The sequence below is a fragment of the Panthera tigris genome, chromosome A3 (assembly GCF_018350195.1).
Source record: "Panthera tigris isolate Pti1 chromosome A3, P.tigris_Pti1_mat1.1, whole genome shotgun sequence".
Classification (NCBI taxonomy): Eukaryota; Metazoa; Chordata; class Mammalia; order Carnivora; family Felidae; genus Panthera; species Panthera tigris.
The window spans coordinates 21,041,572-21,175,412 of record NC_056662.1 but is presented as its reverse complement, the minus strand read 5'-3'; the positions used below and the strand labels follow the sequence as shown (position 1 = coordinate 21,175,412).

At 43.5% G+C, this 133,841-nt stretch overlaps 2 protein-coding genes, 2 long non-coding RNA genes and 1 other non-coding gene across 10 annotated transcripts; 4 read left to right on the top strand and 1 right to left on the bottom strand.

Moving 5' to 3' along the window:
* Nucleotides 1–6,139: 6,139 nt before the first annotated feature.
* LOC102949469 lies at nucleotides 6,140–10,580 on the top strand. Of its 3 annotated transcripts, none has more exons than XR_001509772.2 (5): nucleotides 6,140–6,261; nucleotides 6,890–7,044; nucleotides 8,295–8,364; nucleotides 10,010–10,117; nucleotides 10,205–10,580. It is a non-coding gene; the product is annotated as an uncharacterized LOC102949469 (long non-coding RNA). The 3 variants fall into 3 exon arrangements; XR_006215167.1 differs by lacking the exon at nucleotides 6,140–6,261 and adding an exon at nucleotides 6,285–6,708; XR_006215168.1 differs by lacking the exon at nucleotides 6,140–6,261 and adding an exon at nucleotides 6,715–6,783.
* Nucleotides 9,127–9,260, top strand: LOC122237512. Its single transcript, XR_006216116.1, has one exon. It is a non-coding gene; the product is annotated as a small nucleolar RNA SNORA71 (small nucleolar RNA).
* Nucleotides 10,581–22,695: 12,115 nt separating the features above from the next.
* Nucleotides 22,696–111,191, top strand: RALGAPB (Ral GTPase activating protein non-catalytic subunit beta). Of its 4 annotated transcripts, none has more exons than XM_007077716.3 (30): nucleotides 22,697–22,945; nucleotides 36,554–36,769; nucleotides 40,196–40,398; nucleotides 44,998–45,161; nucleotides 47,000–47,186; nucleotides 52,307–52,438; nucleotides 53,255–53,433; nucleotides 54,511–54,659; nucleotides 54,789–55,005; nucleotides 58,487–58,688; nucleotides 61,744–61,911; nucleotides 62,443–62,557; nucleotides 63,067–63,214; nucleotides 65,336–65,400; nucleotides 66,811–66,940; nucleotides 69,148–69,269; nucleotides 70,343–70,525; nucleotides 74,075–74,226; nucleotides 79,457–79,644; nucleotides 82,163–82,269; nucleotides 83,868–84,020; nucleotides 86,270–86,479; nucleotides 90,922–91,080; nucleotides 94,928–95,093; nucleotides 96,407–96,529; nucleotides 98,099–98,235; nucleotides 102,571–102,679; nucleotides 103,506–103,584; nucleotides 106,495–106,643; nucleotides 107,133–111,191. In XM_007077716.3, exons 2-30 carry the CDS (start codon nucleotides 36,584–36,586, stop codon nucleotides 107,324–107,326), a joined length of 4,476 nt encoding a protein of 1,491 aa, XP_007077778.1. In that variant the 5' UTR covers nucleotides 22,697–22,945; nucleotides 36,554–36,583; the 3' UTR covers nucleotides 107,327–111,191. The 4 variants fall into 4 exon arrangements, with proteins under 4 accessions (XP_042836353.1, XP_007077778.1, XP_007077777.1 ...); XM_007077715.3 differs by having other exon boundaries at nucleotides 69,136–69,269; XM_042980417.1 differs by lacking the exon at nucleotides 22,697–22,945 and adding an exon at nucleotides 22,984–23,458 and having other exon boundaries at nucleotides 69,136–69,269.
* On the bottom strand, nucleotides 27,528–34,352 carry LOC122237204. Its single transcript, XR_006215477.1, has 3 exons — nucleotides 33,902–34,352; nucleotides 33,478–33,522; nucleotides 27,528–27,614 (listed from the first exon to the last, which is right to left on the bottom strand). It is a non-coding gene; the product is annotated as an uncharacterized LOC122237204 (long non-coding RNA).
* Nucleotides 111,192–113,373: 2,182 nt separating the features above from the next.
* On the top strand, nucleotides 113,374–120,127 carry ADIG (adipogenin). The gene is given in 5 exon segments (XM_042980420.1): nucleotides 113,374–113,963; nucleotides 117,253–117,367; nucleotides 119,041–119,118; nucleotides 119,120–119,306; nucleotides 119,308–120,127. Coding segments are annotated over 5 exon segments (678 nt in total). The 5' UTR covers nucleotides 113,374–113,836; the 3' UTR covers nucleotides 119,479–120,127.
* The last annotated feature ends 13,714 nt before the right edge of the window (nucleotides 120,128–133,841 follow it).

The window sequence follows — 133,841 nt, the reverse complement described above, 5'->3', positions numbered from 1 at the left end:
GAGGTTTAACCGACTGAGCTACCCAGGCCCCCCAATGTCTTATCTATTTTCAAGTTTAAAACTAATAAAGTTTTAATAATAAAACTGAGGTTCAGAAAGATGAAGTGAATTGCTAATACAGCTAATATGCGGCAGGGAATAATTTTAACTGTGTCTGTTTTATTCATTTCCTAGGGCTGCCATAACAAAGCACCACCAACTGTGTGGCTTACAATGGCAGAAATTTATTCTCTCGTGTTTTTCCGGAGGCTAGAAGTCTGAAATCAACGGTCAGACGACATTCACAAGATAGGAGCACAGTTCCCGCCCTTCAGGGACATTGGGGCCAAGGGTAATTCCACCTGAAAGTTGCCAATATATTTTTAAAGATGTTTACGACTATTTTCATGAGCTGGACTGTAATTTACTTTCCTTCACTGACCTTGTCTAATTTGGGGGTTATGGTTGTTACACGAACTGAGAACAGCTCCTTCTTTTTCTATTATCTTGGAGACCGTGTAAGGCTGAAAAGCTGGGTATGATGTTTTCTTTCGGGAAATAGTGTTAACTAATGATTCAATATTTTATTATTTAAAAATTTTTAAAAAATTTCAGTTTATTTTGAGACACAGAAAGCGAGAGAGACAGAGCGCGTGCGTGCGCGCGCGCGCGCGCGCGGACACACACACACACACACACACACACACACACACACACACACACACAGAGTCAGGGGTGGGGGCAGAGAGAGAGGAAAAGAGTGAACTCCACGTGGGCTCCTGGAACCTACGAACCCACCAGATCATGACCTGAGTAGAAACCAAGAGTCAGTCGCTCAACCAACTGAGCCACCCAGCTGCCCTGCCTGATTCAACATTTTTAAAGTGTTACAAGATAATTCAGGTTTTCTATTTTTCCTTAAGACAATTTTGCTATATATTTTTCAGGAATGTGTTCATTTTACCTAAGTTTTGAATTTTATTTTTGTCTAATTTTTTACTCTGCTCTGACTGTACTATGACCCCTTTCTTTTTTTTTTTCTTTTTCTTAAACTCATGTTTTTATTGAGGCGAAATTCTTCTAGTAGAGAATTAACCATTGGAAGGTGAACAGTTCAGTGGCATTTAGTACATTCGCAGTGATGTGCAACCAGCATTTGTGAAAGCTGAAAGGAAAATAGGGTCACATGTGTCCAGGGGTTTTATTTTTATTTTATTTTATTTTATTTTTTGAAATTTATTGTCAAATTGGTTTCCATACAACACCCAGTGCTCATCCCAACAGGTGCCCTCCTCAATACCCATCACCTCCCCTCCCCTCCCTCCCACCCCCCATCAACCCTCAGTTTGTTCTCAGTTTTTAAGAGTCTCTTATGCTTTGGCTCTCTCCCACTCTAGCCTCTTTTTTTTTTTTTTCCTTCCCCTCCCCCATGGGTTTCTGTTAAGTTTCTCAGGATCCACATAAGAGTGAAAACATATGGTATCTGTCTTTCTCTGTATGGCTTATTTCACTTAGCATCACACTCTCCAGTTCCATCCACGTTGCTACAAAGGGCCATATTTCATTCTTTCTCATTGCCACGTAGTACTCCATTGTGTATATGAACCACAATTTCTTTATCCATTCATCAGTTGATGGACATTTAGGCTCTTTCCATAATTTGGCTATTGTGGAGAGTGCTGCTATAAACATAGGGGTACAAGTGCCCCTCTGCACCAGTACTCCTGTATCCCTTGGGTCAATTCCTAGCAGTGCTACTGCTGGGTCATAGGTTAGGTCTATTTTTAATTTTTTGAGGAACCTCCACACTGTTTTCCAGAGTGGCTGCACCAATTTGCATTCCCACCAACAGTGCAAGAGGGTTTCTGTTTCTCCACATCCTCTCCAGCATCTATAGTCTCCTGATCTGTTCATTTTGGCCACTCTGACTGGTGTGAGGTGATATCTGAGTGTGGTTTTAATTTGTATTTCCCTGATGAGGAGTGATGTTGAGCATCTTGTCATGTGCCTGTTGGCCATCCGGATGTCTTCTTTAGAAAAATGTCTATTCATGTTTTCTGCCCATTTCTTCACTGGATTATTTGTTTTTCGGGTGTGGAATTTGGTGAGCTCTTTATAGATTTTGGATACTAGCCCTGTGTCTGATATGTCATTTGCAAATATGTTTTCCCATTCCATTGGTTGCCTTTTAGTTTTGTTGGTTGTTTCCTTTGCTGTTCAGAAGCTTTTTATCTTCATGAGGTCCCAATAGTTCATTTTTGCTTTTAATTCCCTTGCCTTTGGGGATGTGCCGAGTAAGAGATTGCTATGGCTGAGGTCAGAGAGGTCTTTTCCTGCTTTCTCCTCTAAGGTTTTGATGGTTTCCTGTCTCACATTCAGGTCCTTTATCCATTTTGAGTTTATTTTTGTGAATGGTGTGAGAAAGTGGTCTAGTTTCAGCCTTCTGCATGTTGCTGTCCAGTTCTCCCAGCACCATTTGTTAAAGAGACTGTCTTTTTTCCATTGGATGTTCTTTCCTGCTTTGTCAAAGATGAGTTGGCCATACGTTTGTGGGTCTAGTTCTGGGGTTTCTGTTCCATTCCGTTGGTCTATGTGTCTGTTTTTGTGCCAATACCATGCTGTCTTAATGATTACAGCTTTGTAGTAGAGGCTAAAGTCTGGGATTGTGATGCCTCCTGCTTTGGTCTTCTTCTTCAAAATTACTTTGGCTATTCGGGGCCTTTTTCTAGCTTCGAGAAGAATGCTGGTGCAATTTTGATTGGGATTGCATTGAATGTGTAGATAGCTTTGGGTAGTATTGACATTTTGACAATATTTATTCTTCCAATCCATGAGCACGGAATGTTTTTCCATTTCTTTATATCTTCTTCAATTTCCTTCATAAGCTTTCTGTAGTTTTTAGCATACAGATCTTTTACATCTTTCGTTAGATTTATCCCTAGGTATTTTATGCTTCTTCAATTTCCTTCATAAGCTTTCTATAGTTTTTAGCATACAGATCTTTTACATCTTTCATTAGATTTATCCCTAGGTATTTTATGCTTCTTGGTGCAATTGTGAATGCGATCAGTTTCTTTATTTGTCTTTCTGTTGCTTCATTATTAGTGTGTAAGAATGCAACTGATTTCTGTACATTGATTTTGTATCCCACAACTTTGCTAAATTCATGTATCAGTTCTAGCAGACTTTTGGTGGAGTCTATCTGATTTTCCATGTATAATATCATGCTATGACCCCTTTCTCATTCCGAAAATTGTTTGCCTCTGCTGCTCTACGTATGGTTATGTTCATTTTCTGCCATTTTACTTTCTATTTTTGTAATTTCATTGATTTGCTCTATTTAGATCTTTCGAGTGTCCTTTTTTCTTATTATTTTTTTAACACCTCCAGTGATATGAGCAGACAGATGGAATTCTTCTTGCATTTTAGAATTAAGTGGGTCCCTCTTTCATAGCAAGAATGAGGATTTCTCTTCTCCTGTGTCAACATTTAAAGCTCATCTGTTGGGGTACCTGGGTGGCTCAGTCAGCTAAGCATCTCACTCTGGGTTTCAGCTCAGGTCACGATCTCATGGTTCATGAGTTGAAGCCCTGCACCGGGCTCTGCGCTGACAGTGTGGAAACTGCTTAGGATTCTCTGTCCTCCCCCTCTCTGCCCCTCCCTTGCTCATGAGCACGTGCACGCTCTCTCTCTCTCTCAAAATAAATAAACATGAAAAAAATAAAAATAATTGGGGCTCCTGGGTGGTTCAGTCGGTTGAGCATCCAACTTCGGCTCAGGTCATGATCTCACGGTTTGTGAGTTCGAGCCCTGGATCGGGCTCTGTGCTGACACCTCAGAGCCTGGAGCCTGCTTCAGATTCTGTGTCCCCCTCTCTCCGCCCCACCCCTGCTTGTGCTCTGTCTCTCTCTGTCTTTCAAAATGAATAAACGTTAAAAAAATTTTTTTTAATAAATAAATAAATAAATAAATAAATAAATAAATATAATAAAAAATAAAGCTCATTTGTTACAGGCCATGCAATGAGATGTCAAGGTAAGACCCCATCCAGTTCCTAACTACTTCGCATACTATTCCTCTGCCCCTTCCCCAACTTCAGCTTCTGATTCTTCTTCCTCCCTTTCCCCGAACTTCTTCCTGTTCTCCCTTTCTTCGTGAGCCCTTCAATACCCTACCAAAGCATATCACTTCCAAGAAGCCACCTTTTTTTTTTTTTTTAATATATGAAATTTACTGTCAAATTGGTTTCCATACAACACCCAGTGCTCATCCCAAAAGGTGCCCTCCTCAATACCCATCACCCACCCTGCCCTCCCTCCCACCCCCATCAACCCTCAGTTTGTTCTCAGTTTTTAACAGTCTCTAATGCTTTAAGAAGCCACCTTTTTGGAAATTAATAGAGGGATAACTCTATTCATGGTTCCACAGCTGCTTTTGGATCCATACTTCCTCACATTCACCATGGAAAATCAAGGAAGAAAGTATGACCTACCCAGCTTGGGTCTCACATCCAGTTTTTTGTCAGAGGAGGGCAGGACACCATAAGTGACATTTACAACTCGATTGAATTCAACAGGAAGAGTGCCACAAGAAAACCAGGGAGAAAGAGTGACTAGGTCCAAACTCTGGATAGCCCAGCCACTTAATATCCAGATCCTCATGAAAATAGGCAATTTGTTGGTCCTAGTTTTTCCAAGAATACCTCTAAATGTAGGCATTGAAATGTCATGTTGTTGGGTGGTGACGGTCTGTATCACATGAGGAAAGCATTCATTTAATCCAAGTATGCCGAAATACACTTTTCTGATCAGGAATAGAAATTAAGTATTACCAAAAAAAAAAGAGAAATTAAATATTACCAAACACATTTTTAAGCACCTATTAAATTGCTCTTAGATTTATTTCTGGGTTTGAATTTTGACTCTGATATCTTCTGTTTAGGAGAAGCAATTTGCCACGGGCCCTGTGGGCATGCTAACAATGCAAAGCCTTTGACTCCTTTTTCCCCCAGGCCCTTTCTTAGAGCTGTGTTTTGCAGTGAGCAAACCTTGAAGGATGAGATAAAGTCTCCTCCCACACTAAAAGCAGGCTTACTTCTGTTTGCTCCAAGTGGCAAATCCCCCAAGCTCAGTGTTCCTCTTTTGTAACACTGTAACGCATTGTGTGTCCAGGCAGCCATCATGGGCCCTGCACCACTCCATGGGACCTCGGAGGCATGGGAACCAACAACATCAAGAAACTTAAAGCCCTCTCTGCTTTGCCACAGTAGTAATAAGGTCCTCAGACTGCCTCAGGAATTTTCTGTCCTCTGCCAGCACCTACGAAACAAGGGGCTAACTGGTTAGCTCACAAGTAGGGTTCATTCTCAGATCATGCACACTTCTTAACACGTTAACTGCGTGATCTTGTATACATGAATTAAACTTTCTGAGCTTTTGTTTCCTCATCGGCAAAATTAATAATAGTAGGGTTTATCTTATATGATTGACGTGATTAAACGAATCAAAATGCCTGGAATATTGGGTGCATTCAACACTTAGTCATTATTAGTTGATTTATGGTTGTAGCTGTCATCTGTAGCGTTGATGGGATGGGGCATTGCAGTGACAGCATGCTATGAAAAACACTGTTACACCATTTCCTCGGGCAGGCCCTTGCTGTCGGCCCTGGCTAAGTAGGTCCCCACTATTATACCACCATGCCCACTTCCTTTGTAGCACTTGTCATGATTTTAAATTACTGCATTTGCTGATTCATTATCTCCACAAGAATATAACAGCAACAAAATATATCAGAACCCTGTCTTCTGCAATACATTTCCAATGCTTAGCCCAGTCCCTAACATGAAGTAGCTGCTCATATATTTTTTCTGTGCGGATGGGAGTCTAGATGAACATCTAGATGGATGAATGGATGAGTGCGTAGGTGGATGGATGGATAAGAAAGTTGGTGCCCTCTAACTATTTTCTTTTAGGGGTAAATGGATGGATGGATGGATGGATGCGGCGATGGGAAAGTGAAGGGTTGGATACTTGGCGGGTCAGATATTGACCTCCTCTCCACCAGGGGGCGATAAGAGGCAGCGCGCGCGCGTTCAGCCCGGGAGATGCCTCTCTAGGGCGCAGCCCGCCGTCGAGCTGCATTTCCGCCGGCGCGGGCCGGGTGTAGCAGTTTCCTGCGGCAGTGGCTGCTGTCCCAAATAGTTCCGAACGATTAGGAGGCTTGCCGCACCCTCTCGCGCCGTCCCCTCTGACCCTGCCGGCGACAGGCCCGGCTCCCCGGGTGAGTCGCTGCGGGGCCGCGATGCACAGGAAACCCCCCGCGGCCTCCCAAGGCCGGTGCATCATCCACCACCCCCCCCCCGACAGGAGGAGAAACTGAGGCCCGGGGGGACGGGGAGAGCCGGCGGAGGTCAGCGCCGATTTCAGGCCCCGCTCCTGGGTCCGGGCCCAGCCCCTCCGTTGGCTGCGGACCTCTCGGGATGCGTGTCCCCGAGAATGGGACTCCTGGTCTGATCCCCCGCGCGCGGGGAAGACTCGTGTCCCGCCAACTACCAGAAGCGGGTCCGGCGACGCGCGGGCCGAGTGCCGCCGCCAGTGGTGCGGAGCCCCGTGTGGCCCCGGGCCTGAAGAGCTCCTGGGACCGCGTGATTTTCACGCACACACCCACCTCCGGCTCTGGGCCTCGAATCCCCCAAAGCGCTTCATCGGTTGCCCACGAAGTGACCATGTGAGCGTTAACCCGTTTTCTCGTCAACAGCCTTTAGGAGAAAGCGTTAAAACCCCCGTTGTGCAGAGCGGTTGTGTGAGTTTTCAATTGGGGGCGCTCGCGGGGCCCCAGAGCGGCAGAGGCCGATTCCGGTGTCTTTGTTTTGCACTAAAGCCCCTTCCCCGTGCTGTCTCCTGCGTAGGCGCTGCGGGTTCCGGGGCTCTGTTGGAAGCAGATGGAAACTCTCCGTTGGACGGCTTTGGGGGCTGTGCGTCAGGCAGCGCCCCCTTCTTTGCTGCAGGACCCTGAGCCGCAGCGCCGGATGTGCCCCCGCGGTGTCCAGGGGGTGAGGCCTGGGTAAGTGCTGCTGCTCAGGAGATCCTTGAGCAGGGACTCGTTGCCTTCCTGCCACACCACGGTGGGGGGTTGGGGGGGGGGGGCGTCCTGGAGCTCCTGCGGGTTCTGAGAAAGCCCCCAGGAGGCCTGGTGTGGTGGATGGGGGTGTGTCTGGGGGCCAGAGAGGTCTGGATTCAGATCCTGCCTCAGCCTGTGGCGAGCGCATCACGTTGGCTAGGTTAGGTCCTTCTGAGCTCCGCTGTGTTTTAAGTGGGGAAAGTGCCAGGGCTCTGGGAGGACAGAAGTCTTGTCTGTGTTCTTTGTCTTTGAGCCCACGGTTGGTGGCACATAGTAGATCGTCCGTCTGTATCTGTGGGGGACTAAACAATGTAGGCAGTTTTTGCCGCTAGTCGGTCTTCACGTGCCCCCTCTTGATGACGGGAGATGGCGTCTTTACATGAGATGGTGATGGCGCTCAGGGTCCTGGGCTTGGCTGGGCAGCTCTCCTCTGCCTGGGAACATAGGCTACTGACATGGGCTGCCTGTGTCCAGGTCAGCAGTGATAGTGCAGGGAAGGGAATTGCTAAAAGGGTTTCCCCATCTTGGGAACGTCCACTCCTGTCCCTTCCAAACCTGGGGCTTTCCTGCACTTCCTCTTTCCTACTCACTTTTAGATGTCTCCTGTCACCTGGTGCCAATGTCGGGCTCACTGGTAATTCAGGCAGAGGATTCAGGGAAAGAGTTGTCCTGTGTTTGGAGGGTCCACGTCCACACCTTCCAGGAGCTTTCCCACATCCCTTTCTCTCTGTAGACACCTTGGGTCCCCAGGGCCCTCGGGGCAGTTGTGTGTACATTAGGGTCACTGTTGGAGCTTTCACTTCTGCCCCTGCTGTTGGGAACCAGGCTGTATGTGTCACTTGAGTTCTCCTCGAAGCCCAGCATAGTTGCTGTCAGACAGCCACGGCACTCCCATAAATCCGGCATTGGCGTCCTTTCCAGCCTCTCACTGGTTAATTATGCATTAATCAGCATTGGCCACCCTGTCATAGACCAAGCACTGTCTCCCCCTAGGACAGTAGGGTTAACTACTATCTTTTCTATGAGGAAATAGCATGTCTGTTTAGGAAATAATAACAGCCGATCTTTGTCAAATGCTTACTTTACTATCTGCTAACTACTGTGCTGAGACCTTTCCTGATGCTTGCCCTGCCCTGCCCTGGTGTGAGCAGGGACATGTTGGATGCCCATTCTTGGGTTCTTGTCTATTGCAGATGAGCCCACTGTGTGGAGAGGCATCATGGGAGTTCTATCAGGAACATTCTAGACCCCAGTGTCCTTGAGGTAAGATCTCTGGTTTGTTCTCTGGAGTGTTGGTTCCTTGCATCTGGTACAATCATGTGGGGGTTCCTAGGGGCTTCCTAAGAAGGTATAGGGGAGCTGAGAAGTGAGACGGTAATGTCCATGAGTCCTCAGATCTGTTCCCCACCTCAGCCCCAGGTAACCTAGATCACATCTGGTCCCTGACATGTCTTCAATGGCTGCTGCAGAGGAAAGGCCTCCAGAGTCTCACTGGGTGATGAGAGCTCTCTGGGGTATCTGCCTTCCCTCCCTGGAGTGACGGCAGAAGCATGTTTTTAATGGGAAACGAGTGGACCCACGCATCAGACACTCCCGTCCCCTGGGTTTGAATCCCCGTCTGCTGCTCTCTAAGTCAGTGATCTATTCAGAACCTTATTTTCTTCATTTAAAACAACAAACTTATGATATTAGTGACTTCTGTGCTGCTTAAAACCACAGGATCCCTATCATTTCCAACCCTAATATTTTCCCAGTGTTTGTGTCCAAAGTGACTTTTCTTTGATTCCACTTGGCAGGGAGGTTCTATGGGTTTCTTTTGCAACAAAAGAGTGGCCACTCACGGGGTCCTGTGCTTGGGTGCTTTTCCCATATTCCACCTATTCCACAGGCCAGTAGCACCTGCTCCCCTTCCTAGGTCTCTCTCTCTCTCTCTCTCTCTCTCTCTCTCTCTCTCTCTCTCTAGGTCTCTCTCTCTCTCTCTCTCTCTATCTCTCTCTCTCTCTCTCTCTCTCTCCCCTTGCATGCACCTGCATTCAGAAGCGATCACGGGCTGTCTGTGCTCTGGTCATTGATAATGCAGGGAGAGGAATTGTTGAAAGCAGTTTCCCGTGTTTGGAGGGTCTACACCCATCCCTTTCAAATGCTGGCGCTTTCGCACACTCCTGCTTCTCCCCAGCTAGTGCTGTGTGGTCTCAGGCATCGAGGGCTGCTGTGTGAGAGTCAATGACGGGAGACTTGAGCTTGGCCTTTCTCAGCTTGGCCTCCTGTTACGGGAAAACGGGCTATGTCGGTGTCGAGGTTTCGAAACTTTCTGGGGTTTAAGGAGCCAGGATGAATTCTGCATGATGACGTTACGCGATGCTGGGTGGTTTCTACTGATTGCCATAACGTTTTCAAAGGGAAGTCTCTTTTTGGATATGGTGGCCCTGTGCACGCCTTGGAAGGGGTGGAACGTGATGGGAAGTAGAAAGGTATTGGGTGGTGGGGGGAGCAACACGAGAAGGAGTTTGACGCAGGGATGAGCACAAGCACTTGGGAGACAGATGTGCAGGGGTGTAATAGACCGTGGAGAGAGGCTGAGGTGGTGGCCTTCACTCCCAGCATGGGGGATGGGGGCTCAGTGGGAGGAGCCTCTGAGCTTGAGCCCTCCAGCCACCTCTCTACCAATTACTATATCTGCTCTTGCCCTGCAAAGGCCCAATTGTCAAGAGATCGTTTTATTTTGACCCTTCTCTGGGAACATTGCGATTCATTTTTGAGCTGTGTTTGGTGTGAAACAAAACGGGCAGCTCGTCCCTGATGAATGGGGGCATTCTCACTGATAGCGGCTTGAAGACAGTTGAGAGATAACATTGGAAACCAAACGCATGTTGTGACCCTCTGCTCTGCGACGTCCTCTTCACCCTAGGGATGCTGCCTCGGATCTAGAGATTGTTGGAAGAATCCTTAAGGAGGTGGAGCATTGGTCCTCTCAGGATGACCTGGGTCCCGGCTGCCCTGGAGGGACCTCTTCATGGTGAGTTAATGCCAAGGGGCTAAGTTGGCCTGTGTTAGTGATACAGAAGTTCCAAGCACTTGGTCTCATTGGACTTTTCTGCTTTAGATTATTTCGGAGTTGATCATGGACACTGGCGGAGTGAAGAATGATGTCGCCACGTGAACCATGGCCAGACCTTCTTATCCTGTTGCCTCAGCACAGCCTGGAGGGACTTTTCTCTCTGCGTGAGCGGGCCAGAGGGAAAGTCCTGGGACCCTGGAGACTTGAGGTCCAGAGCTAGAGACTTCAGCTGGCTCTGCCGCTCCCCCAGCAGGTGTCACACAGCACCTGGGACCAGGAAGACTGGTTCCCTTCCACCTGAGCCAGGTGTCCAGCAGGCTCCACGTCCCCCTGCCTATTCCTCCTGTAACTTTTTACAACCAAGAGTTTTCTGCACTGTGCATCCTTGTCCCCTCACCCACCCAATAAATCTTGAAACTGCCCTCCTCGTTTTGTTTTGCTTCTCTTTTAAAACCCATACCTCCAGGGGCACCTGGGTGGCTCCGTCGGTTGAGCATCCGGCTTCAGCTCAGGTCATGATATCGTGGTTCTTGAGTTCGAGCCCTGCGTCGGGCTCTGTGCTGACAGCTCAGAGCCTGGAGCCTGCTTCAGATTCTCTGTCTCCCTCTGTCTCTGCCCCTCCCCTGCTCGTACTCTATCTCTCTACCTCTCAAAAATAAACATTAAAAAATTTTTAAAAATGATAAATTCATACCTCCATGTGCCAGCAAGGTAGGTATACAGAAAGTGGGTCACAAGCAGATCTTCCATTTTTTACTCACTGGAATGTTCCATTTAATGCACTCCTAAGGCTCAACTTAGGGAATAGGAGTTGGGATGTAGGAATTGAAGTAGGGGTTGAACAACCCCAAGTGCTTTTGGGGGGGGCTCAGGTTTGGGAGAAAAGGGAAGTGTTAGAGTCATTGGCTGAAGGACCTCTGGGCCAGGGCTTTGGAAAAGAGGATGACAGTGGAGTGGACATAGAGACAGAGGAGGCAGGAGTGCTCTGAGCTCTGGGGAGGAGGGTTCCCCGGGGGAATTTCAGGGGATGGTTCTAAGCAGGGGTAGGCATGGCGTGGACGAGGAACACCGTCCCTTGGAGAACTCTGGGGCTGGGGTAGGCAAAGGCCAGGTGTCGGGATTTCTGTTACTGTTCCCACAAAGTAGGTTTGGCCTTTGAGAGTTCTGTCCGGTGAAGTAATGGCAGTGGTGTGCTAAGCACGCCTGCGCTTCACCACCTGTGGGTAGGTCCACACAGGAGCTCTCCCAAAGGTAGAGAGGGAGGGGCTGATTGTCCATTCCTTCCATGGAAATTGAAATCACTGATGGGGGCTGAGGTCAAACCCAGGTGGTCGGGCCTACCTTTGTGAGTTCAAGGCCTTGATGGCCTCAGTCAACAGGAGGCATTCTTGGGGGCTAAAGGATCTACTCTCCCCACCAGTTCGGGCAGAGATCCTTATTTCTGCCTCGCCCCTCTCCTCAATTCCTACCCAAGGGCCTGTCATCACCCATTATTTCTCTTGAAGAGCCCCCTCCTTCCTACTCCCCTTCTTTCTGGGCCAGTGTCCTCCAACCGTTCCCCTGGCCCTCTAGTGAAAAATGAATGCATTTTCCCCAGCTTGGCCAAAGTTCCTTCCTTTTCAGGGACGCCTAACTGTTGGTTGTGGCCTTGATCTCTGTAGACGTCTTTCCGTAATACTGACTGGCCCTTCGTTGCCAAGTAGTTTCCTGTCAGATTCGGTAGCAGATTCCTGTCCGCTTTCAGTAGCAGACCCTTCTTTATTCTGTTTGTTTTCTTAACTCCCTACACCCCCACCCCCTGCCCTGCACCTCTGTCCTATGGCCTGGGGGATCTCTGCTGCCATTGTAGGAGGGGGCAGTGACAGGTGTTTGGGAAGGAGGGAAGAGGTGACGTCGCCTTGGTTGCTGAAATGGTCAAGGGAGAGGAGTCTTGGGACTCTTAGAGGCGTGATCACTGACTGGCTTGGCCCAGGTCACCAAAATTTCCTCCCCAGTAAGCCCCACGGGTCAGGCTGTGGAAGGCCCACTCCTCCTTTGCACCCTAGTACCACGATGGCATGTGGGGTCAGGGAGCTAGCACGCTGGAAGCAAGTACTGCCGCGTCGGGCACAGGATACGCTCAGAGCACAGCTCTTCTCGAAAAATAACTCGTTTACTTTCAAACTATAAATGACCCTCACTCCCGGCCCAGCCTCTTCTGTCTGCCCTCCCCCGCCCACTGCAACCCTTGCCCCACCTGACCCTCAGCCCTAGCGGAGACTGCCCATCCTCCAGGGTACATGAGGGACCCTCCTCACTGCCCATGGCATGCCTGTCCACCCTCCCGTCACACGCCACACCGCACCAGCACCGTAGGCCCCAGCCATGCGACTGCTGAAGGTTCCCGAACGTGCTCCCCTTTTCCCGGCCTGCCTGCTTGGGATGCACCCCCCGTTTCAGACGCTGGCCTGACTCAGCTTGCGTCACTTCCTTCAGGAAGCCTTCCTTGGCTAAACCTCCAGCCAGCGTGGATTGTCTGCCCCGCCTTTCATTCATACCAAGTGTCCATTGTGGGAGGCACGATTCTCGGAACCGGGCTGCAAGAGAAGGCAAAAGAGCAAAACCCCCTGCCTTCATGGTCCTTTCATTTCAGAGGACTGAGACCATAAACAACGTCCTAAACTGTGTAGCTTGCTGGAGAAGGGCTGAGCGAAAGAATAATAAAGCAGGGAAACGAACAGGAAGTCTGGGGCAAGAGGAAGAGCAGCATTTGAAACTGAGTGGACGGGGAAGGCCTCACCCGGGAGGTGTCATTTGACTCTAGGGAGGGCCTCTCACCTCTGGGTGTTCATAGCAGCCTGCCTGCCTCCCTCACAGCCTGGATGGGGTGGCAGGAAACTTTCCTCTGGGGTACCAGGCCCAGGAACCAGCCAATGAGGCCACTGCAGGGCTGTACCTGATTATGAGTGGCTGCAATGGAGGCTGTGCCTGTCTTGAGGGCAGGCTCTACACCTGCCAACTCTGGCCCTGTCGCCCTCCCACCCACAGCTCAGTGGATTCGGGAAGCACCCGACAGGCAGTGCTAACCCGTGACCTCGGTTTAGTACTAAGAACAGGTTTTCCTCTGGGGAGATGTGATGAGTATGTGAAGAGCCAGAGTAATCGGTTGCAGAAACAGGAAGAGACAGGAATTGAGTCCCTTTAACCACAGAATCCAAAGGTGCAGAGCACTAAGCTCCCGTTGCGAGGGAGGGAGCCATTTCTAGAACGCTTATGGGGAAAAACAATACTCCAATCTCCAAACCACGTTAATGTTCCAGAAGGCCTGGCGTTCAGCTGTCCCTGAATTTTTGCAAGGCATGGCCAAGTGACCAAAACTCCTGTCTTCCTATTTTTCTTACCAGAGACCTTACATTGACCACCACTGTGCCTTTGCCAGGGGAGCCAGACGAGTCTGCACCTAACAGCCTCAAGGGTGTTACTTACCAGTACAGTGACTGACACACACAAGCAGCTCAATCAGCATTCAAGGATGTGGAATGAGGCCAATCGTGGTCTTGACCGTGTGCACCAGAAAGGGCTCATGGAGACCCCTCTGTCCCCGTGATTACAAACACCGTGTCACCAGGATACCTAACTACACCCGCATCAGGAAGCAGCCTGATGAAATCATTTAGAGCCTGTTGAATTAGCGCGTTGTCCCTCAATCGCCGTGGGGGCCTGGAGCCTGTTATTCTGCCTCCTTGGGCCTCAGTTTCTGGCTCTGTGATTTGACCCTGTGCACCTACCCCCAATAGTTAGGGTCAAATAAGACGACGCATGTTGAATGCATAGCACAGTACCTGCCTCATAGTGCGCGCTCGATAAATATCAGCTATTTTTATTTGATGAGCACGTCTTGCATGTTGCTAGTTAGCATGAAGAACAAATATGTCATTATGACAGACTCATCTGTCAACGTGACACCATAAATACTTTCCTCTTTGCTCATTTGCAGATATCCCTGTAGGACTTGGTGGTAATCACCACCACCACTGATTGAAATTTGATTGTATGCCACGCGCTGTACTAAGTAAGCCCGTCTATATAATTATCTCATTTCATCTTCGCAACAACCCAGTGAGGTAGATTTAATTATCTTCCATTTTATAAGGGAGGAAACCAAGGCTCAGAGAAACGGAGGGACCTGTCTTACTTCTGGTGAGTGGCTCAGCTCGTTTCGCATTTCCTGGCATAGTAAGTAGTGAAAAATGTTGCAGGCCGATTTCATAAATAGCATGCGCATCTGAGGTTGTCAGATGCTTGTTTGGACTGGAAAACTGGAAATTAGGGTACTTTACTATTCTGTCCATCTGCTTCACGTTGCCTGTTTTCCAGCTTTCCTAAAATACTCCCCATCTAATTCAGCAATCTTTAGTCTTGAACTTGTGAACCTGACATGGAGAGAGACAATAGGCATATTTCAGCCAACACCAAAATATCAACTGTCTCCTTCTTTACTGTTGCGTCTTGAAACAGAGTCATCCTAGGTCTCCCGAGCTTAAGGAAACCTTCACCGAGTGTTACCAAAGTGGCCCAAGAACCAGGATTAGGGTCAGGAAGAGCCATGATCCCATCAGAAAATAGGTGCTTGGTCACAGAGGCCCTGATGAAGCAGCTGGTGGGAGTTATATAGCTGAGTCAAGCCAGGAGAACAGAAGCTGGAAGAATCAAGGTTCACTTGTCCATTCAAAAAATACTTGTCAGGCTGCTGTGCTGAGAATAGGGACACGGTGAGGAATAAGAAATTTCTTCCCTCAAGAGGATCACATACATAAGATAGTAAGTTCTATTCCTTCACACCTCAGGTATCTATGGCCAGTCACCGTGTGCTGAGTCTCGCTGTAAGCTGGGCATACAGCTCTGATCTAAAGCAGAGGAGGGGCCTCCTGGAGCTTATAGTCTAGAACAGCACTATCCAATAGAAACGTAGTGCATCCTATATAAGTAATTTAAAATTTTCCTAGTGGCCACTTAAATAAAAAGAAGATGAAATACATTTTAGTAATATATTTTATTTAACCCACTACATTAGAAAATACTGTCATTGGAGGGGCACCTGGGTGGCTCAGTCGGTTAAGCGTCTGACTTCAGCTCAGGTCATGAGCTCATGGTTAGTGAGTTCGAGCCCCACATCGGGGTCTGTGCTGATGGTGCAGAGCCTGCTTGAGATTCTCTCTCTCTCTCTCTCTCTCTCTCTCTCTCTCTCCCTCTCCCTCTACCCTCCCCACTCGCTCTCAACATAAACTTAAAAAAAAGAAAATATTGTCATTTCAATATATAACCAATATAAAAAACTACTAATGAGATACTTTACACTTTTTCCGCACACTAAGTCTTTGAAATCTGCATATTTTTTTTCAATATATGACGTTTATTGTCAAATTGGTTTCCATACAACACCCATTGCTCATCCCAAAAGGTGCCCTCCTCAATACCCATCCCCCACCCTCCCCTCCCTCCCACCCCCCAAAAATCTGCATATTTTATGCTTGTGGCACATCTTGGTTTAGGTGAAGTGCCTTTTGAATGTTTAGTAGTGGCCAGCGGCTACGTTATTGGACAGCGTAGGTCTAGGTGATGAGGGGCTCAAGGCTAATTCCATGTAAGAAGAGTGTTCTGAGGATGCCTCCTTTACAGGAAGGCGGCTGCATCTTGTTGACTCTTAAAGAAGCTTCTGTAGCCTAGGTCCCCCATCCTCTGGCGGGGAGAGGTCAGAGAAGGTTTCCTGGAGGAAGTAGAATTGACTGGGCAAAGGAGGGGTGGTCCGTGTATACAAGCAATGTGGGGGATGTGGGGGCTCAGAGATGGCCGGTGTGGACGGCGGGCAGCACTGAGGCCTGGGGCAGCAGCCTGCTGTGAGTGTGAAAGTACGGGGTTTGTGCCACACACACGTAGTTCAACCCAGCCAGGGGACTCGGGTGACAAGCTTCACCCTCTCTGGGCCTCCGTTACCTCCCTTGAAAGGATGTGGTCAAGATGCACGAGAACACTTGATATAGCAGATGCCCTGATTCATTATTAAATTGTTGACCTCCGTTAATATTTATTACAGGTTCTTCTGCGCGTATGGAGAAGATGGCCAAGTTTTGCGTTTGTTTCCTTGTCTCGGGAACTTTGGGGTTGAAGGCTCCACAGCAGTTTTTAGAGAAGGACACACCCCTCCCCTTATTTTTCCCCTGACTTTATTTTTGCCAGAAGTTGGATGACACACGTAACAGATTTGAGTTTTAAAAATAAATCTTTTGGGGGCGCCTGGGTGGCGCAGTCGGTTAAGCGTCCGACTTTAGCCAGGTCACGATCTCACGGTCCGTGAGTTCGAGCCCCGCGTCAGGCTCTGGGCTGATGGCTCAGAGCCTGGAGCCTGTTTCCGATTCTGTGTCTCCCTCTCTCTCTGTCCCTCCCCCGTTCATGCTCTGTCTCTCTCTGTCCCAAAAATAAATAAACGTTGAAAAAAAAAATAAAAAAAAAAATCTTTTGGGGGCACCTGAGTGGCTCAGTTGGTTAAGTATCCGACTCTTGGTTTCGGGCCAGGTCATGATCTCAAGGTTCGTGAGTTCGAGCCCTGCATCGGGCTCTGTGCTAGCTGTGTGGGGCCTGCTTGGGATTCTCTCTCTCTCTCTCTCTCTCTCTCTCTCTCTCTCTGCCCCTCCCCTGCCTGTGCTCTCCCTCTCTCTGTCAAAATAAATACATAAACTTAAAAGAATTTTTAAATACAAAATGAATCTTTTCTTCCGGAATAATCTTAGATTTACAAAAAAGTTAAAAACCTGGTACAGAGAGTTCCCTTATGCCCTTCCCCCAGCTTCCCCCATAGGCACCTTATGCAGCCACAGTATATTTGTTAAAATTAAGAAATTAATGTTGGCACACTACCATTAACTGAACTCCAGACTGTTTTTGGATTTCACCAGCTTTGCCTCTAATGTGCATTTTCTGTGCCGGGATCTGAGCTAGAGCACCACATTACCTGTGGTCATCATGGTAATCATGGGTCATCGTCTCCTCTAATCTGAAACAGATTCTCCATCTTTCCTTGTTTGCCCTGACTTTGATGGCTTTGAAGAGTGTTAGCATTTTGTAGAATGGCTCTCAGTTTGGGTTTTTCTGATGTTTTCTCATGACTAGAATTTCGGGGAAGATATCACAGAGGTGAAGTTCCCCTCTGAACATGTATCAGGGGTATATGATATCTACATGACATCACCAGCGATATTAACCCTGATCACTTGGTTAAGGGGTGACTGCCAGACTTCACTGTAAAGTTACCGTTATTCCCTTTCCAAAGATTCTGGTCTTTGGAATACAGGCTTGATTGTAATACGTAGTTTAGAGAACATGTTTAGAAATCTTTGCCCAACAGTGAGAGAGCATATATTTTTCTCAAGCACATTTGGAGCATTTACAAATATTGACCATGTTTTATGCTGCAGAGCAAGTCTCACATACCAGTGCATTGGAATCATATAGACTACAATATGTGACTACGACATAAAGACATAAAACAAACTTGAGAGAATACTTAGACTTGAATGAAATGAAAATCCTAATCCTACATATCAAAAGTTGTGGAATGCAGCTAAAACCGTACATGAGAAGTATAACCTTGAATGCTTTTGTTGGGAAGTTCCTACCAGTAAGAGAGCGTGTGACCCATCATATGGGAGACTTACCTGTATTGACCTGTGTAGACGGGAGTTCAGAGGGTCCAGAACTCCCCAGCGTTCTGGTCTTGGGCATTCCTTCATAACCATGAGGGAATCAGAACACCAGATTTATTCCCTGGCAGCATTTTTTTCAATGTTTATTTATTTTTGACATAGAGACAGAGCCTGAGCAGGGGAGGGGCAGAGAGAGAGAGAGAGAGAGAATCCGAAGCAGGCTCCAGGCTCTGAGTTGTCAGCGCAGAGCCTGATGTGGGGCTCAAACTCACAGACTATGAAATCATGACCTGAGCTGAAGTCAGAAGCTGAACCACGACTGAGCCACCCAGATGCCACCCCCCACACCCCCGCCAGAACCTGTTAGTATTGAAGCAATATAACTTACTTTGTAGTTTTCTAATACATTTATATAATGCTCGGTATGTTAGTACTCGTGTTGGTGGAGATAGGCACAACAACTCCTACCAGAGGGGGTAAGGTAACTGCCCTGAGAGCCACCTGAGGAAGGGACTACAGAGTACAAAGAGTAGAGGATCCCTGCTGCCCATCTCCCCCATCACCCTGGCTGCAGTAGGTCCGAGTGGTATCATGGTGTGAACAGAGAAGTGTGAACCAACACTTCGACCCACATCATGCAACTCAAGCCCAGTCATCTTCAGTGGACTGTTGGTAGCTCAGAATCCTAAACTCATCCTGGTTTCAGTGTGACTGAGAATCACCAAAATCAGCCTGCCAACACACTTTGGCAGCCCAATTTCACACAAGCGGGTGAAAGGAATTCTGCACCAGTTAGCAAGAGTGAGTTCTTTGCCAGACTGTCCTCCTGGAACCAGAACTGGCCACGAGGCTCCAGAATGATTCCATATATGTAAGTCCTGGAGCTCTTCGAGGCATCTGGTCAATCTCACACGTAAGTGAAAGGAGGAGGTAGTAAGAAAGACGGTTGAAGAGCTCTTCAAAGAGAGGAAATAAAGAATAAGACAGGGGATGGACCTAGTCTGGGAGTGCATCGCCCTGCCTGGATGGCACCCTGGCTCTGGCCAGTCCCAACCACTGGAGTGAGGCTTAGAAAACTTGAAGGTAGAAATTTCTAGCTAACAGGACCCACATGGGACCTGGTCTGGATTGGAGCACCCTACCAAGATGACATTATGCCTCGGAGGGGTGCATGGAAAAATTCGAGGAATACTGATCCAAAGTGCCGTATTCCTTGAGGCACAGGGTCTGGGACGGGGGACCTCTTTTATTTTTAAGTTTATTTATCTATTTTGAAACAGAGAGAGAGAGAGAGAGAGAGAGAGAGAGAGAGAGAGAGAATAAGAGCAGGGGAGGGGCAGAGAGAGAGGGAGAGAGATCCCAAGAAGGCTCTGCACTGTCAGTGTGGAGCCCAGTGTGGGGCTCGAACCCATGAACCATAAGACCATGACCTGAGCTGAAATCAAGAGTCTGTCCCTTAACCAACTGAGCCACGCAGGTGCCCCTGGGACAGGGGACCTCTTACCTAGGTGTAATGATGATACTCTGGTATCACTGGATATTATTCACTAAGACTTAACAGTAGAGCAAGAAAGTGGTTAGATGCTGAGCCAGTGCATTTTCCATCCACTATCCATCCATTGTCCCCACATCCACCTACCTATCCATCCAACAAATGTTTCTTGAGCACCAACACTGTGCCAGTATTGTTTTAAGTTCAGGGGAAATAGAAGGGAATCTTCCCAATCATTATCTACCTCAAGCTAATTCTATACATTTTAAAAAGGAAGAAAAAGAAAAAAAAATGGCTACAGATGAGACACCTCTTATACATCTGTTAACAACTTTTCTCAATTATGACCCTTGAAAGTGTTTTAATTGCCATGAACGCATACAATTTACTCCCCAAACTTAGTGGTTTAAAATAATGACAATATTTATTTTGCCCATGAATCTGCGCTTGGAGCTGGGCTCAGTAGGTTTAGCTTCTCTCTGCTCTGCTTAGTGTCAGGTAGGTTGATGTGAAACCTGGGGACTGGAATCATCTGAAGGCTTCCTCACTCACATATCTGGCCATCTGATGTTGCCAGATATGTGATGATGGAACATTTCCACACGGTCCTTTCATGTGACCTGGGCTTGCTATCAACATGGTAACTGGGTTCCAAGGACGAGCATTTGAAAAGGGGGTAAACTAATGGAAGCTGTATCCTCTTGATGAGCTAGTCCCGGAAGACACATAGTATTCCTTCTGCCACATTGGCCAGAACAGTCACAACCAGACTCAAGGGGTGGGGACGGGGACATGGATACCATTTTTTACTGAGAAAAGTGTTGGCTATATTGTAAGAACTGTGGGATGAGTTGTACATATATCTGTATGGCCAACGTTGGGCGGAAAAGTCTGCCAAAAGAAGGTTAATATAACTCCATTTTTCCTTTGTGAATGCAATGCCTTTTAATACACAATAAATAAGAACACAATACAAAATTATATTTTGACAGAACAGTTTCAGATGAAGACATTCCCCCAATTTATTCTGCTCTTCTAGTTAGAAATTATGATGTGGAACAAGTGTGAATTAGAGAAACCATAAAGTTTCCTTCTGTATAGCGTTTCATGTTTCTTCAGTCTATTGTGTGTGCATACTTTCCTGACATGTTTCAAAGTATTCTCATGTTTAGTCTTTTCCCCCGCCTCAGGTGTTTGTGCGTGTGTGCACGCTATAACTTTACGTTGATTTAAGTGAAGCCCTCAAACACTTAAAAAACTGGTAAAGAAAAAGGTGTAGAAATATGTTACTTTTGAGGAATGACTCTCTTACATCTTTTCTCCACCACCCCCTGCCTAATATTATATCTTATCTTCCTGACCAGTACAATGGTCCTTACCCTTTGTATTTTATGTAAAAGCGCTACTCTTGACTTGAAATTATTTATTGCTTATGTAATTTTTGTTTGCATTATTCCTTTAATCTATTTTTCTGTTAAAATATTTAGGTATCTTGGGTTGGAATTGAACATATTTTTTCCCATTAAAATTAATGGAAATAGGGGCACCTGGGTGGCTCAGTCGGTTAGGCGGCCGACTTCGGCTCAGGTCATGATCTCGCGGTTCGTGAGTTCAAGCCCCACGTCAGGCTCTGTGCTGATGGCTCAGAGCCTGGAGCCTGTTTCAGATTCTGTGTCTCCCTCTCTCTGACCCTCCCCCATTCATGCTCTGTCTCTCTCTGTCTCAAAAATAAAATAAAAATGTTAAAAAAAATTAATGGAAATATATATTCTTTCACTCAACAGCTTTCATTTAGAGGTATTCAATATTTATTATATTAGAAATGTGTTTGGTTGAAAGTAACATAAAACTCAACAAACTGTGGTCTAAATAAGATTTTCCCCCTCTCATAAACAGGAAGGGAGTCCAGTGTTTGTGCGGCTGCTTGAGTATATCCTCAAGAACCAGGCTTCTTTTATCTTTCTGTTCCACCTTCCTTAGCACAGTCCTCCTCGTGGTCTCAAGATGACTGCTGCACCTCCAGGTGTCGTGCCTCAATTCCATGAATGAAGTCGGGGGAAGGGGAAGGTCACAGGTGTCTCCAAAGACTTCCTTTTTATTCTGGAAGAGAGGATCTCCCTTCAGACTTCTGTCTACATCTTATTGGCCAGAACTTGGTTTCGTTGCCACTCCTAGCTGCAAGGGAGGTTGGGAACTCTATGCTTTGCTTTCCAGCCTCTGTAGTTTAGAAAGGCAAGGGATAAGTGGTTGGGATATTGAATGAACCTCTTAAGATATTTGTCACGCTGTGTTTAATTGAAGTGTATTGCTTTGATCAACAAAGTGTCCTGGATATAGCCCCATTCCTATCCTGGAACATTCTTTCTCCTTGTTCCTCTTGCCTCTAACAACTTTCCTGGTGTGGGGGTGGGAGGGGGGGCAAGGTCTTGAGGAAACACTTCTCTTTCATCCTTTTTATGAGAATATCAGTTCCCTTGTCCTTCCTCCGTGGTCTCTTCTAACAGAAGGTAAGGAGGAGTCAGCATTTTCTCTGCTCTCTTCCGCTCTTTTCAGACAACCATGCCTTCAGTACCACTCAACATCCTGATCCCGTCTTCTTTGAATATCAAGGACAGTCTCAAGGCCAGGGCCTCCCTTCTCTCTCAGCCCAAGTTTCCCCCTTTACACTCCCAAGGCACTTGAGCTGTACCTCTCTAAGGCTACTTATTACTTTCTTCGTTGAAGCCGAAACCAAAATACTGAAAGTTGAACTGTTTACAAAATGTGTGGTGCACTGTAGGTGCTCAAACCGGTATCTCCTGCTATTATTATTACTATTTATGTCTTATACCCTACATCAGACTCAGCTCCTTAACGAGAGGCTCTGAATCTGATGTCTGATTCATTTTAGTAATCTGCACCTGGCCTGGAATTGAGAGCATTTCTCATAATTAATGCTATGCCCAGGTAATAAAGGGGCGGCGGGGAAAGGGCAACATTTCAAAGAAAGGGTGCTGTAATGGTAGGATGTGAGAAACTCCTAGAACCTGGGTGGGAGCCAGAACCTTGCAGAGAAGCCCCTTCCTCCTTCCGCACAGAAAACACGCAAAGTCAGGATTGATGCACGGGGACGCAGGTGCAGCGCCCCCTCCGCGGCATTGAGATAAGGTAGGCGCAGCCGTCACTTCACTCCTCCCACTCCACTTGCTCCGGAAAGGGAGGAGGGAATATGCTCCGCGCGGCCATCTGGGATAGCTGCGCACGCGCAGCTTCCGGCTCCGTGTCTTGGGAATTATTTGACGCCGCCGCTTCGGACCGGCAGAAGGCTCTGATCAGGCGCGCCGCGCACGCGCGGTGGTCCGCTCGGTTCGGGGAGTTATTTGACGCTGCCGCCCCTGGCAGTCGGAAGTTGCCAGAGCAGAGCCCAGCCGGCCGGCCCGACCGGCCTTCGTCGTCCCCGGGCGCCCTCGGAGAGCCGCTGACGGGTGGACTGACCGACCGCCTAAGGACAGCCGGCCAGGGCAGCGAAAGCGCCGGCACTATGGCGCGGGTGGCGTGAGGCGGAAGGCCGAGTGCGGCCGGCGGCGGCGGCGGCGGCGCCCGCCCCAGCGATGCGGGCCCCGCCCGTCGCCTCAGGTAACCGAGCGGCCCTCCCCGTCGCGGCCGGACCCTCCCCTCCCCTCCCCTCCGGGCGGTCCTGGGACGGCGAAATCTGTTTCTCGGGCCCGGGTGCACTCAGGGCCCTGCCTTCGGAAGCACGTCTCTGCCTTTTTCGGGGGACCCGCGGGGTCCGGCGGAGCCTGGCCCTGTCTCCGGGGCGAGTCGGCGGTTTCTGTCGGGTCTGTTCAAACCGGGTCTAGCCTTTGGGAGCTGCCCGGGTCGGGCGCTGCACTCTCCTGGCAACCTGGGGGAGGGGGCGGGTCTGGAGCGGAGCTAGACAACTCCGGCGAGGAATTTGGTCCAGCAGAAGGGTTGCTCGAGTTGCTGCCGCCCTGTGGAGGCGATGCTGCCCGCTGCACAGTGACGGTCGGATGAGGAAGAGTTAATAACGAGAATAAACAGCTTACCCTGGTTAAGCGCTCACTGTACGCCAGGCCTTGTGCCAGGCCATTACGTTCACCACGTCTAACTTCACAAGAACCCTGTAAGGTAGGGTTCTTATCCCCATTTTACTGACGATGCAACTGAGGCTCTGAATGGTTTGGTGACTTACCTGTCCAAGGTCACATAGCTGGTGATTTGGACCCCGGCATCCTGACTCCAGATTCAAGTTCTTAACAATTAGGTCAGTGGCTCTCCAACTTTGCTGCACGTTAAAGTCACCTGGGGCAGCCTTTAAAGATTCCTGATGCTTAGGCAGCACATCCAGGCCATTAAATCAGAATTGGGGGGTGGGGGGGGTGGTGGAAGTGGGGGGACCTAGACGTCAGTATTTTTTAAGGAGCCACGTGTGATTCCAGTGTGTAGCAAACTTTGGGAACTGCTAGGATGGGCAGTCCTGCATCTCAGAAGACATTGCACTGTGTCTCCAGTTTCACTGTGTAGGAGAATCATCTGGGAGTTTGTTAAAAATGCAAGTTCCACTTGCAGAGATCCATCTTATCCTTGGGCCCAGTGACGACTCCACTTTGTGAAAGCCGATTGGGGGTGGAAGGTGACTTTCTTTGCAGGGTTTCTGAGTTGCTGTGCCTTTAAAGTGTATACATCTCACGCAAAGCTGTTAGTTTGTAGTTTTCCTGGGCGTGCAGTACTCACAGGTCTAGTGTCTCTAACTTCTGGGTCATCTTTGCACCGGCTGTTCTTCTGCCTAGGCCATCTTCCATGCTTTGTCCCCTCTCCAACACTTCTCTCTCATACGCACGTGCACATAGCTTTTTCTTCTGGTTTTAGTAACTTAGTATATTTTCATTGCAGAATGCCTGAGCTGCTATGGCCCAGCATATTTACAGATTTTAAAGAAAGGCAGGGTAGTAATTCAGATTGTATTTGTTCTTGGCTGGTCCTTAAGCCATGTAAACTTTATAAAAGGGAGTGAGTGAATATGTGTGTGAAGGTCATTATGAAGGGGTTTGGGGACAATTTTTTTGATAGCAGTTAAACACAGTGAAGTATGTGGACTGAATGAAAATATACACACTGTGTATAATGATATTCTTTACAGGATAAGGATTGTTGTAGAAAGATTCTCTTGGTTGAACTTTGTACTCTTCTGTCAATTTTTAGGCTGAGGCTAATATGGAAACTGATGGGACAATTCTTGTTAAATTCAGATACTAAAGCAACTTGCCCTTGGTTCTCTCTGATCACATATGGACAGAGTATCCAGTTCTGGCTTTAACACAAGGAAGAAACTCAGTCTTTAAGCCTGAGGTTTAACTCTGTAGTTGATATCCAAAGTAAAGGTGAAAAATTCCACATGATCAGTTAAAGACCAAAAGTGACTTGAATCAAGGTAGCCTGAGACTTAGAAATGGATTCTGTTTGAGATCCTCACCAGTGTGAGCAGGTGTGTTCTCTGACATGTGTAAAAATGTTTTGGATAGAGTACATGATTTTCTTTGATAGAAGATGATTAAAGTTTAAGGTACTTAGAGTTTAATTTTAAGTTTTTGTAGGTGAAGAAAGTAGGTAATTTGCCCGAGATTTCATGGTTGGGTTCTAGCACATCAAGGACCAGAATTCAGCTTCTTTCCTCTGGACGTAGTGTTTCCTTCCACCCCCATCCTCCACGGTGAAAGGATGTCTTATTTGTTATTGGTGTGTGTGTGTGTGTGTGTGTGTGTGTGTGTACACATGTACGTTGGGGATGGGGGAAGTGACTGTAGTCTGCTATGTTTGAGATCCTCATTTAGATGTATAGTGAATGCTTGGCGTGTAACATGTACTTTGCTGTATATACTGAGGATACCAAGATAAATACGGCACAGCTCCCGTCCTCAAGGAATCTGTAGTCTAGTTAGAGTTGTAATAAAAAGAATAGTATCTGGGACGCCTGGATGGCTCAGTCGGTTGAGTGTCCGACTTGGGCTTGGGTCATGATCTGGCGGCTTGTGAGTTCGAGCCCTGCGTCGGGCTCTGTGCTGACAGCTTGGAGCCTGGAGCCTGCTTTGAATTCTGTGTCTCCCTCTGTCTCTGCCCCTAGCCCACTCGCATTCTGTCTCTGCCTCTCTCAAAAATAAATAAACATTAAAAAAAAATAAAAAAAAATAGTATCTAAGGCAGCTCTGTCAAGTAGAATTTTCTGCAATGTTGGAACTTTTTGGTTTTTGTTTTTTAGTATTTATTTATTTTGAGAAAGAGATAGAGAGTGAGCAGTGAAGGGGCAGAGAGAGAGGGAGAGACAGAATTCCAAGCAGGCTCCGGACTGTCAGCATGGAGCCCAGTACGGGGCTCAAACTTGTGAACCATGAGATCATGACCCGAGCCGAAATCAAGAGTTGGATGTTTAACCAACTGAGCCACCCAGGCACCCTGATAGAACTGTTCTATATCTGCACTGTCCAGTGTAGTAGCCACTAGCCACATGGGACTTTTGAGCACTTGAAATGTGGCTAGTGTAGATAAGGAACTGATTTCTAATTTAATTTAAATTTAAGTGGTTACATGTGGGTATGGCTACTGTATTGGGCAGAGCAGGTCTGAGGTATGAAGGATGAGACCTGTGGTGGTACCGGTGGAGGCAGGCAGGGGATTCATAGTATTCATACTTCTTTTCTTTCTCTTCTTTCTTTTTTCTTTTCTTTTCTTTCTCTTCTTTCTTTCTTTCTTTCTTTCTTTCTTTCTTTCTTTCTTTCTTTCTTTCTTTCTTTCTTTCTTTCTTTCTTTCTTTTAAACAGACTAGCAAAAGCTACTTGTTTACACTTTTAGGGAGGAATACAGGCACAACCTTTCTTTTGGGTATGTGATAGGATACCCAGTAGAATCTGGTATATAGGTGAATACATTCCTTTGTGACCGAACTTGGTTGATATTTGCCTTTTAGGGTCAATGGGACTACAGCAGAAACGTGAACTATAATCCTTCTGTCTTTACTCATCATAAAGTTATATGGATGACCTTGAGAGCACTGTGTGCCTTAAAATCTAGTGTGGTTCATTTGTTTACTCAGTGTTTTGGCACCCTGTTCCCTATTTTTCCTAAGAGAAACAAAGCATGGCTGATAATATGTACCTTGCCTTTGTACATCTCAAAGTATGTTGACTTGTATCGCTTTATTTGATTCTTCCCCGGAGTACTTTAGGTAGGTACTGCGGGTGTTCTCCCTGCTTTGCAGACGAGGAAACTATGACAGAGAAATGCCAGGCGACTTGTCCAAGGTCATTATGGTGAGGTATGGAGTCAGAACAAAAGGGACAAGCATTGGACTTCAGAGCAGGAGGTAGAGTTTCTTATCCCAGCTCTCCTGTCACTTGCTGTGACTCTGAGCAAGTTCTAGCCTTACTTGCTTTCTCACCTGGTATCTAGTACATCTGTCTTCCTTAACTTTGTAGGCTTGTTATTGGAATAAAATGAAATAACATGTGAAAGCTCTTTCAAGATGATCAGTTTTCCAAAGGTACACTGTTACCAAGCCAGATCTCTAGTGGTTTTTTTCCTGTATGATGCTGGCCTCCTAACTCATCCCGTCAGTTATTCACGTTGAATACTATGGTGTGCCGGTGTTGTCCTAGATTCTTCTGTCTTCCTCGTTATGAAATCTTCCCTTGTGCAGCCACTGTGTCCTGTTTGTATCTGCATACTGTACACTAGGACGATATGTGACATGTAGCAAGCGTTGAATAAATGTTTGTTTCATGAAATAACTGATGTCTGGATTTACTTTATGAAGTTTTTAAAAATCGATCTCTGTAATTAGACTTGAAGCTTCTTGGGAACAGGGATCTTATTTACTCATTATTATTATTCTCTGTGCATGGTGTATAGAAGGCATACACCTTGTATACGGGCATACACCTGTAATAAATATTGATAGAGTCAGTTGATACAATTAATGTCAGGCTGTGGTCTTAGTGTGTCTACCAGCACCAACGTATCGGTCATTTTGGTAATCTGTCAATTAGAACCTTCGTGTTACTTTGTGGTAGTACCAACAACCATGGGCTGTTACCAGAACACAGTCGCCTGATAATAGAAACCTCCAGAGAGATTACCTAGAAAATGGACAAATGTAGAGTTGGACGACACTAAGTGATCTGCAGGGGAGCACTGTCATCATCTTCTCTCTCCTCCTGTCGTACTTACTTCTGGAGTATGGAGGTAGAGACTTCTCTGCTAGCAGCTCAGGTTAATAGCTGACCGAGCCTGTCTGGGGAGGAGGCACAAGATCCTTAACATAGCAGTCAGAGCCCTTCAGCCTGTCCTCCCTGCCTCGTCCCCATCCTTCCTCCCTCCCGCTCCTCAGTATATAAGCCACACTGGAGTTTACTTTTCTATTGTCCCTTCAGCTTGTCTTGGATACTTACACCAAATTTCTTTACTGGGATTTTCAGTTCCTGTTGTATCATTTCTATGATAAAGTTACCATCCTCTCATTCTCCGCCCCCAGTTTTTACTAAATTAATTACAAATCTCCAATCGTAGCATTCATACTCTTTCAAAATCCGTCCCTGTTTATCTTTGAAATCTTACCCCTTGTACATCTAGCTTTTTTTCCTGCCACTCTGGGTTTTTAGTTTCTGGTGCTGTTTTTTGCTACTTGAAGCAAGCGCCCTGCCCTTCCTCTTACATATTTTTGTTTTCTATCTGCCTCTTTTTGCTGTCACTCTTACTCACTTAATTTTCTTATATGTTAAAATTGTAACCTTCCTTCAGTACCCAGTTCATTCTTCCCTGATCTTATCCTGTTGTTTTCCAGCTCAGCCCTTCTTTGAATCAAAAGTAATCTTTTGTCCTCTGAACTTTCTCAATATCTTGCCTGTAGCTTACCTTAATCGGTTTAGTTAACACCCATCATCTCCTATAGATACGGTAAAAAGGAAAAGATTCTCCTTGTGGTGAAAACTCTTAGGATCTACTCTCTAAACAACTTTCCTGCATCTCATACAGCAGTGTTAACTATAGTCATCATGTTGGACGTTACATCCCTAGTGCTTATTTATCTTATAACTGGAAGTTTGTACCTTTTGACCACTTTCCTCCAGTTCCCCCTCCCCAAATCCCCCACCACTGGTAACCACAAATCTAATCTCTTTCTGTGATTTTTGTGGGGTTTTTTTTTTTTGTTTGTTTTGTTTTTTAAGATCCCACATATAAATGAGATCATAAAGTATTTGACTTATTTCACCTAGCATGATGCCTTCAGGGTCCATCCATGTTGTTGCCAGTGGTAGAATTTTCTTGTTTCTTTATGGCTGAATAATATTCCATCACACACACACATACACACATACACCCTCTCCCCCCCCCCCCAACTTTTTTATCCAGTCATTCATCAGTGGATGCTTAGGTTGTTTCCATGTATTAACACTGCTATGAATGTGGCGGTGCAGATACCTTTTTGAGTTAGTGTTTTTATTTCCTTTGGATATATTCCCAGAAGTGAAATTGCTGGATCATATGGCAGTTCTTTTTTAAATTTTTAAGGAACCTCCATGCTGTTTTCTGTAGTGGCTCCACCAGTTTACAGTCCTGCCAACAGCGCACAACGATCCCTTTTCCTTCGCAGCCATGCCAGTGTTTATTACGTCTTTTTGGCGATGGCCATTTCAGCAGGCATGAGGTGGGGTCTCATTGTGGCTTCAGTTTGCATTTCCCTGATACTAATGATGTTGAGCGCCTTTTCATGTACCTGTCGTCCATTCGTAGATCTTCTTTGGAAAAATGTCTATTCAGATTCTTTGCCCATTTTTCTTTTTTTCCTTTTTAAAGTTTACGTGTTTATCCTTAATACTAAACTTTATTCATAATCAAGGAATGAACACAAAATGCCAGACTTATCAAATTAATATTTTTTAAAATTACAATACCCAGTGTTGGTTAGAGCCCTGGGAAACTGGTACTCTCTGCCCTGCTGGTGGGTACTAAATAGTAGTTTTCTAAAAGGCTTGTGAAAATACGTTTCAAAGAGCTACAAGACGCATACTACATCTGATCCAGCATCAGCGCTTCTAGCTTAGGAATCTAGTCTGAGGAAATATGCATATATGTGGATTTAAGAAATGTGACAGTTTATATACATCAATAAGTTAATAATGGTCATTTCTGGGTTACAGGCTAATTTTTTTTAATTTTATTTTTTATTTTTTAAAATTTACATCCAAATTAGTTAGCATATAGTGCAACAATGATTTCAGGAGTAGATTCCTTAATGCCCCTCACCCGTTTAGCCCATCCTCCCTCCCACAACCCCTCCAGTAACCCTGTTTGTTCTCCATATTTATGAGTCTCTTCTGTTTTGTCCCCCTCCCTGTTTTTGTATTATTTTTGTTTCCCTTCCCTTATGTTCATCTGTTTTGTCTCTTAAAGTCCTCGTATGAGTGAAGTCATATGATATTTGTCTTTCTCTGACTAATTTCACTTAGCCTAATACCCTCCAGTTCCATCTACATAGTTGCAAATGGCAAGATTGCATTCTTGAAAGTTTATTTATTTTGAGAGAGAGTGAGAGTGGCTAGGGGAGGGAAAGAGAGAGAATCCCAAGCAGGCTCCACACTGTCAGCACAAAGGCTGATGCAGGGCTCAAACTCACAAACCACGAGACCATGACCTGAGCTGAAATCAAGAGTTGGATCCTTAACCAACTGAACCACCCACGTGCCCCCTGCCCATTAAAAAAAATTTTTTTTTAATGTTTATTTATTTTTGAGAAAAAGAGAGACAGCATAAGCAACAGAGAGAGAGGGAGAGAGAGAGGGAGACACAGAATCCGAAACAGGCTCCAGGCCCTGCGATGTTAGCACAGAGTCCAACGTGGGGCTTGAACTCACAAACTGCGAGATCATGACCTGAGCCTAAGTTGGACACTTAACTGACTAAGCCACCCAGGTGCCCCATCCCTGCCCATTTTTAATTGGATTATTTGGTTTTCTTTGCTGTTGGTTGTATGAGTTCTTTATATGTTTTGGATACTAACCCCCTATCCTTTTTTTTTTTTTTTTTTTTAATGTTTGTTTATTTTTGAGACCGAGAGAGACAGAGCATGAGTGGAGGAAGGGGAGAGAGAGAGAGAGAGAGAGAGAGAGAGAGAGAGAGAGAGAGAGAGAGAGAGAGAAAGAGAGAAACACAGAATCCGAAGCAGGCTCCAGGTTCTGAGCTGTCAGCACAGAGCCTGACGCGGGGCTGGAACTCACGAGCTGTGAGATCATGACCTGAGCCGAAGTCAGACACCCAGCTGACTGAGCCACCCAGGCGCCCCTAACCCCCTATCCTATACATGATTTGCAGATATTTTTTCCCATTCAATAGGTTGTTGATGGTTTCTTTTGTGTGCAGAAGCTTCTCAATTTGATGTGGTCTGACTTATTTTTCATTTCGTTGCTTGTGAGTTAGCTATGATTTCCAAAAAATCCAATTCCAAGACCATGTCAAGGAGCTTTTTTCCTTTGTTTTCATTTCTGTAAGAAATGAAAGAGCTTCATTTCTTACAATTAAGTCTTTAGTCCATTTTGAGTTAATTTTTATGAATGGTATAAGATAGGGGTTGTTTCATTTTTTTTTTCCATGTGACTATCCAATTTTCTCAGCACCATTTATTAAAGAGACTGTATTTTCTTGTTTGACATTGTGAAATAAGGGCTACGTAAGTGTGTATGTAGTTGTGATTGTGCCGATAGCAGCAGATACCACAAGTGGCATAGCCTTTGGTGATGGGATTTTTCTGAAATGGGCAACAATTCTTTTATTTCTTTTGTTAATGGTTCTTGGTATGGTAAGGTTCTAGACAAAATATGGTTCAGTCTTTTCTCAGTTTACGTGGTTAATTGCATTACTGGAAAACTCAGTGTATGTTAAAATAGCACAAAATATTTTGTATTTTTGTATACACTTTCAGGCTTAGACATTTAAGGACAGAATGATTTTCTGGCAGGCATTTGACAGTCGTGTGAAAAGTAGCATAATTGTTCATTGTGCAGAACTGTCTCCTGCATTGCAGAATGTCTAGATTTCCTGGCCCTGCCCATAAATACCAATAGCACGCCCCAATCATTTTGTTAACCAGAAGTGCACTTAATATTTCCGAAATTTCCCTCTAGGGGGCAGTTCTTTTGTGTTGAAAACCATTGACCTAAATTCTTGAGTGTGTCTTGTTGGCCTTACCTCCTAATCAGAATTGAGTTTTATCACTTGTTTTGCTAGTTTAATAGCTAATTGCTAATTGTTGCTTTACTTTGTTTTTTTAAATTCATGTTTATTTCCAATATATATTTTCTCTTCATTGTTTTATTTAATTTGCCTGTAATTATAGTGTACATCTTTGTCTTAAAATTTTTTGTGTATTTTGTTAATATTTAGCATGTTTTTTCTATTAGATACATTTTAATAGTTAAGTTCAACTTTTTCATTGTATCCTTTCTACTTTACATGTTTCTTGAAAGCACTTATTTCATTTTCTGACATTTAAGCATTTAAATATTAATGCATTTAAAGAATTAGAATTTCTTACATTAAATTTATTTGTAAGTTTTTAAGAATTTAAGACCTGTTAAGCCTTAAAGCTTAATAGCCTTGGTCTTTCATAGTGTGTTTTTAAAGAATGATACTCCTGTCTTTTTTTCAGAATTGGAAGGGATAGCAGCTATGTCTTAAAAATGCATGTTCCCAGGCCCCAGTGCAGATCTGTACAGAATTTCAGTTTCTAGTGATAGGGTCTGGAGATACACAGATTCTGCACCCTCCCCCAACCCCATGATTCTTGTGTACGCAGTGGAGTTTGAAAACTAGCTTGCCTTTTTTTTTTTTTTTTTTTTTTTGCCTTAAAATATTTTTTTCTCTCCAATAGTGTGTTGTCTGGAATGTATGCTAAATATTTAGATATTCTTTAAATATTTGGAAACCATCCAACTACTTTAAAAAAACTAATAATTAGCATAAAACAAATGGACATCTTCCAATTTTATTTGTATACGACATGCAGAATTTTTGACATACCTCAGTGGAATAAAGCGAACTTTCTAAAGTCTTCCTGTCTCCCACTGGTAAACCTTGACATTCTGAAACATTTATGTAGTATCTACTGCATGCCAGGAACTATTTAAAGATTTAGGAAGTGAGGTTTCCATTCAAAAAAGGCTGACACTCTTGTGGTGAAGAGATCTTTACATGGCTAACAAATAAGTTAATGTGAGGCTTGGTATGAACAGCCTGTAATAGACACAAGGAGGAGGGATGATTTGGGGAGTAAAGAAAAGGCTTACCAAAGGGAGGACGTTTGTGCTGTTCCTCGAAGGAGTAGTAGTACTTCCTAAGTACTAGGATCGAGGTGGGGCACGGCCGTGCAGTTAGTGGGGAGTAGTGCAGGCAGTAACACAGGGTATGAAAAAACTTGTTGGGTTTGAGTGATCATCATTTGTGGCGTTAGCTGGGGGAAGGGATACATGTTGGAAAGTGTTCATAGAAGATGAGGCTGGGGAGGCGGAGTAAGCAATTTCAATTAGAATTCTAACAAGGTTTATTTTTTTTGGATCGTATAAAATCATCTTAAATTTTATATAGAAGAATACGTATTTAATAATTGGGCCTGAGAATACCCAATAAAGCTTTGAAAAAGAATAGTGGAGGTGGAGGGGGCTTCCTTTTTAGATATTAAAACATTCTGTAAAGCGACCAAATTTAAGTCATTATGGCATTGGCATAGGAATGGACAAACAGACAAACAGATACATAAATAGAGCCTATGTAAATGAGGATTTAGTGTAGAAAAATTGGTATTTCAGTTCATTGGGAAAGGGTGTATTTTTAACAGATGATGATGGCATAACTGACTGTACATTTACAAGATAATAAATGGCACCTTTCCTAAGCTACTTATATAAGTAAGTTCCAGATGAATATAAAATTTAAGTGTGAAGAAATAAGCAATTGTCTTGTGGGAAATCTAGGAGACTGCATATACACTTTAGGGTTATGCTTTCACACTTTTGAACCTAGACCCATAATAAATGTATCTTACACTGTGACCCCAAATATAGTATTTACGGAAGGTGAAACGAGTTTCACAGAACTTTGCTTACCTTTACTATGTGCGGTACCTTTGTTGTATATCTTCTTCCACGTAACTGAAAACAAAAGTATTACCCATTACATTTATTTCATGACCCACGGTTTGAAAAACACTGATAGAGGAGATGGGAGGGAGAAACCACCGAAGCCAGACTCAAAACTAGAAGCTATAGGGGTGGCTGCGTGGCTCAGTCAGTTGAGCATCTAACTCTTGATTTTGGCTAAGGTCATGATCCCAGTGTTGTGGGATTGAACCCCACGGCAGGCTCTGTGCTGAGCATGGAGCCTGCTTAAGAGTCTCTCCCTCTCTCTCTCTCTGTCCCCCTCCCCCGCTCACTCTCTTTGTCTCTCTAAAATAAAAAAACAAACAACAAAAAAACCTAGAAGCTATAAAACGTAAATATATGACTAGAACAATGAAATCTCACTTCATACCTGTCACATTGGCAAAGAAAGAAAAAGAAAGTACTCCTTGGCAGGAGGTGGGGAGTGGGAACAGGGAAGGGCTCTCATCCATTCCTAATGTAGCTGGTTGTTACAGCTTCTTTGGGGAAGCAATCTGGCAAGACCTATTAACATTAAAAACAAATGCCCTTTGATCCAATAGTTCATTCTTGGGAACTTGTTCCATAGAAGTTAAAAGGCCACTGTTTATATGAACAAGCGTGTTTATTGCATCATTTCCTGGTGACAAAAAAATGGGAAATGGAGTAAATACACATTATTAGGAGATTGGTTGGATAAGTTATGCCACACCCATGCCATGGAATGTTACATAGTCATTAAAATGAGTTTATTATTAGTTGGAAAGATATTCATGAGGCATTGTTGAATGTAAAAAAAAAAACACAGATGTAGAGAAGTATACAGTCCCTATCTATGCAAGTATATAAATTATTTTGATATGATCGAATTAAGGTAGAGCAAATACAAGAGGAAATGTTAGGTTGTTAACATGGATTATCTATCCAGGGAAGTGAATCATTTGGACAGGAAATGAAGCTAAATAAAATGAAAAAGGTAAAAAAAAACCCACTACACTAAAACAAAGCAGAGGCGCCTGGGTGGCTCAGTCGGTGGAGCATCCGACTTCGGCTTAGGCCACGATCTTGTGGGTTCATGAGTTTGAGCCCCGGGTCAGGCTCTGTGCTGACAGCTGGGAGCCGGGAGCCTGCTTCAGATTCTGTGTCTCCCTCTTTCTCTGCCCCTCCCCCGTTCATGCTCTGTCTCTCTCTGTCTCAAAAATAAATAAACATTAAAAAAAAAATTAAAACAAAACCTCTCTGTAGTCTAATATTCTTGTGTATTTATGTAAGGGGCTGTATGTATAGTATATTGTATATACATATGCACGTATGTACGTGTTGATTTAAAAAGGTGAGGAAAATGTGTGGTGTGGGAAAAAAAGTTATCATCTGATGGAGATGGCTCCCTGTCAGAACTTTGCCTTTTTCCCCTTCCATTTTTGAGAGTGTTTTTGTTTTGGGGGGAGGGAGGAAGAACACCAGAATATCCTTGGGGGAATCCCTTATAAACCTGAGGAAACAGAGGCAGTCGTAATAATTGAATCCAGCCTTCCTTCAAATTGAAGGTACCTTGTTAGATGCTGGTCTATCTCTCTTGCCGTCCCATGTTCAGGGCCTCTTGGTCAGAGGAGAACATCAGACCTCATAGGGTCACCGAAAAGTACCTGGGCCCAGGGTCCATCAGATTCCAAAAGAAGCTGAGAAGACTGGGGTTGGGAGGGTATGCAAGAGGGGAGGTGGAGGTGGTAAGTTCCTCTGTATGGAAAGGAGAAAGAAAGGTAGTTGGGGACCAGTCTATGAATGACTTTGAGTTTCATGCTAGGGAGTTTAATCTTCGTTCTTCAGGCCTATAATTCTCAAATGCCATATCCTTTGGAAAAACACTGGTACTTGAGCTGGAATGAGGTTTTTTAAGATGAAAATTTAACAGTGCTGGTCTTCCCCAGTGTGAAGAAAAATGAGCTTAAGGGAAGAATTTTTTAAAGATTAAGTGTACCCCTGGACTTTGCTTAAACTCTCTGGCCAGGCATACAGATTTCAGAACAAGTAGAAAATGGAAGTTGAAACAAATGAATTGGCAAAGGCTAACTAATCATCCCCGATTCTCTTCGTGAGTATGTTGTTTATGATGGTACCGTTTGCATTCATACAGATACGTTTTCTGTGGCTAAAAGTTTTTCATTTGTGTGGTAGACATAGATCATTTCACGGGGGAATGTATAGGATAGGAAGAAGGCAGTACATGCCATGGTAAGGAACATGGTCTCTGGAACCCAACAGATGTGGAAATAAACCCAGCTCCACCATGTTATAGCTCTGAAGCTTCAGGTAAGAAGTAAACCTCTCTGTGTCTCTGCTTTTTTGTCTGTGAGGTAGAGATAACATTCCTTAATATTCATCGAGTTGTTGTGATGATTGCGTGAGTAGCATGTAGTAAGTGCTCATTAAGTGGAGCTCTTAATATGTTTTCTGAAGAACACTGTGACTTCCAGGTGTTCCGTTACCGGAAATTTGTGTGTCACTGCTGCAGGGAATGAAATACTCTCGAAGAATTTTATGTCTGATTTGAGGACATTGGTGGGAAATTGCAGGGGTATGTTTCTAGCATGATAGAAAATTGCTGGAAATTGGAAATTGTTGACTGAAGAAGCTGCATCTTGGAGTAAACTCTTTCCTTTGTCTTCCTTTCTCAGGGTGCTTCATTCTTCTATCTTTTTCTATCTTGGAACATAGAATGAGGAGGGCTCCCTCATGTTAGGAGTGTACCAAATCAGATCATCTTCTCCCCCTGCACGGTGGCGTCTGTCCCAGTTCTGCTCCCGGGCTTCTGAGGCTCTTTTGGGGAGGTGCTTAGACAGCTGCTTCCCAGGGTCCACCTTCCTACCTGACCTCGCTGAGAGGCTATTTTAGGACATTCTCAAAACATTTAGACGCGTATTTTCTCAGTCGTCTTGGCCGTATGTTTGTAGCTGCTTTATCTTACCATGTAGGATAAATCTGTTTTGCTTAGTTTTATTAATTTGCAACAGTGTTTACCAATAATTCTGTTTTGTCTTTTCAGGTGCCATTTGGACAGTCCTTTAGCGGCACGATGTACTCTGAGTGGAGGTCACTGCATTTGGTGATTCAGAATGATCAGGGCCACACCAGTGTGCTGCACAGCTATCCGGAGAGCGTTGGGCGAGAGGTGGCAAATGCGGTGGTCCACCCTCTTGGGCAGGCCTTAGGTACCCCTTCAGTGGCTGGTAGCGAGAGCTTGTTAAAAACTGACAAAGAAGTAAGTGTTTTCTTCATTTCGTTTTACTGTGTGAAAACATAATCTCGTTACTGAAGAATTTATTTAACATTGTCTTTTTAATGGATTTCTGTCTAATGGAGTAGTACATCTTTCTTAATTGTGACCTTTGTTTGGGTTGAAGGCTGGGCTGACTGAGAGTTTGTGGGGGTCATAAGGAATACGTTGTGCCATTGTGCTGCTGGCTCCCTACCGGCCAGACCCAATTCTCCACTTGAGCTGTGGGCGCGAGACAGAGACTTGAGTGTCAGGCCCCTTCCCCTAAGCTCTGGGCCCAGTCTTCAGATTTCTATTCAGAGGTGTCTTTGGAAGGTCTTCCCTGCTACCCCCATATGGCCTCTGACTGAAGGCCTATCTTCTGTCAACTTTTCAGGCTACGCATATGTGTTGAACCTGAGGTCCTCCTTTGTCTCCGTGTCTGCCTGCCCTTACCGACTCCCAGGTTTAAGAGTGCTACAGAGCAGCTAAGCCTATGTGGTTGTGAGCCCAAGTGTTTGGAATTGGAGTTGTGTTTGCTGTCCCTAAAGATAAGGGCTCTTGGAGTAGCTTGGCCTGAAGTTGGTCCTGTTCTTGGATTCAGGAGATTGGGTTGAGGTAAAGTTTTCAGAGGGAGGTCATGAAGGGACCCTGAAAATGGAGGGATACAGGAACTTGCTAGTAGGAGGTCTGGCTAAGATATGGGATTAGAACTGTGCGCTGGAGGAAGTTTATGCAACCTTCAGGCTTTGGGTTAACTTATTTCTCAGACTCACCTTTTTTTCTGCCTCTTTTTGATTTCTTTCTAATGAAGGAGAGACGAGACTTAATCTAGACATAAAGCTAGTCTAGATCTAAAACTAGTCTAGATATAAGATTTGTAACTCCAGAGGCAGTTTATTTACTCTCTATAGGCCATGGGTTGCAGGAGGGTGAAGCTCCTCCGTTTGAGGAGTGTTTTTCTCTCTTCACAGGCCCTTAGCAGAGACTAACCCCTGAGGACTGGCACTTGCCCTGGTGTACTCTCCTCTTGGTGGGTCTGGAATCTTCTCCTGGGAAGAGATGGCACATGAGTGGATAGAGGCGCTCTGGTGCCTGCCTTGTTTGTTTTCCTTTCCTACCTTCTAAAAGATAGGAGACAACAGTCCTTGAATCCAGTGTCCTCTAGAATTATACAATTAACCTATTATGAAGGTGACACCTAAGATGTTTTCTCCTTTAGGTTTCATCTGACAGTTAGGGACTTGCAGCCCCTTTTAAAATCCCTTCCTAGGCGTGGTTCCTTTCCTCCCACCCTCCTGTGTTTGTCACAGCTTCACTGTGCTGTCGCAGGCTTTAATGCTTATTGCTCTTGTAGGTTATATTATATTAGATATATTCTAGTGCTGTACATATTTTTACCCTTAGCTCTTGTAGTTGTTTTTGAGCTTAAAATTTTCAGTACCTGTGTTTAATCTTGTCAGATTCAACTTGAAGTCTTTTGGAATCCTGAATTTCTATCTAACAAGTTAGCTATCCATTTTAGCTTTGTGGCTATCTACAGATGGTCAGCATGTGATCTGTTTTTCTCTCTTTTCCTAAGTTAAAATCTCAGCAGGGCCTTTGGTGTGCCACTGGGCACCGTCTTCCTAAATGATCTTGGTACATTAGCCCATTGCTAGTCTCTCATCTTGTGTCTTACAAATCCAGCCATTCTGCCTTCCTATGGGTCCTATGTCTCCATCTTGTCCACAAGGATATCCTGCCTCTGACCACATTTCTTGCTAGAGCCCAGATCTCCCTGAGCCAGAGAAGGGTGTTAATGGTATGGTGAGAGTAGCTTTAGATATCTAGCTGGAAGACTAGGGCTCAAGTTTTCAGTTCTACCATTTCCAAACCAGTGGCTTGGGCCAAATTGCTTAATCTTAATAAGTGTCAGTTTTCTTATCTATAAAGTGAGGATAGTTTACCTTCTCACACAGGGTTATTTTGATGGTTAGAAGCTGCTTATGAAAGTGCTTTGCAAACTGCCAGGATTGTACAATTGTCTGCTGCCTTCATAGTAACCTTGTTAATAAAGGAATGATGCTTGTCTGGCATGATTTGTTCGTTTTGAGTATGTTGGTTCCTAGTGATCATGCTTTCCTTTTATAAGTGCTCATGAATCATCTGCTTAGTAGTTTGTCCCAGAGTTTAGTGTGGAATTCCCTGAAACTTTCCAGTCTGTAGTATCTGGAATATCATTTTATCTTCTTTTGCAAATTGTGCCGTTTTTCCTTTGTCGCCACATCGTGTTCATTCTTCATGGGCAGGTTCTCTCAACCCTTATCATGTGATTCAGTTAAGTAAAGAGGCTGGAATTCATTTAGTGCAGCTCAGTGCCTTGTTAAGATCTTACCCAGCTTGGGGTACCTGGGTGGCTCAGTTGGTTGAGCGTCTGACTCTTGATCTTGGCTCAGGTCATGATCTCACGGTTTGTGGGATCGACCACCGCCACCCCTGTGGTCCACCCCTGCGGTCCACCCTTGCCTGCCCCATGTCAGCGTGGAGCCTGCTTGGGATATTCTCTCTCTCTTTCTCTCCACCCCCCTACCCCCATCCCCCGTTCGTTCACATGTGTGCTCTCTCAAAAGAAATAAACATTAAAAAAAAAGATCTGGGGCACTTGGGTGACTCAGTTGGTTAAGCATCCAGTCTTGGCTCAGGTCATGACCTCATGGTTTGTGAATTCAGGCCCCCCCTCTAGAGCCTCTGCTGGCAGCACAGAGCCTGCTTCGGATCCTCTGTCCCCTTCTTTCTCTGCCCCTCCCCACTTGATCCTGCACACGCTCTATCTCAAAAATAAACAAACATTAAAGAAAAATTAAAACAATCTTGCCCATCTTTAGTCCCTTCTCACTTGTGTTTGTTCTTACCTTCCCATGTTCATTGTGTTCTTTGGCAGAAAAAAATAGTCACAAAATAAGAGTTGAACGTTCATCTTCCTTCCTATTATTTGTTAATATTGCATAATCTGAAAATGGAATGTAATTGAATTTATGTATATGATTTCCTAAATGACACACATACCTGTATATAAATTAAAAGGAGAAAAGTAGCTAAAATTTTCTATTTTTTTGTCCCAGTCTCTATGGAAAATCAGGATGACCCATATTTGCTTTTTATTTCATAGTGTAAATAATAATAATGTCTAATGGGTAAAGCCAGCATGGAAGTGATATTTAGAAAGAAGTAGTTTATTGTTTTCTTAAATAATTTGCTTAGGAAACGTTGTCTGAGTATGTTTTATCCATGGAAAGTACATTCTCAAGAATAAATCTGGTATATAGTTGAGATGAATATCCTGTCAATTGAGAGATTTTTGGTAATAAAAGAGGTAAACATTTTAAATCAGTCTGCTGAGATACAGTAGGGATGTGTGATAATTCTGAATGTATATTTTCTTTTGTTTAGGTGAAATGGACCATGGAAGTAATCTGCTATGGATTGACCCTTCCATTGGACGGAGAGACTGTAAAATATTGTGTTGATGTATATACAGACTGGATTATGGCTTTAGTGTTGCCGAAAGATTCTATCCCATTGCCAGTTATTAAAGAGCCTAACCTATATGTTCAAAGTATACTAAAACACCTGCAAAATCTTTTTGTACCAAGGTAAGCTATACCATCTGTCTGACCTGTTACCAGGATTATAATAAAATATTCATAAATGTTACTTTTTTCTATTATAGGAGCTGATTTCATTGTTAGTCTTTTGAAAAGTAACTTTCATTACTGTTTAATTAAAGAATGTATTAATATGAATGATAAGAGAGATGGGCTTATAGAATATTTACTAGGAGTTTTTATCAAGTGTGTACTCATTTTAAAGGCTTTTGGTTTTCTAAGATCTGATAGCTTTTAGATATTAAAATACTGTGGCCCCTTTCCCTTCCATTGAAAAAACATACTTTTGCCTGTCATAATTCTTTTCTCCACTTAAGCTAAAGGCAACTAAGCCTTCTACCTTAAAGTGAACCTTTCCTATGAGAGAATGAAGACATCAAAGTAAGCAGACTTGAAATTATTATGGACAAATTCATAGTTGGCCAAAAGATGATCTTAATAGTTTGGTACTGATTTTTTCCCCTACCTTCTGAGACAGTGACCTTAAATATTATAATATGGGATATGTACTTTATTTGGGCTTGATGGTTTTTTTTTCCAGTTCTAAAAGATTATATGTCATTGTAAGGAGTTTGGGAAATACAGAAAATAATGGAGAAGAAAGCATTAATTAGGGTTTCCTTTAAGAAAAATCTGTTTTCAGCTATTTTTTTTATGTGTTTGAAAGAGGTAAAGGGGCTTGCTTCCTTTTGGGAAAGTTCTCATTAAAGCTTTTTTACTATCAGGTGGTAAGGGACTTTGGGTCTTCCAGAAACCACTCTGTAAATTTTAGCTTTTTAAATTTAGAAGGAAGATTACTTTGGGGTTCCTTGCTGGCTCAGTCGGTAGAGCGTGCCACTATTGATCTCAGGGTCGTGAGTTCGAGCCCCACGTGTGTTGTAGAGTTTACTTAAAAAAATGTTTTCTTAAAGAGTTTTAGAAGGAAGATCACTTTGCAGAATTTGAAATAAAAAGTCTCTGTTAAGAACTCTGATGTGTAGGATCAAGTATAAACTCCTTGCCTTGTGTGAAATGCTGGCTGTCATCTGGCCCCTAGCCAGATTAGCTGCTGCTAATTCTGCCTGAGCCCTGCTCATTGGTCAGACTCCTAAATTAAACATTTCCTTAAGACTCCATCATGATCTTCCCCATCTTCACCTACCCTTTTGTTTTCTTCCTCTTCCTTCCTCTCTCTCTCTCTCTCTCTCTCTCTCTCTCTCTCTCAGCTGTCCACATCTTACTCTTGTTGGTTCATTTTAAATTCTGCCTTGTAAAGAGGAACCTACCTTACTTTACCATCCAGGCCCACAGTGATCATACCTTTTCTGAACCTGTGTGGTTCCGGTACTTCCTGTGTCACTCTTTTATCTCTTCACTGTTTTTTTTGCTCTTAAAACGTGTGTGTCTCATTTCCCTGTCTAACGAACTTGAAGGCAGGATCTAGGTCGTATATATATTTTGGGCTTTCGCAGGACCTGGTGCGGGACTGATATTACCTTAGGTGTGAATTAAATGCTTGTTGCTTGATTTATTGATTTCAAATAGAAGTAATAACAGGAGGTGGTTGGCAGTGATTAGCATATTATTTGTGTCTAAGGCTCTTCTTTTTGTTTTTTTTTTTAAGTTTATTTTGAGAGAGAGAGAGTGTGTGTGTGAGTGAGAGAGGGGCAGAGAGAGAGAGAGAGGGAGAGAGAGAATCCCAGACAGGCTCTGTGCTGTCAGTGAGGAGCCTGATGTGGGGTTTGATCCCATGAACTGTGAGATCATGATCTGAGCCAAAATCAAGAGTCAGACGCTTAACTGAGCCACCCAGGCACCCTTCTAAGCAGGTTCTTCTAAAATGGTATAATAGTTCTGGTGCTTTCTTGTCATTCCATGTAGGAGACTAGTTCACTGGGCTTTTTCTTTGGCCATGGGACAGTCTCATGGGTAGTATTGTCACTGTTTCTTTCCTATTTGTACCCTTACCACCTCTTAGTGCTCAATTCATTTGTATTGATGAAAAATATCAATGGCATTTGAATTAATTGGGCTTTTTCTTTTTTTGCCTTTTGAGAACCTGAGTACCTTGTTCATTTTACTGTTTGTAATTAACTTGTTTTCTCAATAGTGTTTGCATGTTTCTGAGAGGATACTGAACTGAGTACTAGAGTTTTCCTGGCCAACAGTGTCTTAGGGAGCTGAATGTTTTCAGTGCTAAATATTGGGAGTTAGGATCTCATCTTCCTTTTTTTCCCCCTTAAGTTTATTTATTTATTCTGAGAGAGAGAGAGAGAGCGCGGGAGAGAGAGCAAGCACAAGCTGAGGAGGGGACGAGAGAGGGAGAGACAGAATCCCAAGCAGGTTCCACACCATCAGCATAGAGCCCGATGCAGAGCTCGAACTCAAACCGTGAAATCATGACCTGAGCTGAGCTCAAGAGTCAGACACTTAACTGACTGTACCACCCAGGTGCCCAGATCTCACCTTTCTTTATTGGAAGTATCAGGTTTTTTTAATCCATATCACAAAATTGTCATCAAGTTTACTTAGTTGTTGTTATAAAAGTGATACCCAAAGTGTTTTTACCACTTTGCTAGAGATAAGTCAGAGTGGGGATCACCTTTCTCTTTTTGCCTATCAGTTTGATCTCTTTTTTGTTTGCATAATTGAGTGAACAGTGAACCATCTTTTAAAATCGATTAGGGTTTTCATTGCGCAAATATATTGTAGTTTAAAAATGTAATATTCTTCTAAAGCAGTGGTTGGCCAACTTTTTTGATAAAGAGCCAGATAGTAAATATTTTAGGCTTTGTGGGCTATATGGTGTCTGTTGTAACTAGTCAATTCTGCTGATGTAGAGAAAACAGCCATAGATAATACGTAAATGAATGAGCATGGCAGTGTTCCAATAAAACTTTATTAATAAAAAAAACAGATGGCAGACAAGATTTGACCATGGGCTATAGTTCACCAGCTCCTGTTCTCAGAACAGGTTTTCTGAAGATCATAAGTTGTTTTGGAAAATATTGAGGGGAACAGAAAATCTCTGGTATTTAGACTTTCCTACTTATTTTTTAGTAAAGATGACCTTATTTCCCTTAGCCATAGAAACCTGGACACTGCTTATGAGTTTAGGCCTTCTTAATGAGGGGACAGTACCTACAGAGCAGATGTCTCCTTTTGTACCACTGGGCAGATAACTGGAATTGGTCGGTAGGCCTAGGTTACCACTTGGGATGCTTAAAGTATTATCACTAAGTTGGAAGAGTGTCAGCCCCAGTGCTGTTTTGATTCTTCTGCTGGACTTTTTCTTGTATGGCCAGAAGAAATTTATATAGCTATTGTATAGTTTCTTACTGTTCTTCAAGTAGCTAGAGTTACAGACACAAACTGGAGCCTCCATGGCTTCACGTGAACTGGATTCACCTCCAGCTGAACATGGCCATCTCCCTGCTCTTGGGGGCTCTTGCCTTTTCCTAGGTGAATGTCTCATTTTGCTCTAGGTCTGACTTCTTTAGGAAAAACTTAGGAATGTCATTGGTTTGCAACTGTAAAGTAAGTGTCTGGTTTTCTGTGCCATGGCCCAGAATCTGAGAATCTTCTATCTTAAGGTTGAGGTGGGAGTGCTAAGGCCACTCACTTTATTTTCTGGATTTCTTGAGGAAGCTCTGAGATTGTCTACTCTGATTTACTCATGTTTTATCTGTTCTTTGTGACATGAGTCATAATATAGAAACTTGTCCTCAGGATTCATTTCAATACTATTAGTTACTTGTCTTGGGTTGTACGTAGGAGGTCTGGAGGCCAACTCACCACTCACTTATGCAGTGAGTTTCCTGCTACTCTTGAAATTCTCAGGTAGTCTGCTTTGGAAAGCAGGGATCAGGGGCTGGGGCCTGGACCTCTGTCTTCAACTCTAGCCCCAATACTTTGATCTGTTTTATTCTCTTGGGAAAAAAAATGCACTTGTGGACTAAAGAGTTATAAAACTTTTCTAGAGTATCTTGGGAACCACCATCTTAGGTTAAGTTGCCCCCTTTTTTTTTTTAATTAGAACAGCAGTAGCAGGTGCTCATTTCTGAGGCAATTGCCTCCATACCTCATCGGTTTTAGTGACCTGTGAGAGTATTTCATTGGGTCTGTAGGTTCTTCTCTAGCAGGCATTAGCTTCAGACGGACTGTGAGCACTATGAATGCACATTCTGAATTCTTGTGAATGTGTATTTAAGAAATTTTAAAAAGGATACAAAGGCCATTCTGCTTCAGTGTGAGCAACAGAAGTGGCTGTGGGTATTAACGCATTCACTCATCAGAAAATGGTGTGCCTGTTACGTGCCAGGCACATTTTAGACTTAGAAAATCCAGAGGGGAAGCTTACATTCTAGTGTTCCCCTCCTTCCCCAGGAGCTATTCAAGCTCTCAGAGAAGTGGTTGGTTGAGATCCCGGGGTGACAGACTGTGTGATGGTGAAATAGCTTTGAACCGAGGAGGGTGCACCTGGCCCTGTCTTCTGATGCTCTTAGGGAGTGCCGCTGGACCATTGCTTGCCGTGTACATAAGTTGCCTGTCCTTAAGTTGTTGCTCTCTTTCCTCAAGGCTTGTCAGTGATATCTGTCTCTTCTTCAGACAGGAACAGGGCTCCAGTCAGATCCGACTATGCTTACAGGTCCTGAGAGCCATTCAGAAACTGGCCCGTGAGTCATCCATCATGGCACGAGAAACGTGGGAAGTCTTACTGTTGTTTCTTCTGCAGATTAATGACATTCTTCTAGCCCCGCCAACTGTTCAAGGTCTGTTTATTTTTTTTTTTTTCTAGTTTATTTCCAAGCTCCAGATACAGTTCGCTTTAAACTCAACGATGTGTAGACTCAGCGGGGATTTACATTTTGGCATGGCATTTGGCAAACCGAGGTTAAATAACAGTTCTTAGAATGGAAGCCCTCACAGGCATAATATGAAGTTACTTTACCTTCAGTGATGATTTTGCTAACGTGGGGAGAGCCTCTGCATTAATGCGTATTTGATAATGATAGGAGTAGTAGCTTGTTTAGTATATTAGGATAGAGCTTATATAAGGAACAACTAACTAAGGTAGAACCTGTAAGCACTGTACCTGATTACAAATTAGTTATCAAAGTAGACACTAAAAACTTGACAGCTACAGAAGATACTTTGTTCAGCAAGTGAAATCTACAAAATCTTCAGTGTTCTATCTGGAAGTATGACAGTTTGCCATTCATTACCTGGACATCAAGAAGCCTCCCGTTTTACACCTTCAGATTGTATTTTAGAAGCCCTGCCTTGTATGTTGTAGCAAGCGTACCCAGATTGGAAGTCGATACTCTTAGTACTGGGTTCCCTTGTTGCCCTGTTCATCTGTGTAGTCTCTTTGCCAACGGACATGCACGTGTGCTTGTGATCTCACCCCAATACAGTCCAGGAAAGTACCTAAAGGAAATCACAGAATTCCACTATTGACCCCATAATAGGAATACTTTGTTACTGACAGTAGCTGGCCAGTCATTGACTCATTGGCTCTTTGCTGCGGAGTCCTGGTGCCAGGGGTCTCAGCAGCTCAAAGCGGGCAGTTCCTCCCCTTCTGGGGCTTATTGTTGAAATTTAATTTTTGTTCATTTGAAATACACATTCTTGTAACTTTTCCTGCTAATCCCAAGTTTGCCTTGTGGAGTTATACAGAGTACAGACCCCTGTTTTTCTCCCTAGTTCCAGGGCTCAGGACAGAGGGACAGGTCTGGTTTTGTGGTTGAGGCTCTGTCCTGCCCAGCATCGGTCCTTTTGCTCCCTTCTTTGTCCCTCTCTCCCTTGAAGAGTAGCTTTCAAACACCTGAAAGTTTTATAACAAAGTTTGGAGGTAGAAAGACCTGGGTGTTTATTTGCTCTGATTCCTTCACTTACTGACTGTGTAAACTTGGACAGGATACTTAAATTTTCTCATCTCAGTTTTCTCCTCTTCAAAATGGGTATAACTAACAATTGGTAAAAGATATAAATACCTATTCTGCAGGATTAATGTGAGGAATATGTGAGGTCGTATACATGAATCAGTCGGCACAGAAACGGACCCAGTAGTCACACATCATAGACGTTTGTCCTTTCCCTTCTCCTCTGTGTCCTGTCCACTTGCTGGAAGACTAAGATCTTTGATAAGAAATGAGCAGGGTGACTCGAAAACTTTTTTAATGCTTTATTTATTTTTGAGAGAGAGAGAGAGAGAGAGTTAATGAGGGAGGGGCAGAGAGAGAGGGAGACACAGAATCTGAAGCAGGCTCCTGGCTCCGAGCTGTCAGCACAGAGCCCGACACGGGGCTCGAACCCACGAACCGTGAGATCATGATCTGAGCCGAAGTCGGACTCTTAACTGACTGAGCCACCCAGGTGCCCTGTGACTTGAAAACTTAATAAATGATCATTGGTTGATGTTGTTATGATTTTCTTCATAGGAGTTCCTAAGAATAGTTTCTCATTCTTACTAATTAAATAGCTATTTGAAAGTCAGAACTTAACATTGTAGTTATTTTAATTTTTTGACCACTTATCTCAAATCATTGAATTAAAGATTTTTCTTTAAAAATGAGTATGCCAAAGTTGTTTTCTTTTTGTTGGTAAGGTGGCATTGCTGAGAATCTAGCAGAGAAGTTGATTGGTGTTCTCTTTGAGGTTTGGTTACTAGCTTGTACTCGGTGCTTCCCAACACCTCCTTATTGGAAAACAGCCAAGGAGATGGTGGCAAACTGGAGGCACCACCCAGCAGTGGTGGAGCAGTGGAGCAAGGTCACCTGTGCACTCACATCAAGGTAGGTTGTCATCATTGACTTGCCTTCCTTCATCCGCCTGGCCTAAGACAGCTTTCCCCTACTTCTGTCTTACTGGGATTCATGGAATATGTTGTAAAAAGCTTGTATCCTGTCTCTGTTATTGTATTTTAGGTACAGAATCGAGCCGCTTTTTAAAAATAGATATAGCAGGGGTGCCTGGGTGGCTCAGTCGGTTAAGTGCCTGACTTCGGCTCAGGTCATGATCTCACGGTTCGCCCACGTTGGGCTCTGTGCTGACAGCTCAAAGCCTAGAGCCTGCTTCAGATTCTATGTCTCCTTCTCTCTCTGCCCCTCCCCCGCTCATGCTCTGTCTCTCAAAAAGGAATAAACGTTAAAAAACATTTGAAAATAAAAATAGAGGGGCGCCTGGGTGGCTCGGTCGGTTAAGCGGCCGACTTCGGCTCAGGTCATGATCTCGCGGTCCGTGAGTTCGAGCCCCGTGTCGGGCTCTGTGCTGACAGCTCAGAGCCTGGAGCCTGTTTCGGATTCTGTGTCTCCCTCTCTCTGACCCTCCCCCGTTCACGCTCTGTCTCTCTCTGTCTCAAAAATAAATGTTAAAAAAAAAAATTTTTTTTTTAAAAAGAAAATAAAAATAGATATAGCACTTTGACTAGTGCCTATTAAATTACAACCTTTCAGATTAAGCAAATATAGAGAAGCAGATAAATTCTGCACCTTACCTCCCTTGCCAGACTCCCACTCTTAATCTTACTACTAAAATATTCATGATTATTACTTAAACCAAACTATAGAAAGGTATAAAAGTTTTAAGTTCACTAGAAATCCTATTATATATGTTTATACATAGTTTTACAGAAATGAGACCATACTATAATGTGCTGTACTATAACCAAAGTAGTTTGTTATAATAATTTTACTTTTCTTACCATTTATATACAATATTATCACTGTTCTGTGAGTAATAAGGCTTTATTTTTTTTCAGGCTTGATTTTTCAATTCAACTCTGCATATTTTAATATGTAACTCTAAAAGATGAGGATTCTTTTTTAAACACAATCACAGTACTATTATCACCCCTAAAAAAACGTTAACACAGTTGTTTAATATCAGTTAGCCATTCGATGTTTAAATTTCCCTTGAATGCCTTAATTTTTTTCTTTCTGTGGTTGATTCCGTTGAGTCCCAACTAAGAGCTCACTTATTACATTTAGTTGACCTGTTTCTTAAGCCTATCTTAAACTATAGGTTCCTACTCTCTCATTTTTATTTCTTTGCAGTTTTTGTTATTGAAAAACTTGGGTTTTTAGAATGTTTCACATTCTGAATTTTTTTGATTATGTCCTAGTTGTGTTAATATGTTCCTCTGTCCTCTGTATTTCCTGTCAACTGGTAGTTAGATCTAGAGACTTGATTTGATTTAGGTGTGGTGTCGGGGGAGGCAGTGTGGAGACAGGAACAAATTTAATTAATTAATTAATTATTTTTAATTTTTTAAAATGTTTATTTGAGAGAGAGAGAGAGAGACAGACAGACAGACAGGGTGTGAGTGGGCAAGGAGCAGAGAAAGAGGGAGACACAGAATCCAAAGCAGGCTCCAGGCTTTGAGCAGTCAGCACAGAGCCTGATGTGGGGCTCAAACTCAAGAACTGTGAGATCATGATTTGAGCTGAAGTCAGATGCTTAGCTGACCGAGCCACCCAGTTGCCCCAGAAACAAATAATTTATAGGTAGCATTATGTATCAGAAGGTAGATTGGTCTTTTCTGAGTTAATAAAATGTTTATACATTTATCATTATTTAAATTAAAAGATGGAGGTTTTGGAATATTCTTTTGATTCTGGTATACCCTAGTGAATGTCAAAATTATAAATCTATTTTTAAATAATACTTCTTATCTTGATTATAAAAGTAATACATTGTTGGGGGGGCACCTGGGTGGCCTAGTCGGTTAAACACTGGACTCTTGATTTCGGTTCAGGTCATGATGTCACAGTTCGTGGGATTGAGCCCTGCATCAGGCTCCTCGCTGATAACACAGGGCCTGCTTGGGATTCTCTCTCCCTCCCCCCTCTCTCTGCCTCTCTTCTGCTTGTGCTCTTTCTCTCCCTCTCAAAACAAACAAACAAACAAACAAACATAAAAACACTAAAAGCAATACATTCTCAAAATAGAAAACTTGGAAGACAGAGAAAAGTACCCATCACTTACAGGCAACCAGTGTTAACATTTTAATGTATTTTTTCCATTTCTCTTTATAAAAAAAAGATTATTCTATGTAGTATTGTTACCTGCTTTTTTTAAATGTTTTTTTTTTTTTTTTTTTTTTTTTGAGATAGAATGGGTATGCACACACAAGCAAGCAGGAGAGAGAGAGAGAGTGGGAGAGGGAGAATCTTAAGCAAGCTTCATTAGCACAGAGCCTGATGTGGGGCTTGGTCTCCAGTGTGAGATCATGACCTGAGCTGAAATTAAGAGTTGGATGCTTAACCGACTGAGCCACCCAGGTGCCCCATTATTTGCTTTTTTTTAAATGTGATTCTTAACCACATTAATTACATGTGCCTTTTTCATTCTTTAATCTCAAGATATTTTATTTTTGCAATAGTAGAAAAAATTTATATTATCTTTGTGTTTTGTTACTGTTTTCATTGGTTTTTTTCTTAATATAATTTTTTGTCAAATTGGTTTTCATACAACACCCAGTGCTCATCCCAGTAAGTGCCCTCTTTAAGGCCCATCACCCACTTTCCCTCCCCACCCCCGTTCAACCCTCAGTTTATTCTCTGTATTTAAGAGTCTCTTATGGTTTGCCTCCCTTCCTCTTTGTAACTTACTTTTTTTCCCCCATTCCCTTCCCCCATGGTCTTCTGTTAATATTCTCAAGATCCACATATGAATGAAAACATATGGTATCTGTCTTTCTCTGACTTATTTCACTTAAGTATATTCAAGGTCATATTTTTAATGGCTTTGTAGTTTTTCATTATGTAAATGGAATTGTAATTTATTTAACCATTTCATTGTTGTTTAGATATTTATGTTGTTCCCAGTATTTTACTTTAAACATATTGTTGGGGTGCCTGGGTGGCTCAGTGGGTTAAATGTCTGACTTCAGCTCAGGTCATGATCTCGCAGTCATGAGTTTGAGCCCGGCATCGGGCTCTGTGCTGACAGCTCAGAGCCTGGAGCCTGCTTCGGATTTTGTGTCTCCCTCTCTCTCTACCCCTCCCCCGCTTGTGTGTGCTTGCTCTCTCTCTCTCTCTCTCTCTGTCTCAAAAATAAAAATAAAAAACATGAAAAATATTGTTGATGTGAATATACATTGTGTGTGTATATTCTGGTTATTTCTAGATATAACTTCTAGATATAAGGTATAATTTCTAGATAGAAGACAATTGAGTCAAAGGGCTTTGAACCGTTTAAATACATTTGGAATAGTACTAATAAATTAAGTAACTGAATTGTTGAATTACTTTTAAGGTACACTATAAATTCTGAACTTCATGTAAGTTATATAGCAGTTGTTATTATGGATAAATTACAGCTTAGTTGTGGGGCGCCTGGGTGGCTCAGTTGGTTAGCGTCTGACTTCAGCTCTGGTCATGATCTCACAGTTGTTGAGTTTGAGCCCCCACATTAGGCTCTCTGCTGTCATTGCAGAGCCCACTTCAGATCCTCTGTCCCACCCCCCCGCCCCTCCCCTGCTCTCACACTCTTGCGCGTGTCTGTGCACTTGCTCTCTCTCAAAAATGAATAAACATTAAAAAAATTATAGCTTAGTTGTGTTGAAGGAGTTTGCAGTGGGATGAACCTTTTAAAAATAATTTAAATGACAATTTATTATTTATCTTATAATTCTGTAACAAATTATATAACGTAAGTTGAATATTATATGACTATATAATTATTTGCAATTAGTTACAAATGAACATTTAAAAATAATTCATGATTTTATAAATTGATATATGGTTTGTAATTTTATGTATTATAAAATTAACATAAAATTAGCGTATCATATGCAATTTTATATATTGCATACTGTATATTATAAAGCTACATGTATAAAATTAGATTTTTTTTTTAATATGAAATTTATTGTCAAATTGGTTTCCTTACAACACCCAGTGCTCATCCCAACAGGTGCCTTCCTCAATGCCCATCACCCACTTTCCCCTCCCTCCCACTCCCCATCAACCCTCAGTTTATTCTCAGTTTTTAAGAGTCTCTTATGGTTTGGCTCCCTCCCTCTCTTCCCCCCACCCCTTCCCCTTCACCATGGTCTTCTGTTAAGTTTCTCAGGATCCACATAAGAGTGAAAACATATGGTATCTGTGTTTCTCTGTATGACTTATTTCATTTAGCATAACACTCTCCAATTCCATCCACGTTGTTACAAAAGGCCATATTTCATTCTTTCTCATTGCCAAGTAGTATTCCATTGTATATATAAACCACAACTTCTGTATCCATTCATCAGTTGATGGACATTTATGCTCTTTCCATAATTTGGCTATTATTGTACAATTTTATATATTGCATACTATATATTATAAAGCTACATATGTAAAATTAGATTTTAATGATACATAATGTTAATGTGTAACATGTATATGTGGTTTTATAAATTATAGGTACATAACCTAAAATATAAATTAAATATATAAATTATAAGTAATAATTTTAAAAACAAATTATTCAAATATTTGAAAAAGTTTTTTAATCTTTTACAAAATTGGAAATCCCCTTTTAATTTCTCTCTTGTCAGTAAGGGTTTTCATCGATCTTTTGTTACATATGATACACATTTCATCTGTTTTCTCTTGTATTTCTCTTACCTCTTTTTTTTAATGTTTGTTTATTTTTGAGAGAGATGGAAACAGAATGTGAGTCAGGGAGGGGCAGAGAGAGAGAGGGAAACACAGAATCCAAAGCAGCCTCCAGTCTCTGAGCTGTCATCACAGAGCCCGACGCAGGGATCGAATTCACACACTTGTGAGATCATGACCTGAGCGTATGTCGGACTCTTAATCAACTGAGCCACCCAGGCGCCCCTCTTTTATCATATTTTAATTCTTGAATATATTTTTCACTCTGTTAAGAAATGAACTTGGTGGTGTGCAATTTTTTTCTATTCTAGATTGCTACGCTTTACGTATGGTCCTTCATTTCCTCCATTTAAAGTTCCTGATGAAGATGCCAGTCTGATCCCTCCTGAAATGGATAACGAGTGTGTGGCACAGACGTGGTTTCGCTTCTTACATATGTTAAGGTACTATTATTTAGTGTCACGTTTGCTTTTTATCCAGTGTCTTAGGGCAGAAACCGTGCTGTAGCTCTCATGTTGGCACTCAGTGTGTGGCTCCTAAGTACAGGCCTCAGGTGGAGCCACATGGGACAGTAGGCGTATCTGCATCACGTGGCTCCTGCTGTCCCTGTCTCAGCAGAGGCAGGCTGCCCTCAGCCGTGCTCGGTCTGCACTCTCTGGAAGCTTGTCCCCTGTGGTACATATGACATTTGTTCTCTTGCCTACTGCTGCAGCTTAGATCATAGCTCTCCCAGGACTTTGTTGCATTCTGTGGGGACTGGAGACTGCCTTGCTTCTGTGTGTGACCAGTGCTGTGTCTGGTCAGCTTGGCTAGGAGGGCCTCTCTAGTGTCCTTGTTTGAAATGTCACTGAGGCATACACTAAAATTACACAGAAGGATAAATTGCTGCTTCCTGCTCTCTCTTTCTTTCTAATAATTCTATTCGGTTCAGTTTCATTGCTTCCTATTTTTTTCTCTACTAGCCACATCCTTCTGTTGTGTGTAACTTCTGTTCTGTTGCATACTGCCTTAATTCTCATTTCCTCTCATTCTGGTTCGACTGGCCTCATTTTTCTGTTTGTGTATTGGTGATTCTAAATTACTCTATGTGACCTTTTTATAAATTAGGGTTGTGAACCATTCTCTTTTTTCCCAGTTCTTAGTTTGCATTTTTGATCTTTCAGTTTTCTTAAAAATGTCTTTTTCTGGGATCATTCTCTATTTCCTTTAAAATTAGAAAGTTTTTCTGTGTAATTAATTCCTTTTCTCTTTTTTGATAGTAATCCCGTGGATTTGAGTAACCCGGCCATTATAAGCTCTACTCCCAAATTTCAGGAACAGTTCTTAAATGTGAGCGGAATGCCACAAGAATTGAATCAGTATCCCTGCCTTAAACATCTGCCTCAAATATTTTTTCGTGCCATGCGTGGAATCAGCTGTCTGGTGGATGCATTCTTAGGTGAATTTTGTGTATGTTGCTAAATGTTTGGAGAGCTACATGTAGATAACTTTCGAGTCTAGATTTAGAAACTATTATGGAAAGCCAAAAAGGAAAAAAAACAACACACCAGATTTGATGACAAATAACAAAGTAGGAAAAATTATTTGCAATAAATGTAATAGCTAGAAATGTAAAAGCTAGAAAGCTTTTGTTGTCTTTATATAAACAGATCAGACAATGCTAAGAAAAAGAATAAGACTTAGTAGATAAATGGACAAAGAATATGAATAAATGATTTGCAGAAAAGTTCATTCTCACTGGTAATCTAAGAAAATACAGATTAAAATTCATTAGGTATCATTCTTCTGTGTGTCATAAGCAAGTTATACCTTTTGTGAGCCATTATTTTAAACTGTTTCACATTTTAAGAGTATGAAAACTCAATTTTTTTAATCTGTCGAAAGGCAGTAATATTTAATATCTGTTATTTTCTAAAACATCTGTTATGTGCATTTGTTAATATGTTTCATAGGTAATAGTTCAAATTAAGTTTGTCTGCCACATAGCAACCCAAAGTACCAGAGATTTAAACAAGATAGTTTATTTTCGCATATGTTAAGGCCAGGGCTAGGTAGTATAGGGCCACTGTAGCTGTTCCATCGTTACAAAGGACCCAAGGCTTTGGTCTTTTGGCTCCCCATTCTTTGTGTACTCTCTCGTGGTCCATGATGGTTGAATGAGTTCCAGCCATCCTGTTCAGGAATTAGGAAGGGAGGAGAGTCTACATTTGATTGGTCCTCTTAAGGAGATTTCTTGGAAGACGCACCCAACAATCACCCACTTCTCTGTGGTCAGAACATAGCCACATCTTATTCTGAGGGAGGCTTGAACATGTCGTCGTGTATTTTGGGTAGCCGTGTCCAGCTGAAACTTGTATTCTGTAATCAGGAAGAAAGAGTGAATGGATATTGGGAGGCAACTAATGGTGTCTGCTGTAGTCTTGTCCTGAGCCTTCGCTGGTGTTGCTTGAGGAAGATTTTTCTGACCACGTGTTTGGAACTGTGAAGAATAACTCCGTTGGTCTTTGTTTAAAAGGCATTTCTAGACCCCGATCGGACAGTGCTCCTCCAACGCCCGTGAATAGATTAAGTATGCCTCAAAGCACTGCTGTCAATACCACCCCACCACATAACCGGAGGCACCGGGCTGTTACTGTGAATAAGGCCACCATGAAGACAAGCACAGTAAGGGTTTTCATCTCTGTTACTATGCTGTGTAAAGTTGACTTGTTAAGCTGCTATCCGTTTAAAAAAGTCCTGGTGTTTTCTCACATTTTTCTTGAGTGTGGATGTATTCTTACACTCCTGTAACAGGTTAGTACTGCTCATGCCTCGAAAGTTCAGCACCAGACATCCTCCACTTCTCCTCTGTCAAGTCCCAATCAGACAAGTTCTGAACCCCGGCCACTGCCTGCCCCTCGGAGACCAAAGGTTAACAGCATCTTGAATCTCTTTGGATCATGGTTATTTGATGCAGCGTTTGTTCACTGTAAACTTCATAATGGGATAAACAGAGACAGCAGCATGACTGGTAAATATTGCTCAAGAAATATGTTATCACTTTTTTCTTTTCTTTTTTTTTCTTTTTAATCTTTCCTACCTGCAAGATTAATATGTATCTTAAAAAGCTTTCTGTCTCTGACCAAGCAGTGTCTTTGTGTTTAACCCCTTCCAGCTGCAGTAACAGAATTTAGGAAGTTTTCCTACCTGTCCTTTTTATGTATGTTCTATGAGGTTTGGCATTTGTCTGGTTTTATTAGACACACTTCAGGTTAGCCACTTTTTGTTGAATCAAATTCCTTTCAGTAGGTGGCCTGGAAGTTCCCTTCATGTCAGCCAGGGTAATAATATTGAGAGAAAGAATTGAAGATTTTGACCAGAAATTTATTCACAAGAAGTGTTTTCTTAGATTCTGACAGCCATTCACTTATTAGTACATATCAAGATCAGAAAATTTCTGCTTCATGAAAGACTCTTACTTCTCAGGTTTTAGTTGAGAGAACTTTATTTCAGGGCCCACTTTCAAAAATACCATTTGCTCTGGAACTAAATAAGACTGGTGGAGAATTAATAACTCAACCCTGATATCTTCATTTAGATTTTATGACAAATTAAACTATTTAGATAAAATCTGATTTATTTTTGTCATCCTACCGTTGTACTTGGAAGTCGTGGCATAGTGTGCAGGATGGGAGCGTAGGGAAGTGCAGAATGTGCTGGTTATTTCTGATAGGTCTTACGGAGAACGATGATAATGGCTAGCGTTTACTGAGCTACAGTTACTACGTGCCCAGGCACCGTGTTATATGCATTAATGAGTGTATTGGTTGTTTGGTAAGAAAGCACTTTTCTGACTGGGGTTGGAAGTAGCTTGAGAGAAAAGGATGCCTCATTTATGCATGTCTAGGGGGAATGTTGGTTCCAAGGATTAAAACTAATATACTGATCATAAAGGTCTCTGCTTTCTCTCAGAAATGCATTCTTAGCTGTTATGAATCATCTCAGAACTAAGGTCTAAGTGAGCATTATACACGTATAATTATCTTAGATGTTCTTACAAATTTTTTAAATGATTTAAAAAGTTGTGAATATGAAGATATTTTCAGGAATATGATTTGAGATCGCGTGTTTGAGTTTACAGATTCCCTTGTTCATTTTCTTCGAATTCAAACCCTTTATATTCTGCCATTTCCATATTTTGTTTACAAGCTTGAAAGTAATGCTTACTTGTGGATAAGTAAATGTACTTAGTAATGACTCAATGAAAACTTAGAAAACCATTTTTGGCTTATATTTTCTTATGTTCATGTGCCATATATTTTGAGTTTTCCGAATCATGTTTATTAATTTGTATTGTATTTGCTAGAACGAATCAGTCATATTTTTAATTTTTATTTTTATTAAGGTGCAATTCTTATGCTGTAACTTTTGGGTATCAAGCTGTTGACTCTAAAGTCCCTGAATCCAGAATGGCTCCACCTCCTGCCTCCTTGGTGGGCTTGCTTAAAGGGAATATGCAAATCTTCTCACTCTCTAGGGAGTTTGTAACAGCTTTGCTCACCCTCTTGTGCCAAAAGATAGAAACCAGAATTCAGATCATATGTGGGCAACAAATTCTTACTTTGAACTCTTAACATTTTCCTTGGTGTGGAAAAGATAGAAGCTCCTCCTCCCCCTGTTGTGTTCAGAGATGAGAAAGGCTGTTACATTACCCAGGAGATAGGAGGTGTCCGGGTATTTCCCTGGATTGGAGTGCTAATGGGTGCTGCTCTTGAAGTCGTGGGGATGGAGGGTTTGGGAATACAAACACTGTTAGTCTGTTTCTAAGTACTGGCTGCCATCAAGGAATTCTGCCATGCAGTTCACCTCTAACTTAAAGTGTTTGCTTCTATGAACTGGTTAGCTTTAGATTGATGTGACATTACACTGTAGTTTGTAAAAGTAACATTGAGCTGGGAAGGGTTAATGAACTAAAATTTTAATGCACGTTATTGGCAGTTCAAAACCTCAATTCTTTGTAGTTGTGTAATTTTCTTCGTTCATTGTTTTGCATGATACAAAACTCATAATTTTGGATCTGAATGCACAATTTCCTGTTTTTGAACTAGCTTGTGGTATCATAAAGCTTTTAATCTAACTTTTAAAAAGCTAAAAAGCTTCTTAACTTATTGTAAAATTTCACCATCTTTAAAGTATTTTATAATTACTGCTGTCCTTTGATTTGTTTCCATTTATTTCTATTATCTTGCAGCATCTTTTATCCAAATTCTTCTTTCTTATAAATCTTGTAAGTAGGAACCAGAAGCTTCTCCTTAATTGCAGTCATGTTTTTATTTTTTTCATAATTCCATTAAAAAATTTGATTGTCATTGTCTCTTGTAGTTTTTGCACTTGGGAAGAAAAATACTTTTCTGTGTTTTGAATGGGGAAGATTGTTGGCAAAAGCAAATTAATCTGCCTGAATCAGTCCCATTATTTCTGTACACTAGTCTGGTCATGTCATGAATTCCAGGACTTTGCACTAACTGTGTTTTGGCTTTTTTTTTTTTTTTTTTTTAAAGCTTTAAGCTTATTTTTATACAGATTTAGTGTTTGATTTGTATGCATTCTGCATGTAGTGTTTTTCAATTGTATTATTGCTGGATAGCTTATTCAGGACAAAAATGGCTCATGGGAAGTTGCATAAAGATTTATGCTTGACTCTGCACTCTATTAAAACTATTATTACAAAATAATTTAAACATTTCACGTAGAGTGATAAAAGATTTCAGAGTGATTTTCAATACACTATGAAATCTTTTGTTAAAAGTAAAAGCAACTTTCAAAGGGCTTCTGTTTCAGTGACAACGAATGACCATGATAATCTTTCTTGCCAATCCAATTTTCTGATTTATCAACCTCAAGTTAGCTGCTGTCTGTGGTTGTTAAAATTCATTCTCATTTTGCTTGGTTGGGCGATTCTTTGGTGTGTGTTTTGGAGTTGGGTGGGTGGTGGGAATGCTCTCTCTTCCTCCCTGCCCATTTCTCATCCTTACTTTGCCCTCTCCCTAAAATATACGAACTGGCATGGGCTTGCCCATTTAATTATAATGTCTGTCTGGGGTAATATGTAAATTGCAGTAGCTGTTTTTCTTAATGTTTAAGCATCATTCTACAGGGAGAGGAAAAAGAATTAATAATAGAAAAGCCAAATTCTTTATTATATATCTGAGACTCTGAGTACAGATATATACAAATGTACTCTGCTGATCAAAAGTTCAGTTGAAAAATGCTTCTAGTAGAATCTGTGAAACTGTTAATATCACTGTAAATTAATTGTTACTATTTTCAAAGAAGATTTCCCAGAGCCCCTTAAAAAAAGAAAAAATTAAGACATAGTTGCCAAACAAGCATTATTGAATTCTATTTCAATAACTATTTAATGACACCAACACTTGATCTTTGTGTCCAGGGTCCCATGAGCCTATTTGCGTATTGACAAATGTAATAACACCCTCCTTTTCTCTCCTCAGCCATTACAACACAAGCTAGCATGGAGTTTCGACGGAAAGGGTCACAAATGTCCACAGACACCATGGTTTCCAATCCTATGTTTGATGCAAGTGAATTTCCTGATAACTATGAAGCAGGAAGAGCTGAGGCTTGTGGGACACTGTGTAGGATTTTTTGTAGCAAGAAGACTGGAGAAGAGATTCTGCCAGCTTATTTATCCAGGTCTTAGAATTTTCTTTTTGTTTCTTTTTCCATTTATATCGTTTTGATAGTGAAACTAATGTAGCATGGCTTGGTAGGCTGAATTGATGAGTAAACATTGGTCTGAAAAACTTGCAAATGTCTGTAAGTAATTGAAACTTTTGCTTGAAGTTCTTCCATTTTGCCTGCCTCATCAAATTTGGTAAATATCCTTAAGATGCTTTTTATTTTAGAAGTATTATTTATTTCATCATATTTGACTTTTATTAATTATGGAGAGATTTGGAAGGATCACGCTAGTTAAATAAACTTTCAGCACAGTGTTAGCCATATACACAGTCCAGAAATGTTAGCTGTGAATCTGGCCTCTGAGGAGCTTATTTTCTCAAGTGAGCAAAGAAAGCCATGGACACAAGTGACAGTGATCCATTAGTAATAGAAGTTGGTAGGAGAGAGGCAGAGGTAAAGTGCTGTGGGCATTCAGAAGAAGAAGCAGTATGTACTTACCCAGGGATTCAGGAAAGACTTATAGAGGATGGGATGATTGTGCTGGACTTAAAAAGGATGGGTAGTATTTAGAGTATGTTAGCAGGTTGGGTAGGGTCCTCTCACTCAAATCTGTGACTTCAGCCATCTGTGTGAATGGCTCTGCCAGCCATTTAGCTGCTCAGGGCAGAAACTAAGAGTCCTTTTAGACTCTTCTTCCACTGTGTCTTTAGATGGTGAACCAACTCCTGCCTTTCTGCTACTTAACCCTCTTTGGAATCTCTCTACTCTGTCTTAACCATGACGCTTCAGACCTTGCCACCTTTTTCCTAGTTTAACTTGTAGTGGCCTCCTATTTTTCTTGACTACATTTTGCTTTCCTCAGCTGACCTTTAGCCTAGCTGCTAAAGTGATCAACGATACCGTTTAGATGGCTTTGTACCTGCTATAGGTTCTCGGGAGAGAGGATTACACTGAATCAGAGGGAACCAAGTGCAGAATCATATAGGCCTGAAACAGGGAACTAATCAGGGAAATCTTAATAATAGGCTCTTGGCTTTTGTTTTTGTTTTAATTTTTTAAAATGTTTATTTATTTTTGAGAGGGAGAGAGACACAGCAGGAGTGGGGGAGAGACAAAGGGAGGGAGACACAGAATCCGAAGTAAGCTCCAGGCTCTGAGCTGTCAGTGCAGAGCCTGATGCGGGGCTCGAACTCATGAACCGTGAGATCATAACCTGAGCTGAAGGCGGACGCTTAACCGACAGAGCCACCAGGCTTTGGCTTTAAGTAACAGGAAACTCCTCTGCTGATCAAAAGTGTGATTTAAGCAAAATAGAAACATGTTATGAGAAATTGTGCATTTAATACATTCTAAGGTCAGGACATGCAGCAGGGCCGCACAAAGGGCAGGGACCAGCAACTAGAAAGTGTTCAAGGAACAAAACAACTTTCTTCCTGTTTCTCTGTCTTCTTGGTCTCCCAGAACTTCCTCATTCTTCTCTTCTCTGCAGATTATTTTCTTAAGTTTCAATGTGCTTCTGAGTTCCCGAATTCCATTGCTTTGGTCTAGGTGATCAGGAGGGCCAGTTAGCATCTCTGAAGCCTAATTTCAGATTCCTGGGAAAAAAGATCTGATTAATCGGGCGTCTACCTCTGGCCTAGTCAGCTATGGCTGTGAGGGTGGGTCACATGGAGTGCTGGAGCTCATCCTTTGTGGTGGGGGCATAGTCTCAGGAGGGAGACTATGGGTTGGGGAGATACCCTGAACAGTACCAATAGTGATAAGGTGGAAGGTTGTTATCATGAGCTTTCTGTCTGGCCCATAAGACTGGATGGATGGTAGTATGACCAACCAAAAGGGCAGATTTGTGAGAGGGCAGATGATGAACTTAGTTATGAACCTGTTGAGTGTGAGATGCCTGTGGGATATTAACAAATAATGAAGTTCCTACTATGTGCCAGACACTCTGCAAATACTGGAGTAATCAGTACATGTTGTCAGTAATCGATAATTGGACATGACCTGCCTTTAGGTATCCACACACTTTTGGCTGACAGATCTGGGCTCAGTTGAGAGGCATGGACTAAAGACTGATTTGATTATATTCTGTGGCTTAAAACCAGGCTAGTACGAGAAGGAGCTTAAGAGAGTGGATGGAGCTTAGCAGCCTGATGGACACCAGTGTAGGAGGCAAGTGGAGTAAGAGGTCTGTTAGAGGAAACAGCTACAGCAGTCAGAGAGGGAAAAGAAGAAGGGAGTATATTAAAGTGGTGAATGAATACTTTAAAAAGGCAGAGTAAGTTGAGACTTGGACATGTCTTTTGGATTTAGCACTTGGGATACTGTTGGTTATTTGCGAATATGGTTTTAACTGAATTCTAGAAAGAGAAGCTAGACTGAAATGTGTTGAGTAGTGACCAGGAGGTGAGGAAGCGGTTTCCAAAGAGTTTTGCAGAGAAAAGAAGTACCTCACGGTAGAAGAGTTTACCAGTATAGTCGCTCTGAATTATAGAAGATTGAATACCTAGTTGATTGGGGGTTAGGGGAGGGGACTAAACGAAGGTAGATGCAGGTATATTCCTAAAAGGAGTTTTATTTCAGACTCCCCTCCATGTCACGGTGAATGCAGGGCTGCATGAGGTTTCTTTCTTTCATCGTCCCCCTGGAAAAGAGGGGGAAGGGAAAAAAGACACAATGCACCCTTTTTTTTTCTTTAGGAATTGGAAGATGTTGCAAAACTTTACTGGCATGGAATTCAGCTCACTAATTCCTCTGGCTTATTAATAATTGCTGTAGCCATTTGTTTTGTTTTGGTTGCTTCATTTGCAGGCACCTATAACTTTGAGTTGCAAGGCTTAAAACTTCAAGAAGGTGTAAGAGACATGAATCTTTTTTTTCTTTTCATTAGGAAAGATATTTTGGTTCTTAGTATATTTGCTTTTGAGTTGTTCTAACTCCAGTAATACCTTTTAAGGATAGAAATAATGAAGAGTGGAAATAGACTTTCAGATGTCTATGTAGAAAATATTAATGATTATGAAAATAATTGATCGGCAGTTTGTTTAAAATTTTTTTCTTGCTTTCCTAGATTTTACATGCTTTTAATTCAAGGTTTGCAGATAAATGATTATGTGTGCCATCCTGTCTTGGCCAGCGTTATTCTAAACTCCCCTCCTTTGTTCTGCTGTGACTTGAAAGGGATTGATGTTGTGGTTCCTTACTTTATTTCAGCTCTTGAAACCATTTTGCCTGACAGGTAAGCTATCATTCTGCACTAGTATGTCACTTGTTGGGTTTGGCCTGGTCTGTTTGGTGCTTCCTCCCCAGTTGCCTAATTTATCCTGTGCTATTGTCTTCATAGCCCAGAGGAACTCAGGTCACATTACATGGGCATAGAACATCCAGATCCATCCACCTCATCCCTGAATTCAATCAGTTCTGATTTGTCCATGGGCATGTTGAATTCTTTTTGGCCTGATCTGGAGGGCTAAGAACAACCCCAGCCCAGAGGTCCTACTTTTATAGAGTAGGTCATACATTTAAAATCAGTCAGTCAGATTCTAGTTTAATTCTGTAACACCTTAACATAGAAATTCACATACACACACTGCAGAAAATAAACTCAGTAGAAAGTAGTTACTGCATTCTTTATGAAACCAAACCCAGTACTTCTATTGTGAAAAATTGACATAATGTATATTTGGCAATAGCTAAAAACATACTTTGGTTTGGAAATACCAAAAGCTTTTTTTTTTCTTTTTTTTTTTCTTTTTTTTTTTTTTGGCAGAGAACTCTCAAAATTCAAAAGCTATGTAAACCCAACAGAATTGAGAAGATCTTCCATTAATATCCTACTTTCTTTGTTGCCCCTCCCTCATCATTTTGGCACAGTCAAATCTGAGGTAACGTTTCATTAAAGTTTTTTATATTCTGCATTCTGTTTTGTGTGCTTCTTCAAGTCAAATTGTATTTTAAAAATGGAACATGAGCTTTTTAAGATTTTTCTCAGGGACTCCTGGCTAGCTCAGTCGGTGGAGCATGCAACTCTTGATCTTGGGGTTGTGAGTTAGAGCCCCACACTGGATGTAGAGATTACCTAAAATAAATAAATCAATAAAATCTTAAAAAAAAAAAAAAAAAGAACCAACTTAGATTATTTCAGTTGAACTGGCAAAGTTGATTTGTTGTGGTATTTCTTCTGTTAGTCAACCAGCATGCCTTGGTCTCCTATTTCAGATGGCACTAACACATGCTGTGTGAGTTAGTGCCACATTAGCCAGCACAGTGGCTAATATTAGTCAGATTGAAAGCCTTTCTTGTTAGACCGACCTCTTTGTCCACTGTAGCGGTTGCCACATGGGCATAGCGCACCACAGCGGTCGATGTTGAATATTATTTGTTTCTTCCATAGGTGGTCCTGGAAGGAAAGTTTAGTAATGATGACAGCTCTTCATATGATAAACCGATAACTTTTTTGTCCCTGAAGTTGAGACTTGTGAATATACTAATAGGTGCCTTGCAAACGGAAACGGACCCCAACAACACTCAAATGATACTAGGTTTGTGTTCACAAAAGTTTTTTTAAGTGAACCCGTATGCTGTTGACACCAGGCATGCTGAGACAGCAGGGGTCAGTGATGGGAACCTAAGCCTAATACAACTCTACTTATTCTGAATCAGAGGCAGAATTGTTTGCTTTTATATATGAAAAAGCTTAAAGGGGGGAGATGAGGGAAGGGGGAAGAATTACAGTTGTCTTAGTGCATCCTTTTTGTTTAGTTTTATTTGTGATATTTTTCTCTTTCCCTCTTGCCTTTCCTCTCTCCTCCTCTCTCCCTTAACCCACTTCCTCCCCTTCCCTCTCTTGTCTTTCCTTCCCTCCCTTCTTACATCTGTGTTTTCCTCTTCCTCCTGCCCATTACGTCCATATGGAAAAAATTTGAGTTGGGTGTAATTCTAGAAGCCATGTAAGAACGCTGCCAGGAGCAAACTGAGGAGGAGCTGTTGCTGTGCTTCCCTCCTTTTTCCTTAATGTTTTCTTTTGGTCCCCTGATCATACTGATTCTCTTTTAAATGGCCACTTATCGTTAACGGCCAGTGACATAAGCGCTCATTATTTTTCAACTTGATTACCACAACTGTCTCTTTGTGTCTTTCGTCGAAGCCGAGAGCATGGTCCTAAGTACAGGCATTCTGAGGACAACACTAAAGAACTGATGGCATGGCTTTTATCCTTGAGCAAGCCCTATTGCAGAAATTAGGATATCCTCAAGGCAGAGCTTGCCTGCCTTGTTCAGTGTCTTCAGTGTTGAGCGAAGAAACCAAAAGGGCAAGAAAGACTTCAGAGGGGGAAGTGGGAGTTAAATTTGATCTTGTAGGGCAGAATTTGAATAGGCAGAAATGAGGTTAGGATTTCATTTCAGGAGAGGAAGTGTCATGACCAAAGAATGGGTGATTGCAGTAGTAGTTGGAGTGAGTGTTCAGAATGTAGTATGTTTTGCAGTGAGAAAGTGGAATAAATAGGGAAGAATAAATTGTTTCCTTTTGGAAAAGACTTGAAGGAACAGAGCTTAAATCTCACTATAAGAGGGCCTCCAAGTTGTAGGGTTTTAGGTTATTCAAATGACATGTCACTTGAAATCAGATAATTTTCTACAGAGTTGATATTTAGTTTTGCCTTAACCCTTGTTCTGAAGAGCTCCCTATGTATATTTCAAGAAAGAGTCAATTGTCACTCTTCCTATAGATTGGGAAAACTATGTCTGTCCCCTCTTTAACCAGATGGACAAGAGCACTCCCACACTGGGATGAGAAGCAGTGTGTTAGGCTCACCATCTTGTTTCTGTCGTAGCCTTTTCTAGAGCTGTAAGTTCTCTGATAGTAAATACATGCAGCTTGCCTTCAGAATGTGCAGCCATGGTCAAGCCCTGAGCCATGTGGCTTTAATCATTCTGAAAAAGCAGTCTGGTATGTGTATGTATATACCCACATACACACACACACACACACACAATGGAGTATTACTTGGCAATCAAAAAGAACGAAATCTTGCCATTTGGAACAACATGGATGGAACTAGAGGGTATTATGCGAAGCAAAATTAGCCAGTCAGAGAAAGACAAATATATGACTTCACTCATATGTGGAATTTAAGATACAAAACAGACGAACATAGGGGAAGGGAAGCAAAAATAATACAAAAACAGGGAGGGGACGAAAACATAAGAGACTCTTAAATATAGAAAACAAACTGAGGGTTGCTAGAGGAGTTATGGGTGGGGGGGTGGCTAAATGGGCAAGGGGCATTGAGGAAGACACTTGGAATGAGCACTGGGTGTTATACGTACGGGATGAGTCACTGGAATCTACTCCTGAAATCATTATTGCACTATATGCTAATTAGCTTGGATGTAAATTAAAAAATTAAAAAGCAGTCTGGTCAGAAAGATATAGCTGTGATTTTTATTTTGTTGTTTTTCTTTTATTTCTAAAAGAACAGAATGTGATTTTAAAGTATTCCATATCTTTCTTAGTTTGTATTACCCTTGAAATTGACATGTTTACATAGTCAGCTAAAATCATATTCCTGTCTCTGCTGTTAATTGAGATATTTCAGCCATTTTAGTATTCTTGTCATATATTTAAATAAAACGCACTTTTTTTTTTTTTTGCTGTTACAGGGGCAATGTTAAATATTGTTCAAGATTCAGCACTTTTAGAAGCCATTGGTTGCCAAATGGAGATGGTAAGAAGCATACCACGTGTAATGTGTCAGGAGAATATCAACATCTGATTTTATGTAAATTGCATTCCAAAATGTCTGTCTTTGTGATTTTTAAAGGCATTTGTAAATTCAGCTCATTGATTCTGAAGGATCTTATTTTAAAATGTGTATTTCGAGGTTTCTTACCTTTTAGTGCTTCCTCAGCCATTAATCAGGTCTTTGAGAGATTCTGCATGAGAGAAATTTCAGATAGATACAGTCTTTATTCCTGGACAGTGTCTGCTTGAAGCTCTTGACTTCTTTTGCTGTGCTGGTGAACTGGCTTGAATAATCTAGGAAAAGCCCTCTATTCTATTATTCCTTCTATGCCTAGTAGATCTAATGCTGGCTGGAAACAAGCATGAGTTTATTCTTTTCCATCTTATCAGCTCTTTTTTTTTTTTAAGTTTATTTATTTTGAGAGAGCGAGAGAATGGGCAGGCGCATGTGAGCAGGAGAGGGGCAGAGAGAGGGAGAGAGAGAGAATCCCAAATGGGCTTTGTGCTGTGAGCCTAAAAAACGGTGAGATAGTGACCTGAGCCAAAATCAACAAACGGACACTTAACCGACTGAGCCACCCAGGCGCCCCCATTAGCTCTTTTACACCCAAAGTTTGAAGGTCCCCCAAAGCATCAATGCTTCCAAATTAAAAATGTTTCCCCTGCCCCCCTACTTCTGGCTTCAGGATATGTGATCCTTGTACCTGGAGTAAAGACAGGAGAGTGGAGAAATTAATAGAGTATACTAGAATGAGATGGGTGTATGTAAGATGGGTGATCAAATTATTATTAAGGAAATTAGATTCATATCCCAGTAGGTAGCTAAAATAATCAACTGATGTGGATATAATGAATTTTGTTTATATGGGGGAAAATGAGAGAAATCTTTAACAGATACCTTTGTCAGCCCCTGTACATACGGAAGTACTAACTGTAATATTTCATTGTTTGTGTTCTATGATGTAACTACATTTGAAAGTTACTGTGGTTTATTTGTGTTTTGTTTTTTTTAAGATTGTATAAATCTTAAAGCGTTCTGAAGTTTTGCTTAGAGGCACTAGGGTGTTTCTTTAAGGACCCAGAGTTATTAGCTCGCGAAATCTAGTGAAGATGGGAAAGGTCCTGAGCTGGCCCTTTGTAAACAGCGGCAAAGAAGACTCCAGAATGGGCAACCATAATCATCAGACCTTTCATACCCTTCAATAGATGGTGTCTGTGCAAAAACACGATAGTTTTAATCCCTTGTCAGTTTTTATCTGTATCAGTTTGTGCTGCTTAAACAGCTACTTAGCCATTCCATTTTATCAACATGGCTTTTAATGACTGACCTCTATTTATACTTGTCAACTTGGGATGTAGACCTCAGATATTTGACTCGTTTTTATTTGACTAGGGTGGTGGAGAAAATCACCTGAAGAGTCATAGTCGCACTAATAGTGGTATTAGTTCAGCAAGTGGTGGAAGCACAGAGCCCACAACTCCTGACAGTGAAAGACCTGCTCAGGCCCTCCTAAGGGATTATGGTAAGCCATGTCTGGTTTTTTGAAATCCAAATTTTATTGAATAAGTTTTAATGCCCAGATATGTAAGACAAAATCCTTTTAAAAAAAATTTTAATGTTATGATTTTTTAAAGGTATTTAAGTATAATAGACTATTAGTCTAAGAGATTTTTATTATTTTTAAATTTTAATTTTATTTTAGAGAGAGAGTGTGAGCAGGGGAGAGGGGCCAAGGGAGGGAGAGAAATTTAAGCAGGCTCCATGCTCAGTGTGGAGCCCGATGTGGAGCTTGATCCCATGACCCTGGGATCATGACCTGAGCTGAAATCAAGAGTCGGATGCTCAACTGCCTGAGCCACCCAGGCGCCTCTAAAAGATTTTTTTAAAAGAAAGCAAATCTTTTAAAATTAGCTCTATAGCTTCTAATAGCTAATTTTGGGTAGTTTATTAGATTTTATAAATGATTATAGTGGGTTGTCAGGGAAACATTTCTGGATTCTGTACCAAGTGTTGGTAATACAGAGTCAAATAGGATGTGCTGTCCCTCAGGCTCTAATGACAGAGTCAGCCAGCACATCAGTTATTGCGGTGTGATAAGGGGAGTGATGAAATATACCTTAGATGGGAACCCACAGGAGAGTGTCTTTGTGTTTAAAAACTATATATCTTACTATAACTGGTTAGATTCTTCAGTCACAAATTTTAAGCAAGAGTAAGGCAGCATTTGCTAGCTGAGCATTCTGTTCAATGATATCCTTTACCCTTGGCAGTTAATTTATGGGTTCTGTGAATTTGTGGGTGCCTTTGTGTTTTTATACATAATTATTCATATTGTATTGAATCCGTGAGTGCCAGTCCAACTTGACTGGAATGAAATCTAGATCCTTACACGTGAATTTAATTTTTTAATCATCTGGAAAATTCATGAGCTTAGGAGTCCAGGCATGTTTTAAGTATCCTCGAGCATGTCAGAGATATCAGGTCATTGTGAGGTTATTCAACAAATTTAAATACAGAATTTATAAAGAAGTTACTTAAAATTGTTATCTTCATTATGTTCATGGATTTAAGTATACTATAGGTGAAAATTTGTTTTTTATGCTTTCTAAAACACTTTTAAACTAAAGAATTTTCTGAATTATTGTATGTGTTCTAATATAAATGTTGGAAGTGATTATTGTTTGTTTCAGCATTTTGAACTGGTGTTAGTGAGTTCTGCTTGTAATGTTGTAGTTTTTACTAAGAAATCCAGATTTGTGTTAGTGTCGCATGAATGTCTCTCTTTAATGATCATTCCTTTTTCTGTTGTCACTGCCCTCTTTCTGATAGGATCGACAGGTATAATGTCCCTAAAGCTTCCTTTATAATAAAATTCAATTTAGTTTGTCCTAATTTATTATTAGCTAAGTAGTAATTACTTTACATTTTTTTAAAGTTTTTATTTATTTATTTTGAGAGAGGATGAGAGAGAACAAGTGGGGGAGGGACAGAGAGAAAGGGGGACAGAGGATCCAAAGTGGGCTCTGTGCTGACAGCCGGGAGCCCAATGTGGGGCTTGAACTCGAGAACCAAGAGATCATGACCTGAGCCGAAGTCGGATACTTAACCGACTGAGCCACCCAGGCGCCCCAGTAGAACTGGAGGCCAAATAAAAAACATGGTGACTTGGTTAATTTCTTTTTTAGAAGTCCTAAAGTGGTCTTAGAGAATTAAATGTTAAAATGTGTTTAGAAAGACATTGCATGTGACTTTTGATAGTTTAAACCCTGAAAATAATTTCAACAGATGCTTTATTCCTAGCATCTGAGGGGATTCTAAAATGTGAATTCTTTTTTCTATAAAATTCCAAGGAAATAATGATAGCCTTTTCACTGTTTTTTTTTTTTTTAAATGTAACTCTCTATGAGTTTAGAAATTTTAAGATTTACATTATTATAAGAATGATATCGAACTGCCAGATCCCGGTGGATGTCTGTGTAAAAAGTAGCTGAGCTGGGAACTAGAAGCTGCTTTGGTCCAGTGTGTGTGCCCTGTGCACTGTTGTTGAGTCAGGCTTGGTGCTCAGGCCGGTGGGGTGGGGAGTGTAGCCCTGTGCGGGTGCCCATTGTGCTCACTGTGGCTGCTGTGGTCTGTGCCTGGTGGAATGCTGTGCTTCTTGTTACTAATGCTTAGTTGTTTTCCCTCCCTGTGGGATGTGGCATTGGGGTTATATCCTAGCTCTTAATACAGATTCAGCTGCTGGGCTCCTGATCCGCAGCATTCATCTCGTCACCCAAAGACTCAACTCCCAGTGGCGGCAAGACATGAGCATATCACTGGCAGCTCTAGAACTCCTCTCTGGCCTGGCAAAGGTGAGGGGAACAGTTGTCGTATTTTAGCCTGACAGCTTTGGACCGTCACTCTTTTTCCCGTATCTCCTGACAGTGGTGGTTATATTCAAACATAGTTTATGTCTAGAGTGTGCAAAAAGGAGCCTTCAAATGAAATTGTACAAAGTGAACTTTATTTGTTTTTAATAAGTTCAAAGAGTGAATTATATTTTTGTTGTTAGTTTACAGGAAACATCTCAGTACTTCCTATTTATTTGCAAATGATAATAGAATGCCTGTTGATTTTGTATATGCTATATAATACCCTTAAATTTTCAGCGTGACATTTTATGCCATTGTAGGATCATCAAATTTTAATAAGTACGTGGGAAAATGTGCACAAATCTCAAAATATTTATGCTGAGTACAAGAAGCCAGACCCTCTCCCCTCAAAAAAAGAGTACAATACTATATGATTTTATTTGTATAAAACTCTAGAAAATGCAGGCTAACCTGTAGTGACAGAAGGTAGATCAGTAGTAACCTAGGGAAGGGGCATAAAGGAGTGGGAGAAAGGGTTAGCAAGGTGCATGAGGATATTTTGGGGGGTGATTGATATGTCCACTACTTTGTGCTGATAGTTCACAGGTATATACTTTGGCCACAATTTATCAAATTTTTCACTTTCAATATGTGTAGTATCCTCTATGTTAATTGTACCTCTGAGCAGGTACATAGAACTTCGTAGCCCATAGAGCCTCACTGTAGGGTTGGGTTAGGGGTTTCAGAGGCTTCAGAAATGGGCACACGTTCCATTGCCAGCTATCCTTCTGATATCTGGCAATGATGAAGTTTAGGTTTTCGGCAGTGAAGAAATATGCTAAAATGAAATACCGTTTTAGGGTTTGAAAAATGCCTTCTTTATAGACTATTATGTGATACATCTGAAATATTCTGTTCCTCTGTAGAAATACCATTTTTTTTTAATACCATTTAAAAAAATAAGACTTTCTGTGGTGTATCACAGCATCAGAAAGGCTGGGCTTCGGCGCAGATACTTTGAAATTGGTGCGGTGGATCCTGGCTAACTGTGTTCCCCGTGTGACTGTGTTCAGGTGAAGGTGATGGTGGACTCTGGAGACCGGAAGCGAGCCATCAGCTCCGTGTGCAGCTACATTGTGTACCAGTGTAGTCGGCCAGCTCCTCTTCACTCCCGGGATCTGCACTCCATGATAGTAGCGGCTTTTCAGTGTCTCTGTGTCTGGCTGACAGAGCACCCTGATATGCTTGATGAAAAGGTTAGTTTACTAGATCCGTTGTTGGTTTGTTTGTTTGTTTGTTTGTTTTTGAGAGAGAGCAGGTGCATGTACACTGCTCGCACATGAGCCAGGGAGGGGGACAGGGAGAGGGAAAGAAGAGAATCTTAAGCAGGCTCCACACCTAGCACCGAGCCTGACACAGGGCTTGAGCTCATGACGTGAGCCAGACACTTAACTGACTGAGCCACCCAGGCGCCCCAAGTTTACTAGGTCTTAAAACGGGGAGAAGAAACAAAAATGTATGCTGGGAAAATCCCTCTTAAAAGAGAATCTTTAAGGTGGGGGAGATGGGAAAATGGGTGATGGGCATTGAGGAGGGCACTTGTTGGGAGGAGCACTGGGTGTTGTATGTAAATGTCGAACCATGGGAATCTATCCCAAAAACCAAGGGCACACTTTACACACTGTATGTTAGCCGATTTAACAATAACTTATGTTAAAAAAAAGAATCTTTAAATACAATATTGCATACTTACACTGAATATAGTTGTAATATTTTAGGAGAACACTTGTTCTTTTGAGCACAACTCAATAATTGTCATCATGCTTATATTTGGTTGCAAATTAACCCATAGAAAAGTTCTTTTTTATTATTATTATTTAAAAAAATATTTTTTTTAACATTTATTCATTATTGAGAGACAGAGAGAGACAGAGCATGAGCAGGGGAGGGGCAGAGAGAAAGGGAGACCCAGAATGTGAAGCAGGCTCCAGGCTCTGAGCTCTCAGCACAGAACCCAATGCGGGGCTTGAACTCACGAACCACAAGATTATGACCTGAGCTGAAGTCTGATGCTTTAACTGACCGAGCCACCCCAGGCACCCCGAAAAGTTCTTTTGAAAAATGTAGCTTTCACCTCTTTGACCGTGGCTGCAGCAACTTCTTACTTGACATGTCTCCAAAGGCAGGAGAAATAAAAGCAGAAATGAACTGTTGGGACCTCATGAAAATAAAAAGTTTCTGCACAGCAAAGGAAACAATCAACAAAACTAAAAGACAACCAGTGGAATGGGAGACGACATTTGCAAATGACACACCAGATGAGGGGTTAGTATCCAAAATCTGTAAAGACCTTAGCAAACTAAAATTAAAAAAAGAACAAAAAACAAACAAACAAAAAAAAAACTTACCAAACTCAACACCTGAAAAACAATAATCCAGTGAAGAAATGGGCAGAAGACATGAATGGACACTTTTCCAAAGAAGACATCCAGATGGCTAACAGACACATGAAAAGATGCTTAACATAGCTCATCATCAGGGAAATACAAATCAAAACCATTGAGATACCACCTGACATTGGTCAGAATGGCTAAAATTAACGACTCAGGAAACAATAGATGTTGACAAGGATGTGGAGAAAGGGGAACCCTCTTGCACTGTTGGTGGGAATGCAAACTGATGCAGCCACTCTGGAAAACAGTGTGGAAGTTCCTCAAAAAATTAAAAATAGAACTACCCTACAACCCAGCAATAACACTACTAGGAATTTATCCAAAGGATACAGGAGTGCCGATTCGAAGGGGCACATGTACCCCAGTGTTTATAGCAGTGCTATTGACAATAGCCAAAGTATGGAAAGAGCCCAAATATCCATCAACTGATGAATGGATAAAGAAGATGTGGTGTGATGGAATACTACTTGGTGATGAAAAAGAATGAAATCCTGCCATTTGCAACAATGTGGATGGAACTGGAGGGTATTATGCTAAGTGAAATAAGTCAGAGACAGATACAGGTTTTCACTCATATGTGGAATTTGAGAAACTTAACAGAAAACCATAGGGGAAGGGAAGGGGAAAAAAAGTTACAAACAGGGAAGCAAACCATAAGAGACTCTTAAATACAGAGAACAAACTGAGGGTTGTTGGGGGTGGAGGGTTGGAGGGGGGGCAGGGAAAATGGGTGATGGGCATTGAGGAGGGCACTTGGCGTTGTATGTAAGTGATGAATCACGGGAATCTACTCCGGAAGCCAAGATTGTACTGTATACACTGTATGTTAGCTAACTTGACAATAAATTACAAAATAAATATTAAAAAAAAAAGATGTAACCTTTTCTCTCTCTGCCCTTCCCCCCACTCGCGTTACTTTCTATCTCTCTTAAATGAAAATAAAAGGAAAGAAAGTTGGAATCTTGACCAATTTATCTGAAGTATTAAGAATATTATTTTTTGAAAGGATGTGGTAGCCTCAAGATGACCAGTGGGCACTTTGGTCACCCATTGCCAAATTCCGAAGGACAGTTGGTATCGAGGCTGCAAAACTAGAGCATAAATTGCCGTAAAAGTTTGCCTGTGTATAAAAATTTCATTTCGGGCCCCTAGATGGCTCAGTCAATTAAGTGTCCCAACTCTTGATCTCAGCTCAGGTCTTGATCTCAGGGTCTTGAGTTCAAGCCCTGTGTTGGGCTCTAAGCTGGGCATGAAGCCTGCTTAAAAAAAATTCATTTCACACATGTGTTCCATTTTCAAGTAGGCACAGGTATCTAGGCTGATTTCTCTTGCCATTGTTCCATGTTATATCTTCCTTATAGGGAGACAGGCAGTTATCAAGAATTCATAGTATAAATAAGAGATTATCAGGCTCATTGAATATTTATGGAGAGCTTTATATAGTTCTTAAAATAATACTGTTGATTAAATCTTCACTTTTTTTTTTTTTTTAAACGTTTATTTTTGCAAGATAGAGTATGAGTGAGGTAGGAGCAGAGAGAGGGGGACAGAGGATCCGAAGCAGGCTCTGTGCTGACAGCAGTAAGCCTGATGCAGGGCTCGAACTCATGAACCATGAGATCATGACCTGAGCTGAAGTCAGACAGATGCTCAACCTACTGAGCCACCCAGGTGCCCCAAATCTTAGTTATTTTCATTATGGCTTCTAAAGTTATGATACCAGGAATTGCTTAAAAATGTCAGTAACTGATAAATTTCCCTTTGGATAATCTAATGTACCTTTTTTTAATTTTTAAAAATTTTTTTTAATGTTTATTAACTTGAGAGAGAGAGACAGACAGGGTCTGAGAGGGCGAGGGACAGATAGAGGGAGACACAGAATCCGAAGCAGGCTCCAGGCTCCGAGCTGTCAGCACAGAGCCCAACGTGGGGCTCGAACCCACAAACCATGAGATCATGACCTGAGCCGAACGCTTAACCTACTGAGCCACCCAGGCGCCCCTGGAGAATCTAATGTATCTTAAACCACTCTAGGTTTAACTGAATTACTGTTCTGTCTCTTTAACTTGGGCTTTCATAATTTTATTGTCTGTGGTAATTTTATAAGAATTATGACTGATAAAATAGTATGGAATTTATCATTACTTATTTAATTCTGAACACTCAAATTCAGTTCTTTAAAGAGAAATTGGGGTGGGGGCAAAGTTTATTATTGTGAAATTAATATCCACCTATGAAAGTGAGAAAGAAACTGGAGCCTGTCAGCAAAATACCACCACTGTTAGTATTTTGATGTATTTCCCTGTCTTCTCAGGTGTATTACAAAAACTGATCTGCCTTTCCTGCTTCTAGGATTGTCTTAAGGAAGTATTGGAGATTGTGGAACTGGGAATTTCAGGAAGTAAGTCCAAGAACAGTGAGCAAGAGGTCAAGTACAAAGGAGATAAGGAGCCAAACCCCGCATCTATGAGGGTAAAGGATGCTGCGGAAGCCACCCTAACATGGTATGAAAGTGACTGCACAGGGATTGTGCCTAGGAATTAGGATGGGGTTAGCTGTCATCCCTGTTGTTTCTTCTCCTCCCCAGTTGTTCAGCATTAAGCGATGCAACCTCTCAAGATACTTTTTCTCTAGAAAAAAATGGAAAAGAAAAACTTGTCTTGGGGACCTTTTAAAAGAAGCCAGGGACGTGAGGCTGAGAGTTTGGGTCCTTATTTTTCTGGGCTAGTTGGCATTGATCGAAGTCCTACCATGTTAGAGCTAGAAAGGATCTTGGAGAGCCTTACTTATCTCTTCACTTTGGTGTCTGAGTCCCAACAAGGGATCTGCCTGTGGTCTCCTGCTTCTTCGCTTAGTGGTCTGTACTCTGTTACATTTGTAGTATGTATTAGACGTTCATTCAGTCAGGACTTATGAGCTCCCTCTTACGAACTTATAATAGGATTGTAAAGATAAATCAGATTCAGCCACCATCCTCAAAGAGCTTCTTGTCCAAAAGGGCAGATAAGACATGAGCACAATAGCTATAATATTAGGTGGAGAATAAGTGCTGCAAGAGAAGAGGTATAATAACATGCTGGCAGGAGGAAATGAATACTTCCAGATAGAGGGAAATCAAGATGACACTGGACCTGACTTTTACAGGATGGATGAAGAAGTTTCACCAAAAGCTAGATACAGAGTGGTTAAGAAGAAAGCAAGAGATTTCTTTTCTAATCATTTTGGTTGTGAAGGGATAGAGACAGGTCGGAACCTTAGAGAAATAGCAGAAAGAGCTGAGAGAGTTTACATTTGGCTGGTAAGTGAGGACGGTGGAAGAAGGGACGGAAGACAGTTTAGGCACATTATGGACTGAAGGGAAGAGTTAAGTGGGGAAGATCGGAATCACATACAGATGGAAAGATGGAGCCTATGAAAAGGTAAGTGTGGATGAAGACCCAGAAAACATAATAGAGGGAAGGAGGATGTCCAGTCAGTCTGGGTTGGCTCATCTTGGTCTTCTTAATAAAGCGGTAGGCCTTCGTTAGCCTCTACTTTTGTGATAGTCTAATAAAAGTTTCATTTTTATTTTTAAAAACTTGATGTTTACATTGAGCCGAAATCTCTCCCGCTTTAGCTTCGACCCATTGGTGGAAGACTCCTTGCAGATGTGTACGTAGATCAGCCCTTACCAAGATTCCAGAATCTTTTTGGTGATCTGTTCATAACTTGGGGCAGGCACAGTCAAGTTGGATTTATTTCTCTTCTTCACGGGCTTTGGTCACTTAGTACATTTTTAGAAGCACGCATGCTTTATTTTAGTCCTCCTCACTGCACTAACTGGGCTTCCAGTGCACCTCTGGAGGTTTGGCTCTTAGCTAGAAAATCAGAAAAATGGGCATGCAGCTGTTTAAGCATGTACTTACACAGACGGTTGAGTACTAGAAATAATAAAAGTTTAGAGGGAAGACCATATGAGAGGTGGGCTAGACTGAAAAGCTTTATGAAAGAACTGAGCCTTGATGTGTGCCTGAAAGAGTAAGAAGGCTATGGAGAGAAAGAAAAGGGGAGAGCATTTCTTACTGGGAACTCTGTATCATACAAAAGTCAGTTTGCTGCAATCCTAGCCTGGGTAGGGCATTCCTAGGAGAGTGTGCCGGAGAGCGTTGGATATGTACTCAGAATGAGGAGTGAACCTGGGATGCTTCTGGGCAGCCTAGCCAGCGGTTATCTAGGTGACTCATCTGTTTTATCTGCAGCTGTCCTGTCACTGCTGGCAACTCCACAAATGGTATTTCCAGTTACCAGTCTTGAAGAGTGCCCTGAAGAGTACTGTCATCATGAAACCTGTCCCAAACCAGAGCTCTTCGTTCCCTCAAAATTACTGCTTTATGTCAGTATCACTGCTGGTTTTCGGCTATACAAACACAGACCTTTAGCTTTTTTCCTAATTTATCTCTGCTTTATCTGTCACTCCCCGTGTGAAGCCAGTGACTGAGTCCAGTGGACTTTATTTTTGGAAGTATTTCTTCTGTCCCCTCTAACCTCAGCATCCTAGTCTAGACTCTTCTCACTTCTTGCCTAATTTCTATGTTTTTAATCTCACCCTTTCTGTTCATCTTGCATTCCATTTTTGAACTCATCCTTGGGCACTTTTTTTTTTTTTTTTTTTTTTTTTTGCTGCTCGAGTGGTTGAAAACTGAATAGATCTGTTTCCTGCCATGTTGTCTGAACTCCTTGTCTGATTGTCAAGGCCCTCCTTATCCTGTCCCCACTCACACTGATCTTTCTCAGCACATCCTTTCTGCCATAATAGAACCTGGCAGGCCATTTGTGGCTGTGAACCGGGCACGTTCTTACCTGTCTCTGTGTATTCCCTGGGTGTCAGGACTTCTGTCTTTTCCCCTCGGTCACATCCTTCACTGCTCAGTGCTCATATCAAATGTAGCTACCTCCATGGCACCTTCTTTGGTTATTCTGCTTCTGAATGATGACTCTTTTCTGTGCTTTTGTGCTCATTCAGTCAGACCCGATTGCACAGCACGGAATTCTATACTGTCATGATCGTATCTGGTTATATTTGATACATGCCAGTGTCGTCTCCCCAACTTGGGTAGAGTCCACATTTCCTTCTTTAACACTTCTCACAGTGCTCAGAATAGTAGGCAGTTACGAAGTGTAGACTGGCTAGTTGGGTGTTTTCTCCTTAGTGTACTATACAAATTCAGAATTAGGACTCTTGCAAGTCGTTTTGGCAGCCCCTCTGCTTAAGCAACTCGTAAGGCCTTCCAGGTTATTCGGCCTCTAATTTGGTGATAGTCTAACCCCTAAGGCTCCCATTTCATTTGTATTTTTAAAAACTCGATGTTTACACTGAGCTGAACTCTCCCACTTTAGCTTCCACCCATTCGTTCTAATTCACACTTTTGATAGTGGAATCCTCTTTCCAGGCAGTAATGACATCTGAAGGTAATGCTTATGAAGATGGTGATGTGTTTCTGCCAGTACCTTAAGCTGTTTGTCATATGACAGAGATTCAAGTACCTTTATCGTCCTGGTCATTCTTCTCTCGATGGTGTGGCTTTGGGTTTGACTAAGTACCTCTTAAAGGTGGTTTGCTGAGTAAAATATTCTCCGTGAGGGTGGATGATCTTTACACTCTCTAGGATATTGTATTTTCATTAAAATGTACTTGGTGACCGCATTGGGTTTTTGAGAACTTGATAGTTTGCGTCAAGTCAACTAAAACTGGAGTCTTTCGCACATTTATTTTTTGTCTGCTTTTCTCATCCTGTACTTCCTTGTTTGGGGGTATTTGTATCTATAGAACTTTACATTTAAACCTGAGATCTCTTCACGTAAGATTTACCTCATTATTTGGATCCCAACTTTTCCTCTGACATATTAACTCTGCAGCTCAACTTTTGGTCAAGTGCAGATTTAATGAGCCTGTTCTGTGTGTCCTAGTCAAAGACACTGATGAAAACATTGAAAAGAGACTCACAAAGCACATTATCAGAGATTTTCATTCAGGTTGACCGGGATTTTTTAATGTTGTCTATAAGTTTATCCTGATACACTGTCAAATACTTGCATGTCTTGATTTCAGACATAGTTCTCCTCCTTTCCAGTCTGGTCACTGTCAAGAAGAGAAAATGTCGTCGGGCTGGTATGATTTGGTCTTAGTAACCTGTTCCTTGCCAGCAGCCCATTTGATAACTGTCTGTGAATCTTGCATGGAACACGACAAACTCCCATGGTCCATATATTTTGCGACATCTGTCTCTGCCCCATTTTAGAAAAACAAAGTCAAGTTTTCCTGTTTCTAGTCTGCTGGTATTTCACCCGTTTTTGACAATTCCTTAGAGGCTTGAACTCACCATCACATTCTCCTGGTCTTTGAAATTTTTGGACAGTTCTCCTAAGAGAAGAGAAAATGGATGGAAAACATCTGCTGAGCAATGTTGCCTTCCATTATCAGACATATTTGGGTTTCGGTACTAAAATGAAAGGGAAAGGGAGAGGCTACTACTCGAGGATGGAGATGACAAAAATGGTGTTGGGGAGTATTCGTTTTCCAAATGAAGTGCGTATGAAGGGTCAGGTGATATTAAGACCACAAGGTAAAATTTTTGTGTTTTCATTAAAAGAGACTTTCTCTCTGTGCTTCAATTGTTTCATTTTAAAATGGGAATAATGTACTTATCTTCTCTGTACTTATCTGTTGTTTTGATAGCTCAATAAAAGAATGTGTGTAAAGAATGTATGTAGACCAGTGCCTCATGGTGAGTGCCATGTAGAGGTTACTAATTGAATGTATGCAGAAATGTCTATGGACATAAACATTTCTGAATGTTAAAGCTTGTTAAGTTGGATTCTAATGTATGAGGCCTTTTTTTCTTATACGTTCGAACTTAATAATTACAGTAGTTCTTTGAGATGTACTATTCGTGCCTCCAGTCTTATCTGTAAAACAAGGATAATGTCTACTCAGGACCGCACAGTGAGAAGGCAGCAGGCCCCGGTTTCTGGTTACTTAAAGATCACGTAGCATGTCTGAGTCTGAATTTCCTCATCTGAAAAGTGGAGGTTTGGTGGGTCTTTGGGTCCTTTTCTAGGTCTAGAATGCTTTGGCTAGCATAATCCTGAAACCTGGAACACAGAACATTTTTTAAATATATCTTTAGGAGCTCCACGATTTGGAAGTATGGTTGTCAGGTTCCCTGGGTAGGAAGCTCTGAGAGAAATTTCCTTGCAAGAATCTTATTGGAAAACGCTTTTAGGATCAGTCCCTAGAGGGGGTGAAGGAAGCAGGACTGAGCAGAGGCAAGGACGAATGCGTGCAGGTGCAGCGAAGAGCTCTGGGGCCGGGTTAGCCCTTCAGAGTTCTCTCCGGTTAGGGCCCAGGGGCTGGGGCTTTGGACGCCCACACTGCCCTTGCCCTTTCGCTGGCTGTGGGCTGTCCCAGGACGAAGCTGTGATTCTGGGTGAGCTGGTTCTTGTTGGCTGAGAGCAAGTCCTGGAGAGGGACTCTCACCTGCAAGCTGTGGCCACCATGTCTGCATCTGGGGGAATGGATCTTTCAGTCTTGGGAGGCAGACAGCACACCAAGGCATCCGCCCCAGGGAGTAAATCTGACTTGCAAAGAGGAAGTGTGGCTGTGGTCACTTAAAAGAGCAGAAGGGCACATTGATGCATGAGGTAAACTTAAGATTTTGCTTGGGGATTAACTGTTATCTTTTGCATTCTCCGTAGTATTATGCAGTTGCTCGGCGCATTTCCTTCACCCAGTGGTCCCGCTTCTCCTTGTAGTCTGGTGAATGAGACCACTTTGATCAAGTACTCCAGGCTGCCAACCATAAATAAACATAGTTTCCGGTACTTTGTCTTGGATAATAGTGTCATCCTGGCAATGCTGGAGCAACCTCTTGGAAATGAACAGAGTAAGTTCCAGCACTTGGGGTCTTCTCCACTGCGAAATCACCGTGTTTTAGCTCCCTGCTAGCAGGCTGCTTCCAGGGTCAGGGACCCGTAGCTACAGGAACAACTGCAGATTCACAGCAACTTCGCATTTGTCAGAGGGTCTTCTAGCCATAGTGACTGAAAAATAGAGGGTCAGAAAATAGAATATACGTAGTAAATAGAATCTTTTAGAGGCTCTTTTATGTATCCGAAATACTAGCACTAAAGTAGTTCTACAAAAAGTTTGTTTTAATGGGGTATTTTCTCTTGTTTACCATGTATAAAAATTACTGTTAGTTACTCTTCTTGAACTTTGGATCCTGCCCTTCTCCTCTCCTGGCCCCCACTCCACATTGTTCTTTTTCAGTTAATGGTGCCACCCAAACAGACGGGAAATTTGAGGAGTCCTCTTGGTCTGCCCCTTCCTGTTTCTCCCTTACATAATTGGTGTCCAATTGCTCAGTGACTCTTGAATCTTTTTTTTTCTCTCCCTCCCTCCCAATACATCCAAATGTAGGGTCTTATTATTTCTTACTGAGATTATTGCAGTTGCTTCCTACCTGGTCTCATCCCTCTCCTTCCGGTTCTAAAATGTGTTACCCTTCCCTCCATCCTACTTCCTGCCACCATTGTATTCTTCCTCAAATATGGATCTGACCATACCAGTGCCCTCATGAAAACCCTTTAATGATTTTCCACTGATACAACATGCACTGTTTCCCTCCTCAACTTTCTCTCAATTATAAGCTGTCTCAAGGTAGATTACCACTGCAACCCAGGCTACTCAAAGTACGTATATATTTTTTTAAGTTTATTTATTTATTTTGAGAGAGAGACAGCCAGCAGGAGATGGGGCAGAGATGGAGAGAGAAAGAATCCCAAGCAGGCTCTGCACTGTCAGCACAAAGCCTAACGTAGGGCTCGAACTCACGAACCGTGAGATCGTAACCTGAGCCGAAATCAAGAGTCGGGTGCTTAACCAGCTGACCACCCAGGTGCCCCAAAGTACATTTTTTTCCTGTTGGTAATCAGAATCAGCCAGTATGTAAAGGAAGTATCTTCTCATGCTTATGAGAAAGTGACGGTTATAGAATTTTGGGGCATAGAGAATCCAGGGAATCACCTCATGTTCAATTCCCTGATTTACAGGTGAAGAAACAGAGGCTCGGAGAGGGCCTGTGATGTATTCAGGGTTATTTGAAAAGTACATAGTATGACTAAGACTAGTGTCCAAATTTCCTGAGCCTCATTCTGTCCCTTTATATTGTCCTTACCGCACAGTATAGGATTTTGCCAGTAAAGACTGGTTACCTTTACAGAGGTGAACAGACTCTTGCAAATTCTGTCGAGGCTATATGAGTAGGATCTCATGAATCTATAGAATGAAAGTGAGACATTTCCCTATCATTCAGAGATTCGTGAATACCATCACAAGTTTCCACTGTGTGGTGGTAAGATACAGTGACTTTAATGTCAAATAGATGAGGCCTTTAATCATTGCCCAGTTCCAGAAGTGCTGATTCCAACTCTTTCCTGCATGCACTTCTTTCTTCTCTATTCCAGACGTAGGGCTTGCTTGACTTTCTTCCCTGGCTTGTGCCTATTATTTAACATGATTCCTTCAGCCTCCTACTCCCAAGCCAACTGCTAAGGAGTCTAAAATCCCAGTGTCCCCTCTGGGTTTCCTGGCCTGAGGGGTAAGTGTCAGCCCTCTTCGAGATTTTTTGGGACTCTCATTCCCAGTCATTTCACTGCATTGGAAGTCTACTAAAAATACAAACAATTGGGATTTTATAGATTTACAAGGACATTTTAATAGTTTATTGTAACAGTGTAACAGAAGAAGTGAGAAAGCAAAGTTTGAAAAAGTTTAACTCCACATCAGGACAAAAGGAGGGAATAAGAAGGAGGACCTGGGTCCCTCAGGAAGTCCAGCCTGAGTTCTCCCCACCCCCCACCCCCCATTTCCTTCCCCTGAACTTCTGCGGGGATGGAACAGTGCCTGCCTGTGGCGGACACGAGTGCATAAGGTGTGGGTGAATGCAACATCAGCACTTCAGATACCCATCTGTCTGCACTTAGGTTGTTCTCAATACTGGAAGTTAAGAGTATTGGCTAGTATTTGTTTCCCAAAAATGGAGTTATGTGAGGTAATGTTAGTCAACATGTTGGTGAACATTATTTTATGTATTGTTAAACACGTGGTTCAAAACTACATTATTGGCACACCAAAGTTTAGTTTTTCATCTAGAGTAAAGACACACAATTTCCTTTTGAAACAGACTTAAGTTTAAAAAAGAAAGTGGTCGATAGAAAGTAAGATAAGTACTTATAGTTTGAGGATATGGCAGAAACCACAGAGGTGGTACACAAAGGATGAGAGTTTGGGAAACACTGTGCTAGGGCTTTGATTATTAGGGGCTTTATGGTTGATAACAGGTGTATTTTAAGTAGTCGTCATCTGAAATAAAAACTTTTTACACCAATATTTTATTCTAGATGATTTTTTCCCCTCTGTCACTGTGCTGGTCCGGGGAATGTCTGGAAGACTTGCTTGGGCACAACAACTTTGCCTTTTACCCAGAGGAGCAAAAGCAAATCAGAAGGTATCCGTTAGAAGTTACAGGGAAGTGACTAGGAGTGAGCGAGTGTGTGCATGCGAGTGCGCATGTGTGTGTTATGATTTAAAGGTTAAATAACATTCCAACAAAATTCATTAATAAAATAAATATTTTCGATCCTAGCCAGGGTCTCAGTCAGTGGTTCATATCAGAATCATCTTAGGAGCCCGTAATTCCCAGATCCACTGAATTACTCTTTAAAGACATCTTCAAAGCAGGTGTATTTTCAGAAAGCTTTCCAGGTGATTCTCACATCCATTTATGATTAAGAACTACTGTTCTGAGCTGTGGCCTCATTTTTTTATGCAGTGTTAAATATAACAAAACTCAGGTACATGCCATAAATGAAAAAAAATTGGCCAGACTCTTGATCTCTCAGATAATGGGACTTAGTTTCAAATTATTTTTATGTGATTTATTCCTGTATAGTTGGTAATGTGCTCTGTAATTTTTTTAAATATGCTGTGTAATTTAAATCTTACTTGGGGTGGCATAGTTTATTTTATTTGTAACATTTGTAATTCGGTGAGTAAAATTTGCTCATGGGAGAAAGTTGGAAAATTCAGATAGTAAGAAATTGTAAAGCATCTGTACTCCCACTTTCCAGAAGTAGTCACTCTTAATATTTTAGTAGATTTCCTTACAGTCTTTTTTTCTTTCTGTGCATGATAACATTAAATAGAATTTGAGTCATTTTTGTATACTGTTCTTCTCACTTATTACAGCATAAGCTTTTACTTATGTTACTAAAAATTCTTTAAAACATCACTTCATAAAGTGTCCCCGGTATTTCAGAGAGACAGTCACAAAATTGGAGCACGTGTCTAAAATCATTTAACATCCTAGGTGTCGCTTTTAGATGTGTTGTCACCCTGTGAGGAGCACACCTCTGTTTTCGCTTGGTGCATCATGCAGATCACATTGTGGCAGCGGCACTGTAGGCCACTGGGTCAGCATTCAAGACGGGAGGAAGGAGGAGATCAAGAAAGGAACTAAAATGTATAGATGCTTTAATATGTACCATATACATTTTTATTTCATCATTACAACAGCCTTATGATGGATGATTTCCACTTTTCAGATGTGAAAACAGAAGCTGCACAGCTAATACACATTTTAATACGTATTACAATTTGGAGGGATTTGGAGCCGTTAGGATCTAGATTTGGTGTTCAGTTGAACTCACTGTCTAGAGAGGCCCAGAGGACATAAACTTACACTTTGTTATATGGGATGATTTGAGAACTCTTGAGACAGAGGGAAGTTTGAGCCTTGATCCCTGAACTGTCTCATCCATTGGTTTACCACTTACTAAGAGAGAGTCAGGCCTGGGGCAGTTAGAGGTATACAGCCCACTTGTCAGTCAGAAAATCTCAGTTGATGAACATTTTTATAAAAGTGAAAGAGTACACTGGTATGCAGGCTATTTACCGTTAGTGTTAGCAGTGGTATTTGCAGATCCTCACTGAGTGCCAGTGTTAGTAGTCCTAGCGACACAGGCATCTAAGAGACCAGGGAAATACACGTCATTACAGATGGCACCAAATGTAATATGCATAACATTATCTGTTTTATTTCAACAGCTTTTTGTACCTGAACCTCGTCCAATTCCTAAAAATGATGTTGGATTTAAATATACTGTCAAACATCGACCATTTCCTGAAGAGGTGGATAAGATTCCTTTTGTGAAAGCAGATCTGAGCATTCCAGATTTGCATGAAATTGTCACTGAAGAAGTAAGATATTGTCAGCTGTTGTTAAGCGAATGACTATAAACATTCTTGAACAACCGCCACGGTCTAGACACTGCTTTTTTTGGTGTTATTGGAGATGATTCCTAAGATGACCTAGATCTCTGTCATCCAGGTTACCATGTAGTAAGACAAGTGTAGTTTGTGGCCGACTGAAAGGACCTGGACTCTCTTAGGAGTCACCGGGCTGTCTGGGCTGGCCCATGGTAGGCGTCAACAGGACGGGGCCATGATCAGACTGCAGTGAAGGCTACTGGAGAAGGGAGACCCAATTTAGAGACTTTGATGACAGTCCAGGCAGGGGAGAAGAAGGACTAGCTAGCTGACTGATAGCGGAAGTTGAAGCAGATGGAATGTATCGTGGAGGCAGAGCCAAGCAGTCTTTGATTGATGAGGGAAGGAAAAGAGCTGAAGAACTTAGATTCCGAACCTCAGTGACAAAGGAGATATCGGTGCTATTTACAGAAATATGGATTCGGTAGGAAAAGGGCAGGTTTGGGAGGACAGGAAAAATTTATGTGCTTTTAGATTAATTTAGACAATTGTATTAAGTAATTGGTATCTTCGGTCAAAGGAAAAGAATTTTAAGAAGTGGGGGAAAGAAGTCTGTCAGGGCATGAGAGAACAGAAGGGCAGGAATGGAGGCTGCTTATACCAGCCAGAGAGCTCAGGGAGAAGGTGCCCTCAGCAGGGGCCCCTGGATTTTGGCATGAATGTGCAGGTGACCTTTGAGAGCACGTTCAAAGAAGTGTTAAAGTTGGGGACAGAGTATAGAGGTCTGGGTGGTGAATGGTTACTGAGACACAGTGAACATAAACTACACTGTCAGTAGTTAAGGGGAGTATACAGAGTGGATAATAGCATGAGGAAATGGCCTAGCTAAGGCAAGGGAAGGCTAATTTTTACTTTTCTTTTTTCTTTCTTTCTTTCTTTCTTTTTTTTTTTTTTTAACTCACAGATGGGAGGAATGTGAACATGCTTAGAGGTGGAAAGGAAGGAAGCAGTGGAGAAGGGCCTATGTCTGCTACCACTGGAAGATGGGCTGGGAACATTATAAGTAATAGAGTAAGGCCCTGGAGGCAGTAGGGTCAAGAGTCTCAATGTGACTGTGTCTAGGAAAGCGGTATTTCTGGCAAGACAGGAGAGAAGGAGATAGCAGGTGGAGGTTCAGAGACATTTAAAGGTGAAAAGGAGGGAAAATGAAGGAGCTTTTGTAAATTTTAATTTTAGTTCTCAGCAGTGATACAGGGAATAAAAGATGGCTCTTAAAATTGCCAGGCAGCCCAGCCCAGGTTAAGTAGCATCGTCTGTAGTGAAATTACTTAACTGACTCTGCTGACTTTACTCAGAAGTCCTTGGGATCTGGAGGCATAAGTAAAAAATTGGAGTGGTGTGGAGATTGATAGAGGTAAGAATGTGGGAGAGTAAGAAACAAGACAGCCATTTATATGTTTAGAAGAGGGTATTAAGATGTTTGATTTGGGATTTAGGCTTGGGTGGGAGGTAGATGAAGCCAGGATGCTAATGGCCTGGGAAAACGGGAGAAGGGATTGAATGCTCACAGTGATGAAAAAGCACAGCTCAGGGAGTGAAGGTGTGGGAGAGCTGCAGGAAGGAGGCTTATGGTTGGAGAAGGGAATTTCAGAATTCTAGCTCTTTAAAGTACAGCATGGCTGAGGTACAAAGTGTGCTTATGGATGGCCAAAGTCGTGAAGGTTGACAAGAGGTGGTAGAAATACAAGCTAGGTTGTTGGAAGGAGCATTGCCTGTCAGAGAGGAGTTCAAACTAGGATTGATGGGAAGGGAGGCAGGGGTGTCAGGGAGCATCTCTGAGAGGAGGGTGGGGTAATCCATATGGACGAAGACTTTAAAACATGAGGGGGCCGCCACTGCGGGACGAAGGTGGACAGGGATCTGGAAGAGGGGGTGAGAGCAACAGCGCTGCCCCCTTTCTTGCCTGTTTGAGGGGAAGCAGAAACAGAATGATTTCATTTACAGGGAGGAGCTGAAGGACATAATTTCTGAGGCTATAGGGGAGTTTTTTTGGTATTTGTTGCAGCTTTGAAACCGTGTTTGCTTGGTTGCATACTCTGTTGAATTAAAATTCAGTGTTGATCACTGAAAAGTATTTCATTGCCTTTGTTGCTTAAACCTTTGTTTTCACTTTTAAATTAAGATTAATCCGATTACTTTTATGGTAGCTCCAAAAAAGTGAAATACTTGGTTTATTTCAGTTAGAAGAGAGACATGAAAAATTAAGGAATGGCATGGCTCAGCAGATTGCTTACGAAACGCACCTTGAACAGCAAAGTGAGGAAGAATTGCAGAAGAGAAGTTTCCCCGATCCGATTACAGATTGTAAGCCTCCACCTCCTGCCCAGGAATTCCAAACAGCACGCCTTTTCCTTTCACACTTTGGATTTTTGTCCTTAGAAGCATTGAAGGTAATTTTCCTAAACTTCTATGAGTAAATATATTCATAGATTAACACTGAGTCGATTATTGCTAAAACATTTTAGTGAGGATAGGAGGAATTAAATAAATGTTACTCTGCGTGTAAGTAAATGAAATTCTGTGGTGCTGTATGTAGTTTTTACTATACAAGTCCCAGAATGTGTGTCCCATGAATCCTTCCAGAGTTCTGACTGAGGGGGCTGCTTTGATAATACATCCAGCTCTGAAATTTCCTGAGTAATGTGCGACCCGTGTCACATATATAAATGAAATCTACAGGTAATGAGGAAAAGAATGTTAAAAATCTTCCCCTGTCAACATTTATTACTAAAGGTATGGGCTATAACGGACTCTGCTCTTTCACGCCGCTTTTAAAAAATAACAAGTATTTGTGAGCCAGGAACTTAAGTTGTACAGGTTCTGCGATCAGACTGGTTAGATTGCTTGCCAGCTGCGTGGTCATGGGCAGTTGCCCAGCTTTTCCAAGTCTTAGTTCCTCGTCTATAAAATGGAGATGATAAAAGTGTCTGTCTCATTATGGTTGTGTAAGATGCTTCATGTTGTACTTAGCACAAAGCCAAAGCCAGCCTGTAAAGTAAATATTGCCATTGCCATTCTTCTTCTTCTTCTTCTTCTTCTTCTTCTTCTTCTTCTTCCTCTTCCTCTTCCTCTTCCTCTTCTCCTCCCCCTTCTCCTCCCCCTTCTCCTCCCCCTTCTCCTCCTCCTCCCTCTCCTTCTCCCCCCTCTCCTCCTCCTCCTCCCTCTCCTCCTCCTCCCTCTCCTCCTCCCCCCTCTCCTCCTCCCCCCTCTCCTTCTCCCCCCTCTCCTTCTCCCCCCTCTCCTCCTCCTCCCGCTCCTCCTCCTCCCTCTCCTCCTGCTTCTCCTTCTCCTTTTTTTTTTTTTAAAGTAGGCTTCACACCCAACACGAGGCTCGAATTCACAGCCCTGAGATAAAGAGTCAAGAGTCACATACTCCATCAACTAAGCCAGCCAGGCGCCCCAGTATTGGCCATTATTCTTAATTCCATTATCCTTAAAACGGTTTTACAAGGAAAGTGGTACTGTCCCTACTTTGCAACTATGGAAACAGGCTCAAAAATGTGAAATAGCTCGCCTGAGGTGGATTTGGGGTTAGTACTAAGGCCTCTTTGTTTTGAAAAACACAGCTCAAGATTGCCAGGCAAGAGGTTGCTTATTGCACAAGTTGTCCCCTGCCCTCACTCCCTAGCAGCTACTTGGTTGAAGGCCGTGTAACTTTTTGGGAAAGCAGGGACAACATTGCTGATTTTGGATTTCAGCACGTAGATGGAAAACATTCTGTGTTGTAGAAAAGTGAGTTGGTGATGGGGAGTATGAACATTAAAAACTTTTAAAATGCAGAAGAAAAGAGAAGAGAGAGGAAAATAATGAGAAATACAGTGGCAAATATGGAAGGCAAGGAACAAAGATACAACCTGCAAATGATTAGTGATACTCCTAATGGAGAAAGTTGAACAGAGTAGAAGCAGTAAATAAGAATATACTAGAAGAAAATTATTACATTCTGTGGACTAAAAGAAGGTAAGAACCCTGATGGCACTGTCTTGAAATTCTAATTTTCCATTCATATTATCTATTCTAGTTGATGTCTTAAGCTGTCGAGAAAATAATTCTCATGCTTTCTTATCTGTGTCAGGACATAGGAAAAAGAAAGTTACCTGGTATGTTTTATGAATCTTAGCCTATAACTCTAATAACTTAAACTTGACAGCGCACACATACAAAAAAGCTGTAAACTAATCTTACTTACGCATATATGTGTAGAAGTATTAAGGAGAGTGCTAGTAAAACTGAATTCAACAGCGTATCAAGCAGATTACCTTCCACAACCAAGTAAGGTTTATCCTACAGACTCAAGGAGACTTAGTTATTACTGGGAAATATTAGTATAGTAAAGCTATTAAGAAAATAATTTGATCCTATTAGGTCAATAAATAAAACAAGTCACTATTCAGTAGGACAGTATTCCTTAGGATTTTCAAAAACAAACAAAAACTAAACCAGGACTAGTAGTGTGGATCTGGAAATGGCAGCCTATGAGAAATTGGAAGCACCCTTTGTTAAAATCAGAGGCAAAGGATATCTGTTTTGACAACTATTGAATACTGAGAATTTTTTAGTCCAGAAAATTTTTTATTTTACCATAGTCGCAGCTTAACAGAAAGTTTCCCCCAAAAATGTACAGGGAGGTTTCCCCCCGTAGCAACATCTTACGTAGCTATAGAACAATATCAAAACCGAGTAAGTCAGTGAAATACTAAACGAAATTAGAAGTAAAAACTATTGGAAAGAAGACAGTTTGCAGGTAATATGACTTCCATTGGACAATCACTAAGGAAATCAATAAAACGTTTAAAATACAGTTTAAGGGGCGCCTGGGTGGCTCAGTCGGTTGAGCGTCCGACTTCAGCTCAGGTCACAATCTCGTGGTCAGTGAGTTTGAGCGCTGCGTCGGGCTCTGGGCTGACAGCTCAGAGCCTGGAGCCTGCTTCCCATTCTGTGTCTCCCTCTCCCTCTGCCCCTCCCCCGTTCATGCTCTGTCTCTCTCTGTCTCAAAAATAAATAAATATTAAAAAAAAAAAAATTTTTTTTTTTTAAATAAAATAAAATAGATTTTAAGATCACCACACAGAAAAGTACAAAAATCAACGACTGTTGCTATAATATCCAGTTAAAACTATAGTACAAAAGTACTCTATTTACAGGTGTGATATGGATGAAAGTTACCCAAATGGTGTATAAGATCTTCAGGGAAAAACTTTAAAAAGTTACTAAGAGATGCAAAATGCGTGTATGTTATGTTGCTGTGCTAGAAGATCATCTAAAAGAACAAACTGATGAGATAGCTTTAAAAAAAGAAAAATTGGAAGGCTTTGCCACATGCTACAGGTTCACGGTTCCTTATATAAGATTTCAGAGTAAAGTAACAGTGAAAACCAGAAGGTTTTTTTGTATGTAGCAAATCCATTTACGTAGCAAAATCTGGCCTGAATTGACAACATGGCTATTTGTAGTCTTTAATTATTTCACGTGGTGTGAATACGCTTCTGTTTGACTGCAGAAATATTATAGTGTCCTTGGTTACAGGGTGTTGCCCCAGCCCTTGCTAGAAGTGTTGTGGTATAGACAAGAAGACCAGGCTCTCCGTCCTTGCTAATGTAGAAAGGAGTAATCTTTGCCATTCTGGGGGATGCGTTCCTGAAAAATAACCGTGGATGACAAAACCTTGGGCAAGGTCAAGATCTCCAAGAAGAAAAGGGATTAGGGGGGAAAACAAAAAAAAATTCATTTAAAAAGTTAGTAGACTTTATTTAGTAGAGCGGTTTTAGGTTTGCGGAACAGTTGAGTAGAAAGGACAGAGAGCTCCTACATACCCCAGCTGTGCCTCTCCTCCCCAGTTTCGCCCTGTTATTAACATTTGGCATTGGTGTGGTATATTTGTTGAAATTGATGCACCAGTATCTGTGCATTATTAACTAAAGTCCGTAGTTTACAGTAGAGTTCACTCTGTGTTGGACAATTGCACAGGTCTTGACAGATGTTATAGTGTGTATCCACTATTACAGTATGCCCTAAGAATCCACCATACCCTGCCTCTCGCCATCCTCCCCTCCCTGCTTCCCCCAACCCCTGTCAACCACTGATTTCTTTACTGTCTCCAGTTTTGCCTTTTCCAGAGCATCATATAGTTAGAACCATACATACAGTAGGTAGCCTTTCCAGATTGGCTTCTTTCACTTAGCAATATGCATTTAAGGTTTCTCCATGTCTTCTTATGACTTGATGGCTCATTTCATTTTATTGCCAAGTAATATTCCATTGTGTGGATGTATCGTAGTTTATCCATTCGCTTACAGAAAGATATCTTGGTTGCTTCTAATTTTTGACAATTATAAATAAAGCTGCTACAGACGTTTGTGTGCAGACGTTTGCTAGACATAAGTTTTTAGTTCATTTGGATAAATACCAACGTGTGTCATTGCTGTGTTGTGTGGTGAAACTATGTTTGGCTTTGCAAGAAACCACCAAACGGTCTTCCACAGTGGCTGTACCATTTTGCATTTCCACCAGCAATAAAATGAGAAAAAAAAATGCATTAAAAATTTTTTCTAGACAGCATGATATATTACAGAGAAAATAGGATCAAAAACTATATACATAGTATGATTGCAGTTGTTTTTAACAAAAAAGGACGAAAGAATTGGAAAGAAGTACAGAAGAATTTTAAATAGTTTCTTTAGGATTATGGTTGTACTTATTCCTGCTACTTTATACATTTTTAAATAATTTTTTAACTTAATGTTTATCAACTATGAGCAGGTATTGCTTTTATAATTAGAATAGTGAAAAGGGGTAATAATTTTTCCTTTCTCCTTTCTTCCTTTGGTGGTAGGAACCTGCAAATAGTCGCCTACCTCCTCACCTTATTGCACTTGACTCCACGATACCTGGATTTTTTGATGACATTGGGTATCTGGATCTCTTGCCATGTCGTCCCTTTGACACCGTTTTTATTTTCTATATGAAACCAGGTCAGAAAACAAACCAGGAGGTAAGATTTCTGAATTTGTGGGTAATTTTTTTATGCTGTAAATAACTACTTGCCTTGTGCTTATCCATAGTAGGAGATTGGTTACTATTGATGCTTAAAGACTTGTTGTGAACCAGTTCAGAAATGGAATTAATGAAAATCGTGTTGCTCAGAGTCCTGAGTCTTTTGACTCTAAAAAAATTGTAATTGGAGAGGAGCCATAGTATGTCTTTCTCCCCCTTAAGGAATTCAGATTGATAGGACAAAAGAAACTGAAATACAGAAGACTAGCCACAAACAAATTAAAGCTAGGCCCAGCTGCTTAAGAGTAAAACAGCAGCAACAAATACTTGCTAAACATCTTCTGTGTGACGCACCATGCCAGGGTATTGAAGTGAGTAACAGTCTTTCCTCTTGAGGAGCTCACCTGCGAGGTAATTTCACAAGCACATAATTTCACTTGGGGCATGGTAATGTACAGTGGGGAAGAGAACAGCCGAGATAAAGTAAGAGATTAAAGCGGAAGATGTAAGTAAAACCTAAGTTAAATAAGAGACTTACATTGGATGCATGTATCAAAGAGACTAGGAAAAGGATGAAGAAAAATATAGGTGGGAAAATGGAAAACTGAGAGTAAGTGACAAGAGATTTGAAGGGTCTATTGGAAATGAATAGTTGAAACATGGAACAGGCTGGCAGTTGCCAGCTTTTGACTAGGAAGAAGCTAAAGGAAGATTTCTCAAATACAGTATTAGATGTGTAGGACACTAGGACTACACGATTTTGGGATGTTACTGTAATCCTTATAAGACTGTTAGCTGATCAAATTGGACACACCTTAAGAAATTTACCAAAGTCACAAAATGTTGATTTATATTAGAAGCACTATTTGAAATTATTAGTGAGCTACTAGAAAATGAGATTGATTTGTGAGAAAGTTCTTCTCATTTCAGGTTATTGATTCAATAAATATTTATTACGTGTCCACTGTCAGGTGCCAGGGTTATAGTAGTAAGCAAGATCTACAAGGTTTCTGACATCCCAGAACTACTGTCTAAGGGGGAAGACAGATGATTAAGTAAATAACCGTAGTGAAGTGTGCTAATTAGAAGCATGGTGTAGGAGCCATAAACAGGAAAACCTAACCTCATTTTAAGAACGTGTCCTGGAGGAAAAGACATTTTAGCTGATATTTGAGGTTATGTTGACAGTAGATAAAAAGACAGGTTGTTACTAACAACCGTTACATGTGTAACGGCCCCGGAGGTAAGAGAATTCCATCTTCGGAAAATTGCAGAGTCCAGTATACTTGGAACTTGGGAGAATGTGGGCTTATGGTAGGCAGAGGTGAGACTTTTGAAAGAACCTCAGAATGGGATTGAAGGGGTTAGGAACTTGTTTGGAAGAAGTCTACTGCATGGTTCATAGGAGAATAATAGGGCCATTTTTCTCTTTCCTGTAAAAGAAGACACAAACCATTGCTGTTGAGGTAACTCTTAAACTAATTCAGTTTCCTTAGCTTTCTAGGAGCTGAGAATGATTGGAACAGTGCACCTTCTCTGCGGCCTCCTAGAGAATGTCTGAACCCTGCCTTCCCTGGCCACAGGGTAGATTTAGATTAATTTCTAGCTGCCAGCCAGTGGCCTGCAGGTTGATTTGACTCATGCATTGCATCTTGACTAACTTTTCAGAAATTGTTTACTTAAGTTTCACTTCTGAATAAAAATTAAAAAAAAATTTTTTTTAATGTTTATTTATTTTTGAGAGAGACAGAGACAGAATGCAAGTGGGTTAGGAGTAGAGAGAGAGGGAGACATAGAATCTGAAGCAGGCTCCAGGCTCCGAGCTGTCAGCACAGAGCCCGACATGGGGCTCAAACTCACGAGCTGTGAGATCATGACCTGAGCCGAAGTCGGACGCTCAACCGACTGAGCCACCCAGGCGCCCCTCTGAATAAAAATTTTAATTGGAAGAAAATAGGAAGTGGTTGTCAAATCAATTTCCTGGCACTTCTGTGAATATGAAGGGCTGTAGGTGAACTGAATAGGTGTACTTCTATCGAGGGTATTTAAGAGAAGATGACCTGGCTGGCGATTTTTTGCCCAGCGGATTGACAAGTAATAGATGTAACAATGCATATTTTGACTTGATCGGGCCTCTGAATGGTCTTGACAAAGATTAGCGTTGATACACCATATTCGGGAGCTTTTAAAAATAGTGATTCCAGGATCCCACCTCTGCTGATGCTGATGTAGGAGGTCCACAGTGCTCTAAGAAGAAACTTATGTTTAAGAAATTCCTCAGGTGACAGATTTATGTATCCCTGCTCCTATAGAATCCGTGTCAGCTCACCTGTCTCTGAATTAAAGGATGGTTCAAATCTCTATATGCTGATTTTGAGTGCTATAAATAGCGATACCTGTTGATGTGTTCAGTGTCATGTGATTCTTAAGCTTTTTGCTTTTCTGTTGTATGCTTTGTGTTTTATATACATAGTTCGTATGTTCATACTTTTAATATTCAATTAAAGGTATTAAATTATGAGTTGAATGATCTTAGATTAAGAACGATAGATCAAATAAATGAATTAATAATTTTAGTCATTTATGCTCACACAGGAATGATGTTTAATACAAAATTAAAGTTAAATGTTCCATAAATATTATTTTCTTAAATGTTCATTTATTTATTTGTTTTGATAGAGACACAGCGTGGGTGGGGAGGGGCAGAGATGGAGAAAGAGAGAGAATCCTAAGCAGGCTCTGTCCGTGTGCAGAGCCCAATATGAGGCTCGAACTCCCAAACCAAACTGTGAGGTCATGACCTGAGCCGAAATCAAGAGTCCGGCACTTAACCAACTGAGCCCCCAGACTCCTCCATAAATATTATTAAACCAAAGGTTTAATGAAATGTTCAAAAAAAAATATTCCCTGAGTGATTTTGATACATGGCCCCGCCTGGCTTTTCATTTATAATTTCTAGAGGATTTCTTGCTTTCGTTCCTTTAGCATAGGGTTTTCAACAGCAGCACTATTGCTATTTTAGGCCACATAATTCTTTGTTAGGGGAGCTGTCCTATAAATCAGACATTTAGCAGCATCTTTGGCTTCTACTCAATAAATACCAGTAGCACCCCACCAGTTGTGGTAACAAAAATGTCTTCAGACATTGCAGCTGCCCCCTGGTGAGTGAAAACACGCCTGTGAGCACCACTGTTGTAGAACAAAGTACTTTTCTTCTTGAGGCCAGTAAGAAGGTATTAAACTAGTATTTAGCGAAGAGGGGAGAACCTTCTGGTCACTTATTTTTTTCTGGAATGGCTTCATTCTCTTCTTAGGACTAAGAGGAGGATGTTTTCATGCTTGTTTGTTAATTATACCTAATCTTCATGGGCTGTTTAATAGATTTGTACTTTTTATATTGTTTGTCATGATTTGTAATAAAACAATCACATACCTATGTAATGTAGCTCACGAACCAGACAGTAAACTCTGTGAAGACAGGGACATAGCACTTTTTATTTACTTTGAGTAAACGTGTCTGGCTCAGTAATTGTTTAGCTGGAGAGGGAGCTAAGGCTTTACTCGCATTATCTCAGTCTTCACAGCCATCATTAGCATCCCTCCTTTATAGATGAAGAAACTGAAATAGTGGGTTAAGGGACTCTCCCAAGGCCCAGCCAGGATTTGAATGCAAATCTGTCTTAACTAGAAGCATCATTTTTAACTATAGTGATGAATTCCCAAGTTTATTCTGAGCTTAGATTTGATTTGTCAGACACTTCAAAGCTAACCGATTTTTATGGAGGTTTATTTTGATGTGGTCTTTTGTTTCCTTCATTATAGCTGATGATTGGTATGTATTTCAGATTTTAAAGAATGTGGAATCTTCCAGAAATGTTCAGCCACATTTCCTAGAATTTTTGCTCTCCCTTGGTTGGTCGGTAGATGTGGGCAAACACCCCGGTTGGACTGGGCATGTTTCCACCAGTTGGTCTATTAACAGTTGTGATGATGGTGAAGGACCTGAACAAGGTAAAAACCCATAACGGTCATGCGTTTTTTCTTGTTTTGTTATCCTTGATTTCTCCCCCTTCACTAGAAGTTTGTAGTCTTATTATAAAAAGAAAGAAAGAAAGAAACCAGAGGTATATGAGGGAAAAGTTTGCTTCCCCTAATTCTAGTCCTCAGAAGAGGTCACTGAACAGTAGTTTGTATATTGTTAGGTGAGAAATTTTCTGTTTTTAATGATGATTGAGTTTTAGCATTTTTTCATATTTTTATTTCTTTCCTGAGAGCCACTTGTTCATTTATTTCCTCTTCCCAGTTTTTTGTTGGTGGTCTTTTATGTATTACCGGTAGGACATTGTATTCATTTTTTTTGTTGTTGTTGTTTATTTATTTTGGGAGGGGCAGAGAAAGAGAGAATCCCAAACAAGCTCTATGCTGTCAGCGCAGAGCCTGACATGGGGCTTGATCCCATGAACTGTGAGATCATGACCTGAGTCAAAATCAAGAGTTGAATACTTCGGGGCGCCTGGGTGGCTCAGTTGGTTAAGCATCCAACCTTCAGCTCAGGTCATGATCTCATGGCTCATGAATTCAAACCCTGAGTCGGGCTCTGTGCTGACAGCTCAGAGCCTGGGGCCTGCTTTGGATTCTGTGTTTCCCCCTCTCTCTGCCCCTCCCCCACTCACGCTCTGTTTCTCTCTCTCTCAGAAATAAATAAACGTTAAAAAAAAAAGAAAAAGATTCGGATGCTTAACTGACTGAGCCACCAGGCACCCCCATTGTGTTCATTTTAATTGAGCACTATACTAGCTCTCAGGAATGTTACTTTTGTTAATTCATTCCTGTTGGCTTAACTGCCTGTACATTTTACATTCTGTCACTGATGATTGGGGAAGGGAGAGCAGAAGCAGAGCTGAGGAGCAGTAGAGAGAGACCAGGGACAGAAATGCCTTGAAAGCAAGAGTGTAAAAGTCACAGACACCTGCCCTAACTTCTTTCAGAAGTCTGTGGTGGTCTTGTTCCTTTGGATTATTAGTTCTTCCCACGAGACTGTTTTCATAATATGCTCCATACAGATGAGTTCATGTCTGCTAATCAGAAGTGGCCTAATTTAGAATACTTTCAGAAACTGTGAAATTAAGGTTTTATTATTTAAAGTTAGTGTAAAGACATTTAATGCATATTTATAGTCTTGTTCTTATACACGAATTGGTTCTTGCTGGAAACATGCCTTCTATTGATTACCACTTTATTTGACCATTTAAAATTTCATGAAGTAGGATAAAACTGATTTTCCCCACTGTTTGGAGCAGTAATGTAGTGTTTCTCATTCCTAGATGAAGTGATTTCCTCTGAAGACATTGGGGCTAGCATTTTCAATGGACAGAAGAAGGTGCTGTATTATGCCGATGCCCTTACGGAAATAGCTTTTGTAGTTCCTTCTCCTGTGGAATCCTTAAGTAAGAACATTTTTTGTTTGGTGTTTTAAAATCTATTTTTGTATTCACTGGTTTGTGCATTGGGAGAGATTCTGAAGTCATCTAAGTCATCTGAAGTCATCATTGTTCAGCTTCTAAGGCATGATAGCTTTTAGATTATGCAGAGGTATAGGATGTTAGTTCCTCTTAATTTTCTTAAGGACACTAGTTAAAGACAGGCAGACTGACCCTCTCATAGTAATCTTAAACGAACTGCAACCTATTTTTTTTGGTCTTTCTTTAATCAATACATAGAAGGCTTGTTTTCCAGTTTATTCATTTCTTTCTCTGGCATCGTTATGAATGAGCCCCCACTTACTTGCCTGTTTCCATGTAACAGCCTTGTACGGCACGCCAGAGAATCCTACAGTTGGAGGGCTCTCGTGATAGCATTTGGCTGATCTGACACCAAGCGGGAGAAACTCCACAGCCTAGAAAAGGTGGCGATTAAGCCTGTTCTTCTTAAGGATCAGGAGTGATTATGACTTCTCATTCTGAATCCATAGTCTTATCTTGCCTAGGACCTTTGCTTCTTGCAAATTAAGCCCCCTTCTTTGTGCCTGACCAGGCAATAGATGGAAAACTTCACCTTCTTCATTGAGACCATCTGTAAGACGGGCTGCTACACATCACACTTGCATGGTCTCATCTCCAGGCTAATGAGTGCTTGTGCCCTGCTCTGGCAGCCTCCTGACCTTTGTACTTAGATCCCTGACTTCCCCCACTAGCGCCCCATCTTATATTTTGGGGCCAGTTATATCCCTGGCAAGAGGGGCCTCCCATGGTCTAGGCCAGTATCCTAGCAGCTGTTTGCCTTCATGTCCAGGCTTTGACCTACCACCTTGATTTCAGATGCCAGACTCCATCTGTCCTATGTGGGTTGAGGCCCTCCCTGGTGGTGTCTCTAGTCCAGCCTGTTGGCACCGACACAGCTCGATCCTTGTCTTTGCACTTTAGTTGCCACAGTTGGGTCTTCACTTGTGTCATGAAACATCCCATGTGGCACCTGTGCCCCTGCTCCAACTCAGCCTCCTCCTGTTTCTGGAGACTTGTCTTTTTTTTTTTTTTTTTTCATAACTCTCTATATGCTTGTCTCCAACCAGATCACTTCTTAATCACAGAGACTAGGTCCTCTGCAGCTTTGGAATGCCCCACTGCTACTTGGTACCACGCTCCATGATTGAATGTATAATCAGAATAATTCAGAGAATAACAGATGGCTTATATTCTACGTCTGAAAAGTCAAAAATATTTTCTAGTCTTACCTCGGTTATCCTGTAGTACAGGAACTGGAAAACTATGGCACACAGACCAAAATCAGAACACTAAGTACAGTTTTTACATTTTTGAAGTGTTCTAAATAAAATACAAAGAAGAACATGCAATTGAGACCTACATAGCCAGCACTATGACCCTTTACAGAAGAAGTTTACCAACCCTTTGTCTAGAGGCAGTGACTTCTCTTAAGTGACTTGTTAGCCTATTAGCGTAAATAGTTTAAAAACTTCTCCAAAGAAGTAGATATAATTGATTTTATTTTTTACTTCATAGCTGATTCATTGGAAAGTAACATCTCGGACCAAGATAGTGATTCAAATATGGATCTTATGCCTGGGATCCTGAAACAGCCATCCCTGACACTTGAGCTTTTTCCTAATCACACTGACAATCTTAATTCCTCACAGCGGGTAAGTCATTTTGTTTACAGCTCTAAAAATTTGTTATGAAATGGGGGTGATTATAGAATCATGCCTGAAAAGCTGTTAACCGTAACCCAGAGAGCAATTTCAGCAGTACTGATTCATTAGTATCTTAATTTTTAAAATTCAGATTCTCACGATTTTCTTTTTTTTCAGCTTGCAACAAATAGGTCATTCTAAGACAGCTTCTGTTGTATTCCATGATTTGGCCATTCTGGTACCATGCTTGGTTCTCTCACCCGTTCCTTCCCAGCCTACGTTTTTATTGGGTCCCTGAAATATCCATGAAAGGTACAATAGTGGCTATACGTTCCACATCATTAATCATGCAGCATTCCACTTAAACGAGTCTGCTGTGTACAAATGGTAGCATTTTGGAGACTAACCCAGTATATGAATAGATACACTGAGTGAGGCACCCAGCCGCCACTACAAGAAGGGAGCATTTTACTTTTATACTTTCTTTCTTACCATATCAGGAGATGTTATGTCTTTATTTTTGTTTTCTCCTCATGTTACCTCTTCATCCTTACACTTGGAAAGTGGACAAGTAAGGGATAGCAAGTGTATTGGATCATTTCATAAATGTGGGAAGATTGATTTATAACAAATAGTAAGAAAGACAAAAGAAGTGTAAACTTGTTTGAACCATTGTTTGATTTTACAGGATTTTAATTTGGCTCCTTCCATAGTGAAAGTTGTGTTTAACATAAGTACAGTTGACTCTTGAACAACACAGGCTTAAACTGCATGGGTCTACTTATATGTAGATTTTTTTTTTTCCAATAAATACAATGCAATACTGTAAATGTATTTTCTCTTCATTATGATTATATTTTATTTTATTTTATTTTATTTTATTTTATTTTATTTTATTTTAGAGCATGAGCTGGGGAGAGGGGTAGAGGGGGAGAGAGAGAGAGAGAGAGAGAGAGAGAAAGAGAGAGAAAGAGAGAGAGAGACTCTTAAGCAGGCTTCATGCTCAGTGCAGAGTCCAGTACAGGGCTTGATCCCATGATCTCGGGATCATGACCTGAGGTGAAATTGAGAGTTGGATGCTCAATTGACTGAGCCACGTAGGTGCCCCTTCCTTATGATTTTCTTAATAACATTTTATTTTCTTTAGCTTTATAGTGTATAATTCATCTAATGTATAAAATATGTGTTAATCAACTATTTATATTATTGGTAAGATTTCTGGTCAATGTAGGCTATTAGTAGTTAAATTTTTGGAGACTCAAAAGTTACACTTTTTGACTGCATGGGGGGATCAGCAGCCCAACCCCTGCATGGTTCAAGGGTCAACCATATATAACTATATATAACTATATATGTATACATATATATATACATACATATATATACATATATACATACATATATACATATGTATGTACATATGTACATATATGTACATACATATACATATATACACATATGTACATACATATATATACACATATATATAGTTATATATAGTTATATATAGTTACATGCATGCTTGAAAGAGAATACAAGAGAAGTATTCACCTTTAAAATTGATTTAGGAAAAATAGTTAAGTTGTGTAAGACTCTGAAGTAGATCAATTTTGAAAATCAGGAGTTGCTATATTTAAAAGGCTTCATAGAATAGTTTGTAGATGAACATGTCTGTGTCAGGTGATAATGTAGGATTTCAGCCAGATCTAATATTCAGTGATTGGCAGTCCTTGTACTCATTTTCTGAATGCTAGCATAGGTATCCCTTAAAATCCAAAATCTATAAAGCACCATGTTTTTATTATTTATACTTTGCAGACTACTACTATCTTAAAAATAGAACTTATTTTACCAGGGGGCACCTGGGTGGCTCAGTCGGTTGGGGATCCAACTCTTAATTTCAGCTCAGGTCATGATCCCAGATCATGGGGATCAAGCCTCATGTTGGGCTCCGTGCTGAACATGGAGCCTGCTTAAGATCCTCTCTTTGCCTCTGTCCCTCTCCCAGCTTGTGCTTTCTCTCTCCAAAATTAAAAAAAAAAAAAAAAAAAAAAAAGAACTTATTTTACCAGCAAAAATGGATTTACTCGAGAATAGCAGAGAATTTCAGTTTGGGACATGCAACTTATGGTAAAACTATAGGCAAGCCCAGCAAACAGAGGAGAGGAACATCATTTTATGGAGAAGGAGGATGTTGGGAGGGGTCATTTTGAGTGAAAGTGCATTGGAGAAAAGCAAGAGTTAGGGATGAGAGTGACCAAGGTTTTTCATTGGCTGAGTTGCAGGGGTAGTCAATTTCTTGGCAGAAGATTCCATGTATATCTTTTCCTGGTGGAACCTGTAATTGATGATTCTTTCCTGTTGATGATTCTGTTGGGGATCCGTAATTGACAGTTCTAACTATAATTGCTTTTGGGTGGTACAGCTCCTTTTCTAGCCTCCCTACTCCACTTGAGTGGAGTTTCCCTTAATTAATTTTCACACTGCTAACTAAAAAAAGAAAAATCATGCTATCTCAATAGATGCAGAAAAAGCAGTTGCCATAAAACTCAACATTCGTTCATGAGAAAAACTTTCAGCAAACTATAAACAGAAGAGAATTCTCTTAACCTGAGACAGAGCTCTATTGGAAGCCTATCGCTAACATTATACTGTACACTATTCTGTGACTGCTTTCCCCCCAAATGGAGGACACAGCAAGGATGTCTGCTCTCACCACTTCTGTTTAACATGGAGTCCTATACAGGGAAATATGGCAAGAAAAAGAAATAAAATACAAAGGACTGGAAAGGAGAAATAATACTGTAGATATTTGCAGATGACTTGATCGTATATGTAGAAACCCTGAGGAATCTTTTTTAAAAAATCTACTAGATCTACTGAGTACGTTTATTTTTTTTTATTATTATTTTTTTAATGTTTATTTTTGAGACAGAGACACAGCATGAGCAAGGAAGGGGCAGAGAGAGAGGGAGACACAGAATGTGAAGCAGGCCCCAGGCTCTGAGCTGTCAGCACAGAGCCCGACGCGGGACTCGAACTCACGAACTGTGAGATCATGACCTGAGCCGAAGTCGGCCACTTAACTGACTGAGCCACCCAGGCGCCCCCTGAGTGCGTTTATTAAGGTTATAGGAGAAGAGGTCACTGTGTTAGGCAGATGACCCTCAGAGACTCTTGCCTCTGTATGATGTCCTCTGTGTGTGGGTAGAACCTATGAATATGAGAAGATATCTTATGATTATGTTAGATTATATAGCAAAAAGGGACTTTGTAGATATAGTTGTTAAGGTTGCTTTGAGCTGATCAAAAGGGAGATGATCCAGGTAGGCCTGACCTGATCACAGGAGCCCTTTAAATCTAGGGCTAGAAGTCAGAGATGCAAAGTTGGTGAGGAGCCATGCTAAGAAAATAGTCTCTGAGTGGGGCAGGTGTCTGCCACCAATTTGGGGATGATCTCTCAGCCACAATCATTTTCTGTGAATGCCAGGACAGAAATAAAAATGGAAACAAGAATCTAGGGGAAGTGCCATGATTTCTGGTCATCTGCTAAAGACAGGTATATTTCTGTGCTAATAAAGCGGTTTTATTTTTAAAATTCAACTTAGATGTGAGATTCTGCCTTCTGTACACATAGCTTTGTCTGGGGCTTTAGCATAAACTCACCCCTGCTGCATGCCCTCAAGGGTGGGGCTCAAGAGTGCCGCCAGTTTGCTGAAGGGGAACCACATAGGCCTGCCAGCCTTTCAGGGAAACTTAAAGTCGATTGGGTGGGCAGGGAAGCCAGAAGCAAGCTGTGCATGATAGCAATGACATAAGCAACTCTTTTTTTCTTTCTTTTTCTGCTGACAGGAAAAAGGCCTTCTTTTTGGCCTAGATTGCAGTAGGAAAGTTCTGGCCTAGAAACAAGAACTAGAAGTAACTTGCTGGTGGACATTTTAGAGATTAGGATTCCCAAGCAAGCCAGTGATGTCACTGTGATGAGGAAAGCATCTTGCTTGCTGGCCGTAGGGATAGACTCAAATCGTTTGAAGCCCTCATTAAAACATTGCCCACAGATTTTACTTGTGTTGATGTAAGTTATAATTGCTCAGTATTCCTTAACTTTTTTCCTTTAAGAATTTAAGACCTTCATTTCTTTGTTCTAGGTTGAGACTTGATAAACAGAGGGGCCAAAGAAGAACGTTTTCGCAAATATGTTTCACTTTTTTCCTAAAGTGATTTCCCATGACTTATTTTTACATCACTGGGTAGCTTGATGAATACTGTGATTGGGTGGTTTTATTAAGTCACTTTTTTTCCCCCTTCCCCTTTTCCGTTTCTGCTTCTCTCTACCTCGTATAGCTTAGTCCCAGTTCCAGAATGAAGAAGTTGCCTCAGGGTCGTCCTGTGCCTCCTCTTGGACCTGAGACCAGAGTTTCTGTAGTCTGGGTGGAGCGCTATGATGATATAGGTACTGTGTAAGGACTTTGTCCATACGTAAAATTATTGTAGGATGACGGTGACTTGCTGAATGTCTGTAGGAAGAGGCAGCACAGGTGTGGTCTGGTGGCCGAAGCTGGGGCCGCAGTTCAGCAAGCCTGGGTTGGCATCCCGACTCCGCCCCTCACTCAGTTTCTTTAAGCCTTAGATTACTCACCTGTTCAATGGAGATATCCATTTACTTCTGGTTGTGACGATTTGGTGAGACTAGGGGATATAAACTTTTAGCTATTCTTGATGTCACAGTTAGTAGCCTATTGCCAGTTGGTCCCATTGCCTGTAGCCCCCAGTCATCCCAGGACCTGTGGAAAGAGAAAGGGGGGAACTTCCCTCACCCTCTGCACAAATCCTGCTGTCTAGTTCTGGTGTAAATATTAATTTGTCCTCAGGAACTCTGCTGTGGATAAGTGTCTCATGGTTTTTATGTAAGCAACATAAGAGCATTAGAAATGTATACTCAGCCTAGAATGTCATCGAGCTCAGGGTTTGTGGGAAAGTGTGGTAGTTGCTTTTTAACCAAGCCCCCAAAGACCACAGATCATGTTCTAGAAAAACTCTGCTTTAGAAGAACTTAGCTAAAATATGTCTTGGGTGTGTTGGGGGAGATTTTCTTTTTTCTTTTTCTTTTTTTTGGGGGGGGGGTAGGGGAAGGAATAGTTAGGATTATGTATTTTAGGATAGCACAATCCATATATTTTTTGCACACTTGTATAAAGAGACTAAGACATTAGATTTCATGCTATTTATTTTGGAAATATGAGGGAGATACTAATTGTCCTGCTGTTACTTTTTTCCAGAAAACTTTCCCCTTTCAGACCTACTGACGGAGATCAGTACTGGTGTGGAGACCACCGCAAATAGTAGCACTTCTCTGAGGTACAGTCTTGATTTGCCTGAGGTTCACCAGCAAGTCTTTAAGCACAGAGAAACCTATTTGTTACAGTGTGTTGATTGTGGTTTCATAAAGAAGACATAATGAAGCAAAAAGGATGAAGACAATAAGACATAGACGTAATTAGGGGGAAAGAATCAAAGGAAGAAGTTGGTGGATAAATGCACAAGGTGATAAATTAGCATGCATTTTGAAGTGGCATAATTCATTGCTAGTTGACATTTATCTGCAGCAAAGAGAAAAACGAACAGCTGGAAGCAGCTAAGTATTAACCATAATAACAGACTAGCAATATTAGGTAGAAGTAAAATTGGTTACATTGGTTGAGACATTCTGGATAGTTAACATATCCTAATTCAACGAGCTCTTTAATGGAAAAATATTTCTAAGTAAAGTGTAATACTTTATTATAGTGGTAAGATTTCTGTTTTTAGCTGCCCATGCACAAAAAGGATAAAAAGAAAATAATAGGATTCCAAAATTAGTAACAGTGTATTTGTATAGGCTTTTTGCTTGCTTGTGTTGGGTTTAAACAAATACATTAAAACAACTCCACGAGGTGCAGTTATCATCTCTGTTTTACAAATGGAATAAAATAGGTTCATAGATGGGGCGCCTGGGTGGCTCGGTCGGTTAAGCGTCCGACTTCAGCTCAGGTCACGATCTCACGGTCCGTGAGTTCGAGCCCCGCGTCGGGCTCTGGGCTGATGGCTCAGAGCCTGGAGCCTGCTTCCGATTCTGTGTCTCCCTCTCTCTCTGCCCCTCCCCCATTCATGCTCTGTCTCTCTCTGTCTCAAAAATAAATAAACGTTAAAAAAAAAAAATTAAAAATAGGTTCATAGAGGTGATTCCTCAGTATCACGCATCCAGTTAATGAAGGAGAAAGTGATCTGAACCCAGATGTCTGACCCCAAATGCTAACCTTATCCGGTATGGCAGGGACCTACCCTACCCTTGATTCCAAGCTACATGATCTGTTCATATTGCATGTAAGATGAATTTATTCTGACAGCATTTGATTATTGTTATATCATTGAAGTGAGTAAAGATGATTTATTTTAACATCCTGTTTTTAAATTTCCAGAAGAGGACGTATCATTCTTAAAACTTGTGTTTTTTATACTAAAGTATTTTAAAGCAAATTATAGATATTCTGACATTCTAAATATATCAGTCTGCATGTCTAAAAAGTAAAGAACACTTTTCAAATAAAGATAACGTTATCACAATCCTAAAGTTAGTAATAGTTCCTTAATTGTATCTAATAACCAGCTCCTATTGAAATGTCTCCGTTTCCTCTAAAATATCCTTTATACTGGTCTTTTCAAACAAGAATCCACTCTAGAACCTTGTGTCTGATGTTAATATGCCTTCAGTCTCTTTTACTCCAGGACAGCCCTTTTTGTCTCCATGATGCTGACTTGCTAAAGAGACTAGAGTAGTTCATGAGGTGGACTCTTCCAGAACTAGTTTGGAAGAGAACTTTTAAGTGTCTTGTATTGGTAGTGCTGTTACTGTTTCAATCTTCTTCTTTTTTTAATGTTTACTTTTGAGAGAGCGTGAGCAGGAGAGGGGCAGAGAGAGGGAGAGAGAAGTTCTGAAGCATTCTCTGTGCTGCTGACAGCAGCAAGCCCGGTGGAGGACTCGAACTCACAAACCAAGAGATCCTAACCTGAGCCGAAGTCGGATGCTCAACCGACTGAGCCACCCAGGCGCCCGCCCCTGTTTTAATCTTTTTAGGTCAAAAGTTCTATGACTAGACTGTAAAAATTGTATTTTGTTGGTAGACTGGCAAAATCAACAACTTGTCTTGCTGACAGAAGTAACTATAGGATTGACTTTTATATGACATACTGAAAATTGACTTAATGTTGCTTTGGCTAGAATCACTTTATCTATATAGAAAGAAAGCTCATTGTATTGAGAACAGAAAACAGGCCAGCAGGTAGCAAGTATCACAGAGTTATAACATGGAAACGTCTAGATGCAATGACATAACCCCGAGCATGATGTGTATCTCTGTCTTCTAAAGGTGAAATTGTGACATTAGCACCTGTCACCTACTCAGAGGCTTTGAGGGCTTTGGCCCTGCCAAGATACAGCCATTTATCACCTCTGCTAAGGAGGACACTTGTAGCTGGCCCAGACTAATGGTCCTCCCAACCTCCTCCCCGCCAACCCCTGAAAAAAAGATTGGAGATCCCCATAGTGGCCCTAACCTACATTCCCTCTTCTGCTCTGAGATGCCAGCATTGACTGGAGGAGTTCTCTGCACTCTGGCTACCCCTGCTTTTGTTCCCTACAAGAAGGAGGAACTAAGTGAAAGTCCCACAGCCGGTTGCTAGATTCACAGCTTCCCACCAGACATTTCTCTGCCTTTTCTTCCACCCTGTGTCCCTGGTGGTTTTAAAACACATTTTTTAGCCCCTCCCCCCTTTTTTGTCCGTGTGAAAAGCCCAAGCCCAGTAATGGGCGTTTAGGGCTACATGTTAGTGGGAGGGGGGCAGCAATATGGGCTCCCAGAAGGAGGATCCGAGCGGACTGACCTGTTGGCTGTTCAGACTGCATCAAGCCTGGCATCGGGGCGCCTGGGTGGCTCAGTTTGTTAAGCTTCTCTTGATTTCGACTCAGGTCACGATCTCATGGTTCACGAAATCAAGCCCCGCATCGGGCTCTGCACTACGTGCGCAGAGCCTGCTCGGGATTCTCTCTCCCTCTCTCTCTGCCCCTCCCCTGAACATGTGCATGCACGCCCTCTCTCTCGTTCTCTCTCTCAAAATATATGAACAAACAAAAACCTGGCATCAAGTCTTCTTAAAATTCTTATATTGCATATGGGGGACTTCAACTTTTATATGTCTGGGGTAAAAGGAGTGTTCTTTTCCTTTCTTAAGATCTACGACTCTTGAAAAAGAAGTTCCTGTCATCTTTATCCACCCTTTAAACACTGGATTATTCCGGATAAAAATTCAAGGAGCCACTGGAAAATTTAACATGGTCATCCCTCTTGTGGATGGGATGATTGTCAGCAGACGAGCCCTTGGTAAGGTCTTCATATATGGCTGAAGAGTTAAGGTTTCTCTCACTTATTTACTGAAACATTTTGTATGAGCCAAGAAGAAGTGGAAATAAGGAAATGGTGATATTACTTAATAGATCCCTTATGTAGAAAATGCTGTGGTTCTTGTAAATAGGAAGCGTGTTCTGTCATGTTTTAACTGTGCTTAATCTCCTTAAGTACAAGTAGAGCTACAGTTCGTAAACTGTCAGTCCTGGGAAATGCAGAGAGCTGTTTTATAATCCAGGGCAGGAAATGGGGTGTCAGACCAGATTTTTGCTTTTCTTCCCCCCCTTGTCATTATGTAGTTGTTCTAGCAGTTTTGTCTCAGTGGAGTTTTGTCTCTCCAGGGATGGGGAGTTTCCCAAACGGAATGAAGTAAGTTTGACTTTGCAGAAGGTAGTTCATTTGAATACTGATAGTTCACCAGATGGCTGGTTATTCATGCTGATTTTAATACCCTCTGTTTTCAAGGTTTTCTGGTGAGGCAGACTGTAATTAATATTTGTAGAAGAAAGAGACTGGAGAGTGACTCCTACAGCCCACCACACGTCCGCCGGAAACAGAAAATCACTGACATTGTCAACAAGTACCGGAACAAGCAGTTGGAGCCAGAGTTTTATACTTCGCTTTTCCAGGAGGTTGGACTCAAGAACTGCACTTCTTAGACACTCTCTGTCTAGGACTGTGGAACTCCAGTTTGGGGCTATGATACCAGAGCAAAACCATTTGATAGGTGATCACTGTAAAAAGAAAAATCACTCCCCAAGAGCTTACTGTTTAATCACCAGAATAGAAGAAACACATCATAAACCCATTTGATAGAAGACTTCCGGCTTTCTAGTGAAATGGGCACCCAGACACAATCATATTCCTCCTGGTAATGATGATATACATTTTAGCCATAAACTTTCTTTTAAAAGTGACAATTTTAGTTAAACATAAGCCTTTTGCGGAGAAGGGCTTTATGCATCTCAGTTAAACACGTGCATTGGTAGTATCAAATTTGCCAATTAGAAGTTGAAGATAGTTTTATACTTCGCTTTTTAGGAGGTTGTGTTCAGAATTAAAATCTGTCTCAGAATCTTCCAGGACATTTAAAGACTCATGTTGATGATAGCATGGAGGAGAAGGAAAGAAATCTCAGCTTTCTGCTCACTCGTAAGTCCATTTGTCGTCCAGATGTCCCAACTGACAGAAACGAGCGTAAATGTGTTTGTTTAGATAAGAAGCCTGACATTAAAATATTTCATGTTTCCTCTCCACATTTCACAAAGTTATCGTCCTCATTACTGCACAGGTCTGTCTGAAGGCCGCAGTTTCTGGGCAGCCTAGGAGCAGATCTAAAATGGAGGCATGGCCCTGTCCCTTAACGGGGACACAGGTGGCATTTGTAGGGTTAAGAGTTGTAAGACAGCAGTGATGCCTCCACTCTCTCCACTGTTGTGCGACTTGGGGCAAAATGACAGGCTAAGCATTCGTGATCCTTTGGTAATTCCTTGGTTCAGTTTTGAGAAATGTAAATTCGTAGCAAGGGTGGAAAATTACTTGGTTTCATCCATTGTCTCTTATTTCAGGACCAAGCAGGAAACTGCAGTAGTTTATGAAGGATTCTAATTTGGGGTTCAGGAAATAGCCTCTCAACTCTACTAATTCAGATCTCTCCCAGAGAGCTGCTGGATTTCATCATAATTGACAAACATTAGTGACCACCCCCTCAGGTGGCCGCTGTTAGAAATGGCTGTTGTCATATTTTCCGGACTTCTGCCAACTGAAGGCACAACAAATCCCTGCCCGGGTTTTGGAAATACTTCTGTTACCTCGCTGCTACTTTTCTGCCAGGGATAAATGTTTTGAGGTGGCCAGACCCAGAACATCCTTCCAAGGATTCCTGTTACAGAGCTAGAGTGTGCACTGCTCATTTCTCCTATTCCTCTGTGCTTTCTTCTTTATTAAGATTATCTTATGTTAAGAAAGTAAGTGACACGTGAAGTCCAAAGAGGAGTGATCACAGCTGTGTTAGGGGCGGCTTCCCACTTGAACTCTGGTGTCAGTAGACTCTACAGGTCAGGGCTGTAGCGGTGTGTTTGGCGTGACGTTTGGGGAGTTACTCAAATGGTGGGGGATAGCGGAGGGCCTAATTCCCGGTGATAGTTCTGTTCCAAAAGTATGTATTTTGTCATCTGTGAGCAAGAAATGTGGGTGTCCTAGCAGCTCTTGGTTTTAAGTTTGCTGCACCTTTTTCTTCGTGTTTGTTTTAAGCTCAGGTAAAGGTTACCTCCTTCTATGACTCCAGTTTCCATTCAGGGTATTATATTATTGAAGAACTGATTTTCTTTTTAATCTGGGCAATAAATCAATGTTTCCAGATGGTAGCATGGTGGGGGGGGGGGGTTGTATGATTAAGATGAATAAACTCTACCCTAAAAATGTTTTATTAACTCAGCAGATATAAGGTGAGGTTTAACAACTTCCATGGAAATTCCAGATTGGCATTTCAAGGGAAAAATGGGCCCTTTTCCTAGTGGACATGAACAAAGAAGGCTTAAATTGATATGCAACTTGTAACATTCCAGAGGTTAAAAATAACTGATTGTAGGTGTGCTTCCTTGGTGTGATTCTTCAGATAAAACTCCTGCCTTTAGCATAGTTTCATTGTCAGCAAAACACACGGTGACGTGTGTGCTGGGGTAGGCTGCCTGATCCTTCAGTTTGCTCTAGTTTCTGGCAACTCTTTGTAATTCTCATGGCTTTGGTAAGTGAATAACTGTGTGGAATGCGGTTTGTAGTCTGGAAGACTTTGTGATCGATCTCTCCCAGGGAAGGAGGGATAGTTTCAGAGCTGTGCAGCCCCCGGAGGCATGAAACCCCATTGTGTACAGCACAAACAAAACATAGAGTACATATACCTCGTGAGGTGCTCTTTCCTTCTGCTCAAGATAACATTTACCTAAAAAAAGGGAGTGTGGTCAGAACCCTTGGAACCTTCCACTAGTATGGTTTTGAGTTCATGGCGACTAAGTTCACCCAACTGCCTTTGTTAAAAATCACTTTGAGTTGAATGATGCCAGAGGAGCAGATCCAGTCCCTAGTAATAACCTTGAGTAGTCCACTTGATAAAGTTGCCCGCATGTATTCATAACCTTCAAAGGGAAGCCAGGACCACTTTGGTCTGTGGCTTAAACAGTGTAGTTGCTGCATTGACAGGTGTTGGGGGGGGGGAGGGGTGAGCGTGCCATTTGGTGACAAGGACAGCATTAATTACCCAAGGGACAGAGACATGTAGCCCCTCATAGTACTTTTTCCCATTAGGGAGATGGGGGCTTTCCCCTTCTTTTCTGGTTGAGAGCACTGATGACAGGAGGCTTTGCCTTTTCCTGTTCAGCCAACTCCTGCTTTTGTCCTGTGCTTCCCCCTAAGACCTCCTCCCACCTAGCCTTGGCCTTGTGAAAGGAATAGCTGCGTGGCGGGTTGCCCTACCACGTACACCCATGCTCCTTGTTGCCCTCCATTTCCAGGCCCTCGATTTCAGGGCAGCCCATTCTCCTCTGGACTCACTTAAAATACAAAAAAAAAAACAAAAAAAAACCAACCCCACATCTTTGGCCAGTAATGTCAGTTGTCCATGGGTTGCGTGTATGAAGCCTTTATAAATGGTTACTTTCTACATGCTCTGGGGAAGCATTTATCAGACTCTGCACAGTGATTTTGAGAGAGACGGAGTCTTCGAGAGTATTTCTGTTGGAAGGTGGAGCTTTACCCAAAGTGGGAATCAGCCTTGCTCAAAGCTAGATGGTAGACGGGACACTCCTAGCAGTGGTTCTCCATTCAGCATTTTTAAACCCATTCAGGTTACATCGTCCTAAAAAGAATTGGTTTCTGTGTTTACATGAAACAGTAGGTTGAATTTCGATGATCTGTTTTAAGGATTTTCATGACAGCCTCTTTTCCTGAGACGGAGAGATTGGAGGTAATCCACCCGCTAAATGTGGAATCTAACTGTGGGTTCTCGGTAGCTGAAGAAGCCATGTACTGTATAGTGTGTTTCTCAGAGTATCAGCTCACATTCTTCAGATGCTTTTCTTTTTTTAATGGTGAGGGAAAAGGTGTGATTTGGGATTCCACAGTGCCTTGCATATAGTAGGCGCCCAATAATTATTTGTTGAAGCAAACCAAGTTTCCCAAGTCCTTGCCTCTTGCAGTGACCAAGAACATCTTTCTCCTCTGGAGGGCTTGGCAGTTGTGGCTAAAAAATAAGCAGTATCATTATTTGCTTGAAATCATATATACGATTTGTATGAATTTCTGTATGTTGCCAAGACATGATCTTTTTCTTATTGTATTTTCTGTAAATATTTCTGGCACTGAACTGTAAAGTAAAGGCAAAATGTAAATACGAAGGTGTACCCGTGTCCCCTCGCCTCCTGTGTTTTCTCTTCGTCAGTTAGGGAAGAAGGCCCAGAGGCTTGTTTGTATTTATGCCGATCCTTTGTCCAGAAGAAACCCATGGAATATTGAATGTAATACATTTAGTCAATTAAATTTTAAGGAGATTCTTATCTAATAATGTTTTGTGTGCTTTTGGTTACAGGCTGAAGTTTGACTCCTGCAGTGGGTGTTTCTAATTTACTGTTTCCAGGGCGTGCGTGCTCTGCTTTGGCTGACCGTCGTGATTTAGATCTGTGCGTTTTTACTCTGGTTTTGTAGAAGTTACACAGAATACTCAAAATTAGATTAAGTCTTTAAAAAATTTTTAGTTGGATTATAATTCACATACCGTCTTAGTTTCAGGGCATACCATAATGAGTTGCTATTTTTACACACTATGAATCGATCACCTCGATGGGTGTAGTTACTCTGTCACTGTACAGAGTTACCACAGAGCTTGTGCAGCGGAAGCCCGGCCAACAGAAGCGCCACCATACAGGGGCTGGTGTTCACCGAGGGCCCGGCCGGCTGTGTTGTAGGAACACGGATATGCCGGCCATGTCCTCTGCCGAAGATCTGGGCTCTGCCAGGGCTAGCAGTCGGGAAAGGGGAGAGACGCAGAGGAAGTCACCCCCCCCCTCCCCCCCGCCGTCACCTGCTGTCCCTGTGAGGAGGGTTGATTACAGAGGGTTCCATGCAGCCCGATTAGCACCTTCCCGCCTAGCTCTGTGTGGGGGGTTGTACCACTTCAAGAACCAGTGATGAGAATGGTTAGGGTGTACCGCCTCCGCCATGAGCCGCCCTTCCAGCCTGGCACTGACTCGACCGGACGTGAATGTGACCGCCCCCCCCCCCCCCCCCCCCGCCCGAACTGTTCCTGGAAGCCAGGGCTGGGAGCTGCCTCCCCTGCAGTTGTGTGTCCGTGCTTGCTCTGCCCTCAGGACTCCGGCTGGTTCTTGGTGGCCAGGGAAGTGTCTCCTTGGGCTGATGGCACAGTGGTCCTATTTTGGGCTCTGGCAAGAAAACGTGCTGCTGCTCAGCCCTTTGTGACCCCAGTCCCTTCAGGACCCAGTGCCAAGAGATTCCCACCCCCACCCCCAACCTCAACCCAGACCACTCCTGGTCTTGGCCTCTGGACTCTGAGTGGCACAGCCTGCCAAGGCACTGTTTTTCTTAGACACACATTCTAATGCCATCCACCCAGGCCTCCCCCTCTGGGGACTCCAGTCATCCCGACACTGGGCTAAAACGGTCTCTCAACCACTGGCTTCCGAGCTCCAGCTCTCCCGTCCCCTGCCCTGCCTTGCCACCCGTTCCCTATTTTTCTGTGGCTGGCTCCGCTTGCCTTTCTCCCTGAGCTGGTGTCTTCCTTCGTCTTAGGGGCATCCTTCCACCCCGTATCTCCCCCAGGTCTACCACCCACTTCTCGCATCTGCTCTCCCAACCTGGAACTGGGTCTGCCTGACCTTCCAACCCGTGCTCCGTGAGTTGCTGTGATGCCAAAATCTGGGCCGCATCAGACTGGTTGCTCCTGAACGTGTTGCGTCCTGGGCCTCACCTGGAGTCTCTGACTCAGAGCAAGGGGAGCGTAGGAATTGGTGTGTTTCACAGGCACTTGCCCGCAGTAACTGGGGCAGCTGGCCCAGGATCCTCTTGGACAGGGCAATGCTTGTGCCTCCCTCCCCTCCACAGGCAGCAGCCATTCTGCCTGTGAACTTCCCATACATGTCAGGTACCCCGTCTGGCCAGTCTCGCTCCAGTGCCAGGATTTGGGGCCCTGGAGGTCCAGAGCCTCCTTCCTGCCACAGGGCTTTGCACAGGGAGGTGTACGAACTACTTCCCGAATGAATGAATGACAGAAGAGGTGGGAAGAGAGAAGAATGACTTTTGAGAGTCATCTGTGCACCTGGGACACAAAGGAGCAAGGCCGACGCCTTAGAAGCCCCTCACTGAAAACTCTAATGAGAGGTGCAGAAGCTTCTAGATTAGTCATTTATTGAGGACCTATTGTGTGTTAGAATGTTTTTAAATGGCAGCCCAGTGACCCAGGCTGGCTCAGCAGACTTGTTTGGTTTAGCCAACCGTGTTTTAAATGCTTGATGCAACATTTTTAAGTTGGGAGAGTTCGCATAAAAATGCAGGTTTGGGGGGCTCTCTTGGAATAGATGTGGCAATACTGGACCTGCCTTTCCCACACAGCACTTAACTGCCTGAAGCTGTGACAGCTGCCTGCTTTAGATGCACCTCGTTCCACCCAGTCTGCCACCCCCTCCCACCCCCCCCCCCCCACTGCCAGCAGGTGCAGATGTGGGCACCTGTAGCCCGGATGACAGGGCCTGGGATCTGGCTGGCTCCTGAAGGAACCTGTGACCTCAAAATACATGAACACCCACCCGAGGGCGATGCTCATCCCATCGTTTATTCTGATTTTTAGCAGCTTGGTGAGATGAGAATTGTTTCCATCTTCTAAGAGGATGCAAGGAGGTGTCTCATGAACCCCTAGGATCTCAGCAGGAATTCAAACCCAAGTCGGCCTGCCTGGAAGCCTGGGCTTTTGTTCTTAGCCAGACTGTCTCCACTGCCACTGACTGCCAAGCTCTCCTTGTGTCTGAAGGACGTTGTGACTTCCTTGTTACGTCACCCACTCAGTCACAGTTGGGCTGAGAGCAGAGTGTGGCCCGGCCCCCCAGGTCCCCAGGGCAGCCCTGCCAGCCCGGCACAGGCAGGCCCGGCTTAGCCACACGCGCACCATGAAGTACCCGCTGGTGCCACTGGTGGACGACCTCACGTTTTCTTTCCTGGTGTTCTGGCTCTGCCTGCCCGTGGGCTTGCTCTTGGTCTTGCTGATCGTCTGGCTACGCTTCTTACTTAGCCAAGGTGAGCTGCTCTGCAGGGGCCCTGATCCTGGAGCCTGGTAGGGGGTCCTGAAGCAACCGCAGAGACCAGTTTCCTTCTTGTGCTTTAACTGCTGGGCTGGCTGAGACGAGCAGTCGCCTGTAGGGGAAAAGGATTAATCAAGTAGTTTAGTTTCTCGACCTAGAGGCCAAGAGTGAGTCCCCAAGTTCGGGAGCAGTATGTGCGTGTGCACACCTGTGTCCCCTCAGGGCCACTGCTAGCACAGAAGGTCTTTGGTACAAATCAGAAATAGGTGGCCCCTATGGACAGATGAAGTAGGGAAAGGGGCCCTCTCCTGTGGGTATAGCCAGGGCACAAGGCTGGGGGAAGATTTCAGCCCCTGCTGCTCCCTCAGCTGGGTGCTTTTGTGCAGTAAACAACTTAGACGATGGGACATGGCAGCCCTAAGCCTTTATTAGGTGCCCAGGGACCACTCACACTGCTTTCTGCCCGGACTGTACCTCAGGGAGGATCTGGATTCTCTGGGACGCCAGATCACGGAGGCTGACACTTTGCCCTGAGCTCAGTATGTCACCAAGAGGAACAGAAGGCGGGGTGAAGCTGGCCATGAGGGAAGTTGGGGGCCAGTGGCAGGGGTCACCCTCTGCTCCTCAGGTGTCCTGGCTCCCTGGGCACTCCCTTCTCCAGGGGGCCTCTTCCTAGGGAACTCTTGCCCTCCCACCTCCTGCTCCAGAGTTCCATGACCTTTGGCCCGCTGAGGAGGGAGGGTACTGATAGGCTGCCAGCTCTGGTCAGACGGCATTGAGACAGGGGAAGCAGTTCACCCCCAAACCCTCCCCAGGAGCTCAGATGTGGGGTGCTTGTAATGGTGTAATTATTGGGAGTTCCTGGCAAGAGCTTCCAGAAAATGTCTATTTAAAGTACATTCTCATATTCCCAGGACGGACCGCAGCCCTCCCTGAGGGACGAAACGTCAGGCAGCGGGCTGGTGGCTGGTGGGAGTCAGAGCACTTGTCTGTGTGGCTAGAAATGCCGTCTCTCTGGAGTCGAGGAAACGTGGGCTCAGATTTTTAGCCTTGCCCCTGAATAGTTCATCATAATTGCTAACCTTTTCTCTACCCTGTGCAAAGGCTTGTGGTAAACACTGATGTGCATAATTTCATTTAATCCTCAGAATAACCCTGCGAAGTAATCCTTATCGTACAATTGAGGAAACCGAGGCTTGGGGAGAGAAGCAACGTGCCCAGGTCACACACCTGTGAAGTACTTACGAGTGCCGGTTATCTGGCGTCACCTCCTGCCTCTGCTGCCTACCAGCTCTGTGACTTGGGGCAAGTCCTCTCTCAGCCTTGGGTTCCTCATCGACAGAATGGAGATAATAAGGGCCCCTTCCATTTGGGGCTGTGGAGAGAGCATGTTGAGGGTAGGGCATCCAGTACATGTACACACGTGGCACATAGTAGGTGCTTATAGGCTGAGAAATTATCCAGTCAGTGTTTGCTTTTCGTCATGGTAGGAGGACGTATAGGCATGGCTTTGGATGGCTCCTCCGAGGAGACACCTTACCTAAGGTCTAGGGCACTAATCTCCAGCACTCCATTCTCCTTGAAGGCCCTGCTCTAAAACCATCCACAGCCTTCCCTGTCCTCAGACTTTCTCCGACATCTCACACGGCCCCTTGCAATAAGGCCTTTGGTCATTTGCAATGACCGGAATGTGGGGCGAGCAGTCTTCCCTCAGGGTCCCAGTCTTCTTGGAACTCTTAGAGTTACTGCGTCGGTCCTGTCCTTGTGCCAGGGTCTGGGCCTGCCAAGAATTGAGGGACCTGTTCTCAGGACACCCTGGCCTGTGCTCTTCTATTCTGCTGTGGATCTTGTTATTGGAACTCGTTTGGCCTGGCATCCAGTGTGAAAAGCAGACAGGACTGGCTCTGATTCCTCCTTCCCACCCCCATCCGGCCTGGCTCAGCAGGGCAGTGCCAGGGCCCAGAAGGCAGACGGTTTGAGCAGGGAGTGCCACGTGGCCCATGAGGACGTGCCTTCTCAAGTAGACAGGGGAGCAAGGGGAGGAGAAGGGAACCGCCTGGCAAGATGGCCGTTGAGACGAGAAAAGGTGGTGGGTGGCTGAGCCCTGCAGAAGCTGGCCAGTGGGGACAACACTAATCCTGGACCATGACATTAAGAGAGAGGGTGAAGCCACATGGTGCCCTTCAAGCGGAAGGTGCTCTGCTGGGACGTTTCCTTTGTCATTGGAAAGGAATTTGCAGAAGGAAGAAGAGAAACCTCCAAAGAGATGGATTTAAGGCCGAAATGCGCCTTTCGAGGGTCCTGCCCACCCTCGTGGTGGTCCTCGGAGCGAGGTGTTAAATCCAAAGCTACCTTTGAATTCCCTGACCTCAAACAAGTGCACCTGCTGGAACTGCGGAGGGCTCTCTTCAGCCTCCTTTACTTTTCTGCAACCAGTGAAACATCTTACAAGTACAGTAAGAGAAGGAATCTCCCCCATCTCCTCTCCTTTCTCCTTGACCTCACCTTCTCGAGACAAGCCGTGTTCACAAGCGCATGCTCCTATTTAATAACACATGTGGGTTTTCCAAAAAATTGGAGAGGGGGCAGGATTGTTAGCTTGGTTTTCAGAAAAAGGGAGGAGATCCTCCTATATACATTTCTCTGAAACTTGCTTGTAATGTATCATAGACCTCCTGCAAGTCGAAAGCTACAGATTTCATGCAATTGTTTTAACAGCTTCTGACTTGCTGTTGGATAGATGGGCCAGCTCTTTATGCGGTGCAATGTGCTACACTTCAGTCAACCAGATCTCTCATGATGGACACACACACACACACACACACACACACACACACACACAGTTTCCAGGGTGTTTTATTGCTTGTGCATGCTTCACCACAAAACAGTGCTGCAGTGGAAATCATTGCATTTATACACTCAGATATATGTTAATAAATGGACTGGTGGACAAATGGATGGATGGGTCATTGTTGGATTTGTGTCTCCTCAGTGCCGTTCTTGGACCACACCCAATACAGGTAGGTCGTTTGCTTGCCTCTAGGGCCCTTCCCTATTTATTAGGTAGATCTAGCCACCTTCTGAGTCATAGACAACTTTTTTGGTCCCTGGTCACCTACAAGGTCCTGAAGTCTTCCTGAGATCTCTGGGCTGTCCCATATGTCATGATTCGGCCTTGGCCCCTCGGTCTCGGGGATGCCCAGACCTGGCAGGGGGCTCCTTTTGGGTCAGGGGTAGGAGATAGGATGTAACCACCCAAGAGGCCTTGTCTTGTACCTCCACAGATTCAGAGGAAGACGACTCAGATTTATGCTTTGAGTGGGAGCCCTGGAGCAAAGGCCCAGCCCAGTTTTGCTGGGAGGGGACACTGTATAGCCAAGAGGAGGAGGAGCCCTGCTGGTGAGCCTTTTCAGCCAGGTGAGACCTTTCTGGGGGCAGGTAGGGGGAGCCTCAGGTCCTACCCAAAGCCTAGGGCAGCTGCTGTGTTGGAGATCTGTTCCCTCCACCACACTGGAGAGCTGATTTTCTCCTCCATGTTGGGGAACCCTCTGCGTCATTCTCTTGGAGACCTGTTTTTGCCATGTTGGAGGACCAGCCTCTTCTGCCATGAAGAGTTCCTTTACAAAGATCCCCTACCCTTTACCTGCGTGACCTCACCCCCCACCACCCTCCTTAGGGTCTTTGCACTGGCTATTTCCTCTGCCTGGAACTCTTTCCCCCACATCCACTTGGTGCACTCCCTCATCTCTGAGGTTGAGCTCAAATGTCCCCCTTACTCCACTCTAGATTGTCTTCCGTGATAGCACTGATCACCTTCTGACCTGCTCAATAATTGATGCATCCAAATCCAGAGCACTCCCGGCCACACCTGACACACAATGGGGAATCACTAGATACTTGTAGAAGGAATGACTCGACAGTGATGATGATGATGATGGCTGATACTCAGTGGATGCCTTCATAGCTACCAGGGCCTTTGCCAAGCATTTCCCTTTCACAAGCTCATTAACGAAATCCTATGAGGAGGATATTATTCTTGCCTCCGTTTTGCAAATGACCCTAATCGGCAGTGGAGTTGAGCGATTTGCCTGAAGTACCAGGGCTCTGGCACCTGGAAGCCCGGAAAGGTCTCATCCATTCCAGTGGAGTTCAATGCCATCCCCGTGCCAACGATGCCGACGCTCTCACCTTCCTTCTCAGCTCTATTAGCTGCTTGACACATTTTCCTGGCTAGAATGGGAGTCTTGATTCCCTTGGCTACCCAACAAAGCAAAACACAGCACCCGCTCTTCTTCCAGCTCCTCTCCATCTCCATGAACAGCCAGCGCCTCCATGGATTGGTCTCATTCCTCGAGCCGTAAATGCAGGGGCCAGCTTTTACACCTTCTTTTCTTTTCAGCCCATATCCAGTCCATCAGTAAGTCCTAGACTCTGTCTCTCACACATCCACTTCTCTCCGTTCCCACAGCCACGTGGCCTACCCTATTCCCAAGTCAGCTGATGCAACCTGTCACTAATCCACAACGTAGGTCACAATGTGGAGCCCCTGGCTGTCTGAGTAGAGAACGGAGGTGGGGTGAGAAGCAGCGACCCTTGCTTAACCTCCGTTACGCCGATTCTTAGCTTTTGTGGGTCATGACCTTGACAGTTGAGCGTGCTTTCCCTGGAAACACACACACACACACACACACACACACACACACACACACACACGTGCATGCACTCGAGTTTTGTGTTCAGGGCCAGCTTCACGGGTGGTAATTTGTGTAGTCCCATGAAGTCCCATGTTCAGAAGAGCCTCATGCTTGGTTTAATGTTCTGCTGGTACTTGTCTTAAAATTCTTAATTTTTGAATGAGGGTCCCCACAGGTTCATTTTTTAGTGGGCCCACAAATAATGTAGCCTGACCTGTTTGTGTATAATTAGTGGGGTAAGAAAAGGAGATTTTTTTTTTTTTTGGACTCTGCTCAAGAATCCATTTATATAGAGCCCACCCCATTGTGAATCTGTTGTTCTCTCTCACTCTTTCGTTCCATTGTCGTCCCTAGAGCCAACCTTCCATGTTTCTCCAGCCTGGTTTTCCTGGAGTCAGCAGGGTGGTGGCAGTGGCCAAGGTGGATGGGAGAGACCCACCGGGGAGGGAAGAAGACTGCCAAGGGAGGCTCTTCCCTGGGATCCCTGACTCATCTCCTCCATCAGTGGACACACAAAAGCCTCCAAAGGACCCTGCTCTTCCCCCACTACAGACAACCTCCCAGGGTCCCCGGGGAGGAGCCCGAGTCCGTGAAGGTGGTATAAGCAGACACAAGGGGAGAAGTTGGCCAATTGAATTTAGAGGAAGTCCTAGGACAGGGCTGGGCCAGAAGGTGTAGGTCCGTGTTAAAGAAACAAGGAAGGTTCCTGTGCTCAGGAGACCCCCTAACAAACCTGCTGGGCCTGGCCAAATCCATTCACTTAACAACCCGTGGGGCCTGGGCCTAACCCCTGGCACTGACTTAAACTGTCCTTGATCTTCTTCGGGACTCCCTGACTCTCTCCCATCTGGTCAAGGGACTGGGGGAATCTTGCTTTCAACTTCCTTTCTCTAATTTCAAACTCACTCCTTGATTCGCCTTTAGGTTGATTTTAATAACAATTCGTTTTATGAATATCTATAGAGTATTTACCATATGCCTGGTTATGATAAAAAAAATAGCTCACGTTTTAACAAGCACTCACTGTGTACCAGGTGCTTTTCTGTGTATTTATAACAGAGTTTTTAACCCTCACAACAATTCTATGAGGTCGGGTGTTTGGTTATCCCTATTTCACAGATGGGGAAAATGAGGCAAGAGTGGCTTTGGGGGCTGGGGGGCTCGGTGTTCTGTGGTTCGAAGAAATCCCCTGACTTCAAACCCTCACTGGCTGCCCAGGGGCAGCAGAGTTGGTGGGAGAAGGAGACAGGCCCTCCAGGTGTCCCCTCCTCTGCCCCCACACATCCCACCAGTCACCACAAGGCTCTTGAACTACCCAGACGAGAGACAATGGAGCCTGAATTATTATCTCGTCTAGATGGTCTCACCAGTTCTGCTTTTTCTGCTCTGTCAGAAGGATCCATCCAAAGCACAAATTGCAGCAAGCCCTTCCCCCTGCTTAAAGCCCTCTATGGCTCCCTATTGTCCTAGGGCTAAAGTCTGAGTTCCTTATGAGGTGTAGAGAGCTGCCCTTGGAGAGCTGAGCCCCACTGAATTTGCGGGACAAGGTTTCTGTTCTTAGCAACAAGGCTTCAGTAAATACCCTTGAACTCTTGTCTCCATATGCAAGTGTGCTTCTATCTAGAGGATAAATTCCAGGAGGGGAGATTACTGAATTTAAGATCGATCACATTTTGCAGGTTTTACTGGCTGGCCCCACCATATGGTAGCACCGAGGGTGTGCATTAAAGTGCCTGTTTCCCCCAGGCCTTAGCCCTACTGTCCATGTAGGGCCACACACACACACACACACACACACACACACACACACTCTCTCTCTCTCTCTTTTATATATTCTCTCCCAGCCCCGTAACGCCCCCCACCCCCACGCACATAGCTCTTCTTCCACTCGTGCTCTGTTCTAGCCGAGGAGATTCTGGCAACCCATGTTTTCCTGGGAGCTTCCCTGACTTTGAATAAACACTTTTGGTAACAAACGTCCCCTGTGGCTGAAGCTTCTCTCAGGCTCTGTCCGGCATTTTCCCCGGCTGCTGCTCCGTGGGGTCCCGTGAACTGCTTCGTCGCCTCTGCTCCCAGCGCTGCCGGGGGAGCCGGGGTTCAGCCTCTGTGCTGACAGAGGAACCAGGCAAGTCACCGAGCCCCACCGTCCTGCCCCCGGCCACTCCGGAGGAACCAGAGGATCCTCCTGGGGGCAGCGCAGCCCTTGAGGGACAGTGAGCAGCTGCCCAGCACAGCAGGGAGGACATCTGGTCACGGTCTTGGGAGCATCTGGAGCCGAAGGTGGGGGAGACGGTTCCTTGGGGCCCCTGACAGCTAAGCAGGGATCGTGGTAGCTGGTGGGAGGCTGTGGGAAGATACCTTCCCTGCTCTGGGTGGGAGGCTGAGACCCCGGGCCTCTGAGGGTATGGAGGCCCCCTTTTTAGTATTTTGTTCTATAAGGCAGATTGTGTGTGTGTGTGTGTGTGTGTGTGTGTGTGTGTGTGTGTGTCTGTCTGTGGTAAACATACCCCGTGATCCTCTAATAATAGGCTCCCCAAGAGATGCCCACCTCTAAACAGAAGCTCTGGAACCCTGAGTGCGTGTCCTTCCCTCGTCCGTCTCCGAGGCCAGTCCTCTCTGTCGTAGTTGCCTGTGGCCTGCCACCGCAGAGTATCACAACCTGGGTGGCTGAGAACGACAGACATTTGTGGTTTCACAGTCTGGAGGCAAGGAGTCCCGAAGGTGCTGGCGGGGCATGCTCCCTCTGAGCCTTCGGGAAGAATCCTTTTCCTGCCTCTTCCAGCTCCTGGCAGCTCCAGATGTACCCTGGCCTGTGGCCGCCTTACTCCCGTCTCTGCCTCCCTGTTCACATGGCCTTTCTCCCTGTGTGTCTTCACATCCGCTTCCCTCTGCGTGTGTCTGTCTCTGTGTCCAAAGTTCCCCTTTTTATAAGGACACCCGTTCACTGGTGAGGGCTCACCCTAACGACTGTGTTTTTTAACTTGATTACCTCCGTCGAGATCCTATGTCCAAAAAAGGTCATATTCTGAGATCCTGGGGGTTAGGACTTCCATGCATATTTTTAACGGGACACCACAATCCCTAACACCCTCTTCTGTGAGAATTGAATCTGGTCACGCGTGTAAAGCTCTGGGCACGATGCCCGGCTGGCACTTGCTAAACACTCCTGAAATTGCTGCCGAAAGAAAAAAGCTGAGCACCTGGAAATAAGGTGCTTGGTGTACATCGTGTGCCAGGTACATTTTGGGTCCTTGACATGTATGGTCCCACTGAATCTTCACAACGACCCCTTGAGACAGGCAAGACTTCTCATTTAAATGATGAGGAAGCGGGGCGCCTGGGTGGCTCCGTCGGTTAAGCGTCCGACTTCGGCTCAGGTCATGATCTCGCGGTCCGTGGGTTCGAGCCCCACGTCGGGCTCTGTGCTGCCAGCTCGGCGCCTGGAGCCTGTTTCAGATTCTGTGTCTCCCTCTCTCTCTGACCATCCCCCGTTCATGCTCTGTCTCTCTCTGTCTCAAAAAATAAATAAACGTTAAAATAGATAAATAAATGATGAGGAAGCTGTGACTCAGAGAAGTTAAGGCACTTGTCTGAAGTCAAACAGCCCAAGTGGCAGAGCTGAGGATCAATCCCAGGCCTGTGTGGCTCCACCTGTCACGCTGGGTAGGACGCCTGTGTGGAGGGGAGTGGGAGATACTCAGAGCAGGGAGAAAAACAAGGAGGGAATTCTGAGCACAGAGCCCACAACCCTGGGAAACTTCCTGGATCTGAGGGGCATGGAACGCCTCTCAATAATATTGAGTGGGTGGGCTGGATCACAGGCTCCCCTGGGGAGGTGCTGGCAGGTGCCAGGATCTGAGTCATTCCACTGTGGCCTAACATGCCTGCCCAGTACTCCAGGCCTGGGACCAGGCCCAACTGGGGCTGAAGACGTTGCCCGGAGTGTAGACGCATTTCACCCTATTCTGAGTACACGCGGCTCCCCGGGAAGCTGAGGGATGATACTTCCTTTAAGAAACTTGAAAGTGCAGTTTACTCAAGATTCAGGATACTCTCTCTTCCTCTTGCATTCTTTCCAGGGGTTCCCTACACCTAAGCAAAGTGATAGCAAATTAGGTTTTCTGTTCTAAACTTCTGAACCAGAAGTTCATTTACTTAGATACTAACTTGTTTACTCATTCAAACATTTATTTATTCCTTCACTCATTTGGTTTTCCACCCATTCACCTAATGGCTCACTGGTTTATTCATGCTCTCACACATTCATATATACAGCTATCCATTCATCATCTATCCTTCCATCCATCCATCCATCCATCCTTCCATCCATCCATCATCTGTCCATCATCTATCCTTCCATCCATCCATCATCCATCCATCATCTATCCTTCCATCCATCCATCCATCCATTCATCCATCATCCGTCCATCATCTATCCTTCCATCCATCCATCCATCCATCCATCATCTATCCTTCCATCCATCCATCCATTCATCCATCATCCGTCCATCATCTATCCTTCCATCCATCCATCATCTATCCTTCCATCCATCCTTCCGTCCATCCAGCCATCCATACATCTATCCATCCACCCATCCTTCCATCCACCCATGCAACACTTATTAAACACCTACTATGTTTTACATACAAAGCTCCCAAGGCTCCCAAAATACTTTTTCATCCACTTTCACTGCTACTTCACTTTCATATTGGGAAAAAGAGCCTCTGCACCAGTGACACCCCCAAAATACTTGGCCTTCTGGTGGCATGGCTCCAGAGTCTCCTCCCCAAGAGGACGTTGGGAAAAATGGACCATGGGTCATCTGCACAGTCCTAGTCTCTGTGTGAGAGCCAGTGACAGCCATCTGAGACTTGAGGGTCCCCAGGGCGACACTTCCCATCTTTTGATGTGAAGGCCATATATAGTTCTGGGCACTATGGCTCCCCTAGAGTATTATTTCCAGTTATTGGGCTCCATTTCTTGCTTCCCGCAGGCCAGAGCAGGCTATGGTGACCTGTGGACTTGGGCACCATCCTTGAGTTGTTCCTTGGGGCCACTTTTCACAGCGTAAAGGCAACCATGCCCCCTGGGAGGGTCATTGACACTCAGAGACTTTGAGGAGGGCAGCACAGGAGTGCAGAGCAACCTGGGGAAAGACCATAGCATTCTGTCCCAGCCAGAGAGCAAGAGGAGGCCCTCCTGGTCCATAACAGATATGGGGACACAAGCCAGGGAAACTGGCAGGAATATCCCTCCCTTGTCCCTAAGTGCCCCGCTTCCATGCCTTTTCATGTGCCGAGCTCTCGCTCCTTCACACCCTGGGCAAGATGTCAGTTCCCAGAGCAGCCCTTCTGGACCCCCGCTTTCTGCCACTCCCCTTTCCTGCTCCCTTAGCCTCCTCTCCCTCCCAGGCCCTGCCCTTTACACACCCTTCGCACAATCCCCGCTTGCCTGCTTCCCTACTTCCTGGCAAATGTTACCACCCCCATTTCACGGAGGAGGAAATTAAGATTTAGAGCAGGCACAGAGGGAGTGGCCAGGCCCGGGTGAAGATCCCTGAGTCATGGTAGCTTTTTTCTAGCCACGTTAGCCAGGTACTTTATTAATTCAGATTAACTTAAAATTGGATGGGTTGTGTGTGTGTGTGTGTGTGTGTGTGTGTGTGTGTGTGTGTCTGCCTGTGGGTGGCCCCAGCTGAGCCAGCCCTGCCCCGGGAGAGGAGGTTGGACATTTGGAGGTGTCTGGGAACTGGGTGTGTCACAGAGCCTTGCAGCCGTCCTCCAGGTTGCATTGGTAACAGCCACTGTCACAGCGGCTGCGGCAGCCAGCTGTCGAACTGGGAGCCGTGAGGGCGCCTGCCAATGCCAGGGCCCGGTACCCCCGGCCTCACCGTGTCCCCGGATCCCGTGGGCCTGCACTGCCAGGCAGCTGGGGCGCTATGCAGAGCTGGGCTGAAGGTGCAGACGTCATGGGAGGGGAGCAGGGAGGTTTGGGCCGCTGGTGTCTCAGGGCCAGGTCCAAGGGGTAAGGAGAATGAGGTGAGGACCTGCTATGTCATAGAGGTGTATGTCCTCTCTGTCAGTCCTCACAACACCCCCGTGAGGGAAGAATTCTCCTCTCCTACAAATGAGGAAACAGAAACTCGGAGAGGTTAGATAAATGGCCCAGATGCCAAGTGGTGGGGGTGTATTTCAAACCTCGGTCGGTGGCCTCCAAACCCAGACCCTTGTGGGACACACACTGCCCCAGACTCCTGCTGCCCGCCCCCTGCAGGGGTCACTGACTTCTATATTCTAAGGGATGTGAGTGACGACCCCACCCTGCCCATAGGTGCCATTTTCCCTTCCTCTGAATATAGAGAGTATTAGGGACCCCTGCATTTATTTGGGACCTTAAGCGATGGTCTTTTTATATGGACAGTCTTGACCGGACAGTTTTGCTTTTTGGTCTATGCTACTTGTATCTTGTTTTAACTCACCTTTCTTTTTTTTTTTTTTTTTTTTTCAACGTTTTTTATTTATTTTTGGGACAGAGAGAGACAGAGCATGAACAGGGGAAGGGCAGAGAGAGAGGGAGACACAGAATCGGAAACAGGCTCCAGGCTCCGAGCCATCAGCCCAGAGCCTGACGCGGGGCTCGAACTCACAGACCGCGAGATCGTGACCTGGCTGAAGTCGGACGCTTAACCGACTGCGCCACCCAGGCGCCCCTTAACTCACCTTTCTTATGTTATTAGTGCAGTTGAGCACCTTTTCACATGCTGAGTGTCCGACAGATCACGGAGGCAGGAAGACCATTTCGAGTCTAGTGCATCAGGTCCTGTTAACACAATGCATTAAGCGACGTGCCCAGCTGCACGCAGGTAACTTGCGGAAGAAGTCATTTTTACAAAGTCTGCCGAAAAACTCACGCTCACGGGTAGCTCTGAGGTCTCGGCCGTGGGTTGACGTCACCTATCTCTCCAGATACCGTGTTTCCTTGAACCCCCAGGTGCGCACCCCTGTGTGTGAACCCACGCACCAAAGGATCACCCGCACCCAGTTTAAATGCATCCGTGCTAGAAGGTCGGCCTGACTCTCAAAGCCCAGCTTTCCCACTTACCAGCTGTGGGGCTCCAGGGAGGTGACTTAACCTCTCTGGGCCCCGGCTTCCTTCTCTGTAAGATGGATGCCGCAGCAGTTGCTGCCTTCTCTGCTATGAGGGTGCAATGAGACGGACGCACGTGAAGGGTGTAGCACAGAGCGGGGACGTGGGGAGCCCATGGTATGTGCCAGATCATGAGTGGTCTGAGGGAACTCTCTGGGAGGGACCCAAATAGCACGGGTTTGTAGTCATGGGATAAATCAGTGCAGGTTGATAAATCACTGACTCCTTGGAGGGGGTAGAAAGATCTGCACGTGAGTCGTCAGTCCTCCACTGACCTCACCCTCCTGAACCTGTTCCTTTCTCTGCAACAGGTGCCTTTCTCATAGCTGCTGTTGCACACAGACGCGTCACCGGGGCCACCCGGTGCGGCCATCCAGGGACCAGACCACAGCCCCCGTGCTTCTTAACCACCTTAGAGCACAAGTGCTGGCAGGCAGATTCTCTCCAGGGCTCACCTGGGCTGACTCATTTACAAACCAGCAAAGCGCAGGTCGCTGCTGACGGGCTCCATGTTTCCTCTCTCGCCTCACAGTGGGGCGAAAGGAGAAGGCTGTCCTCACCCCGAGGGGTTGGGTTGGGGCCCCTCACACACAGCTTCGGGATTCCGCACAAGCCCTCCCATCACGCATTGCCAGCCCCACCCCGGTCGGCCAGCAGAGGGCCCTAGAATGTGAAGGTGTCTCTTTCTTGGCACTCGCCGGCCCTGGGTGTTCGCGAACTTTTTGGCGTTTCCCAGGCCAGGGGGTGGAAATATTGCATTGTTTTTATTTGTGTTACCCTGATCACATCTTTTCACATGGAGCATTTACGTCTTCTCTTCAGAGGGTGTTAATTCCTCTCTGCTGTGTCCTTTTCTAACAGATGTTTTTTTGGAGGTCTTTTTTTCCTTATTGATTTCTAGGAACTCTTTATATAGACTGGAGAGGAACACTTGATCATTTGTTGCAGACATCCTGTCAGGTGGCCACTCACTTTGTTTATAGTGTCTTTGTTATACAGGAATTTTGAAGGTTGATGTAATGAAACCGCAGGTGTTTCTGGTTCACGGCTTCTGGATTTTATTTTGCTTGGGGAGATGTTCCCTACCACCTTTGATTTCTTCCCAACTGCGTTCTCATCAGACCCTAATGTAGGCTCCCATCCACCAGGGGAAGCTCCTTTGTACTTGGCACAGAATCATAACTTGCTCCCCTTCCTGTGAGCTCTGCATATCTCCTTCCCTCCCTAATGTTTACTCACCCTTTAAAACCGAGTCCCGGGGCGCCCGTGTGGCTCAGTCGGTTAAGCGTCCGACTTCGGCTCAGGTCATGATCTCACGGTTCGTGTATTCTGTATTGTATTAAGCAATACAGATCTTAGAGTTCTGGAGCTCAGAGGTCCAAAGTGGGTCACCCTGGGCTAAAAATCATGTATTGGCAAGTCTATGGTCCTTTCTAGAGGCTCTGGGAGAGAGCCCACTTTCCGGCTTCTAGAGGCCGCCCTGCCTTCCTCAGCTCACGGCCCCCTTTCGCCTCCAAAGTGCGTGCAGTGACCCTCCAGTCGTCAAGCTCCCACGTGTCTGGTTTTTGCTCTTCTGGCTCCCTCTTCCCCGTTTAAGGACCCTCGTGATCATGCGGGGCCCACCCAGATAATCCGGGATAGTCTCCCCATGTCAAGGCGGGCTGAGAGCCACCTAAATTCCATCAGCAATCTTAATCCCCGCCTTACCATGGATCAGAACATATTCACCGATTCCAGGGATCAGGACCTGGGTGCCTTTTTTGTGGGGAGGGCGGTCTCCTGCATCCCACAGCCAAGCCTCCCTACTGCTTCTCCAGACAGGAATCACCTGCCTCTACCCTCCCCCCCCGGGGCTTCATCCCTGCCTCCCCCCTCAGACTCACCCTCGGGATTAAAACCCAGATGGCTGTGCCCACCTCAGGGCATCGAATTCAGGAGTTCTTGGGCAAGGGCTGAGAACTGGGCGAAGCGATTCACACATCCAAGTTTTCTGGTCACTGAATCAAACAACCACTTTTAAATTTAAGTTGGTTAAAATCAAATACAATTAAAAAATCAGTTCTCTGGTCACACGGACATTTCAAGTGCTCAGTAGGCACACGTGACCGACACAATATGTATCTTGTCCAGCATATAAAATCATCTGATTAATTGGCTCAGGCAGAGACAAGCTAGTGTCCATGCCTTTGCTTAAAGGAAGGATCCAGGCAAGCCTCAAAGCAGGGGGGTGGGGGGGAGCTTTCAGAACCTTTCTGGCAAGCTCGGCAGGGATGATCTTGAAGGGACAGCCACCACCAGCTTCTTCCAGGTGCCGGCACTTAGGGTGGGGGCCTCCGGATTATCATCTCCTGTTCGTTTTTGAGAGAGATTGTAACGGGAGGTTTTAAAATATTTTTTTTAAGTTTTATTTATTTTTGAGAGAGTGAGCAGGGGAGGGACACAGAGAGGGAAAGAGAATCCCAAGCAGGCTCTGTGCTGTCAGCATGCAGCCCAACGCAGGGCTTGAACTCACAAACTGTGAGATCATGACCTGAGCTGAAACCAAGAATTGAACCCTTAACCAGCTGAGTCACCCAGGCGCCCCTGTAACTAGAGGATTTATTTATTTATTTAAAAAAATTTTTTTAATGTTTATTTTTGAGAGAGAGACAAAGCGTGAGCGGGGGAGGGGCAGAGAGAGAGAGACACACACACACAGAATCCGAAGCAGGCTCCAGGCTCTGAGCTGTCAGCACAGAGCCCAATGCAGGGCTCGAACTCACAGACCGCGAAATCATGACCTGAGCCGAAGTCGGATGCTTAACCGACTGAGCCGCCCAAGCACCCCCAGCAGGTCATCTATTTTTCTGGCTCTCGCCCACCTTGACCAGCTGATGGGAGCACCCACAGATGTGCTTTTCTCTGTCTCCCAGCCAAGCCTCAGCTCTCATTCAGGACGCTCAATGATATTGATTTTATTTCAAGATGTTTTTATTCTTATTATCTATAATACAAAATAGTCACGCTTGAAAATTCTGCAGCCCAGAGAGGCGCTACAGCAGAATTATTAAGTGGAAGAAGTGTGGCGAACACTGCCAGACCAGTCTAAGAATGAGTACACTGGTGGAGTGAGCCACTCTTGTCTTAAGGGGAAAGTTATCGCCTTACAGGAAGCTTAGGAGTCAATAAAGACCATACTCAAAAATGTAAACACAAGATTTGCCTTTTATAATATGTCATCCCTGCCCCACCCTATCCTCCCAGGGATTGCCTCATAGATAGCAGTATTGCTGTGTACTGATGTTCAGGTTGTGCACTGTGTAAAGATATTACATCTAAAGGGGCACCGTCCACATGGTAGTCATTTACTAAGTTATATGATGATACCTGTGTGGGTATGGGGAATCCAGACTTCCATGCGAGTTCTGAAACAGCAGAAGAGAGACTCTCTTTCATAAGCCCACGTTGTCGCACATGGCCACGTACATGTTCACAGGAAAGTATGGACCTACACGTTCCCCAATGTACCTATGGGCACATGGCTATGCCCCAAGATTGCCTTTCAACCTGTGCTCTCAGAGACCTGGTTCCTCCCCTTCACTTGACTCAGAGCCTAATGTGTCATTTCACCTGGGGGTTGGGGATAGGGTGGGACATGGACTGTGCCCATGGCATGTGCACCTAGCATCTGGAAACGTGTAAGTGGGAGAGAGTGGGCCCACTAGTCCTCTGGCCAGGCTGTTTAGGTTGTTCAATAATACACTGTCTCTATCAGCTATGGCTGTGTAACAAATGGTTCCAAATTCAATGGCGATCATTCATTAAAGCAACACTCGTTATTCGTGCTGTGTGTCTGCTGGCTGGATGAGGGGCTGCTGATCTGGCCTAGGCTCTGCTGGGTGGCTCCATTTCGAGCTGTGGGTCTGGCTGAACTTGCCCCTCCTGCTGGTCGGGCTCTGGTCTGTGCCATATGTGTTCATTCTGGGACTCGGGCTGCAGCCATCCAGGGACAACTCCTCCCGTGGTGATGGGAGGTGCAAGAGGGCCATTGCCACCACACGGGCACATTTCATGCCTTGGCTTGTCTCGTGTCTGCTAACGTTTCATTGGCCAGAGGACGTCATGTGCCCAAAGCCCAAGTCAATGGACAGGTGGGGTTGGGGGTGGGGTGGGGACGAGGGCCACAAGCAGAGGGAGGGATAATGAATTGAGAATAATAATTCAATCTGTCCAATATGAACTTAAATGACATAGGGACAACACTAGTTTTGCACATTAGTACCAAAAATAACTGAGTTCCTACCAAAATCCTTCTCCGGCAGCCCAGGGATCAAACCATGGAAATGCCAAATGTCTGTGGCTTTTCCCTTCTTTACCTCCGCCTGTGCCCTTGTTGAAATCAGGAGCGGTTATGACCGGGTGTGACCAGGCACCTTTGAGCATCCAGCATTTGTCTGTCCTCATTCCACCCTGAACTAGAGACTGATGTCGGCACTTTTTCTTTTTTTTAATATTTATTTTTGAGAGAGAGAGAAAGAGAGCAGGGCTCTGAGCTGTCAGCACAAAGCCCAGTGTGGGGCTCGAACTCACGAACCGTGAGATCATGACCTGAGCCGAAGTCGGACGCCTAACCAACTGAGACACCCAGGCGCCCCATCAGCATTTTTTCAACTGGCTCTAAAACAACCCAATTCCTAAAGCATTGGGTGGTCAGTTTGATTCCCTGAATGTTCGGAGAGGATCTACAAGGGTCGCATCACACGCCATACAGCCATTCCTCCCGTGATGGCCGTGTCTGAGGATCTACTCGTGGCCTCTGTCCCTCCTTTGTCTTCTCCCCGGCTTCTTAGCGGCCCCTGGGTTTTCCACTTGGCCAAAGGAAGTTTGGCATTTCCCTGACGGTGGGCACCTGTTGTTCCTTGGGGACCCCGTGGGGGTTTATCTCAATCCATCTTGCTATAATACATCACTATCCATCGCTAATTATGAGTCAGAAGGAATCTCCAAAAGAGAGCAGCTGGTAAGACGCAGAGCTGGCTGAGTCCAGGCTGGTGGTATTGCCTCCTCAACCACATGTGGCGTCTGGCCAGTGGGGAGGAAGAAAGAGAAGGAAAAGTCACAATTAAGAAAAAAAAAAAAAAGGTACACTAACGGCTTATTGCATAGCGGTTGAGAACATGGCCTATGAAGCCAGGTTCCTGGGGTCCAAGTCCAGGCCTGTCATTTACTGGCCAGGTAACGTTGGACAAGTTAATTTCTGTGCGCCTCTGTCTTCTCATCTGTAAAATGGGAGACTGCCAATAATGGGCGTCTGTGGGGACTACATGAATGAATCCACGTAAAACGGTGGTTCTTAACGGGGGGCAATTTTGTCCCCCAGGAGGCATCTGGCAATGTCTGGAGACACAACCTGGTCACAACTGGGAGGGGTGCTTTTGGCATCTGGTGGATGGAGGGCAGGGAGGCTGCTGGCACCCCGCGATGCACCGGGCGGCCCCCAGGACACAGTTACCTGACCTGAAAGTCCAGGGCGCAGGCTGAGGACCCTAGCTGCCGCGTTAGCACGTGACACGTGTCCAGTGGCTCCGGGGCCTGTGTTGGGCTTCCTTTTGTCACTGTGGCCACACAGCCTGTGCTTGTGACCAGAGCTTCTCCTTAACTTCCTGTAGCCTCTGATGTTCATAACGAGGAGAGTAGAAATAAAAATGATAACTATTGCAACGGTTCCTATTTCCTGTGCACATCGATAGGCCAGCTACTCTGCCTGGCTTCGTATTTACAGGGCTTGTGATACTCACCGTGACAGCAGCTCTGATTAGTTCCACTCCGCAGGGGAACCGAGGCTCAGGGAAGTGACCCGTCTCGGCTGGGACGCAACAGCACGGTTTGGGAAACTGAGGCCCAGAGAGAGAAAGGGACCCATCCGCGGTCACACAGAGAGTGAGTAGGGGGCAGGGACTGGAGCTGAGGACTTCCAGGACGCTGCCTCCTCCCACAGGTCACCCGGAGGGACAAGCAACTGATGTGTGAGAGGGAGGCTTTGTTTTCTGTTTCCGTGTTCATTTTATATTGTTTTGTTTTTTTTTTAAATTTTATTATTACTTTTTTAATGTAATTGATTGTCAAATTGGCTAACATACAGTGTATACAGGGTGCTCTTGGTTTGGGGGGTAGATTCCCGTGGTTCCTCGCTTACACACAACACCCAGTGCCCATCCCAACAAGTGCCTTCCGCAATGCCCATCACCCACTTTCCCCTCTCCCCCATTCCCCCACCAACCTTCAGTTTGTTCTCTGTATTTAAAGGTCTCTTATGGTTCGGCTCCCTGTCTGTTTGAAACTCTTTTTTCCCCTTCCCTTCCCCCATGGTCTTCTGTTAAGTTTCTCAAGTTCCACATATGAGTGAAGCCATAGGATGTCTGTCCTTCCCTGACTGACTTGTTTCACTCAGCATAATACCTTCCAGTTCCATCCGTGTTGCTGCAAATGGCAGGATTTCCACTGTTGTTTAACCTAGTGATGGACGTCTTAGCATCAGCAATCAGACAGCAGAATGAAATAAAAGGCATCAAAATTGGCAAAGAAGAAGTCAAACTTTCACTTTCCACAGACAACACGATATTCTGCGTGGAAAACCCGAAAGACTCCACCAAAAGTCTGCTAGAACTGATACATGGATTTAGCAAAGTCGCAGGGTACAAAATCAACGCACAGAAATCGGTTGCATTTTTAGACACCGATAACGAAGCAACGGAAAGAGAAATGAAGAAACCGATCCCATTCACAATTGTGCCAAGAACCATAAAATATCTAGGAATAAACCTAACTGAAAATGTGAAAGATCTATATGCTGAAAACTACAGAAAGCTTATGAAGGAAATTGAAGAAGACACAAAGAAATGGAAAAACATTCCCTGCTCATGGATTGGAAGAATAAATATTGTTAAAATGTCAATACTACCCAAAGCAATCTACACATTCAACGCAATCCCCATCCAAATGGCACCAGCATTCTTCTCGAAGCTAGAACAAGCAATCCTTAACTTTGTATGGTAGTGGCACGAGAACAGGCACATAGACCGATGGAATAGAACAGAGACCCCAGAATTGGACCCACAGATGTATGGCCAACTAATCTTTGACCAAGCAGGAAAGACTATCCAATGGAAAAAAGACAGTCTCTTTGGCAAATGGGAGAACTAGACACGTAGACAGAATGAAACTAGACCACTTTCTTACACCATACACAAAAATAAACGCAAAATGGATTTGTCTTTAATGTTTATGTTTTTTGAAAGAGAGAGATAAAGCATGTGTGGGGGAGGGGCAGAGAGACAGGGAGACACAGAATCGGAAGCAGGCTCCAGGCTCTGAACTGTCGGCACAGAGCCCGACACGGCGCTCGAACCCATGAACCGCGAGATCATGACCTGAGCCGAAGTCGGCTGCTTAACCGGCTGAGCCACCCAGGTGCCCTGAAGCGGCGGCTTTGCGTTCGGGAGAGCTCTGAGCAGCTGTGAGCACTGACCCGATGGCGTGTTTTGTCCACAGGCTGGGCTTGCAAGCCTCTGGCCCCTGGCTGCAGGACAGGAGCTAGAAGCTGCTTATCGGCTGGGCAGCAGCAGGTAAGTCACTTGTCCTCTCTGAATGTCAGGTGGGAGGCGCCCAGAAGCAACTTGTATTTATCGAACTGACGATTACTGAGGACTTCCTGTTCCAGCCGCAGAGGTACATCAGCTTTCCAGTAACTAGTTATAGCAGGAGCTCAATAAACTTCTGCTGACTCAATGGAGTAGCTCTTAAACCACACTGGGTGGTCTCCATATGAAGATGAGGAAGCTGAGGCTTGCCAGGTTCACAGGCTCCCCAAGGTCACTCCACTAAAAATGACAAGATCCAGGGGCGCCTGGGTGGCTCAGTCGGTTGAGCGTCCAACTTCAGCTCAGGTCACGATCTCCTGGTTCATGGGTTCGAGCCCCACGTCGGGCTCTGTGCCGACAGCTCGGAGCCTGGAGCTTGCTTCAGATTCTGTGTCTCCCTCTCTCCCTGCCCC

Coding starts and splice junctions, on each gene's coding strand:
- RALGAPB (XM_007077715.3), top strand. CDS start 36,584: ATGTACTCTGAGTGGAGGTCACTGCATTTGGTGATTCAGAATGATCAG. Junction 54,660..54,788: donor CCACCATGAAGACAAGCACA/GTAAGGGTTTTC, acceptor CTCCTGTAACAG/GTTAGTACTGCTCATGCCTC. Junction 63,215..65,335: donor CAACACTCAAATGATACTAG/GTTTGTGTTCAC, acceptor TTGCTGTTACAG/GGGCAATGTTAAATATTGTT.